At 39.6% G+C, this 104,136-nt stretch overlaps 3 protein-coding genes across 7 annotated transcripts in view; 1 reads left to right on the top strand and 2 right to left on the bottom strand.

Annotated features, from left to right (window-relative positions):
• Nucleotides 1–2,730: 2,730 nt before the first annotated feature.
• On the bottom strand, nt 2,731–59,557 carry KIF5A (kinesin family member 5A). 4 transcript variants are annotated; one of them, XM_053455764.1, is made up of 29 exons: nt 59,087–59,557; nt 33,210–33,297; nt 32,325–32,398; nt 31,345–31,449; nt 29,908–29,956; nt 28,162–28,217; nt 26,308–26,395; nt 25,554–25,678; nt 23,905–24,009; nt 23,430–23,578; nt 23,166–23,314; nt 22,456–22,631; nt 22,298–22,366; nt 20,820–21,026; nt 20,380–20,526; nt 18,956–19,144; nt 17,280–17,397; nt 16,670–16,734; nt 16,027–16,136; nt 15,179–15,280; nt 14,750–14,810; nt 14,590–14,661; nt 14,368–14,472; nt 6,011–6,227; nt 5,484–5,634; nt 5,101–5,183; nt 4,706–4,733; nt 3,835–3,952; nt 2,731–3,080 (listed from the first exon to the last, which is right to left on the bottom strand). In XM_053455764.1, exons 1-28 carry the CDS (start codon nt 59,210–59,212, stop codon nt 3,874–3,876), a joined length of 3,093 nt encoding a protein of 1,030 aa, XP_053311739.1. In that variant the 5' UTR covers nt 59,213–59,557; the 3' UTR covers nt 2,731–3,080; nt 3,835–3,873. The 4 variants fall into 4 exon arrangements, with proteins under 4 accessions (XP_053311739.1, XP_053311736.1, XP_053311737.1 ...); XM_053455761.1 differs by having other exon boundaries at nt 23,145–23,314; nt 59,087–59,555; XM_053455762.1 differs by having other exon boundaries at nt 16,027–16,133; nt 23,145–23,314; nt 59,087–59,555.
• Nucleotides 59,558–63,083: 3,526 nt separating this feature from the next.
• DCTN2 (dynactin subunit 2) lies at nt 63,084–80,183 on the top strand. Its single transcript, XM_053455760.1, has 14 exons — nt 63,084–63,217; nt 66,570–66,638; nt 73,149–73,245; nt 73,527–73,588; nt 74,066–74,164; nt 74,399–74,559; nt 74,849–74,999; nt 75,590–75,655; nt 75,742–75,780; nt 77,551–77,628; nt 77,923–77,994; nt 78,575–78,677; nt 79,091–79,182; nt 79,562–80,183. The coding sequence occupies exons 1-14, from the start codon at nt 63,182–63,184 to the stop codon at nt 79,646–79,648; spliced, it is 1,212 nt and encodes a 403-aa protein (XP_053311735.1). The 5' UTR covers nt 63,084–63,181; the 3' UTR covers nt 79,649–80,183.
• Nucleotides 80,184–88,057: 7,874 nt separating this feature from the next.
• MBD6 (methyl-CpG binding domain protein 6) overlaps nt 88,058–104,136 on the bottom strand; it is a 21,881-nt gene continuing 5,802 nt past the window's right edge. The window contains exons 2-14 of one of the 2 annotated variants that reach the window (XM_053455759.1): nt 101,815–102,003; nt 101,203–101,339; nt 100,987–101,089; nt 100,377–100,545; nt 97,401–99,089; nt 96,881–96,917; nt 96,214–96,832; nt 94,399–94,582; nt 93,277–93,455; nt 92,151–92,894; nt 90,226–90,278; nt 89,501–89,576; nt 88,058–88,302 (exon numbers count right to left, since the gene is read on the bottom strand). In XM_053455759.1, the coding sequence (XP_053311734.1) occupies nt 88,231–88,302; nt 89,501–89,576; nt 90,226–90,278; nt 92,151–92,894; nt 93,277–93,455; nt 94,399–94,582; nt 96,214–96,832; nt 96,881–96,917; nt 97,401–99,089; nt 100,377–100,545; nt 100,987–101,089; nt 101,203–101,315 (4,038 nt within the window). In that variant the 5' untranslated portion in view covers nt 101,316–101,339; nt 101,815–102,003 and the 3' untranslated portion in view covers nt 88,058–88,230. Of the gene's footprint in view, nt 88,303–89,500; nt 89,577–90,225; nt 90,279–92,150; nt 92,895–93,276; nt 93,456–94,398; nt 94,583–96,213; nt 96,918–97,400; nt 99,090–100,376; nt 100,546–100,986; nt 101,090–101,202; nt 101,340–101,814; nt 102,004–104,136 lie in introns of both variants that reach the window. The other variant, XM_053455758.1, reaches the window with a different exon arrangement.

Below are 104,136 nucleotides of genomic sequence, written 5' to 3'. Positions count from 1 at the left end.
ACCGCTAGCACAATCCTTTGGCTATTTGAGATACTGTGAGGTGTGAAATGAGGAGGGCCGTCACTTCACAGGTAGCTAATTTTTCGGGGTATGATAGCAATACATTGGCTGTTATTACCAAAGATGGCCCTACCAACGTTAGGAGGTCAGAAGTTAGCTGTAATGTAAAGGTTTATTGAAAGGGTGGTACGTAGGTAGAACAGCCTTGCAGCAGAAGTGGTAATGCAAAGGTAAACATGCATTGGATAGGCATACGGCTATCCTGAATAAGCTTTGAGGCTTTTCCGGCATGAACAGTGGGCAGAATATACGGGGCAAATGAAAAACCATTTAGAAGCATTTTAGCTTGTATGGCTGCGATCCATCAGTGTCTGATGTGTCACATGACAATTAAGCATTCCCCGGACAATTATAGCTAGGGTAAAATGTGTCATGCTTATGCAAGGGGAAAGGTTTGGGCATTTCACTGCAGCAGGAATTACATTTCTAATACTATCTCTAGTTACAAATTATAATTGAATTCAGTAGAGCGGGTGGAACAGGACCTTTAAGAATCCAGTTAAGGTCCCCAATGTTCCAAGGGTTCCCATGGAGAATATAGAAATTTCGAGACACATATTGGTATTAAGGATATACGAGGCCAGACCAGTCCTTACCCAAGCTTCTGATTTTACATAGTTACATAGTCACATAGTTACATAGGCTGAAAAAAGACATGCGTCCATCAAGTTCAGCCTTTCCTATATCTGTTAATTTGTTGCTGTTGATCCAAAAGAAGGCAAAAAACCCCGGCTTCGCTCTTTCCAATTTTGCACTAACCAGGGAAAAAAAATCCTTCTTGACCCCAAAATGGCTGTCAGATTTCTCCTTGGATCAATAAGCCGTTTCCCCATAATTAAAGATTATATCCCCAAATATTATGTTTTTCCAAGTATCCACGATATGACGATTTATAGCGCCAGCAGATTCCATAGCGCTGGCGATCAGCGTCATATATCTGCTTCAGTCTTTCAGTCACTTTGTCTGCTATCACGCTATATGATCCTCTTTGGATAAAAATATGTAGACGTATAAGTGTCCCTTTTAGGTGTGTTTCCTTACTTAGCTCGGCTTGCCTCCTTTCTGGGATCTAAAGATGTTTAGTGAATGATCGATTCGCAATGTTCCACAAATACATAATCATATAACAATATGTTCTTAGTTTCTCAGGGTGATAGAGCGGATGCAAGGATACAAGTGCATAGATTTCACTAACACAGGCTTACCTAGAACGGAACAGCTCGGCACTCCGGTCCCCTCGCCCGCTGGACTGGTCTCTTGGGGCGACTGTCTGATCCCGCCATGTGAAGTATAGCCCCCCTCATTCCCCCCATTTCCCCTTTTTTTCTTTCTCTCTAGCCCTCTACCTTCCTTCATTCCTATCCTCTTCATTATTCCTCTTCACTTTCTATCCTCCTGTCCGAGGGATTTGGTCAGGGAGTGAGCTGGCTGTGGACCCACCCACGGTTCTAGAGTCCTCTACAGAAATAGTAGTTACCCCTCTCACTCTCCCATCATAGGGGGTGCCACTAGATCAGGGGAGACCACATGGTGGTAAGGGACTAATTGACAGGGTTCGCTTCGTTGGGGGAGAGTTGAACCAAATTGTGCCTGGAATTTACTGGACTGTCAACAATCCCATGACAAAAATAAAAGTTTCTGTACAGTGCTTTGTATAGTAATGTAGGTTAGTATTGACAAAAATTTGCAGACCTGGAGGCTACCATTGCTGTCAGTCATGTGATATTTTGAGTGATTTTCCCCGCTCAAACACCACACTGAACTGATTCTTTATGGTAATGCTCAGGCCCAGACTGACCATCTGACATACCAGGAAAATGCCCGGTGGGCCGCTGGACAACATCAACACATACTCAACCTGCAGATGTGGCCAGTGGCTGGATATGCCTGGCCGCACGCTACATGAGCAGGACAAAGAAGCGTGAGGGGCGGCCACCTGGCAATCATCAGTCCGGGACTGGCAATGCTAATGAAGTCAAGGCAGCAAGAAGCCAATCTATGGATGTATGCCCTATGTGGCATATCTTGCCACCCCAAAGGCTGGTCAAATATCTGCTTATTCAAGATTAACACATTTCTTTTATGTTTAGGACATTGACTTCTCTTGAGTTAGAAGCATCCCATTAAATTGGTAAGATCACCTATTTAAAGAATATACAGGGTTATTCTTTTGAAATTTCGAGACCTAGGATGGGTTTAATATTCATGTTTTCACACAGCCGATACCACTGGGATTCTTTTGTATTCAGTTAATTAAAGAATAAATTTATAAAGTAACATGTAATAACCAAAATAACCACAAGGTGTCGCTTTTCTGTTATATTATAATCCAGCGACAATAACTACCGTATCTATATTAGTTTACTACCTCCATCTATAAAAAATAGTTAAAGCAGGTTTTTATGATCAGTTTCATACAGTGAGAATAGATAGAAGAAGACATGATCAAGGATCAGTTGTACCTACGGTATGGCATATATGCACCATCATATGTGTTTAAGTACTGAAAACATAACTTATTATTCGGTTGTAGGGAAAACCTCTTGGAGTAATCATAAAAATAACGTTGGCCAGTGCATTCATTTTTGTTAATTACTTTGAACACTTAAAAAGTTAATGAGAATTACATATTAAATCCGACTTACTCAAAAGAAAAGCACAAACAGTGACTTGAAATAACAGCATTCCTTTATTTCATGGTCATCCTTTTTTTCCACTTGCCCAGTGACACATAATAACTAACCCCATGTAAATGACACAGTGTTTGTGTGTGTGTGTGATCTGACAGATATACATTAAGGAACTAGAGGATAGAGTTTAAAACACAAGTGGATACATAATCGAGTGCATTGCGTAGGTATAGAATAAACATTAGCAGCTGTTAGTATACAGTACGTTAACAGAGCACAGTAAGAAAGACACTGAGCGAGAGTCATACAGGGGGAATAATGTCTGGCAGCAGAGGCCACAAAAAGCTAAATTGCAGCATGCTGGGAGTAAAGCTTCAGTCCCATGGGAAACTGGAAGTGAAGAAGAAGGAAGACAAAGCAGAGTTATTAATATGTTAGCAAGGTCACAACAGAATCAGAAAAAAGAACAAAGGTGTTAACTTGTGAACTAAAATGGTCAAACTCTCAAGGTTATTCAACTTATCAACATCATTTAATGCACACATATTAGTTGTATGCAAGATGTGAATCTTTTAAATTGATGTAATTTGTATATAGTGCAGAGTTGGCTTTGATCCTTTCCTATTTTTTTCAAGTTTCAGGGGAGGTCATGTGTGGTTTCAATTAACTCGCATTCCCTTACCTGAAGCTCACAAATTCCACTTGCAAACAACTCTTACATTAGTGAATGTGTGAGTTGTTTTGTTCTACCATAGGATGTCATACAACTGGTCAGTTGAGCTAACCCTTAACTCGACTGCTCACTCAACTTCTTAGTGGAGAAACTCAAAAGAGCAGATATTTTGTTAAAGCTGATTGGGAGTTGACTAAGGGGGTTTGGGAAGAATATGGGATAATTGAAGAGGTATGATAGAAAGCCTTCAAATATACATTAACTATAGGAAGTATACTTTGAGAGTATGGATTGTGTGTATAGAATATTCATATAGTGTTTGTTATTGATGTACATACAGAATGTGTGTTTGGTAATACTTGTAAAAGCTCTGTTGAAGGTTGTATGGGTTCACACGCCACTTCTTGTATGAGCCTATGACGATATGAATGCATTCTGCTTCTGGTGTCCTTGCATGTCCATGTGTATTACCTGAAAGTGCATGTGAGAGGAGGCATCTGCTGACTGCTATTAGCTGGCTGCTGTCTCTTGGTGAAGGGGAATTAATTTGGACTGATCATCAGCTTCACATCCACATGGCAAATCACTTCTGTGGAGGAAATTAAGAGTGAAATATAAGCACAATTTACTTACTGTCAGTTCTAAAACTCAAATTCACCCATTGTAGAAACTGGTAATGTACAATATTTGAAAGCACACAATAATAGGCTGGAGGAAAGACTATAGTGTAAAGTATTATATTATGGGGTCACCACCACAAAATAAATTGTAACTCGATAGAAATGGCCAAAATATTTGCTAGGTCTCTTATATAGGGTCAAAATGACTATGCTTCCCAAAATTACTTGATGTCAAAAACATAGAAAACCAGCCACCTAGCTAAAATGCTCCACAAGGTGGACAGGTAGGAGCTGTGATTACATGACTTGCTGTGCCAAGATCTAAGATCACCACTTATTAGGACAATGGGGGGTGTTTTGCAGAACAGTGACTCTCCTGCGAAACACTGGATAGAATATGATGTCATTTTCTACCGCTTACAGTATTAGGTAAAGCTTGTTTCCAGACACAGACCTCAACTTTAATTGCATAGGCTGATTACAGGAGTTATTTCCTCTTCCCAACCATATTATACCAGAGAGGCTCCAAGGTCAATGTTTGCTACAGCTTCCGAAATGCGTTTGCCTTGCTATTTTTAATTAAACATGACTTAAAAATGGCCATATGTCATTAATTGGATACCAGAATAGGTAATGCATATCATTGATGGACTGACATAAATAGACTGATAAATAGATAATAGCCAAATATAACTGTGACAGCTTTTATCACGGGGACTTACCGGTTGTCATTGATGTCTGTAGCATTGCCTGTGGAAAAAGAAAGAGTGATTCCTTAAATGTGGCATTTTACCAAAATGGTAAAAGTACCAGATTTTCATGGCCTTTATACTACAGTGATACATTGATGAGGGGAGTGTTACAAATTCCTGCTAGACATCGGGGGTAAAAGGATGTGCGGAGCAAACAGGACTCTTTTGGGACTGGAGGTCCAGGTACCACTGTCCTTCCTAATGAAATGAGTCACACTACTTGTCTATAGAGTCTTTAGTTAAAATTGATACCTTTTATTGGGTCAACATAGAAAATGATAATAGACATACACTTTTGGGGCCTTAGAAGTCTCTTCAGGCCTGTATAATATATATATATATATATGTACTCTATTTGACCTTACCATTATCCACATTCATCTTCTGGTAGGGAAGCAAGTCCGCACTGGAAGAACTGCTCCTTGAGGTGGTACATGGATTGACAAAGCTGAATCCAGAACAATAAAAAAGGCCAAACATTCTTTACATTTAGTTTTTCTATTCCTGTTACTATGCCTCAAGGACTGACAGAAAACAGAATTTTTTTTTTACATTTGATTTTTAATTAATTGTTTTATAACTGTTGTAACATTATCCAGTTGCATACCATGATCAAAAACTTAAAATAACAAGGAATAACAAAGCGTTCTATCACAAGACAGCATTTGAGAACAAGGTCTGATTCAGAGATATTTGTTCCCTGTGAAGCAGCATAGTTGACATATATTAAACTTTCAGGAATACTTACAATGTTTCATTGGTGGGGCTGGATGACCTCATGTATATATTTTGATAGTTCTGAAAGAGGTTGTTTGTGTAGCTAACAGAATCAGAATTACGAACGTTGTACTGGTTGGTTGGGGAGGATGCAGGGTAATGTCCAGGTCGGATGGGCTTGGCTGCAATTAAAACATACAATATTTACGTTATACCAGTGGCGGACTAATAATAATTCTGCAGTTCAACACCATCCTAGGTATTTTATTGTCTTAAATTCTCATGATAGATTGGCCATAAATTACAGAATATCATTAAAGAACAGCTGAAGAGCTCCAGTTTGACAAGCTGTTCTACTAACGACAGTTTGACAGCCTGTGTTTCAGAATCAAGACATGAGAACTAATGAATAAATTATGCTCATAAGAGAGGTATTCTATTTGCTCCAAAGATAAATATGTTCCTCACACATTTCCAGCACCTTAGCATCAGCACAGTACACAAGATAAATAATCTGTTCTATAAATGAATACAATTATTGTCGAACGTCAGTCTTACCAATCTGTGCAGTATGGGTGCGCCTCACTGTGTTCTTATAACGGACGGCCTCCTTAATACGATCTACTTCTTGCTGGTATCTCCTCTTGTCCTTCATGGCACCTTCTTTGGCCTCCTTCAGTGCACCCTCCAGGGCCTTAACTCTCTCAGCCGTAGCCCGAAGACGTTTTTCCAGTTTAGGAAGCTCACAACGAAGATCTGCATTGTCACGAACCAGCTTGGAAAAACCATGCAGAGAGGCACAAACAAACAAATAAATAACTGTACAGATAAAGAAATCTTTGATCCTATAATCCTAATGTCAACATCAATTTATTATTATTATTACAGCTTCATTATTATTTTCTCCATGTGGAATTCATGATTTGATAGGAATTCATATTACCTTCTAAAATGAATAAAATGCTATTGGAGCAAATATATAAATATATTAATCAGGACGAAGTATATCTCCCATCCCATAAAGAGACCTCACAGCCCAAGTGGAATGCTGCACTGGATAAATCTTGATAAGGTTCCCATTTCCCAGTTTTGAATCCTCTTTAATTTCACAGGAGACTTGAATCAGACCATAGTAATCTCAGTTAGGCAAATCGGGAAAATGTAATTGCAATTTCCACTGAACTCTCACAAAGCCTTTTTACAGAATCAAGTAAGAATGAGATTGCGTGTTCAAATTGTGACAGGCTGGCCAAGTTGTCACCTTCATATTATACATCTTGACATCCAGTGTCACCAAAATACACTGCTCAAAATAATAAAGGGAACACTTAAACAACACAATGTAACTCGAAGTCAATCACACTTCTGTGAAATCACACTGTCCACTCAGGAACCAACACCGATGGACAATCAATTTCACATGCTGTTGTGCAAATGGAACAGACAACAGGTGGAAATTATAGGCAATTAGCAAGACACCCCCAATAAAGGAGTGGTTCTGCAGGTGGTGACCACAGACCACTTCTCAGTTCCTATGCTTCCTGGCTGATGTTTTGGTCACTTTTGAATGCTGGCAGTGCTTTCACTCTAGTGGTAGCATGAGACGGAGTCTACAACCCACACAAGTGGCTCAGGTAGTGCAGCTCATCCAGGATGGCACATCAATGCGAGCTGTGGCAAGAAGGTTTGCTGTGTCTGTCAGCGTAGTGTCCAGAGCATGGAGGCGCTACCAGGAGACAGGCCAGTACATCAGGAGACATGGAGGAGGCCGTAGGAGGGCAACAACCCAGCAGCAGGACCGCTACCTCCACCTTTGTGCAAGGAGGAGCAGAGTGTTTCTGTCCACTCAAACGGTCAGAAACAGACTCCATGAGGGTGGTATGAGGGCCCTACGTCCACAGGTGGGGGTTGTGCTTACACCGTGCAGGGCGTTTGGCATTTGCCAGAGAACACCAGGATTGGCATATTCGCCACTGGCGCCCTGTGCTCTTCACAGATGAAAGCAGGTTCACACTGAGCACATGTGACAGACGTGACAGAGTCTGGAGACGCCGTGGAGAACGTTCTGCTGCCTGCAACATCCTCCAGCATGACCGGTTTGGCGGTGGGTCAGTAATGGTGTGGGGTGGCATTTCTTTGGGGGGCCGCACAGCCCTCCATGTGCTTGACAGAGGTAGCCTGACTGCCATTAGGTACCGAGATGAGATCCTCAGACCCCTTGTGAGACCATATGTTGGTGCGGTTGGCCCTGGGTTCCTCCTAATGCAAGACAATGCTAGACCTCATGCGGCTGGAGTGTGTCAGCAGTTCCTGCAAGAGGAAGGCATTGATGCTATGGACTGGCCCGCCCGTTCCCCAGACCTTTATCCGATTGAGCACATCTGGGACATGTTTCGCTCCATCCACCAACACCACGTTGCACCACACACTGATCAGGAGTTGGCGGATGCTTTAGTCCAGGTCTGGGAGGAAATCCCTCAGGAGACCATCCGCAACCTCATCAGGAGCATGCCCAGGCGTTGTAGGGAGGTCATACGGGCACATGGAGGCCACACACACTATTGAGCCTCATTGTGACTTGTTTTAAGGACATTACATCAAAGTTGGATCAGCCTGTAGTGTGGTTTTCCATTTTGATTTTGAGTGTGACTCCATATCCAGACCTCCATGGGTTGATAAATTTGATTTCCATTGAGAATTTTTGTGTGATTTTGTTGTCAGCACATTCAACTATGTAAAGATGGAAGTATGTCATACGATTAGTTCATTCATTCAGATCTAGGATGTGTAATCTTAGTGTTCCCTTTATTATTTTGAGCAGCGTATATTGATTATCCTTAGCTCATCTTTCCAAAGGAAAAACTAAGTAATGGGATTAGGGGTGCCCTTATGAGGCTTTGTGAACTTAAGTAAATAAGCATGTGCTAACTTTATCACTTTCATTCTGTATGAGCGAGGTACCATTTCTACCTCTCATTTCGGAGAATAAAATGGGGGTATGGTTCCCTCGACTTAAGGGCCACTGACCCCAAAACATTTCTATAGGCATTCTGTAAAGTTAGGTAGTTATTTTTTTCCCTTCCAAACTGATAAAACATCTGTTTCTTTGATGTCAGTGGCCCGTGGTTCCTCCAATGCTCCTGTTGAGGGGTTGGCATCAATAATAGGGCACAGCAAAGTTTCACCCTTATTATTTCTGCAAGTTTGCAGTACAGTTTGTTCTTTTTCTTATTCCTTATAAGAATAAGTCCAATAACCACTAGGATACCTCCCATGAATAAGCTCAAAAGGAGAAAAGTCTAAAGAAGTCTACAATAAATAAGTAATGTAGAGGAGTGTCCCAATATTTCCCATCTCGATCTACCACTTTATGCAACATGTACATTCTATTTCTATTAAACCGCTTGACTAACCCATCTGTTTGAGGGTGGTATACAGATGGGTTAGTGCTTTTATCCCATTACCTATTATTGATATACCTTTTGAGTGTATCACCATGGACTTGGCGGGTCCTCTGGAAAGATAGGCTAAAGGCAATCAATATATTTTGGTGGTACTGGATGTCAAGGTGTGTAATATGAACTGTGATCATCAGCCTGTCAGAAGTGGGGTCTTTCACTGAACCTGTTATCTCTATGGAGGATGTATTAAAGGCCCTTCTGCATGCTACCGCTGTACAGCAGGAAACAAGTCGGCTGTTAACTGCTCAAATGGGGCTGTGTTAGAAGCTCAACAAGAGCACAGGGCTGTCCTGAAGGAGATGGTGGAACAACTCTCAAAACACCCTGTAGCAGTGATTTAAGGCTGATCCATGCCAACCAGTATATGCCTCAGGATGATGTGAAAGCCTATCTTACAGCTTTGTGAAGGACTGGAATCAAGGAGCAATGGTTTAAACTATAATGGGCTGGTTTCTGGTTGGTGAGGCCTATTTTGACCTAAAGGAAGAGACTGCAGCAGACTATGACCTTCCTAAAGCTGAGATTCTGGCTATGAGAAGCGATGTCTAAGTTGAGTGGAAGTGACGTGATACTTAGGAGAATACTAGTTGATGTATCAAAATGACATTGATACAGGTCGATCCAGAACTTTGGTATCGTCTGAAAAAGTCTGTTGTTACTTGCAGAAATTATTTGGCAAATCAATAATCATTCAGAGTGCCTTTAGCCACCCTGAAGCGAGACACCCAGAGAGCTAAATCATAACTTACAATAAGATTAAATGAACAGGAGAATAATGTGTCATGATACAGCAGTGGATGGCATGATAAAGAAGCAGCCATAAACATAGCTCAATGATCACTAGAGCAGAATGATGAAAACCTAGGGCTATATTAAGGGTAAGTGCTTATAGTTGTACAGTGACTGCTCTACATGTAGCATTATTTCCAGAACTAATCTTTAAAAATATTACCCTAACAATTTGACTCTGCCTCATGTGAACCTTATATCTTGGTTTCTGAGTGAATAATCAGGTTATTGGGCTCACATAGTAGCAATAATGCCATCTGTTATGTCATCCTAAAACTAAGCCTCTAACTGTGCTGGTAAGGTCTGACTGGCTGATCATTGGCTTATTATAGGTCAATGGTGTGCCACTACAAGTCAAAAATAGTTATTTTTATATCCAGATTGATTAGTTACATATAAAAGTCATTCTGGTGGTGTGTGAAGTGACAATAGAATAATTAGAATCTAAGAATATAAGCACATTAGTTACTATATTTTGCAAGATCTCAAAATATATTCTAATTTAATACAAGCCCTCATTACCAAGAATGGATGCAACTTGATAATAGTTTGTTGCAATTATAATTGGTTCATGTTCATGGCATTGTGTCTGAGCATTCACTGTGTCACTGCTGTGCCTGTTTATAGATGGTGTGATGGGCAGTGGAAGCCATGCTATAGACTACAGCATCTAAAGACATAGTCTACTCATCAAAGTTTTTTTTTTTTTTGTATGAAAGGCCCATAGAGAAGTTAACTTTAATGGCTCAGTGCAAAAGAGGCCATAGTTAAGTTTACAGCTCTTCTTCCCTTTTGTATGTACAGTATGTCTGTTTTTATCATAATGTGGTTCCCCTAGTGTGTCAATAATATACCACAGCAAGATTGTAATGGCGTAAATAAATACCCAATATTAGTTAGGGTTTCCTGCTCAAGTTTCTTTTTGAGCTGGTTAGCAAGCCTTTGTGTTTAATTGGTGAGTGAGCAATGCTCAGATCTGCCCACTTCCTGCTTGGGTTCTTCCCACTTCCTGTCTATTTGCGGTTAGCCCTTCCACCATGTGCAGCTTGACCCAACCCTTGGGCCTCTTCCTCCCTCCTATATGGAGCAGGATAGGCAGAGCTCCGAAACGGGAGGGAATAGTTTGCCGGCATCGATTATGGTCTTACAGGAGAGAAAATAAGAGTCTTTGATGATTAGACCTATTGGGTTTTAAACATATATACATCTCATCTGCTGACATAAGTGTGTGTTTTAAGTACAGGCGATAAAATGAAAGTCCATGCTCTGCAAATGTTTTCATCCACTAGCATTACGGTAAAGCATTTGTCAGAGTTGCCACCTTGACTCCACACCAGCTGCAAAAATAGGCATGATATAGTTTTCTTTGCACCCTAAAATTAAACGCCTTCTCTGTCAGGTGTCACCCTCTTTTCAGTATGGAAGCAGAGAAAATGGATGTATTTTTCTCAGTGGTTTAAATGAATAGCTTGAACTAAAGAGGCATTGGTGAGCAGTGGGTAAGCAGGCTGGAGCGAGGCAAACATCTCTGTATTAGCATCTTTCAGTACCTTCGATACCCAGTAATCCAGCTAAATGGAAGGCAGCAGGGAGGTAATGTGGGATACAAATGGCAGTCATTGAAATAAGATTGCTTCCATCTATAAAACTGTACATGCAAACCAAAAAATGCTAAAAAAAAAACCAAAAAACCCAAAACAACAAAAACAGGAGCAGTATGAGGAAAAACAAAACTGGACATGAAACCAGAGGTTGCTGCAGAGAGTACTGGAGGTCTACTTAAGACTTGGATGATCTCTGAAGGTCTGTGGCCCTGTGAAGACCAGAAGTATATGATTCTATTGATAACCCACCAGAATAATAATTATCTCAGACGTAATAACTATTAGAATAATAATTATCTCAGACGTAATAATTATTAGAATAATAATTATCTCAGACGTAATAAAAAGTGCAGAGTTCTGGTAAATATATCTATATAGAAATGTAGCCTGGGTAACAGGTTTCTATATATTTATATATAAACCAAAACACATTGATTAATATAAATTATGTCGGCTTCCCACACCCAGCTGGAAAAGCCTTCTTAACAAATAGTATCATTATATAAACCCCAAACCATTGAAAGAATAAATATCCAGCCATATTTTAGGATGATTATACTATATATGCCTGGATAACTGAGGCCCTCTAGCTGTTGTTAAATTGCAACTTCCATTACTCTTAGCAGCATTCGAAAGCCTCAAAATATTGTTCATTGTCATGAATGCAAGCAGCTGGTCATGGCCTTATGAGCAATCTGTGTAGCCTCCAGCTATCATGGCTTTTGGAACAGAGTTCTTACTATAAATATCGCATTTTTGTGTGAGTCAAACATTTTAAAATAATGTATGAAATCAACTGTTGTACATATATTTTGAGATTTCATTTTAAAACAAATGGAAAAATTACCGGTACATAAAGAAGCAACTTTGCTGATCAAGCAGACTTCATAAGAACTTGTAATCACACTAAATCCACATTATGGATATAATGATTATTCTTTTTAAATGGGATTTTTTTAGATCTTACAATAAAAAGTAAAACTTGGCAAAATAAGCATTTATCCCAGGACATTGAACCCGGCGCAGCACTAGGCAGTAGACTTGGGCATTTGGATTCGAAATATCTGCAAAGGAGGAGGCACCAATGAAGCAAATGAAAACGCAGCAGAAAGCTGTCACCCTCTGTCATGCTCTCTTACTCTCTCGTAATGTCTCCCTACCTTCTTTTTGTTCTTGTTCTCTGCTTCTTCTACTTCTCCTTCGTGTTGTCCGCTTCTTCATTCTTCTCTGGTAATCTGCTTCTCCCAGTGACCCACTGCGTTACCCTGGCCTCCTGGAGCCAGTGCAAAAACACTTCTCTTTCTCCATGTAAGGTCTGCATTATTCTGGTCTCATGGAGGATTTCGATGACAGGAAAGACCCTCGGTGTGCACAACGGGGACAACCTCTCCCCCATTCCTCCAGTCTGGTGAGAGGTTGTCCCCTTTGTATGCGCCGGGGCTCCACCCTGATGCTAAAGTGCTCCAGAAAGCCAGGGTAATGCAGCGGATCAATGGGAGAAGCAGATGACCGGAGAAGAAAGAAGAATGAAGAAGCGAAGAACATGAAGAAGAAGCGGAGCTGTGGAGACATGGAAGCGGTTGGCAGAGAAGGTAAGGAGACATTGAGAGAGAGCGTGAGAGAGTAGGACGGAGCATGACAGACAATGAGTGAGGGTGAGTGACAACAAATTTAGTTGGAATGGAAAAGACCCTCAGAATTTTGTCCAAACAGAAAGGGCAGGAAACTATTTATTGCCAGAAAACGGATGAACCAAAAACAAAACCAGAAATTTGTCCAAATTGTTTTTGGTGCATGTGCACAAGTCTATGTGGCACTACATATTTTATAAAGGGTAACCATGTGTTAGATTTTAGATATTCTCTCACAAAAGCACCACTACCCAAATTATCTCTTTACAGTCAATCATTAATTATAAATTGTTTTAATTCTTTGGGACAGCTTTGGAGATAATTAAGCCACTATTGTTTAACAAAAGCAAACAAGATATACTAGATTTAATATAGAGAACTTTGAAAATAAAAGTAAGGAGTACAATGAGAAGGAATAATATCAAGAATACATCAGTTAAGACATTTTAATCAACATATAAGGACAATTCTGAATATATTACATTACATATTACAACTGTTTGTTGTAGACACTTTAAATTAGGTTCCTTGTAGAAGTTAATCAAATTCTTCTAGCAGGCTGAGGGTAAATTTTAACATCTTACCAACCTACTTAAAGATCCCCCTTCCTACTTATTATTTAATATATCAAATAATGCTAGATTCTTGAACTTTACGTTATAGATTTTAGGTTTTACAAGAACATAGAAAGTTCGCCTGGAAGTGTTAATGGATTTTTAAAAAAATGATCTGCCAATCATGAATCCAGACATATTGTCAAATGAACTAGCTAGTAGCTGTGCTGGATGCTGCAATTGAACTTTCCAGGACCCCTATGTCTGTGATGCATTGTAACAGCGTTTAGCTGACAACCGAGGCTTAGTTTGATTAGACTCAGTAGGGCTTTCAGTGATTTGACAATTTGTGAATGACACGGCTCATTCTGTGTTAGCCGGGCCCATCTAGTACCTCTGAGTTGAGCCCATCTACTCTGCCAACTGTCTGACTTGCTAACCTTCTTGATTTTATGCTTGCTTACTATCATTTAGGACTTGTATTGACCACTGATTCCACAAAGCAGTACAACTGACCAGTGCCGGGCATGGAAGGGAAGCACTCTGATTGGTGGACATTTTCTGAAAGTCACCTTGGCCCCAGTCCCTGAGTCTCCATTTTTGCAGAGCAAGCAGCATAAGAGGAATAATAAAGACCAACATAACAACAGGCAGTGGCACTAAGCCAGGCATACGAACGAACAACAGCTCCCCATTGAAGATGATACGTAGGAATTATTTTCCAAACACAGAAACATTTCTTATTACAATGGATAAAGCAGAACAGCAGTCGCACAGCAGTGCAGCACAGAGCTCACTGCTCGCAGAACAGATTTATTTTAGGTCACATATTGGCTGTGGTCTCCACCATACGTCTGTCTAGAACATGAAACCTACCTGTTTGTGAACCTTTGTAAGCTGCTCCAGGTTGTTCTCAAGAAAGGAAATCTTCTGTTTCTGGGAATGAATCCCCCCACTATCCTCGGGTTCCATCTCAGCACTCTGTAAAACCAAAATAAAGGAATTTAGCCGTGAAAACCTTTTAATAATATAATATTATTGACGGAACATAATCTCAAATTGTTCATGCAGAAATGTTTAATTTGATTGCCCACTTACTTTCTTGACTCGAGATGTGACGTCTTGAACAAAAAGCTTCCGAAGATTGTGGAGGGTCTGGAGTTCACGTGCCTACAAGTGATATAGCAGAAAGGCGGCTAATACGTATCCAAACCTACTCTTTCAGAAATACATTTAAAAGGATAAACGTGGTACTTACAACGGTTTCCTCGAGCCCTTTAAGATCCTGCTTGGACTGCTCGTGTTTCTCGTACAGAAATCTGTGAAGAACACAGCCAAGTTTTTAATATTTTCATGCATGCGCACCCTCCAATTTTCTATCCTGAAGCTACCCATACCTCCCAAGTGTTCTGGTTTTCCCGGGGCAGTATTGATTGTCCCCCAACATAGGTTTCCTGATTTGGAAACCTGAAATGTTGGGGGTTACAAACGTCATAATCTCCAGGACGTTAGGATCGCATTTAGGTCCTCCAGTTCCGCGAGCTGATACGCTTCTGTAATTTTGGTTCCATCTGCCTGCTTCTATACTCTAATAGGAAGCTTGTTTGTTCACACGGGTGAACCAAGACATACCGATTCCTCTTTGCCTGAACTGATGCTCTGCTCCTGGATATTAGAAGAGACTTACGTCAGCTCCTGCAGTTTATTGCTCTTCTCGTGCTCCTCGCTTTTCAGTTTCTCGTAATCAGCACGCAACTTCTCCAGCTCCAGCTGCAGCTTCTGGTTCAGACTGAGAAGAGAAGCAGAGGGGTCCAGGTGTCTATAGTGCAATCTATAACTTAAAGGGGAAACGTTGTCTTTGCAGCTTTTAGCATTTATCAAACTATGATTGGTGTTTTCTGTTTCACTTTGGAGATATTTTGTAAGCTTATTATTATTTGTATATAACCTTCCGGGAAGATGAGACGAATCAAAAAAACAATGAGCAACTTAACAATAATGGGGAGCTAGCTTCATGAAGAAGAATTGTGCAGATCCCGAGAACAGAGAGTTAGGTGGCTGCTCCCATGGTATACACATTTGGTATAATATATTTATAATGTAGATATACAACCTAGGTCTATTAGTGTACCGAAGTGTAAAATGTATGATGTATAAAGAGTAACGGTTATTTTTATCTTTACAGTAGGTCTATAATGACTTCAACCAGGATTGCAAAGATTTAGATGGTTTGTCCCTGAGGCTTACAGCATCCAGGAGTTAAAAAAACGGTTCTGCATTGAATTCTGAGCACATCTTAGTCCTTCGGTTTTGTTGTGACTGTACCTTGCACAGGTTTGCTCTATTGATGCAGTGATTAAAATGCAGTGACTAGTTCAGCCCTTAAGACCTGTAGCACTGAACGTGCTTTCTAGATGACCAGCATTTGAGCTCCCCTAATAGTAAATAATACCCACCAAGGCATGGAATATACAAAAAAAATTGTATTTCTAGCAATGCGACTGTAATCAACATCCTAATGGCCCCCGATCTTACTCTTTAAGTTCATCAATGATCTTCTGCTTCTCGTTAATCTCATCCCGGAGACGGGCCAGCTGTTTGTGATGGGCTTCGCGATGACTCTCCATTTGCATCTCCAGGACCTTCTAAGACAAAGGGGCACAGTTTAATTGAGAAATCGACCCAGACACAATAAACTGTTAAATAATATACCTTACTGCATGTTTTTCCTATATAAATGCATGTACTGTCTGTTTGAAGTATAGCACATTTGTAATGCAAATTTAATTCACTATTTGTTTTACATTTGCAATGTACTTTCCTCTTCCTGGAATGTCAAAGATAAGGTAATATGTGTCAAACGCTAAATTAAAGTATTTTATCTTATGGAAAAGTCTTATGCAAACTCGATTTGGGGTCTTTGGAAAAACAAACTTTTTTCCACTTCTTCAGATTCCTAGTCGATAAAAACAATAAAACACTCTGTGTTGTAGATTTTTAACAGAGATCTATTTCAGCCCCAACATTAGGTCAAGGATGGACAACCTCCGGCTCCAACTCTTGACTGAGAGTAATTGGGTGTGTAGTCCAAGTTTAGTTATAAGAGCTATAAGTCTGCAAGCTACAAGTGTTAAGTTAAACAGGGATGCACACAGAAAATCATTCAAAAAAACCTGACCTTGACCTCATGAGCATCCTTTGAATCCTGTTCCTTATCCTTTGAAGCATCTTCTGTCATATTTTCTGCCAAATGAAAGAAACGGGAAAGGTTTATGACAATCACAGTCTATCCTGTTGGGGCAGGCTCAGTAATGGTGAAGCCACCCAGCTGAAGAATCCTATCACTATTTGCCTATTAAATTTGAGCACTAAATAAGTAATTACTTTTATATATTTACAAAATTTACAAAATACTTTATATATGCAAATTCTTGCGTACTGCCATTTTGTATCACTAACTACTCCCCAACATGGCAGCACAGCACTTGATTGGCTTATTTAGAAAAGATGCAATATGCCGTATTTATATATTGTCACTACGTGATAACCTACCTTCCCCCACAGGCACAGTATTTTTTAATAATTAAATCATTTTCATTTTTTCCAAGTTGTTTTATATTTGTTGTCTAGTAAACGCTATGACTTTCTTTTTGGAACTATAGAAAGTTCTATTTAAACCTGACATGCTATCGTGACCCAATGAATTGTCTAGTACTTCAGTAACTAGTGTAAAAAACCATCTCCCACATAGCATGTTTTCATTTCAGTAAGTGTGAGTGATCACCGACCTTGAGTCTGCATCTTGGCTAGCTCCTCGCTCAGTACATCATAGGAATCCTCCAGCTGACGTTTCTTCATCTCGACGCTATGCATGTATTCTGTCAGGGACCTGATCTTAGCTTCATGCTGCGGAGGAAGTAACAGTACTCCCAGGTTACAGATCTTAGTAACATAAGCTAGACAAAGACGGACTGCTGGAACCAGCCTTTGGCTAGAAAACAAGCTTTATTAATAGTCAAAGACACCAAATTGTATTGATAGTCATATGGGCAAGGCAGACAGACAGCTTTAGAGATAATGTTGTATACACTGGAATCATGTAATGCAGCCCTGGTCATAGGGGACCCTAACGCTTTTTTTGTGGACGTGCAGGCCCTTTAAAGCTAACACAATGTCATTTATTACCTGCCAAGTCCAAACTGTTTGTTACCATAGTGGTGTTTACATGAGAACTGATTTTACAGCCGTTTAAACCTAAGACAGGCTAAATTTTTAGGGTGTTAACAGGTTACAGGAGAACCCAAGCACCTTGTGTCATGTCACTCGACACTGTATCAATATTTACAGGATAGAAGAACAATTGTAGCTAATCTAACCCTGTCTGGTTTAGAGATCATATGAGATGCGTTGGTAATTATAATTTAATACAGCAAGCAAAATAAAATACATTAATAGGAACTAAACCCAATCCTGCTCGTTAGTGACTGTACACATTACCCCTGTATAAACTTGGTTTTGCTGTTGATGACTGTTTTCCGCCCAGTGTAGCAGCAGGCACTGTATATGATCCATGCGTTCTATATAAAACATCCGCGTTTGTTGGTTGTCTTGATTCTTTAGTAAAAAGCTCTGTGGTTTATAGAGTTTTTTTCTTGTAAGAGAAATAAATCTCTTTTGAGAAATCTCGCTAAGAAGCCGACGGCTTTTCTATTGACAGCGATGGACTTTAGAAAGGTGTGATTGATGTTATATATTTAAGAACAGGAACAGTGAAAACAGAAAGTTGCTGCTGTCTAAATAATGAATCCCAGGTTAAATCAGTGACGTGTGATGCACAAGTACCTTTCAAAAATGATAAAGGCACACTATATATATATATATATATATATATGTATAAATCATGTCCAGTATAAAACAAATGAACCTTGTTGGTAATATAAGCCTCCTAGCTGCTCAGTGACCCCCACCAACAGCTACCATAGTCTGTTGGGGGTCTGTAGACCTGGCAGCAATGACCTTCCTTATCACTTACTCCCTGTAGTCCCTGCTGTTGGAGAACGCCGAGACATGACATGAGAACCTGTACTGAGATCTACATTTTCTAATTGATAAAAACAATATCATACGATAAGATTTCTTCAAGTCCTTGGATTTGGTGGGGTTGCCAACAATATATAAATATAAATGATGCAACAATATAAAGATGCGGACACTACTACACGATAAAATTTATCCAGCACTTACTTGTAATTGAAACAAAGTGTCATTAATAAACTGCATCTTGGTCCATCCTATGTTTTAGTTTTCAGTATTTAGTGAGAAAACTAGTACTAATTGTATGCATTTTACGGTGCCCTACTCCATGGTTTGCCTTGCCAGTCATTATATGTCTTTCTATAATTTTGGTATATATATATATATATATATATATATATATATATATATATATATATCACAGAAATACCTGAGATATAAGCAGTTGGCAAGAGGACAGCTCCCGTCCAGTTACTTCCATCTTCCGATGGCACTCCACCTGCAAGTTCTCCAGCTGGCGGCATCTCTTCACTACCGACTTCACCTCGGATTTAATTTTACTAATATACAAGCGGGCTACTGTAAACTCTTCCTCTATGGCACCACTGATCTCCACAGGCTGCAATGGAAACCATGGTTAGATATCAATGGGAAGAGGAGAAATCACGATAACAAAGGAAATTGTCATACAAAAATATCAATCTGTTCTGAAGAAACAACTGTTATGAGCTGAGAGTAGGCCATATCAGGTTATATCAGATGTACACAGCCATTGAAGTTTGAGAGATACATCTCAAGTTTGAGGGGGATGGGGAAATTAAGAAACTTTGCAATGGTCTGTTTAAAAAGCATTACGAAATTCTTCACTGGTATCAGCACCATGGACCGAGACCATGTAAAGCAAAAGATTTAGGCATTAAAAGAAAAGTTAGGTGTTTCAGTTCCCTGATATCACTATGCATAATGGACAGCCAGCCCTAGCACGTTTCAAAGCTGATCTTGAATAATGTATCGGTCAATCAGAGCTGATATATTATTGCAGGAGAAGCTTACTGTGGTTGGACCTCACAATGCATCGTGACATCAAGGAGTTGAAATGTTGAAGTTTCCTGCAAGAATAATTTTCATAATTTTGTTTTATTCCATAGCCCTATTACAATAGGGAGAATAAAAAGTTACAATAGCATTAATATTGACAACAAAATTAACATAAATTTTAATGATGTAATTAAGATGAATTATCATCAAGATGAATTATAATTTCAATAACATTCTGTCTGTAGTATTTATGCCTAGGCCCTGACTGTCCAAAGATGGCCCTCCAGATGTTATTTAATTACACCTTGGTACTTGTCTGTTACCTCCCCAATAATCCAGCAGCCTCTGCGTTATTAGTTACAGTGGGATGGTGTGTTGCAGTGGCAACTGCTAAACTGGCAGAGGTATATCAGACAAGTTCCTAGTCTTCTGGTCAAGGGATGATGGACGTTATAGTCCAATAACACCTGAAGATCTGAACAGCCCTGAACTAGGGAAAAATAGGATGTGAAGAGAGGCATCATTTGAATACAGACTGCAATGTAATGTAAATTAATTGCACTTTAGGGATCATTAACTAAGAGCTGGATAATAACCATTTCATAGAAATAATGTGACAACCTGAATGTTTATTCTGTAAAACACAGCTATATTTTATTAGTAACAGTCATTACTTAATTTACCACTATCTCACCAAGTTAAAAAATGCCTTTTCCTTCAAGTCAAAATACCTAAACACAATGAAACAGGTGACTATGTAAACATGCAGATCAGCCCGGTCTGTGTTTCGGTTCCTCCGGAACAAGGAGTACTCACCAGTTTAAATTCTCCATTGCCAACAATGACACTGAACTCACTAAGGTCTTTCATGAGTCCATTTAACACCTCGGCAATTCGCTTGCGTTGATGAGAACTGAATTCCTGCAGGCGATGCAGATCATTTTCGAGGGAAAGCAGAGTAGCCTGAAGAAGGTAGAGATGTCATGAGTTGGCATAGTCACCCCTGGATGTTCCCAAGTGTCACTCCAGGACATTCCCACTGCTCCTGCACAACATTCAACCACCCGTGCTTTGTTCTATACTTGCCCAGTGTCTGTAATATTATATATTGTGACATATTAAAGCCCCAGGGAGATGTTTTGTTGGCTTTTGTGTAGATCGTGTGCAAATGTGTAGAAGTATTTGTAGAAGTATTTGCAGAGTTTGTACTCAGGAGTGCCTGTTATATGAAATATGAAAGAGTATTGCTGACTTACCACTTTCTGGGACAGCTCATCAGCAAGGATTTTGTTTTGCAGAGTCTTGTCCTCCACTTCCTGTGACTTTTGATCATAGTTCACAGCCAGCTCCTCCAGAGCCTGCAGGACCTCCTTGACTTCTTCTTTGGCACAGTCATTCTCCGACTGGAGGCGGCTTAATTCCATCTGAACCTTGTCATTGTCACCACGGGTGGATATCAAGAGCTGCCATAAAACAAAGGAAAGTCAAAAACAAAAATCCGTCTGTCCAGAATAATGACCTTGTAACTATATTATTTTACTTTATTAAAGTTAATGATATAGTTGAACAGATTACCCAAAGTCCACCTTTAAGCCTTTATCCACCACATGCACAAACATAGCATTTAAACCCACACACATGACAATTAAGTGATATCAACAAAAGATATAATATATTATATGTATTTAAAATATAATATTATATATTATATGTAAAATATACTATATAATGTTACATCATTAAACAATTATTTCTGAGAAGGTTCTGAACATTCAGCAGTACTAGAAATTATGCTTTTGAGGAGAAAAATTCCTGAACAATCCATGTGCTTCATATAAAATATCTCAGTAACTTAATAACCACATTGCACATATAGAATATGTTTTCTACAAATGTAAAGAATGTTTGCTTATATATTGATTCCTTGTTTGCTTTAGGAAAATGTGTTTATACAGGTATGAATAATTTTATTTATTTGTATAAGATATACCCTTGAGAGCAGGCTTCATAGATATCCAACACAACATCATCTTATCTCTTAATAAATATCTATATACATCTGATTAAGAGCCTCCAACATGCCAGACACTTTAAAAGTAAACATATATTAAAAAAATAGCACTACTATTTGGAAATAAATGTAATTTTAGGGATTTTTAGGTACCTCATTTAAGCCTTTTTTATTTCAGAAAAAAACATGAAGCCATTTGGAAAAAGAATGTGTGTGTATGTAAGTGTACAGTGGTAGGTTGAGTGGCTGTTAAAGTGAGTTTGTGTGCTAGTATGTATATGTGTTAGTTGTAGGGGGTCCTTGAAGGAATACTGCAACCAGATGCCACTAACCCTAGGCTAAGCATGTTCTCATAAGGTGTTCTTATTATCTTAAGGCAGAGTGACTGGTGGAGCAATGGGCTGGACAGTGAAATGGACTAAGTGCGGGCTGATGGGAGGGTCATTGAAGCCCAGGAGATAAGCATGTACTGGCCCCAAGATTTCTGATGGTGGCCCTGCCCAGGACAATGTGAAGTCTCAACAGGATTATGTCCCATCAAATCTAGAATTTCTGGCAAGTTTGCCATTTATATGTTGTGAAGCTTTTTAGCCACCGCACATACAGTATGTATTAGGAAGGAAATTTGCAGACTTCTATTATTATAGCTTGTAATATTGAAAATAACACTTCATTGCAGTCATCTGAACAAATATGAATTTCACAATAAACCACAAACGTTACCTCATCTTGATCCAACATCTGTTGCTTGAGCTTCTCAACAAGCTGGCTCTGCTGATTGATCTCATCATCCTATAAGAGGTAATAACCAGTCAGACTTTTAGACATTCATAAAAATGGACCATCGAGATAGCGTTTACACCTTCCAGGTAGGTACACACCTTGTCATCAAGTTGTTTGTACATTTTACGAATCTCCTCCTCATATTTCCTTCTTTCCTCTTCTGAGATCCGGATAACAATTGATGAATTATTATCATTAACGGGGGTTTCATCACAGGTGTCCTGGGTGAGCTGTTCCCCATCACTGAGTTGCTCAGTTTCAGGCACATTCTCTCCTAGAAATAATCGTCCATTTGTCATGCTATGTGTATTGGGTGCTACTCAGTAAACTATATATAAAACCCAAGGATTTTTTGTAGGGTCAACTGCTGCCTGCCCCTCTTGCCAGCCCTACTTGGGTTTTCGGGGGACAATATCAGGGAGAGTTTACAAGGGGCAGAGGACAATCCTCAGGGTTGCCCTAATTTAAACATTTATGGCTACTAGTTTAACTTTATTTTGTTCTACTTGCAATTGCACAGGTATTCCCAGGGGCGTAGGTTGGTAGACTTAAAGAAGCATGTATGTTTTGACTGGATGCTTTCTATACTTTCCCTCTCTTTATAGATAGCATACAGTATTGAGCATATTGAGCATGTTCTCTGATACATACAGTATGTCTTAGGCTGCTTTATTACTGAGCCACTTGGCTAGACTTGCTAGCCTTCCTTTGAACAATATTCTGCTACAGAACTGAAGATATTTGGTGAAATTTACCTCTCCCGCAAACCCTAGGATATATCACGTACCAGTTCTCAGTTCTTCCTTACCGCTCCTCCAGCGGCTGAGCTCCGCTTCCAGCTTTTGAATGGTCTCCTTCATGGTCTTGTTCTTCTCCTTTTCCTTCTCAAACTTCTTCTTCCATTGCTCAGCTGTCAACTCCAGGTTGACGGATGCTGTGTTCTTGATGGTCTTAGCCCTGTAAGAAAAACATAATATAATGTCTGTTAACCCTTAACTCTGCTGACCACTTGAGTTCTTAGTGAATAGATCCAATAGGTGTTTTCATTAGCTAATGTTCATGGGTGTATTACCTCTGGCCAAACATTAGAGTTGACTTGGTCTCTGCATCATTGTAGTTAGACGGAGAGCAGCAAATGAACATAGTTGTCCTGCAATTTCCTCCCAGGGAATCCTGAAGGATTCGAGTCATCTTACTGTCTCTGTAGGGCACGTAACCTTTCTGAAATACAGCAAAAATGTAAAAGCAAAATGAGCTTCATAAGCCTTAAGAAAATCCATGCCTACAACATTTAAAAAGGATTTCCAAGTTCACTCTTTTTAGTTAGCCCCATCCTAGATATGGAAAACCTCACCCCTATATGTGTATAGCTACCATGTATAGATAGCCCAATCCCTACAAAAGCAGTCCCCAAGAAGAGGGAGAGCTCTGGGTAGCCTACCCAGGGAATTTTCCATGTGTGGTAATTTATGCAATTTATGTGGTAATTTGCCAATGGAGAATACATTTATTCCGCTTAGGTGTAAAGTATAAGAGAACATCCTTACCGATCCATCAGCCAGAGAAGATATGACATTTCCCAGGGCAGAAAGAGACTTGTTAATGTTCTTGGCTTCATCCAAAACAGCACCTTCAGCTCCAGTCTTACTGACCTGGTAATACAAACGATCAAATTATTTTGGTTTCTCGATATTAATACAAGCAAGTTATCTCATATCACAATCTTCTGACACTCCTGAAACCATAAAGTTTCTGCCTTGAGATGGAGCGGATCATTGTAAATGCTTACGGATTCCATGAATAATTGGGACCTTGGGTAAACAGACGGAAGAAAGAAAAAGAGTAATTTGTCTTCACAGATCTTATAATAGAAAGTGTCAGGAATGATGGACCTTGATAAATGTCAAGAAAAAACCTTAAACTTAAAAATTTAAGCAAACTAAAAATTGAGCAAAGCTTTGCTATAAATATCCAGCTATCAAGGTGACAACATACCTTGATTTATTGTGGTACTGTGGCAGAGACCTGAACCACTAGGCAATGCATCTTCCATCATTATCTGTCCAAAACTATGGCTGCTGTGTTTGGAAGTAGGTCATGTATATACAATGTACTGAATTCATTTTAGATTAATTCAAACAGTTATGGTCACACTGTACCATTGCATTTGAGGCTGATGTATGCAAACACACAGAATGTGTCAGTTAGTTAAATGTCATGTTAGGATGATGTTGCCAGCAGCTTCACAGCCTCAAATGGTGCCTAATGGAAAGTCTAGCACTGTGTGTATGATAATCAGAGATTCTCTGCTGTAAAGGGTTACGATTCCAACAAGGACAGATTTTGCTTACACTTGTGGCTAAGATTCTTACACTAAAATCACAAAAAACAGTTCAAATAAATTACATAGTTATCATTGTAGTGGTCAATATTGCTACACATCAGCCTGTTAACTATTAAAGAGAGAGGTTGAAAACCTGAGGAGTTCCAAGGTATGTTTATTGTGCTTCTTGTTAATCAATCTTCTTTAGGCCTAGACTAGTACAAAGTAGAATATAGCATTGGGTAGACTGTAATGTCAGTGATAACAGACGAGAAAGACTTAACGTTAAGCAGGCAATGCCGTAAAGTGATGGAAAAGAAGCAGGGTGCTGGGTTGTATAGCTAGAGGCATTAGTGGCAGGAAGAGGGAGGTGATTCTGTCCCTCTACTGATCTCTTGTCAGGCCTCACCTGGAGTATTGTGTACAGTTCTGGACTCTATCTCCAGGAGGATATTCACATATTGGAGAGAGGGAAACTAAAATGGCTAAACGTTTTCAGGGAAAAGACCAGGAAAGACCCCTAAGTTATACAGACCTACACATATGAGACATCTTAATTGAGTATAGATTTAAAATTGCTAACATAAGAGGGCCATTGGTTTTCATATGAATACTACTGCATTTTCTATGGAATGGGTAGATGTGAGTTGACTGTCTATGAAAATATCTCTTTATTTCAGGGGTGTCAAACTCGCCTTGAGGGACACAAAAAGCACAGATTAGCACAGAATCCTGGTCGAATGGCTGATATTGATTAAAACATTTGTGTTCTGTTTATGGTACTGATTGACTAAATTGGGGACATGGTTTTGGAGTCACACAGATGAAGGTGTGCCACAGGATGTTTGTCCAAAATAAAGCTTTTTGTCTGACCTTTTCGCTGCCAGCCAAGTCCACCAGATACAGCTTTCCACTAAGCTTCTGCTCTGTCTCCACATTTTCCTGTTTGATGTTGATGAGGAAGATGCTATGGCTGCGAGAGCTGTGTTCATTCATGTCTAAAACAGATAGACAAGGGTATGAGGTGAGGACAAGACACAAATGTGAAAATGTGTCATAAATTATGGACAAAATCTGGCAATAAAAAAAACCATGGGGCTTCTATCTTCTAAGCAAAGGAAGGGGGGAACATGTGGAGTACATTAAGAGACAGAAAAGAAGTAACAATTTTATAGATAAAGGCAGATAAGCAATGTAATTAGATATTATGAAAACTCAAGCACTTTAAGTGTATACGTTTATGGACACATAACTCCCAAGTGTCCTGTTTTCTACAGGTTTGCAGGCATCATGGACCATTTGGGGAGATCCTATGACCTCCCTGTCCAGTCTACAGACCTATAAGATCAAATAAGGTCTGTGCTGTTGCAGGATCTACACAAGTCACATGTCCCATCTGGCCTCCTTGCGATGTAGTGAAGCTGTGCAGGATATATCATATCATATTCTGGCATTTGGGTTCACTACCTTTGGAGTACAGTGTGAGACATAGGAATCTTAAGGTGGCTCCTAAAAATATCACTTTTGAACCACCACACACACACAAGAAAAAATCACAAGCCTGCCTGTTTCCACAATTCTACATAGATCTTAAAACTCCTCTAATAAGACAATGAACAGCTCTCACTTGTCACAGCTACATGGCGGTTGGATTTTCCTTCATCAATCACGTCCAAAATCTCCTCTGGACTAGATACAAAGCGCTCCGTGCAGCCCTGAAAGGGAAAAAAAAGCGTGATTAAGATTTTTCCTTGTAATATTTTCACTGATGTAGATAAATAATAGTAGCAAAAGAGTTAACAACACTTTTTCAGTTATTCGAGAACTTTCCCCTTGTTATGGTTGTAATAGTGTTATCCATATGAATCTAATTTATCTAGAGATGTCTAGTATTTACCTGAGGCCATAATTAAACAAAAGATTAATATACAAATGAACATTAAAAAAAAAAATAATAATATTAATACTGCTCCTACTTTTTGACAGTAAAGGATATTGATTGACTTAAAGTAAAGATGACGTCATTCACCAGGCTGATGACATTTTCCAATTGTATATATTAAGTAATGAAAGGAGACTACTGATATCTCAGAGAGGCAATGTGTATCATTCCTTGACTAATCTAATATACGTATTATAGAGATTGTGAAGGCCAATTCACGTATAACAAGAAACCATCTCTATTAGGCCTGGAGACAACAGAAAAAGGCAGCTTAATTCCCTTGCTATTTCAGACTGGCAGATGTTCAGATACAGAAGCAGACAGCCTACAGTCAATTACAATGTATACGTGGATTCCATTAAATGATACTAAGTACTCTGATTATTATTCAGCAGTAACCTAACATCTCGCTGTCAGTACATTTACCGTGATGTTGACTTTAACCAAAATCTGCTCAAATGTGTATCCTAATTTCCTTGGATCATGTCATACAAGTACAAAGTAAGATAATGTTAGTGGTCTTTTTAGCCAAATCGTACCTATGCTCACAGGGGCACATAAAAGACACAATTGCTCCTGTATATAAATACCTCTTCTTGGGCGAGATAACATTTATTTCAATAAAAATGAAGAGTAATTAAATTCATTTTAACCTGAAGGTGCCAAAGTTTTCAGGGTATAGACCCAGGAGGACTCCTATTGTGATAATTTAAGTTGCCAGTTGCCTTCACAGGGACCCGATGCGACCATGTTGGTTGTGATCAGTACTTACTGTCCCCTCAAATGCTATTGCATCCTCACTTCCTCTGGTAACGCCCCAGAGGAGCCCCTCACCTTTTATGCACTCGCAGAATATCAAGGTAGAGTTAAATCTAGCGTGAGAAGCTAGCTGTTTTTGCAATTCCTCTGATGAAGCCGAGGGGACATCGGGCATGTCAATCTTTAGTTAAATGTTTTCCTTCCGGTTTCAGTCGTGTAATGCCTGTAGGAATCTGGTTGATAGTTTACTAGTGGAGGAGGCATCCTTATGTAGAATCTCGTCCAGGTGGATTGAGCAGTAGGTTCTGTTTACAATCGGATCAGCATAGCTTAGCTACTATAGACAGGGATTTCGCATTGACGCTGCTCTCTAGGAATCTCTTGGGGCAATAGATAGTAGCATAGGGTTATCACTTACATTGTATTGATTTGATGCATTTAGAAAGAGATACACCTGTGATTGGGTACCCCCTCTATAATGCGGTTTTAGGAAGATTCAAATATTAGTTATATATATATATATATATATATATATATTCCTAAACCAAGGTCTGCCTGGTGGCCAGGGGGTAGCATTCAGTTTCTAGTACAGTGTATCCGTATATACTGTCACCATTAATATTTCAGTATTTCAAAATAAAGGTCACTGGGTACTTCTAGGTCAATTGAATCTTCTTTATTCCTATGGTTGTTATGCAATTTGTGGCTTGGATCTCGTTAACAATAAAGCAATAAAAAAACAACCATTTTTAATGTTTCACTTTTAATGTCTCCTCTCACCTTGACAAATGGAACACGGTTTTTGTCTTCGTGAACCGAGAGGTTTGTCTTAGATACTGAAAAACAAAAGGAACATAAAATGAACAGAAACCCAGATCTGATTTGATTTCATAGATTTTATCAATAAAAAGACCTTGCATTTAACAGGGAACTAACATTTAACAAAGAATCATCATTCCCAGAAATTACACTGCTATAAGAAGCCATTTTGGTTTTTTTTTGTTTCAAAGAAGGCATTTATTTGACTAAAATTGAGAGGGGTCATAATTACCCTTCAATTAAAATGCATTTATTCTATGAAACATATAAAAACCACAGTAATTATCATTATGACAAAAAAAAGGCAAGGAATGGGTGAACGTTATTTTTAGGATCTCATGTGAATAATTGTCAGCAAGAGGGGACAATTTCATTAATTCCTTAGAATTAGCCTTTTTGAAGAATTGGACCACAGTAGTATAAATAGTCTGTATGATAACATGGAACAAAATTGTAAACTGACATTGTTGCCCTTTTGGTTGTTTTTTCAGATCTTTTCCATGTAGACCCAAATTAGCAAACAGGTAACTCTCCAGGTATTATGGAACTACAACTCCACACTCACAATGTTCCTATGGCCATAGGGTAGTTACGTTTCCAGGGAGTTTCAGTTTTACAACATACAAGGTGCCCTCTGATGGCTACCCTTTTGGTGCCAAGTCCAGGTTGAACTAGTCTTGTTAAGAATAGTCCATTCAGTTAATTGTACTGATATGCTGTGGTTAACAAAGTGCTTAACAAGATTGGTCATTCCATATATCAGTTGCCATAAATACAGAGCTCTGTGCATGCAATGTCGCAATAAAACAGCTTGACAAGTCACTTAAGTTTGCAAGTGCTATATTTTAATTATGCCCTGGCACACAGAAGTTAGCAAGTACATATCAACAGCCTCCAGCAGCTGACAAACGTAAGAATAAAATCAAGGCATTTAATCTTATCGCCAAAGTAAATGAAATGCCATTTACATATATTTTAACTCTGTAATGTACATCAGTGCTTGTGGCAAGGTTAGTCGGTACTCTTTTCTTACTGCACATCTTAATCTGAGTTAAAACAAACTTTACTAGAACCAATACACAACCAATACCAATAAAAGAGGAGTCAGTGGACTGAAAATGGTTGCTTTGTTGGCTTGTATCCAGGAGTGTGGTGGGATGTCATGTATTTTATGGAGACTCACCTTCTGCTGGTCAGTTTGTGTTTGTGAGAGAGGGGAAGTTGAATGTGGCTCACAAGATTTAGTTGGCCCATTGTTTCATATGTTGTATATAAAAGGCTTGTCACTAGGGGAATTTTCTGCCTGGGTGGTCGGGGGCATAAGGTGAAGGTCCAAGCAGAGTGGAGGGGGTGGAATGCAATTGGATGATCGAATGGATCAAGATGATCGAGTGGATCAAGATCAAGGTGATCTGCCACTGATAGGTTTGAAAGTCGGGCTGCTTTGTGATAGTGGATAGAGTGGGAACGATGTTGTAGGGTGTTGCAGTAGTGAAGGGAGGGAATATATGTTGGCTTTTGAAAATAAAAGGTAGGGAGAGCCACAGGAGATGTTGTGTGTGGGGCACAAGAGTAAATGATGGAGGTCTGGGACAAGTATTGGTAAGGTAATAAAATGTGCTGGTATGGGTATAGAGCAACGTTCCGCAGCGCCAGTGACATATAAGTAGAAGGCTGTTGAGAGAGGCTATGCAGTGGGACACTCACCATCAAGCAGGTCTCTAATTTTGTCCAAGTAGATCTCAAAATAGGAAACCTAAGGGAAAAAATCTTATTAAAATGACTGTTTTGTATAAATAATTTGCTATTCCATCGTGTGAACTGTGTCTAAAATGTGTGTACTGTAGATATCTGTCAACATTTAAACAATATTCCCTTCATATAAAAGTCTAAATGCACAAACCAATCCACATGTTTCACTAATAAACACAGGGAGCTTGTAGCTCTCCAGAACCCGTTGGGTGCTCCACAAGCTCTTGAGATTGTACGATCATAAGAGTTGTAGCTCATCAACAGCCACCCCCATTTCCCCAGGTTTTTTTCTGAAAATTCCAAACCATATGTGGCATGTCTGGATATGGAAAACGTACTTTGCCGTTACTGTATTTCTGAGCTTTCCGTTAATCTGATGTTGTACGTGAATTTCCCTGAGCTGCGTTGCAGTACTCCTATAGCATTTCAGCTTTTACAAATGTCTGTACCGATGATGCTTTTGCTTCCGCCCTGCGTCTCAATACATTTCATATTTTATTAAAGAAAAACAGTTATGGAGCAGTGGGTTGCCTGCTTTTGCCTTAGTTAAAGGGGGAATCCATTGATATGCAGGCAGCATGCAGACCACAGAAGAAGCATTAGTGGGAAGATCACAATGTTTGAACATTGGACTTATTACTATAGACACCAATGGACCTAGTCCTGGAACTGATCCTGCTGATTGAACTCTCATAAAATGATATCTATCTGATAAGTAACCTCTAGTTCTCCAGTGAGTATGCACAATTTGCCAACACAACATAGAAATACATTGGTGACAGTTTAATGTCCTTCACACCCCCACTATAGAAGAATACTCTGTGAGTACCCCAAGTACTTTAATTTGCCTGATGCCGAAGAGGCTGACCTCTTCCTCTATGGCAGACCTTTCCACACGTACACAGGGGTCCAAACAGACCCCCACATGCAGCGTTCCCTGAGCCAGCGCTGGATCTGACTGGAGGGGAGTGCATCGCTTGAAGGGAAATTTAGGTAGAAGGTGGGGAAAAGGACAAATATACCGGTATATGGGGGGATTCTACAGAATCCTCTCCTGCATTTGGAAAATGGACGATGCAGAAATGTAAAGAGAACACACAGCTATTATATACAATAAAGTGCACAATATGGAAATACGCTCTTTGTATAAAGTTACAGCAGAGTATATTCCCTTTGTCTTTCTACATTTATCTGGAAATGATAATAAAACTGTTCATAGTACTAATATGGCGATTCTAATTAAAACCATGTCATTTGCATGCTTCATTAAAATGTTTTATCTTTCCCGAGAACAATTATTCGACTTAATGACCAAATAATGAAGTAGAAACTAGATGTAAATCTTATTATGAAACGGTCTGGGGGCAACTGATCTTGTCTGCTGTACTTTACCTTGATATGAAATTCTAGGTTCTCATCCATGGAGTAGATGTGATTAAAGATGTCTCTAGCAATCCTGGGAATTATTCCCATCATTTGTGGATCATGAAGCTTCCCCTGAAAAAAAAGTGGTAGCAGGCAATTCATTTTAAAGACCTCATTAATAATATGATTTAAACAGAACGCATGGGGAGTTTGATACAACTGAATTAAACAATTTTTTTTAAAGAAGAAAATGTGTTAGTTATTTTATCAAATTTTCTATAATTAACCTCAAAATAAAAAAAAATGCAAAATTATAAAAGCATCAACATATAATAAAATTATAAAATCAAATCAATTGTAAAAAATATATGAATTACTGGCTGGCAACACATAGTTTTGTAAAATTTCTGCTTTCAAAACATCTGATGGAAAACATAAAGTACTGTGTGCCACCAAGGGATGACAAGGGGTGAACAAGTTATAGGGGTTTCCATCAACAGATATCCCATCACGCTGTATTCATCATCCTGCCCTGTTACAAACTACGTTAGAAACTGAGTAGATCATTTCAAAATTATAGGTGTGTCACCGGGCACAATAAAATAAAAAGCCACGTTATGCCAACATAAACTAGATAACATAATTCAACACAAAGGGGATTAATTAAATCACTTCTACCACTGGGGTAAAATGTTGCTGTTCTAGTAAGTTTAGTAAAATGTGTTTTTTTGGTGATAAAATTACTTTTGAACTGTTTTCTGAAAATGTTATTTGTTATGTTCTTATCCTGAAATCGAACTACTTTACTGTTAGCTTTATGGATGTTAACACTTCGAAAAACCCTACTCTGTTGTATAAATGCAATTGATTGTGGCATGTGACACTACACATTACAGCTTGTAAAAACACCAGTGAGCTTTAGGCTTGTCACGCATTTAAGGAAAGCTCATTTTAATTCTTTCCTGATCCGAGCAATTTGAAGTTCTCATTATGCAGGACAAACTCACCTCCATGGTGTGGGTCTTCCCAGAGGCGGTTTGCCCATAGGCAAAGATGGTTCCATTGTATCCAGCCAGGACATCTGCAAGAAACACCCAGATTTGCATATCTTTAATTCTTTTACTATGGAAACAAACTTAATGCACGATGCTTAGATAGCAGAAAATGTTTATATTCGTTAAAAAAATATATGTATAATCTTTGTAACTGTAAAGGTGGCTGTGGCAGAAGAATGTTATATATTATACTACACTACATGTTTACATATGAGTGTTGGCCATGTTAACAAAACACATAAACAGTCACATCTTATGACAAAAGGTTAGTCATTGTGGTCCAAACGCTGTCATATAAAATGCATATCTCACTAGGCACGGCTTTGACTTGATGCAGAGAGGATATTAATTAACCAGTGGTGTAGTCTGTCAGGGGGTTGTTCACCCTACTGGGCATTCAGGCTTTTAATGTAACTGGTTCATTTATAACACCCCATATAGCCAACACAGCCTTCATAGCATATGGTATATATCCTTTAAAGGCGAAACGACACGGTATGACATCATATCCCAGCACTCAGCAGAAAGGGCAGCGAGGTGGAGGTGAGTGCTGAGCCATCGGTTACGCTGCCCTTTGTCATGCCTAGGGCTGACCCAAGCCTAAATGCAACAAACGCAGGGCCCTATATAAGTTCCTCATGCTACTACAAATGGCATCACGCTAAGTGTGACATAATCATTGAAATCCCTGTTTCAATACAGGCAACCCAAGGGATCATAGCATCTAAGAAGCGTTGTTTTAATCGAGGATATTCGTTTTTTTTTTGACATGCATGGCTATTCTTATCTTTATGCATTTTACCTGTACCTAGAACAAAAGAGAACTACAAATCTTACCTTTAACAATCTGCATGGCACACGCATGATAGACTTGCTCCTGAGTAGTATTAGGGGGAAACACTCGGTCAAAAACATAGGGTTTACCCTGAAATATAAAATATATAAACAAAATTCATTACAACTAGAAAAATTTTAGACATTTTTTAAACTATTAACCTACATCATGACAAGAGGTTATTAACATTTTTCATATTTTACTAACCGTGATTGCAAATTACTTTGTTTTAATATTATTTATCTAGAACACATGAATTCTGGATTTGTTTCCCCAATGACAAGCGACCCAGCTAACAGTAATTATTCTCACTGAAGTCTATCTGCATTATGCAGGTAACAGTATTTTTCTATATATTATTATACATCATTTCACTTTCTGGTTTGAGTACATGAACTAAGAAAGGCATACTTAAAGATAAGTCCGCACATCGCTAGGTAATGTAATGTACATATGGGCACATTGAACCCTCAGATGTACCATAAGGTTAAAATGACCAACTCTGGAATCTCATAGGTCACTCATGATAACTCATAAGTGGGACAAGGTGGAGTGCCTAACAAATACACAACCATTTCCCAGCTTCTACAAATTGTTCCAAATCTGGCCACTTTTAATTTCAATTGAAATTTCAGAGGACATTTAAACCTGTTAGCTAATAACCATAAGGTGAAAACGATCAACTCATTTTGAGACAAGTATGCTGATTGGAATATAAACCACATAAAGTATAGATAATACAATGCAAACTACATCACACTGAGTGTCTGAATAAGGTGTAATAAAAGAGATATTTGTTGACTTTTTACATCACAATTATGACATATTATTATATTATTAGTGGTACATTTGTGTATTACTTAGCTGGCAGCACACAATGGTTTCACCAAGGACAAGATATTTCACATCAATCTCCCTTGATCTACACATTTGTACTACTGCCGGTAGAGACTGAATGTATGCAATGGATCCCTGGTTAGTCCTTCTCCACCATGATTTTACTGAGGAGGCGCCATTTAATAAACCGGTTTAGTAAGGAGCAATACAAGGGTATTTTGCAGATATTGCACCATGGTTATAAAAGTGAACCCTCTGTAATAATAACTCTAGTTAAGTGTGTCCACACTGTCCCATACTAGTTGCTTACTTACTACATACTTTTAGTTTTGAATCCCTCTTTTTTCAGGTGTTAGGGACTAATTGTTATTAGGTTTAGATTTATTTGTTATAACTTTGTCTGTATCAGAGTTACATTAGTATTTGACAGGCATCAAACTGAAAGGGAGACAGCAGCCATCAATATGACAGCCGGGTGACCTCTTTAAATTTCCAAATGCATTTGCCCCTTTCACCCATCTGCTATTTTCCACGCAGGAGAGGTCTTCTCCAGCATGGTTCTGTGAACATCACACATGGGTCTACAGAGACCACCCTTGGACACTGATTGGCTGCTTCAAGACAAATTGTTAGACCACAGAGGAGGAGGGAAGCTGCAGAAGGTACAGCTCCTACCTAGGGAAAGTGCTTTTTATATTTTTAAAGAATACTTAATGAAGTACTTTAATATGTGTTATTCTTTGGTGAGGCTGTTGGGGACATTGAGGTGCCCATTAAATGTAATACATTGTGTTTTTGTCATAACTAGCATAACCCGATTTTGGCGATTCCTGTATCTCACTAAACGAGGAAGGTATTTTATTATTTATAACTATTTTTATGTGTGTAGTTTAATAATTTAGCAATGTACAAGAAGAGGGGAACCCTTCCATTTATTTATACCGTACTCAAAATATCCCATGTAACCAATATTAAAGCCATCACTTTACAATGGACTCCGCATATTTAAACAAATAATATATCATTATATATATAAAAAAGATTTATAAAAATCTGCGGTGATACAAATTTATTAGTCCAGCAAATGGTGATACTTGATACTTCATACTGGTGAGATGTATAATTATGAAACTAATTGTAGACTGGTTACTTACAATGTGTGCCTATTTTAGTACTTTGTGTTCTGACTGCAGAATGTACTAATTGAGGCTGAAAGAACTGGTGCTCGTAGGTACAGATGGAAAAAAATTCCTAATAATGGAACAGGGCTATATAAATGTAATTGCGCTTTAATTGAAGATTTAAAAGGGTAAATAGTAAGTCTGTAAACTACAACAGAGCTATATACATTTAATTGTGCAATCATTCAAACTGTAAAAGGGCACATGTCTGTAAATGTAGTACTTTCATTAGTACTACGATCATTTCTAACCAGACCCACACCCCCAACATTACAGGGGTCCTGCTCCAAAGGACACCTATGTTGGGGTATGACTGAGAATGGAAAGGGGTGCGACTGCACCAGGGAGGGGGCACGGTTGGTGTAGACAGGGCCACCTATTCACCAGCCCTGAAGAGCCAAGTCACAAGGTAACGTTGTGGTATCTGTAATGGAGGGATGTGCTGCAACAACATTGAACTCCATTAAGTTTACATTTCCTTGGGCCGGTCAGGGGAGCTCAGATGCTCTCCCCACCAAGTCCATGATCCATACTGCCTGCAAAAACTATGGAGGGAAATGTCCGAAAATCCGAACTGTGCCTTAAAAACTGGGGAACTTGGGAGGTATGCATACTCATAGTCTTCAGATAGAACTAAATTAGATGAGTTCTAAAAATGTCTATTTTATAAGACATCTAAAACAACTGAAAGGTCTAGTGAGTGAAGTGAATTAGGCAGCGCCGTGATCAAAAGGAACCTTGGAGCTAAAGGGCTCCATCGGCCTTTATGTCAAGACAGTTATGTGACAGCCTGGGGTATAAGGGAAAAAACATACTTACTCTTGCAACAGTGAATTTTCACATGTGAATAATAGCACGGATGGATGAGCACATTGGGATCTTGTAAAATCGCTGTATAGACTTTTGAAAGCAGAAGTATTTCATTTATTCTTTTCTTTCTGTATATTCATAGATGGAACCAACACCATAAATTCCTTATATTTGGTGTGTCCTTGGTAGACAATGTACCGATTTCTAGAGGCAAGAAATACTAGACAACTAGTTTTAATTGTCACTCGACAATGGAGAACTGCAAATGTGATGTCATTAATCATCAATCTCAGTTTCGAAAAAAAATATCCTGAGACATGATTCAGGATTTCCCCCCCAAATAATATTAATATAAATCTGCATTTTAATTTATTAGTACTAGCTCAATGCTTTTACAAACAAAGCTCTAAGCACTTTATATTTAATATAAGCACCCCTGGTTACCGGTCACATCACGTATATGGCTTCTTGGTAAAAATGAAATTGGCTTCTACACTTTTTAAATGGTTAATCTATGTAACTATATGATGCACCATGCTACTCCTGTAGTATCAGTGCAAACATAGCAACCTGTACCTCTATTAATTAACAAATGGCTCCCAATTCAAATCCCTTCCTGACATTTTAATAAAAAATTTAAATGTGTTATGAGTTTACTACCCCAGGCTACACTTCTCCACGTCAATCTCATTACACCAGAATAATATAGGCTTTAATTACTTGTCACCAACTGAATTTCATCTAAATTAGCGAACATGCTCTGTGCAGAATGCTATTAGCGATGATTCGGGGCATAGCCAGGTACATTATAAATTCATTTTTGATATTCTCATGATACCAGTATCTTTTTCTCCTGGATGTTATGTTCTAATTACAGTTTCACAGCAAAAGGGGTAGACAACAGCCTTCTTTAAATCATCTTTGTTCAACTCAAGATGGAGAGCGGCATCTTATTATCATTTACGAATTTATATAGCATCATCAAATTCCACAGTGCTGTTCAATGGGTAAACATGACATAACAAGTAGTGTTTTACATAAAAAAAGAATATGCGCTGGCAGCTCTCCAAAATATTATGTATCCAAATTGTTGAACAAAAAAAAAAATAAGTCTGTGCTTTCCCTAATCAGTAAAAATGCAGAATATGATCAAGTTGCGCACACATTTTTATACTTTATTCTTTTTATAAAGAATAACAATAAACTTAATTTTGTACATACAAAAAATCCCCCACATAGTGCTCCATGTCAAGAGACACAATGTAGTGTTGCCAGTCCCGGCTCAGTTTCCTGCTGTCCGCCATGGTCCAGCTCAGTCTTCTGCTGTCCCCCAGTCCTGCAGCAGTCAGCTGTCTTCTGTGAGAGACTCTTGAGTCTGTTTGGACCATGCAGGGTACTGAGCATCCATCTAGCCCAGTACCCTTAGTTGTGACAGCTAGGAATGGGCAAACACATTTTTAACATGTAGGTTGGATTGAATGGTGACACTGAGGCAATCAGAGTATGGGGTAGGGATGATAGTTGCCCCACTGACATTAAAGGAAATAGTCATTGGAATCTTGGCATTTAAGAGAAGATAATAAGGGTTGATGGTGTTACAATTACAGCAAGCATTTAGTTAGAACGAGATGTGAGACAATTAGTGATCAAAGAGGGAAGGAGAGAGAGACCATCTAAAGAAAGGTAGGTATGTGTCACCAGCAGAAGGGGTCCTAGAACTGAGCCTTGGGGCAAGCCAATTGAGAGGGGCATTCAACCTCCCTACAAGAAATGGCTATTGAGTGTGATGCTATCCCCTAATAACACTTTACTCTTTTTCAAATGTGTTCATCACCTTTCCAGAGCACCTAAAGGTCTCGTTTAAGCTCTTCTTGTGCTTGCACAGCTCAAACACTGCTATTTATAACTCTGGACATAGGCTGATGTACAATGAAAACACACAGTCACCTTGATGTGTCATCAATAGCGATACACACATTATGGTAATCAAGTAACAAAGGGCAACAACTCCCATAAGGCAGAGCATCATGTGACTTATAAACCACAGTAGATGGCATGGAAGAAGGGGTGAATGATTGACAGTCAAAAGTGGAAACTCACAGATCTGTTGAGAAGACTGTTAGAAGCTCTATGTTCATCAATTCAATTCCATAAACTGAGGTCATAAACTAAATTTTTTGTGCAAGCAGCACTGTGTACCACTCCCACCAAGAAGATTTGGGCTGGAAAGCCTTTACCGGCTCAGCTCGCCATAAATTTCACCCTTTGGTAGCTGCACAGTGTCTTTGACAAAGAAGTCAGTCACAGAGATTATACGCCATTAGGTACTATCAGGTATATTATTTAAGCACTAGTCAATTCCTAGTTTCTAGAAATTTCTTGATACAGTTCTGGGCAGATCTATGTGGAATACCAGATAAGACAGAACACTTTAGGGAAGATCCAAAGTGATCAAACAGTTATATTATATAAAGTAAGGAGCTAGTTTTAGGGGTCATGGCTATGTGGCTTCAAGCAGTTGTCCACCCCTGCCATAAAATAGTAGCTAAAAAAAATGTACCATAAACAATTCAAATCTTCCTCAATAAAGATAATACAGATGATAGAGTAGAATAATTTTCTTGAAATATGTCATCCTTGTGCTCTGCTGTGATTTTTGTTATATCCATATTTATAGAACAATTATACGCATGACTGCATTCCCTTGTTCAATGCTTAATGGCCTCCGTGATCTCAGTCACGAAAACAAAATCTGCCAATTTTCTGTAAATAAATCAGGCACAGATGCTGTATGAACATGGTTGTTGGCTACACGCAGGCCAAAAGAAACCGGAATATATTTTGGTATATTATTCAGCACCGTGTACACTGCCGGAGAAAGTGATTTGCATTAGGCCCAGATTGGCCCTCTGGGGAATTGGGCAAATGCCTAGTGATGTGGTGCCAAATGACTTTCCCTCATGCGGCAGTCCTTGCACGCTACAGGAGTCTGAGAGTGGAGCAGTGTACCAGGGCTGATTTTAATCACGAGTCTAATTACATATCCCTGGGGTGAAACTTCTCCATCTCTCAGATTTGCTCACATCAATGAAGCCCATGAGGATTTGCATCCTTGAGGATGAGCTTCCAAATCTTTATACAAATTTCTGCTGAGTACTAGGACTATGATATCCTGACATAGTGTAACATCAAAGAAAAGTTGATTTAATTCCATATTAATCTAACAAAGTCACTAACTGGTGTTCTAATAGAATGTAAACTCTAGAGAGTAGGGTCTTCTTCTTCCAATGACTCAGTCATGGCACGTGTCCAAGTTATTGTCAGTTTTTTATATTATTGGTTATTGTTCATTTTCACCCCCCCCCTATAGTAACAGCGCTGCCGGAGCTCTATAAGTAATATGTTATGTAATGTCACTGTAGGAAGTGTGCAGCATTTGCCGGTCTGACTTGCAGCATGTAGAATTCCTTGGTGTCTGGTTTGGAATGGCTGATGTGGCAACTCAAAGTAAACAAGTAAACAAGTGTGAGACCTGGAACCTTCCGGGGATATCATCGATATGATCCTAACACTCCAAATCCTAGTGAAGGTGATGCACAGATCTCCCAGCAACGGACAACTACGGAAAACCCTGTAATTGGGATAGTCACCAAATGTGGGCACTCAAGGTCTGTGGATTAGGTGCTGTATGTAAGTGAATGTTCATGCTTTGAATATAACTCCAAATAAATACATTACTGATCCTATGCTGCACTTACTAACACACGCAAGGGTTTGAGTCCTATCACAACATTCTGCTATGATAAAGATGGTATTGTAGAATTTAAGAACACAACTGGCTGTTAAATGGAGATGCAATCGATAGAGGAACCACAAGCTCCCATTCTGTGAGCAATGCAAAACAATTGTTAAAAGCATACTGATCAATGCAGAAGCAAATTACAGCTTCTGTCTGGTTTTAAATTGATTTTCACATGATTATACAGCAGGATCCTCCCAATCCACTGCAGATGAATTTAAAAAGTTTCCAGATCAGTGCAATACCAGAGTTATATAGGTGAGGCAATTTACTGTAACACACATTAATAATCCAAAACTTATGTACTTCGCCTTCCTTTGTTCACGGAATAATTTAACTAGGCAGATTTTCTGCAATGCCTGACCTTGTCCTTATTAATGTAGCTATACAAACAGGTCTATTGCGCTACTTAACATCTTGAAATAACATCTATGGTTCTCCAAGGAGAGTCTGCTATTTTGTTTTTTTAAACTCTTTATTTTCAAAAGAGGACAAGGTATGCAAAGCAAACATTTCATGATCCAAGGAAAAATCTGATTGCCATTTATAGACAAGAAGTACCCACCCAAGTGGCAAAATCCAAAAAATATCTTCATTGGGTTTTTTGCTTTCTTTTGGATCAAAAGCAGGGAGGATAAGTATAAGGGTTAAACTTGATGGACTAAGGGCTTTTTCCAAACATAAATTACTGTTAAATTAATCCAAACATAAATTAATGTTATTATGTAGGTTCCATCCATACAAATTACACATCCAACAACATCACTATTTGAGCAGAAATGACTTGCCTTGCCTATGATCTTCATATGTGCCCTTGTAGTAAGCAACACCTTGAAAGTGTAACACTTAGATACATCACAGTTGTAGAACATAGTCAGAGTAGGGACAGCAATCCAGACAAACAGATATACATGTTGCTGTGATGTTTCAGAGTACTCATAGACATGCCATTGTGCAAATGAGCACCCTGGACATAACCTATGGACCCGCACCCGGCCTCATTATCCAATAGACACTACGAAGACCCCAAAAAGAGCTGTTATAATTACCAGTATTTGGAAAGAAATACCTAACCACCCATTTATGAAAGAAAAAATTTGCTTTGCTCTCCTTATGAAGAGCCGTTTAAATCAAATCCATATGAAAAATGTTTTGCATTCTGGAGAGCAATGTATATCTAGCACCGGTGGAGAGCACCATATCTAGCACCTGTGAGGAGCACCATATATAGCACCGGTTAGCACCATATCAAGCATCTGTGGAAAGCACCATATCTATCACCCGTGGAGAGCACCATATATAGCACCGGTGCAGAGCACCATATCTAGCAGCATTGGAGAGTACCATATATAGCACCGGTGGAGAGCACCATATCTAGCACCTGTGAGGAACACCATATATAGCAACGGTGGAGAGCACCATATCTAGCACCCGTGGAGAGCACCATATATAGCACCGCTGGAGAGTACCATATGGCTGGGGCTTATGCATTACGCCCACATGGCCTTTTTCCATGCTGCTCATCTTAACAATATATTTTATTTTATTTATTTTGTATTAATTTGCATTGTATCTCATAACGGACCACCTCCGCTAAGAGATACAATGCAAATTAAGGCCAAGTAATTGACAAATTAAGCTTGTGTGTACAGTAGTTGCAGGCAAAAACGGTTTATAAGGGGGCCCAACCAAAAACAGTCCAGCATGTCCACTTTAGGTGTTAGTTGACATTTTGGCCAAACAGAATATGTAGTTAGTTTCATTTGGAATCTCAATTTCGGAATAGTGTATGGCTTGTGCAATATTTTTAGAAACATCTTGCTTTAGGATCTGGAGACCAGTAAGTTCGATAGTCCACTATTTCTTGTTGTGAAATGGCACAATAGTGTTTTATCCTGCTCTTTGCCAGTCCAACATCCACGGGGCACCAGCATTTAACCGGCAGTTCTAGGCAGCAGGTGAATAAAGAGTGGAGGTTATGAACCAGGTGACTGATGCAAATATAAATAGTAGATTTGCCCATTCAGTAGGAGCATTCCATGGTAGAAGAGTACAAATTAAGTTAAAATTGATAGTATATGATTTTAATATAACACACTTTAAGACATAATGGTACAGAAGCAGAAGAGGCCCTTGCCATTACAAGCTTACAATCTATGAATAGTTATTGTGCCAGGGGTTAATACCGATACAACACAGGAAGTAGGACGGCCACATGTCCCAGATTGCCCGGCAGCCTCAATTCCGGAATGAGGAGTCTGAGTGAAGGAGGTCTCAGCCAATCAGGAGAGACTTCTCAACTCTCCTGATTGCCTGAGAGTTCAGAAGCTTCTCCTGATAGGCTGAGTCCCTCCTTCACACCAACTCAGTGTAAGCTGCAGCCAGCACCATGTATGTGTGTTTGACTCTGTGTGTGTGACTGTGTTTGTCAGTTTGTCACAGTGTTTGTTTGTGTGACTGTTTGTCTGTTTGTGTGACTGTGTTTGTCACTGTGTTTGTTTGTCACTGTGTTTGTCTGTTTGTGTGACTGTGTGTGTAATGTCTGGTAATAGAGGAGTTAATTATCTGAATCTACTCATGCCTGGTATTAGAGGGGTTAACATTCTATATCTATTCATGTCTGTAATGAGTGTATGTATATTATTAAATCTGAAATCAGCATGATTTCCAAGGCTTCTTAATAATTAATATATAATACTATATGTATAGTACATATGTATATAATATATATATATATATTACGGCTTAATCCATTTACATATACACACATACCCCTGTGTATAATCTCATCTGCTTCATAGTGTGTCTCTGAATGGCAGAAAAAAATGTGGTAACCTTAACAGGAAGAGGTTTTATTTTGGATGGGTATAAATAAAAATCAGTGTGATAATGTTGTGTAGTGGAGAAGGGGTTACTCGTTGCAGATCCCTCTTCATAGTAATAAGGGAATTACGTGTCACCATCTGCCAGGAATCTAGGTTTTCATCATCATAGCCTGTTGTCAAGGCAACAACATCCCACAGGAAAAAGCTATTATGCTAATGTAACCAGGAACTAAGACTAAACCTTACCCATCTACTTGTATATGTTATAAATTAACAGAAATGATGCACTTATGCGTCTCCTGGTGCAAGGATTTGAGCTCGTGATTACACAAATCAAGCACTTTCACACGCAAATGAAGCAAAAACACTTTAAGATGGATGCTTGTGATAATTTATAAGATGGCTTCAAGATGCCCTTGTTTCATATCGCTCACCTTTAAATGCAGTTCAAAAAAAAATCCTGGTTAAGGAGACATTACTTAGAAAAATCCATTGATAGAAGACATTAGCTATATTTAGATCTCCCCTCAGGAAAATGTTTAGCCGTGATCCTTTCCATTTTCTTTGTGTGGAATCAAGTCTTTGGAACCAGATGATTTCATAAACAGTGTACCTGCATTGGTTTTGCGCTCCTGGAACGCTTCCTTACTTTGTTTTATTGCTTCCCTGACTGTTGCGTCTTTATAATATGTTACAGACTGATTGTTGGTGCCATGCTGCAACACAGTAGAGTACCAACAAATCTATGAGTGTTTATGATGTTGATTGCACAAATGATATGCTTGTTTATACATGGTGGAGCTGTGGATGTTTGTGTTCTGCCCCCCAGTTTATGCCTTTGGCGAATCAGGATTCTGGGGGTGGTGAAGCTTGGGAGGTGGCGCTACAGCATCGCTACTGTGCATGATGCCCCAGACACCAGACAATCAAATTAGAATGGAGCACGCGTGAAAAGCAGGACAGAGGTAGAGCTCAGTGGGACAAAGTGGCCAAACTGGGACCGTTGGGATGCATGCGTGTGTAGTCATAGTGCTGTCAACATTTTGTTTTTTTGCTGGCCTGACCTTAAAATATCATATGTGTGGAAACCCTTCTGTTTGAAAAAAGGAGTTATGATGTTGGCATGGACACATTGTTAGATTTGTTAGCACAAGGCAGTCACAGAGTTCTACCACAGCATTCAAACCTAAGACGGAGGTTGGTGTCCTGAAAAACGCACACAAAATTAATTACTCAAGTTACTACCAAACTGGTATTTCATAAGTGTGCAATAGTGGCTTATACCCATCACTAACCTAATCGAAGTAACAGATTTGCTACTCATTTTTACCAAACACAAAAATATTACTTGGTTAAAAATGACCCCATAACTCTGAAGAAGGTGTAGGGGAGCTCCAGGTCCAGGGCATGTTATAAACAAACATATTTCCAAACTTATCCTTATCAGGCTTCTCCTACAAATCTTACTTTCTTCCAAAATCCTAAAGAAGTTACTTTTTTGAGATAACCTTTGATTAAGATGTACAGAGTGGATACTTCATTTAAAGCAGAATCCACTTACATTCCAAATAAAAGAATTCTGATCTATTTTAATTTAGATCCTAAATTAAAACTTTCTGTTGCCGTTATTTTGTTAAATTGAGATTATCTTCAGCAAATAATCTGTTATGTAAGTAAACCAAATTAATCGTCAAGTATACAACTTGCGGGAAGGAGATGAAAAGCTGTCAGGGATTTATTCTGTTCTGTGTCTGTCAATGCCAGATTCCAGTGACCGAGTTCTAAATCACATGGCAATTCAATTTAAAAGTCTAAGCAGGCTTGCTTTCCAAACTATGAGCGAAGCGAGGAGCAAGCATGCAGGTCTTCACCGATCTTCCATGTGAATGGTAGCATTTCACAATTATATCCACATACTAGATACAAACTAAGATAAATGGTGTATACGTCTGTATCCCTAAAAGATGTACATATGTAAATGAGATTGCTGAACAAAAGCTTACCATCTGCAGAACCTCAAATGACCAGAACCTAACCAGAAGGAAACTGTTCACTGGGATTTCGACCACTAGCCCAGCCATGAAATTCAATGTTTTGGCCATATGTTGACATGTATAGACCAGCAAGAAAAAGTGGTTATGGCCCAGTGCCTCCCTTTACACCTCGCAGCAACAATTAGAAGGTGCAACTCCCCAAAAGAATCAATGCAAAATCGAAAAACAAGATATTTTTTTTACACTAACATGCACCAGTGTATATAAGATGAAAAAAGAAATAGAACAACCGTGTAATATTGTCTGCATTGAATAATTATACTAGTGTCATTATTATACTTGGCATTGAGTTCTGTTTCCTACATTTCTGGATCCCTTCGAAGGTGATTGGTTTTTTGGTGCAGTTTGACATCTCCCTATAATATCTACATCTGACATCTGATAGCTCCATCCTTGCACCTCTATGACACATCTGCAGTCCTTTGGGACTATGTGCATTTTAATGCCACTACAATACTGATTGAGCCTTCCAAGCAGCCTATAGATTTATTCTTGGCAACAAATACAGTTAGATTAATTGTCAAATTAACCAAACCCATTATTTATAGCATGTTTTGTTTCGTACATATCATCCCAAATATTATTTCCTTTTTACACTGCGTACATTAGAACACAATGTATGTCTGTTAGACTTTTTTGTTTCTTTGTTATGGGGACAGTGGAGTTGTTTAGAATATTCAATTGATATGTGATCTGAAAAGATCTGAAAATAAATAGATATTACAAGAAAGCTGATATATAAAAGTTCTAGGGGTGATACCTAGATAAAATAATAACTCGTATGGTGCTCAGATAGTACGTGGACTACAGTCTTGGTCAGGGCTTCATAGAGTATATGGAGAATACAAAATTAACGCACCCGAGAAGCATTTGAACAAATGTTCAAGCCATAGAGGAAAACTTGACACTTTTTGAAAACTGTATTTTATTCTCAAATTAACCTGCTGTGAAAATATCAACATTTAAGAAACATAATGCATCAAAATAACCATTTCAAATAGTTTTATTGGCTCGGTTCTCATACCGTAATGCATGAGTTTGTTGGATTCCTAACCTTAATACTCAGGGGACTGATGTACGTTGTAAGTAACAACTCGCTCAAACAGTACAGAAACAAGTACATTTTAATTTCGTTAACTGATCAGTTCTAGCCCTCGGGAAAATACATATTATGAAATCCATCATGAATCTTGGGTTTTATAAGCATTGCATAGTGTTACAAGAGTCCTTGTTCCCTTTAAATACAATCTGAAAAATCAGACATAAGTGCCAATAAGTTTTCCATAGAGGATGTTTTCAGAGAGCTTCTGAGAGAACAGGGATGGGAATTCCAGAGAAGGGGTACAGCACGGGTGAAATCCTGGATGCAGGAGTGGGAAGAGGTAATGATGAAAAATGTTTGATAGAGGAGATTTTTATCACTGTTAGTCAACTGTAATAGAAATGTCAAGAATTGTGGACAGAGTGGAAGGTGGGATTACCATAAACTCAGTCTTGGAGCTTCAGGTAATTCGTCTTAAGAAAGACAGTCAGTGAGGTGAGTTATAAGAGAGGGGTGAAAGGTCAGGAGAGTAGATATAGATTATGGTAACATCTGCGTACAGGTGGTATTGTAAACTAAAGGAAGATATGAGTTGTCCAAGTGAAGAGGTGTAGATGGAGAAGAGTAGAAACCCAAGAACTGAGCCTTGAGGATCACCAACAGATAGAGGAACAAATTCCAGTGAAGGATACACTGAAAGTACGATCAGAGAGGTGAGATTTGAACCGGGAAAGAGTCACAGATGCCATGAGCATGAAGGGTTTGTAGAAGAAGGGGGTGGTCTACTGTGTCAAAGGCTGCAGAGAGGTCCAAGGGTGACAAAAGGCCTTTTGTTTTAGCGATATGGAGGTTGTTAGTAATTTTAATCAGTATGGTCTTAGTGGAATGCTGTGAATGGAAGCAGTTTGGATGTCAAGTGGAGAAGGGAAACTAGATGGTAACTTGATGGGGATGTGGGATCAAGCAAGGGTTTCTTTAGGATGGGTGAGATAATAGCATGTTTAAATGAGGATGGGCATACACCAGAGGAACGAGATATAGATTAAAGATATTGGTTAGGGTTGAGGTAAGGACATCAGAAAGGGGTGATAGGAGAGGTGTGAGGACGAGAGAACCTCAGAAACTTTAGTAGGGGTGACTGGCCTGAATCAGTTGAAGGTGGCTTGTGGCCAGGAGGAAGGTTGAAGTACCATATGATTGACACGATGGGGATGGTGTTAATTTTCTTTTTAAAATAGGTAGCAAGTTCTTGGGCAAAGAAGTTGGAAGGTGAGGGATGTGTTGGGGGACAGAGGAAGGTGTTGAATGTGGAGAACAGACGTTTAGGGTTAGGGTTATGGAAGAGGGAAGAGATTAATTACGTAAAATAGGTTTGTTTGGTAAGCTGGAGGGCCGATGTATAGTAATAAAGCATACGTTTGTAATGTACAATGTCTTCTGGTGAGCGAGAGCTCCTCCGTGAGCACTCAGCAGTATGTGAAAACTGATCTGTGTGGAATGCCATGGCAGAGGTGGACGGAGTGGTAGGCAGCACACAGTTACAGGAGTGACCATATCTAGGACTGAGCCTAGTGTATGACTATATATATATATATATATATATATATATATATATATATATATATCCATTATTTCAGAGTGACAATTGACTTGCCAGCACATGTGAAATCAATAGTGAAATTGTCTATGAAATTTTTGATGGTGCCAGCAGCTCAGTGAGTGCCTTTTATACAGAAATTGATCACAGCTACATTAGCACACAATCCTCTAGATATGATTTATACTTTAAAAAGGGAGACTTGTCTGATTTCTGTATTGTCCTAAGAAAAAAAGAACAAATTAAGGACAGTGTAGAGATTTGGTCTTAATGTCTCTTAAATGTAATGAAACTTAATTTATGATTGAACTTCCCTCAAGCTAAACATATATATTGAACATGACATTTCTGACAACGTATATGAATTCGTTCCAGCATTTTGACATCGCTCATCAGAATTGAGCTGAATACCCCCAAAACATTTTATGCAGTCAATGAGGAAAACATTTTGATGTGGCTGGGGTGGCTTTACAAAGACTTTTTAAGTGACTTTGTTTCAAATGTAACTCAGTATGGTATATAGAAGAAGGATATAATGTTTCCATTTACACATTGTATATTGTAAGCACATTTTCTAATAGCGAAAAAAGATTTGGTCTCAGATACGTAGCTTGCTCAAAAGGGTTGGAGCACCATGTGTGTAGTAGGATTTTGGGGTCTCCTCTCTATGATTGCTACATGCCCACAGACACTGTACATAGGGGCAGAGCACACAGTACTGGGAATCTGACAGTATAGGCTCAGTGATGTAGTTTCTTTATGTAGTACTGAACCCCTTGGTTTTTTTTCAATGTGAAACTTATGGGGTTCCGGATTTGCTCTGCATTGGTAGCCGTCAAATTCTTAACCACAAATCTCCGCGTCATGAGATCCTTATAACACTAGCGTTGGGGGGGATTTACGTCTGAAAAGATTGTTCAATAAAATCAGAGGAAATATTTTGACACAAAATCGAAACACAGACCACATTGCAGCTGGCTAACAACCCTCCTAGACTACTCCAGTTAAAAAAGGACAATATATGTTTAAATGCCCATATGAAACAAATATTAGCCACCCCTTCCACGGGACCATTAAGCCTATCTATTCTACCCATTTTCTTCTCTGTATAGACTCAAACATGGTTTACGTTCCCTCACTTTACAATTTGAATAGTAATGGTTCACAAGGCCCTATTTCCAAGATTGTTTACTTGCATAATCCTGCATTTTAGACAATACTATACTAAATCCAGTAATCAAAAAAAGCTTAATGATCATCCATTAACTGCGTTTGCTAGTGAGACTTGCTTTTGTGCATTGCTCTTTTAAAAGGTTTTAATTATACAACTGAAAAAGAGACCTCTGAGGTCCCAAAAGCTCTATTTCTCTATTTTTCTTAAACTAGCAATTACAACTAAATTTGAAGTTTAGTTTCTGAGCCTCCTAGACGGGATCCATCACCACATGCTGGTTGATCCCATGTGAAAGCACTAGTTTTATTGCTACAGCCAGTACTATTTTTATAATAGGAAGCTGTTAGCTGTAGGTAAAAGAACATTCAAGGGCAAATTGAGGAGGATAAAAATGTTCTTCTCCAACACAAAGTGTTAAAATGATCTCACTGTGAAACAATTGGACTCTAGCTGCGGAAGCCATTAGCAGTTCACTCCAGAATCCATTGTGTATTTTATTGTGCCACAAAATAAATAACTTTTCAGACACTAAAACCTGGCATTTAACTTCATGTATAGGACAACAAATGTATTTGTATTTTATATTTTACATATCGCACTCTTCATATGCAGTATAATTCTATTTCTCCCTATAAACTTTTTTCTATTCACCATCATATGACCACAATAGTGTTTTGTTTTGTATCATGCGGTCTAACCATTGTTAATTAGAAAAGTAATTAAAGGCCATTTTATAATTTTATACCACGAAATATATTTATGTATGAATTTGAAAAAACTCTACATGCAACCCAGGGTATTTCACTAGGAACATTTAGACACTTATCATGCAAGAATTTGGTCACCAATCTCTGGCAAAGGGAGCCGTAACATGAATTTGCGTTGCTTTTTTCCACCATTTTGTCTCCATATTTCTTATGATTGTTGGCACATATTACATGCAACTGCACATTATACACCGTGCCCCAATTTACAATTTGTAGTTTTTTTCTACACTTGGATTAAAGTTGGTCAGTGATTATTTTACATTTTTGAGAGTTTAAGGCCCAATTTACATGAAAACATAGTGATTTTTTTTAAAGTACCTGCTTAATAGGGGTTTGTCCAACATGGAAACAAATGGAGCAATTGATGTAGGACCCGGTGCTCTGAAGGCCCTGCGGCAATTGGTCTCCCATTAATCTGGCCCTTCTCCTTTGACACAAACACTGTAGTTTAGGTACTGGCATCAATAATGTACGGAACGGAGTATATGACACTAAATGTACATATCTGCACAAGAATTAGTCCTAGAGCTAGCCATATGGGGAATCTAGGCAGCTGATGTGCCATACTGGTAGAGGGTGCCATATCAAGACAGTTTGTGTCACTAATATTAAAATGTATTTAAAAAAAAACAAAACAAACTAGACTGTCCCTTTAAAGATAACACCCAGCTAGTGATTCATGTGCCCCATTAGTATGCATTAGATGAAAGAGCTTGGGGCATCAATGGGTAAACTTCTAGGAGAGTACCCTGTATTTGCTAGATCAAAATGAAGGTCCTTGATCAGCTCGGGTCTGTGCTTTAAGTACCTGTTCATTTCATCCCTCTCACCTGTCCTGTTTTGTATAAGACAGACCCAATTTGCACTGGCACTGGCCTTCATAGACCTCCTCTTCCCAGCTTTAGACAGTGGTGATCGGTGGCCGGCTGGAGGAGATCAGAAAATCTTTACTGACTAACCTTAAACTTATGAAAACGAACACGAATGTAGGTAGGTACGTCATTGTAGGTAAATTGCAAATGATAGGCAAGTATGTAAAATTGGTCTCAAATTCCCTATTCAACTTCTACTACGCGTTCATTTATTGATTTCATCTCAGCATTTCCATGGCATGAAACGAATACGAAGAACGAAGATGTTTTTCCTCCTGAAGATGAACATGAAGACTTCGCTGGTGCCCAAGTCTAATTTACAGTACAGACCCCAGGCAGTGCTCTCACATCGCTGACCTATAAAAAACTGACAGCGGCAACATGAGTGCTCTGCTTAAACAAATAGCAGGGTGCGAGTAAGAGCTCTTCGTTTCTACTAATGATCTATTTAATTCTACAATGAAATATTGGAGGACAGGACTCAACTGGACACATCTGTGCAACAATTTACCGTACGGGATTAAGGTTTCTCTGAAGCTCTGAACTTTATTCCAGAAATAAGAAACATCCGCTCTGTTATGCTTTGCCGCAGAGACCGTGGAAAACCAGTGGAAATAAATAGATAAATATCACCTTGGAGCTACATATAATCATCCTATAGGGACCGAGCTGCTCAGAATGCAGAATCCTTTCTTTCTGCCTCAAATCCCTGAATTCTGTCACATATCTGTCTTCCCAGCTCACCCCTACAGGGGTAAGTTTGCTGTACCTTCCCACCCAGTAGCATTACTACATTTTATTACTGCGCTGTGACCTAATTTACAATTTGCACACAGGAACAACCCGATCACTTGTGGATTAAAGTTTAATCACAGATTATTTTAAATTGTGAGTCAGAAAATAAATTTTTGGGGGGTTTCTGAGGCCCAATTAATATGATGACATAGTAGCTTAACTGGTGTGTCAAACCTCACTTTAGAAACACTCAATTTACTTAAGATACATCTGTAAGAAGTACTTAATGTTAATGAGATAAGAAAATAATAATGTTAATGTCTGACGCTACCAAGTAGTGGGCAGAAAGGGAGCTCACTGGGTGTTTTTTCCGGCTCTTGGGTTAAAACATTGCCTCCTCGCAGCTTTGGGTTAGTGTCGCTTTAATCTCCGGCAAGTAAGTGGTGATTTATTTTAAAGCAGATGACCAAAGACCAGGAACACCTAATTGAACTATATGGTTAGTGTGATTTGTGCCATATGAAATTATGTAGTCTGTATAGCACACTCATAGGTTGTCACACCCCTTGAATATATGTAATGTTTTAAGCGCTGCGTGAACTGTTGGCTCTATATAAATAAAAGATAATAATAATAACACTGGGTGTAAAAACCTGCAACATACATCAACAACTATACCACAATACCACAACTTTGGGAATAGACATCAATAACCGTTGTTATTTTTCATATATATACATGGCATGCCTCAAATTCATCAGTGCTGTGTAGTTGCTAGATCTACTTTTTGGTTTCACTGCAAAACCATTTATACATTGGTGCGACCAAAAATTTTTAAGTTTTTCCCTATTTTTCCATTGGGGGCATCATTTTACATAACCTCATTGTGCATCAGCGGAACTCCCCAGGAATATCCAGTTCTACCCATCCTCGATATTGTAAGGTAAGTTAAGGTTTCCTGGCTATGAAACTTGGAAGTCCATTTCTATATATAGTTTGCAGACAGAAAAAAATCCATAGATTCTATTTCCCAACTGTCTTTATTAGTAAGCAGCCCTATATATTTTAGTGGTCGATTTTCCGTACATAAGCTTGTATGTATTTGTCTGCTCGGGGGCATTCCGCAATTGATCGTGGGCTTACTCATTAGAATTTATGCGGCTTTACAAAGTTTTAAATTCATTATGGTACTAACCTTTACGATTTCTCATGGTAAGCATTGAGAAATGTAGCTACATGTTTAATGAAGCTGAAAAAGCCCAAGCTCATCAAATATTACCATCTCGAGTTCTAAATTTGTTCGCTGACCCAGAAAAAAAACCCACTAGACACTAGAAAAATAATGATATTCCAAAGGAGGAACAATAACTTCCATAAGTAAAATATATAAGCATTAGAAAATAATGAAAGAAATGTAAAATTACAATCATTTACAAATAATTTACAAATAATTCTGAGAATAACTGTACATTCAGTGCTGCAATGAAGATGATGGGGGTGGCTCTGGTGCTTTAAGGCCAGGGGCTGTTTGATGATCTAAGTGCAGCTGACTATTGGCTATATGTGGCTGCGTGCTACCCAAACACATTCAATATGTATGGGGGTGGGAGACGAATAGCTCCCACTACCTAGAGACTTTGCACCACAACCCGACATAATTGCTTACATGGTAACACGACCTCTACTCTGTAGCCACCAACAGTCCTGTTTTGGCCAGGAGCATAATGTTCATGGACCATAAGATTATCCTAGAACGACAGACTTGCATAATGGCTACCTATTTTTTTTCTGTGATTAAGTTCTGTGTTGCCCTAGTCCTGTCTCAGGGAAGAACCCCAGCACATATCTCTGTAGCTGCAGTCTATTTTACCGAGTGTTAGATTATAATGTCATATCCTTGCGTTCCCCTCGTGGCCCACATGATGCCAGGTACAGCTGGCGGGAATTCTTCATATTGTATATAGGACACATGGGGTGACCAGAGATCTCCCCTGTAAACAGCCCATTGAGTAGTGGCTCACCTGTGAGCCTCAATGACCAGAATAGATTTTAGGAAATTTAGCAAAAATAGAGCAACTTGATTACCTCATTACAAGAAGGAATAATAGAATCTTTATGACTGAAAAAGTATAAATTGGTGGAATAAACTGTTCTCACCTACCTTGAAAGGCTATATAGCTATATATTATTTCTGGTAAAAATATTAAGAAAAACATAGATATAGCCACTAACACATAGTCTGTTGCTCCTCTGGAATTATGACATCTAAAGAAGGAACAGCAAACAGCTTGGTTCCAAGGATCTGGAGACATCTATTTTGTGTGTATTGGAATAGAATTTCCGAGCAGTGTCGTAGTGCTTCATCTAGTACTGGGACTTGGGTTATATTACTTAGAATTGTACATTTGCTGTATCAGATCTAATTAATCTTGTATTTAATTCATTTTAATCCCATTATTTCATGATGTTGCACTATGCACTTTCCACTGGATGCTCATAGATAACCTGGCAGAATGCTGTGTATTAGATATATGTATGGTGTAGTATTACTGTTTCCTCTGCATGGAATCAGATAAGTATCATGAATCAGCCTGCTATGGAACATCAGAGAAACAGATTACGGGCACCTATTTACGCTATCGCTTCTTAGTAAAATACAGTACAGAAAAAGGTAAACATCAATATTTCCAACTATATGAGGCCCTCAAAGGCATACCTGGAAACTTTCCAGGATAGGCTACTCGAAGCTTTTCCTCTTCTAGGCTATCATGTAAGTGCAGGGCAAGCAGACATATGGATGAGCGGGCTACCTTTAGAGGTAGGAAACTGGGGAGAGCAATAGAAGGTGTGCAGGGAGTAAGCAGAACACAAGTAGGTAGTGGACATGGCCACACATCATCCCCCTACCAAGAAACTGACTCAGAGTCCCCGGGAAGCAGGGCTTTACCCAGAGGCTCTGGGTCAAACACCAGAGAATTCCAAGGCATGCTCATTATGAACCATAACCCCTGGTCTCTCTTTCTTCTTCTGATGTCCCTTTTTGTAGGAGCATGGTAAACTGTGCCCCCGACCATCCCTCTAACCATACCTCCAAAACAAAAGGGTCCCTCTTTGGCCGTTTCAAATGTCATTTGAACCACACACATGGGCATGTTTACTGAGCAAGAGGCATGGCTAGCTGCACACATCATCGTGGCTCAGCCCAGAGAGCAGAGAGTTGTATGAAAGTGGAAGTAGAATTGGGTGGGGAGTGGGCATAGCTGCCTTCAACTCCCAAGTCCTGGAGAAAGCTTAGGGTTCCCCGGGGACCTGAGGAAGCGATGCTTCACACCTGACTGCTCCTCTTTCACCACTGCGCTTCATACATAGCCCTCGCTGTACTGTGATTGTGAAGGTGCCATTAAATGGCATTCTAGTGGTTAAATTGACCCTTTCAGCACAGTTCACACTGATAATGATTTGAGACTGGCCCAGTAATTTAAAAATGGCCCAGTAATTTAAAAAGCCATTTGATTTGCTAGTTAATGAGTATGCAGTGTCCCCTATACATGAGCTTTACAGAAGATTATCATCACTAGATCAAACTGAATGAGTACCTATATGCCTATAATGTACAATGTAACAATTATACATTGCCAATTGACAAAGTGAGGTGAAAACAATGTGGTTGGACCATCACATCAAGCATCACATCTCAAGCAATTGTCTTTTCAGAACAGGCTCTTTTTGTGTGACATTACATATCAATATATGTTTAAATATACACACATTGATATGTATCGTATTCTACTATAGCTTGTTGAGATTTATAGCGTCACTAAAACCAACTGTGATGTCATTAGGATTAAATAACCATTTACTTTATTGTGTAATATAATTTATCCTTCATATTCAGGCAAAGGGACGGTAACAAAAAATAGAACAGAAATGGTATATCTCCAGTGTACAGCTTATACAGTGCTCCGATCCTCTATAACAACCTGAGTCCCTCTCAGCCATTATGATCATCATCAGCTCTGCTCAGTAATGGATTATATTGATTTATTTCTGGCAAAGAAAAATCAAAGCTACACAGGAGAAAGTATATCAAAGGAAAGTAATTGGCTTTCGATGAGCAATAGGAAAGTTTGAGTATATACTGCTAGGTCAAGAACTGCTCCTTTGACTTGTTTGTCTATAAGGTAACCTGGGATTTTTTTCCCATTAATATCTTTGTATTTAAAGAGGATTTGTTACTATCCCCAAATACTTACAAATATGCCTGTTTGATATATATATATTTTTTTATTTTTTTTTATTATTATTATTTTTAAAGTTTTTGTTTAAAATTAATATGTAGAAGAGAATTGTAAACATCCTGTAAACACAATTGTTAACCATGCACTGTTTAAATCAAGATTTAAAAAAAAGGGTTTTCGTCATCAATATAATCAATCAATAATTCAATAATTTTACAATATAGTCTTTACAAAAGACAAAATGGCAAATGAGAAATATCAGAATAGTTTAAAGTATAACAACTATGTGAAATCTACATTAAAATGTTAGCATTTGAGAAGAGAGAATGGTAAGTGTAGCAGTGGTGCTATGGCCAAATGGACTCCTATAATTTGATGGATTTGGGCAAGCCCTTTTTCTTTTTCCTTTGCCAGCTTTGACACTAATATATGTATAGGGAAAAGCTGTGACTCTCTGCTCCTTCCATTACAATAATGTACACTCCCGGAAGGATAATATGTCATGGAAATCATCAGCAAATATGCACTGTTGCTGTCCTGAAGTATCCGCGTCATTTAAAAATGTTTACAATGTTTTACTTGTTTATTTTGAGGCTGTTATATTGTTGGGTTATTTGATGGAGGATACCCCCCTCCCACGGCCTGATCTGAGATTTGTGGACAACTCCACCACACTAAATGCAATATATTATTATTAATATATGAAAATTATATATTAATAGTTATAATTGTAAGCATCCTCTGATTGCTATATCGTAATGGAAGTGATGTCATAAACATGGTGATGTAAAAGTACAATGTCAGAGGTCGCTTATTGCATCATATGTTCCAAAGACCCATGTGAGAGCAAATATATGAAAAGCTCAATGTAGTAAAGGGTGCTTATTTAATGGCCAATTTACGGCCAATTAGTAATGGCAAACCTGCACAAAACCACTTACTACGTGGATGGGATCTGATATAATATTAATAGATCATTCTTGTAATCCTGTTTAGTATATTTTGTAAGTGGCAAAAAATTATCATATATACCGGTAATTAAAATCAGCATTTAATAATTCATAGCAAAGTCAATCTCTTTCTCGGATTAATGGAAATTAATGGATAAATTAATGGAATTTATCTTTTTATCCAAAGACATTCATTGACAAAGGGGCAACTAACACTTTCATATATATATATATATATATATAAGATCATGGAGTATTGTTCCAAAATATTCTATGTCAAACATTACAGACAATGTCTTCCATTTATACAGTCTGCATCTCTCTAGACCCTTAGTAATATAAGCCTTTATGGATTATCAAGACTCTCAATGAAAAAGAAAAAAGAAGAAAAAAAAAAGAAAATATTTTAGTATCACGGTTTTGGCTTGACCTCCGGCTGCAGCTGTGATCTGTCATTATCTTCACAGCTGGGCTATTGGGCCTGAGGCTTTAAACCTTTCTCACTTGAAAAGGTCACGTATACAGTCACTGGAAATGGAACCGGGTCCCAGAAGAGTTCGGTGGGAGAGGCAGTGGATCCTTTCAGCCCCTGTCCCTCCTTGAAGACTTCAGGGGTCCTCCTTGCACACCGGTAATACGTGATAATAAAAGTGTGGTGGCACAGATGCACCGCATGATAACGGGAGCGCGTGGCATGTTTATTTCTACTCATTGGAATTACCGGTATGTTAAATCACTTTAGCAGTAGTGTGCTGCAGCACCCCAGAAATCATGTTAACCGTGAATAGTTTAAATGATTGAACAAAACAAAAATGTAGCTGGCACACTGGAGGTACTGAGAAATATATCAAATATGTAACATTGTTCTACATACACAATAATTCAATCAAATACACATCACAACAGAAACAGTAAATGTTGATTTTGGAACTAATTAGGATAGAGTAGACTCTATGTGGGATTATGAATCTCTAGCAGTGATATTTAGTATTCTCGATTAAATTGCCACTTCCATGTTGGTATACAGAAGGATTGCTGGTCCACTTCGCAAACTATTCTGCGTATTATATACGCACTAATATTGCATTATATATATATATATATATATAACTATATTTATATATAACTATATTTATATATAACTATATTTGTTTATATATATAGTGTATATATATATATATATATATATATATATATACAATATTTATTAATATAAGCTATATGTGTTTAAGTATATATATAAATATATATATATATATATATATATATATATATATATATATATATATATATAACACACATGCACATCAGCACACATGTATGCATACATACATCCATTTAGTATATGGGAATGAACGTTTTTTCTTCATTATTTCATACCAATCCATGACAATAAAGTGGGAAGACCAGGAGTCATTAAGAAAGTACAAGAAAATGAATAATGTATATTAAATATATATTTGAATTTGAAATGTAACCTATTCTTTAATACATGATTCAGACTTCAATGTGTGTGTCTCTAATGTAAGCAATATATATAAAGGGTTAAGAAAATTGGAATGAAAATGATATAAAAAAGGCTACATAATCTTTAATGAAGAGCGTTTAATATATTGCATTCTCAGTTTATCTGCTATGTAATCTAGACATTGAGTTTGTACGTTATCTGTTAATTCAGCCCAGATGACAGCCGGCTGTCCTATAACCTTGGGTAGGTCATTTTCTTCATTGTATAATACTGGATTACAATAGGAGGGCCCTGGAAATGTCCACATAATACATGCTGTGCTACCCAACAGCAAAGGAAAGAAAACAATGCAATGAACAGAAAATGTAAAGGGCAATTAGTACCGGATTTATGAATCCTCATAATCACAGAAATCCGTCTATGTATGATCCCTTACACTGATTTATCTATCTATAAGAGAAGAGGCTTTTACCTCGGAATGGTGTTGTGATATCGTTAGTCAACAGATATGACATCATAGCAAGTCATTACATGACATCAGTATTTTAATATGGAGTGTTTCAATACTTTAAATACACTTTCAGGAAATTGCAAAAAAAGGTTAAACTGCCATGCAGAACATAGAATATGACAGCAAAAAAAACATCCTAGTCCTAGTCCTAGTCCTAGATCCAGGATAGTTTACATACCCGTGCGTGTTTACATTCCCTGCATTAATAACTAGGAGCTTTATGAAAATGTGTTTTCTTATGGATCACTATAAATAGGGGAATAGTACATGTGTGACTAGGAATACCACAATTAAAAAAACACATATGGTCTGATCTGGATATCCAGCTACAGATCATGTGATGATAAACCAGCTGGAAAAAAAGACATAAAATGCACATATATACCGATAGATAGATAGATAGATAGATAGATAGATAGATAGATAGATAGATAGATAATGAAATAGGTGACATATATATATATATATATATATATAATCGCCTTAAATGTACATTATAGGTAGTTGCTCTGTTTTCATTTTAGTGAAGCAGAATTTACTAATTCCAAAGGGAGGTAATGATTTCTTTATCATGACATAATCCGATCCCTGATCAAACATCAGCGCTGCATTCTCCAGCAGCTGCACATAAATATTCCATCAGGAAAACCAAAATAAAAACATGAAAATGTAAATAAAAAGAGAATGTCAGAAATTCTCCCTTATATCAGAGCAGCTGCCTTATTGTGTGGCTCCAATCAAGAGCATAGCGCATTGCAGCCCCCCCTCCCCCTAAAAGGGAATGGAGGGCCAACAGTAGCCACCAACCTACAGTGAGGGCCACAAGGAGAAGGCCTGCCACACCCTGCCTATAATGGACACGGATCATCCTGATCCAGGGAGTGGCCGGTGCTTTGTGCATCTTCCCCATCATGGTATATCTCTGATACAATGCGTAGTATGGAGCACACACTTACCTGTGACATTAAACCCCCACATTCACCGCGATCTCCTGTTACCCTCCCTGACCTGGCACTTACCCCCACGATCACAGAGTCATCTCCTTGGAACACCGGGATGAATTTGTCTCCTCTCGTTACTTCAGCTTGATTCAATGGGCGAAACCTGCACAGGACCTTGATGCTGCATTCATTGGGTTCAGCCATGATGAGGAGATGACTTCTTAAAGGATTCTAATAGAAATAGACGCTAAAATGCTGAGATCCTCCTCGCCTCGATCCGTCAGAGATCCTGGGAGCAGGTGTAGTGGATCTGATCGATCACAAGATCCACTCTTCACAGACGGGGATGGAATGTGGGCAGAGATGGGAAGGACACCCTGGAGATAGGGTGGGGGTAATAATAAACACGCTGGTATATAAGGGGCTGGCTGCGGTGTCCAGCCGGGTGCGAGGTTTCATCTGCATGCAGCCAGCCTCAGTAATGGAGATGCGATCATCTGGATCGTTCCTGTAGAATGCGATGTGTGTGGAGAGGCTGCCGGGGGTAGGATGCTGCGCAGAGATGGAAGGAGCAGCGCTCAGTGTGCTGCAGCCTCTACTGCTCCTCATCATCAGCGCGTCTGCACATCTCTTAAGGTCGCACGGCTTCTTAAGGTGGAATTGTCTTTGGAAGCTACATTGTAAACACAATCTAAATCCATTGCGAATACATCTCTGTTATGAGTTAAAAGAAACAAATGGAGAGGCTACAGTCCCATATAGTATATAATGATAAATCCAAGCGTAGCTGGGTGCTGCAGCGCCAAAAGGACCCGGTCCAGGTTCCAAACTGCGACACAAAAACAAATAGTTGCGCCAGCTGACACCAGCCTCACACAAGGATATCCATGAATGTAAAAGATTCTTTTTTTAAACGTCCATGGACAATAGAATCAGAAGGAGCAATAGAACGAAAACACGAACGCTAAACCGCTTGACGCGTTTCGTACAAACTGTGCATAAGTCTGTTATGAGTTAAAAAGGATGGATATTGTATCAGCCCAAGAGAAAATTGGGTCTTCAGGACCTCATCAGATGGAATTACATATATATATATATATATATATACTGTATCTAGAGCTTGATTGTAACTGTACTGTCCACTGCAATGGCAACAACATGACATTTAATGTACCTCTCAAATATGATGTACAAAGCCATCATATTATGATGTACAAAATGATGGGACAAGATTTCTAGACATGGCAAGCAATGCATGCCAACTGCCCCTGCGTTGACAGCTCCAATCTGGCTCCTGTTGTTCAACAACCCACCAAAACAGTCCAAGCCAGTTGTTTGAGCGTGAAAAGACAAACCCAGCCTGAACACGTATATTTGATTTAGTGTCATGAAACCCAACTGGTACTTAAACAAAGCTGACCCTATTATGTAAGCAATATGGGTATATTTGTCTAGAGTGCAGAATAAGTGGGGGAAGCATTCACCAGATTGTCTCTTGTAAGTAAAGACACTGATTTGAGAGGGGCACCACCATGATTTCCAGGGCCTTGGGGAAGAAGAATTTGTGGGGCCATTTTGCCATCCTCTGCGGGTTTGAGAGAAGCTGATCGCTGGGATATGACAGCATATCCCATCCCAGCCCTCCACTTCAAACAAACCTGGAGAGACCACAAAACTGAAGAATTGTAAGCAACAGCACTAAATAGACTGTAAGCTTGCGAGCAGGGCTCTCTCCACCGAATGTATCGGTTTGTCTTAGTCTGTCAATTCTTGTCTTGTCATACCCCTTGAATATATGTATGGTATTAAGCGCTGCGTAAACTGTTGGCGCTATATAAATAAAAGATAATAATAATAATATTAAAGAGCCCTCCTACGGTTATGAGCCCTTATTGCCCCTGCGTAAGCTTGTGCTCACTAACTTTGCTTCTTTTGGATTTGCTTAAATGTACTGTGATCCGAATAAACATAAGTAGGTAATAGAAATGCCCCATCTGCTGTTCTTTTTTTTTGTTGAAAGGTTGATGCGTTGAAACTCTAATAAACGTAAGTATGGTTGTTTTATACCATAGGTACTTAATAAAACAGCCCCTCTTCTGTTCTATTTGATTTTTTTATGTTTAATAGTTGAATCTGCTTAGTCCACGGTAAGCAGAATCTGGTGACAACCTGGTGTTAGTATCTGTGTGTGTATGTTTTAGTGTATGGTGTTAATGTGTTTGTGTGTATGCTAGTGTGTGGTCATTACATGAGTATGTTAGCATTTGATGTCACTGCTGCCTATGAGAAGGCCAATTCCAATTCCTACAATACCAAAAAAGTAGGGCAAGCGTTTACACTTCATGCACAGACATGACCTTCCTGATGTCCTTGTTTATATTTGTCTGACCATGTGAACCTGCTGACCTCATTTCCTACCAGGAAATTCCTATTTGAACACTGGACCTTCCGTTTTCCCAGCTCTTTTTGGTGAAGCTTGTGTTCTGAACTAATTTTGTCCTGTGTTTGGAGGAGGAGGAATGCTGCCTATGACCCCAAGAACACCATCCCCACCGTCAAACATGGATGTGGAAACATTATGCTTGGAGGATGTTTTTCTGGCTAATTTCACCGCATCAAAGAGACAATGAATGGGACCTTTTACCGTCAAATCTTGGGTGAGAACCTCCTTCCCTCAGCCAGGGCATTGAAAATGGGTCGTGGATGGGTAGTCCATCATGACAATGACCCAAAACACACGGCCAAGGGAACAAAAGAGTGGCTCAAGAAGAAGCACATTAAAGTCCTGGAGTGGCCTAGCCAGTCTTCAGACCTTAATCCCATGGAAAATCTGTGGAGGGAGCTGAAGGTTCAAGTTGCCAAATGTTAGCCTTGAAACCTTAATGACTTGGAGAGGATCTGCAAAGAGGAGCTGGACAAAATCCCTCCTGAGATGTGTGCAAACCTGGTGGCCAACTACAAGAAATGTCTGACCTCTGTGATTGCCAACAAGGGTTTTGCCACCAAGTACTAAGTCATGTTTTGCAAAGGGGTCAAATACTTATTTCACTGAGTAAAATGCAAATCAATGTATAACTTATTTGTAATGCGTTATTCTGGATTTATTTGTTGTTCTGTCTCTTGCTGTTCAAATCAACCTACCACTAAAATTATAGACTGATCATGTCTTTGTCAGTGGGCAAACGTACAAAATCAGCAGGGTATCAATAATTTTTTTTTTACATTGTAGGTGTAAGTAAACTGTGTAAGTGAATACATTGGAGAAAATAATGCTCAATCATTAATTTTCTTGTAGCCGTCTAACATCATGGGTTGTTTTATCAACCTGGTCATTCAAGAGTATGAGTAACCAATACTGCCAGGCTCCGGCACACCAGACAGATGCCAGCGGGGCTACATGTTTGCCGACATTGGCGCTTGGCAGATTAGGTTGGTTGTTCTCCTAATCCTGGCACAGTAAGAAGTGTGCTGTATTCAAGGCCAGACTGGGGGTGACTAGGCGGCCATGGCACTTAAATTACATAGATGCGGCCACTGACCGAGTCATCCCCTGAATACTGCTCACTTCTTACCGTGCCAGGTGTAGGCATAGTGTTACTCAGCGATACAACCAACATCATGTATAAAAGGTGATTCTGGGGCAAAGCTTGAAATGTGGTCCATAGCATCCGATGGAATGACAGAATCAGAACCTGAACAATGTATCCAATGAATTGGATACATTGAAATAATTACATTGGGTGAATATACAGCTTAAGTGTGTAAAATATATTGTAACTTAATTATAATCGATCTTATCAGAGTCATCAATAAAGTACGCTGATCTACAAGAAGATATTCGCGAATCTCCTGAAATCTGCAAACGTCTCCACTAGAAGCAACACAATATAGACTACATATCCCAGTGGGCACCGCGGTGAGTGACGTCACGGCCGTTCGTTCTGTCTCTCACGAGATTTTGCCGTGTGCTTGTGACTGCTCCTCAGTACCGGTTCCGGTGTTTTGTTTTTTTTTTTAATCCTTTTTATACTCGGTTATTCCCGGTTGTATTGATGCTAGCAGATTGAGCCGTCACCGTCTGTTCGGAGTCTCTGCTGTCACCCCATAAGCTCGTGTTATCCCCCACTGCAGTGAGCCACGCCCCGGCCCCTCCTGACAGCTCATACAAGAGACATGGCCGACCCAAAGTACGCCGACCTGCCGGGCATCGTGAGTACCCAGTGTCTGGACCCCATCCCTCGCACCCCGGGGACTCCGAGGCCCGGTGCCGCAAGCATTCAGTGTGTGCAGCGGGGCCGGAGCAGTGACAGGCGGCGTGCTGTGTGCAGTGCGCCGCCAGCAGTGTGTGCATACTGTACATACACATCAGTCCATTTCATACAAGCCCTGTGTGTAGGAATACACGGCTGTGTGCTGTTGCCATTACGTTAAGCAATTTCCGTGTTATCGGTAGGATGGCATGATAGGCCTCCCATTATCAATAGCAATGTATGTGGGGATCCCTGCTTTAAATGAGGTTGTGAAACCTATGGCTGGTACTGTGTGTGTGCGGAAAGAAAAGCCTATTGTGTTTGCTACACTATTGTGTTGTGTTTGCTACACTGTTGTGTTGTGTTTGCTACACTGTTGTGTTGTGTTTGCTACACTGTTGTGTTGTGTTTGCTACACTGTTGTGTTGTGTTTGCTACACTGTTGTGTTGTGTTTGCTACACTGTTGTGTTGTGTTTGCTACACTGTTGTGTTTGCTACACTGTTGTGTTTGCTACACTGTTGTGTTTGCTACACTGTTGTGTTTGCTACACTGTTGTGTTTGCTACACTATTGTGTTTGCTACACTGTTGTGTTGTGTTTGCTACACTGTTGTGTTGTTAGACAAACAATATTACTGCACTAGTTTGATAAAACAATACAATTACCAATATGTGACGCAAGAGGCTAGATACCTAGATTGCCTACGTGTAGGGTCTAAGACCAGATCAAAGCCTGTAAAGGTTTGACTCTTTACATCGGGAAAAATGGGCATATTAGATGCTTAGAATGCATCTTATCTGCCGTCAGGTTCTATGCTTCTATGGGTTTTTTTTTTAAACCTCTTAATGACCATTGACATGCCATAAATTTTGACAAAACCTGATAGTAAATTTAGTGCAAAGAAAGTGTAAAAGTACCACCATGAAATACCCTGAGGTGTCTGTTTTTCGAAAATATATGGTTTAATGGAGGCAAATTGAATTGGCCGACTTCAAAGATGTCCCAAATAGGACATGGACGTATGATGGCTAGATTTGGAAAAAATTGTTTTGAAATGGCAATATGCTACTTATACTTATTGCCCTATAACTTGCAAAGGAGCATTAAAACATTAGGCATTAAAATGTAAATTGTAAATCTTGTAAATTTTTTTATTAGCTTTTGTGTGTGTGTGTGTGTGTATATATATATTATAATTATATATCTTGAGTGGGTTCACTAAATGAGAGAGAACAAAATTACAGCTAAACACAAAAACTGCAGAAATATTAAAACACGAGTTACGAAGGGTTCAAAAATTAAAAAGCAGTCTGGTTCTGTTTGGAAACTCGATAAGAATGTTTAAAAGTAAAGCAGCAGTCCTTAAGGGGATAAGGAACCGCAAAGAGTTCCATCCCTAGAGATCAACATGGAATAGCACCAAAAGTTAAGAGCCTAGAAGCCGTGGTTGTCTGGCGTCTGAGATTTGTTCAGTGCTGCTGTAAATGTCAAAATATTGGTTCAGGTCAACATAGAAAAAGATGTAGTCACATCAACTTCTAGCACCGCAAAGATCTCTTCTGTTTCAGCCGCATAATACATACAGCAACAAAACGGAACACACGGCCTTGTGTAACGACGCTTATTTGTCGTTTCGACAGGGTGCAGTGGCACAAAATATTACATTACTGACCCTTTAAAAACTCGCCTTGAATAGACAATGCCATTGTGATAGCCTATTGAGATACTTCACTGAGGTAAGCTTGTTGTGTTAAGTATTTAGATTGATAATGTCTTGGAAAATCATATTTATTATCCCTCTTGCCTTTCCTGTCTTTCGTATTTGAGCATCGGGCGTTGGCTGAACAATCTTTAGCTTGTGCTCAGAGCTCTGTTTTACTGGCAGTGAAATAAGATGATGACGATCGCTGTCAGAAGACTTACAGAAAGAGCTTAGTTTTATGTGTCTTTTAAGCCTAATCAGAGTCTACTCATAAGCCTTTGTATATACATATTATATCATGTGTACACCAAGGTTTAAGCTATAGTTCATTTAATACTCACCTCCTTTACTGAATGGGGTTCAATTACATTCGAGTTTCTAGAGTGCATATGGTCAGTTTTGAGAAAGACCCAATGTTTGGTCTCTTTGAGGTCACTAAAGAAAGAGTTGGTAGCAGAGCTGTGCTCCATGACTTCCCCATCATTATGACAGCCCAAACGCCAGTGAGCATCATACGTTTTGGTCATATCACCCCTCCGTCTTCTAAGGTGATGCTCCACCATCATGAGTCCCCTTAATATAATATGTATATATCATAATTAAGAAATATGTCCCATTCTAAGGATATTTTTTTAAGAGTTGGAGAAATGTTAGAACAAGAGAGATACTCTAAAACTAGAGGGGCAAAGGCTTAAGTGTGATGGAATGAAGTTTTACTTTACTGCGAGGGTGGTAGATGTGTGGAATGGAAGAAGTGTTGGAGGCTAATACATGCATTTGAACATGCGTGTGGAAGGTAGAGAGCTATCCTCAATCTAAAACAAGACCACGGACTGATTTAAGGTCTACAAAAAATGGGACTAGATGTGCCAAATGGGTCTTATCTGCCTTCAAATTCTGTTTTTCTGTGTATTGAGACCACCTTGAAAATAATTTATTGTCTTGAAAGTGACATTCTCCTATCTAATTTTAGAAAATGTTAATGGTTATTCTGTAATGTTTGGCAGTCCTGTTATGGGATATTGTATTTAGTAATTTGTTACAGTAAAACAAAAAAGCTGTGCTGAAACAAATCCATAATAACAAAACCAAAATGCATTAATAATTGACTTAGATGGGGAACTCATGCTGTCTTACATAGTCTGTCTGCATCCTTTTAAGTTATTTGGGCTCATTTTAACCCCCCCCCACACACACACACACACAGCCAAGGGTAGCATTTGTTCTGTTTTAAGAAGATGCAAAAAATCTGCTTAAAAGTTATAATATCAGGGACCTTCAATGTAGGTGTGATTTCTCAACTCTCTCTTTATCAGGAGTTCTGGAACTGGTTGGGTATCAGAATTCATAGCCCTGGGCTGCTGTTATGCAGCTACTTGTAAATCAAGGCTTTAGGATCACTCATAATAATCCTGGAATTATTTTATATATGCATGGAATGAGCTAGATCTTATATTTGAGATATATATGTGTGTGTGTGTGTTTGTAAATATATATGTATTATGAATTTGATAAGAGCCATTTGGTGAATAACAGTCTGCATAGAAGGGGTTGCTTGGATTTGCCATCCTGAACATATATAATAATTCTTTGTTTTGCTTGTTTTAGGCTAGGAATGAGCCCGATGTGTATGAGACCAGTGACTTGCCCGAGGATGATCAGGCAGAATTTGACGCGGTAAGTCCACTAATCTCTTCTCGGTTTACTTTAGCCATTATAAGCAGCCATGCCAATTGGTATTTCAGATGCAACTTGGCAGATCATTCACTGCATGATTCACATAATTACTGGACTACTGAAGGCACAGTGCCGTTATTATACAGAAATTACGTGGCCATTTCCATGGGAGAGAACTACAGACATAAAGCCATGGTATTCGTGATGTAATATAAGATGAAGAGCCGAATAAGCTTTCAAGACTTCAGAGATCCATTCTTCAAATATAAATGGAAGAAAAAAGCCCCGCATAATGCGTCATTAAGTTTATGAAATCTCACTGTACTGGGTTTCAGCTTGGCCCTTCTTCCCTGAGAAATGTTCTCAGTTCTTCCTTTATAATGTATAGAGGATTCAGGTAGTTAAAAAGCTTCGACTTTATGTAAGTCACCTGCAAAGTCACCATTTAGTGAACAACCCCATATAGGCCAGTACTGTGCTGGAAACTATACTTAAAACCGACACTCGCTTAAGTATTGGGAATACAATAACCCAAGAGGTAAGATGAGTCCCTATCTTTAACAGTGAATTAAATAATGAATCTGGGTTCCTTCAGAATGTTAGATTCATATATAAAAGTAAATTGTTGGCGCTATATGAAAAAAAGATAATAATATATGTATGTTCCTCAGAACAGATGACTACTCTATTTCGGTCAAATTGACCACTGCACATATTTGATTAGTGTTCATAACAATGTTCAAAAAGTATATTTATTTACTGCCAAATCACCATATAACCGAGACATGAATTATTAAAACCAAATTGATTACAAAAAAATGCTGCCAGCACCCTATGTACCGAATGTGAAACAAGATAGTCTTTCTTTGTGATTTAAATCGAGACAAACATCTTTATACTTATTCCCTAAAAATATGATAGAAACCAAGTGAGTGTGATTCCTAATGCATTTCCTTAATATTACAGATGATGCTGACGTCCAGCTATTCATGCCAATAAAAGTATATTGGTCTCTTAAGAAAGGGCAAAAAAAATTCATTATTTTTAGCTTAAGTTGAAAAACTTTTGCAGTGTTCTGAGCCACACGTTTACTTCACGGCATCGCTGAAATGCAAATTTCCTTAGTCGCTTGTCTGTATAATAGTAAAAAAATGTTAAGTTCCAGCAGTGGTAATTTTAGGAGCCATGGTTCCTCACATTCAGGGGGCTTACAGTGCTCCAGCAATCAGTTAAACGACCGATCGCCGTTCCTCTACAATATGATTTTGTTTGATGTATATCATTTATGCTGTGCCATATGTTACAGATCACATGTGGTGACTAGTACATGGTGAGCTAAGCCTCCTAAAATTATTACTGTTGGTATGTAACATTTTATTATTATTACACGTGTAACTTTTTATTGATACGTCTTCGAGTTCTCAAAGAGCAATTGGTTCCCAGTAGCTCCGTTGTGTTCTTGTACGGCTTTGATAAATTGTGTGACACCACAGGGAACTGGGCTTCTGTGTAACTAACTCAAAGGGTTTTTGTCGTGGTTGTAATTGGTAAGTGCTGAAGGGTTTATAATAATTGTGATCTAGCACATATCCTAAAATGCAATGTATGTACATGTCTACAATGTTATGAGCATACCTGCAGAAATACCCCAAAGCAATCACATGATGGGTGTAGTAACGGAGCTAGGAGTCTAAACCTTTAGACAATGGACTCACTATAGTCTAGAGAGCTCACTATACCATATTTTCTGGGCATCAAACTAGTATGTAATGAATGCACGTTGCTGTTACTCTACGTTGACTCCTGTGGTCTACAACACTACAACTGGTGGCTAGAGGATTTGAGATTGGCATGCACAGGCCTATCTGAAAAATCCATACGTTCAGAGTGAAGTAGCCCAATGAAATAATGCGTAGCCCTTCACCTTACAAAACCTTGCCAGCTAGGCTTTATAAACTCGCGCTCCATCCACATTAACCAGATGCATTATATTTTACTCGAAGGTCCTTGTTTTGGAATATGCTTCATATTGATGTCCGGAAAAAAATGGTGGCCCGTGCCTTCTTTACTACTATTTTATAACAAAAAAATCCTTATTGAGAAAGCAATTTGAATATTCATCATCGCTGGCTGTAGACAGTAATGTAAGCCGTCGGTCTCCTGTACTTCCATGCTCCATACCAGCTCCGTCATGTTATTGCTTAGGGATTCCTTTTACTAATGTTTAGTTGTATTAAAGCCGTTGCACATGTTAATTTACTTATGTCTTCCTAACACTCTCCCACCTCCCTTTTTGACCACCGTGCCTGGACGCTAGTTTGCACAAGTAAGACTTCTCATGCTTCTTTTTCTGCATGCTTTTTCCTGATTTTGAATTCTTGCATGCAATTTCATTTTCCGCATTTGCGGTTTTATTATTTTACTTATTTGCTAATCCCCTTTAGATCTGTGGTGTGTGTTTATTTTTTGTACGATTACCTAATCTTATTTCCTCAATGCAGACGTAAAGTTGACTTATATGTTCTATAAAGACTGATCAATGAATCATAATGTGATTATAATTATGCGTGAGAAATGAGAGGTTCATACAGTGACTGATTGATTGCATGCACCGGCTATGTTTTCATCATGTATTGTTAATGTCAGTCTTCCATTTTTATGTTATAATAAGTTGAAATGTTCTTCTTGCATGGGGCCATTAAAGGTGGGCTTTTGAGGTTAAGGAGTGTAGTTGGAATTAACCCAAGCTGGTCAGTATTGCCAGTCAACAGGGCTGTAATTAGCAGTTGATGCTATAATGAGCAATCACATCTGTTTCGTGCCATGAGGGACATTATTGTCCATCAATCTAATCACTGGATGGTGATTTAGTGTAGAAAATCCGAGGTAAGCATGTTCTAGCTCTATTTGGGCCATTAGTGTCTGTAACAGAACGTTTTCCCATTGTCTGTTACACCTTTCATTTAATTTACTCCTTCACTCATCCAAAAAAAGATATAATTAAAAAGGTCAGTACCCAATGAATGCTCATGGATGGCCATGTACATATAGAAGAAGGTATGTCTTACCCTAAATTGAATACATGTTTTATGAAAAGTCCTAAAATATGAAATGTTTGGGCTTCGTCATCCCATTTTTCTGCAAGGTGGGTACTTGGGATAGCGATCCGAGGTGAGTTTTCTGAGCAGATTATAAGCTATAATGTTAATGACAAACCACAGTTTTAGAGATAGACATTTTGCCTGCTACTCAGTATATGTTATCCCTTATTGGTAACCTTGGCAAAACACCAAATACTGTTTCCTCTTATACTGTATATCCAGAAGTCCCTGCAAGTCTCTAAACTTGGTTTGTATAAGAAACACAGTCTGAGACACTGGGGTTTATTCACTAAAGGGAAGAGTCTTCACATGAGTTTGTAGGAAAGTGGTTTCAACTGTCTTGCGTCACTATTCATTATGAAGGTCCAACTCCAGTGAGCTTCTGCTGCAAGAAGAGCATGGCTGGCCCTGTATAATGTATAGTTAAATAGTCAAATGTCTCCTCGCCCGCATCATACAGGGCTGGGTCACCTATTCTTGCTTGAAAGACCTGCCAGGGAAGGCACTTCATAATCAATAGTGAGGGGAAGGAAAGCATGTTTCGCCCTTCCTTTGTTGAATAAACCCTTATATTATATAAGCAGTTAATACTGAATCTATGATGGAGATAATTATGACGTTGAGTTTTTTTTCCCCTCTTACTGAACTAACCTTGTCTGTTCTCAGTGTGACACCAGCTTACTGACCAGCTTTCCATTAATGCCCATGTTCCATCACTAAACCTGCATATGAAATGGCACTACTGCTAAATATCATATACTTATATACTATAGGTCCTTTTATTATGTCACAGGTATTGCAGGGCTATCATAATGTATATTTACTGTAAATCTATCAAGGTTTGGGTGTATTTAAACAAATTTAACAGAGCCTGCATGCATTTATGTATATCGATGGAATCTAATATTAATATTGGTGTCATTTGCAATATATACATATAACTTATATGTATATATGCTATAAATGTAACAAACTATGTTCTAAAAACGCAAGCTTGCAATGCTTGTTAGCTGATTGTTGTCTGTTTGAATCTTTGGGCATTTCAGGTACTGTGAGCTAATTGTGAAGTTGTTGCATGTTAATAATCTTCTAATACCAATTCTTTTTTTTTTTTCTTCTTCTTTTTAACGTATGTTTTTTTTGTTATTTTTCTGTCACCTCTTGGGGAATCTGCAAGGAGCTGGTAAGCAGTCTGCTACTATGTGCATCTTTCGCTGTGCCTCGACTGCTGTGTGTCTGTACTGCAACTCCATTGTCATCCGCCTGTGACCCTTTAGTGCATTAGTTCCAATAACATTTTCCCAATAAAATGCATGCCGTTACCTTGATTCCAACATGCTCAGCAAGCAAGGTCTTCATTTAATGGTCAAATTTCATTTGCTGCTCATAAAAAATAGCTTACGCAATATTATTTGCCGAACAGTAGCTTAGGTGGAAATTATATTTGTGTGTGTGTGTGTATATATATATATATATATATATATGTTTAAATAATTTAGCGTGAGAGAATGACAGGAGTGGATCAGGGGCCGAAGAATACAACTCTAACTAGGTGGCATCAATATGAACAGCATGACCCTCAAGAGTCTTATTGGAAAAAAAATAATAGATGGACAAAATTGAAGTAGCCATTAAAGTATTGTTAGTCCGATTTCTTCCTGGGGGAGTTCTTCAGCAACTGATTCATTACGTTTAGAATTTTAAATGTGTTTATTCTGAGGCACACATTTTAGTACAGTGGACATCATTGCATGGGACAAGAAGCTGACGTCTTACTCAGTCTGCTCAGTATGTTCTTCTGTTGAGATCTTGTCCGCCTTAATAACATCATTTCAGGGACAATTCATTACTTGTGTACTTTGGTCTCCTATTGTTGCCCTGTCACAAGGTTTATGTCTAGATTGTTTCTGCTGTTCCTCTGAAGCTCGGTGAGGTTATCTGATTGCACGGTCACCGCAGTAGCTGTCTGCTGTTGTCTGACATATAAATAACACATAGGTACCGGACCACAGTCATAAATACATAAAATAAATGTTATCCATCTACTATTCTGTAGATATACGGGAGAGTGAGCTGTTACATTTGTAGTGAAGACCCAAGTCACCCCTTTATAGTCCAGATCTCTTTTCTTATATAAAACATTGCTTACATTCCTTATTTTGGCTTTTTTTGTGGACCAAATATTAAGTATAACCTTAAATTTAATGTACCCGGGGATTACAAATACAGTGTAAATTGCAGAACACTACCTGTGAAATGTGTATTTTAGTATGTTTTACAGGTTTTTTAGAACTGTATAATTAGTTATGAAGTATAACAAAATAAATTGTAAAGAATGTAGAAGCAGTAATGGCATGGTCACCAAAACTGCAGAGCCCCGTGAACAAGAAGGACCAACGGATGGATATTCAGGGCTTTTCCGAAACAGCGTTGGCATCTGAGAGCGATACAAGCCGTAGTTTCAGAAACACCAAAGGCTGGCACTTACGCCAGGCCATGTTCTTGGGTTTTTTGTGGGAAATATAAGCAAAATTCCATTTTTCTGACAAGCATGTGAATTGTTCCATCTGCATGGATCCTCAGAAAGCTATTTTTCTGTTCTTTTGCTATTGCTGTATGCGTTTCCCCCGTAATTATGCCTTTTTTTCATAACCATATGATTGAAACGTTATGTAAATATGCTTAGTGTACATGTACTGAATCCTGAATCATGTTTGATTTTTTTTCTCTTGTATTTAATAGAAAATAAGCTCTGTTAAAACTAACAATTATAAGAAGAATCGTGTGTTTTTGTTTGATTTTGTTTTCTTGTATGATTGGTCTGCTCTATGAAGGGTACCAATGCCTAAAAATGGTTGTCGTATTTTTAACAGCAGTGTACTCCCAGCCGGTATCAGCAGAGACATTGGCGCTGCGATCCAAAAGGCAGACCGAAGAATAAAATGTGTAGATAAAGGGGTCATTAGAATTGTTCATGGTGAACGTAGATTGCGAAGCATTAACATAGTGTTTGCATTTAAGAGACTTCTCATTCTGGCCTTGAAGATCCTGATCTTCAGACTTTTCTTCCATTTCTTGGGAAATGATTGAAAACGATTTATTTTACAAACGCCTTTTGATTCCTGGCTTATCCAAAAAAACAAGATAGCGAGGTATACGCATAAGGCAGCTGAACTAACTCTGTAAAATTAATGAGTTTTGCCTGGGGGTACAGAATTGTTACGCGTACAGAACCATTTTTACCCGGAGACATCTGCTGTATCTTTTAATATTGCCTTGACCACATTTATAAACCATCTGGGATCTGTATGAATGAGCTATTCTATTATTTTATTTGCTCAATAGAATGCAAGAATGATTCTAACTTTGCAGTTGGCGATTAAAACCACTCCCGTGTTGTTTAATTTAGGAGGAACTGACCAGCACTAGTGTGGAGCATATTATTGTTAACCCCAATGCGGCTTACGACAAGTTTAAGGACAAGAAAGTTAATACCAGGGGTTTGGGTAAGTGCGAATGCATACCGTTCCCAGAAAGCCTTGTGTTACCGAAGCAGGCGAAGGTGTGTCTCTAATGCTAGAAAGCGTGTACTTTATACCAGCGCGTTGTGTCAGGATAACCCTACGTAGTTATTAAGTTGTCGCATCATATAATTATATCATCGCGTGTCTGGCAGTCCAGACTATGGGACTGTAAAACCCATCCATTCTGCCTGCTGCTTGCATGATAAATCTTCTATGGCGTTGTAATAGATTTCACACTAAAATCATTTCCCCCCTGTACCTAGATTTCTCTGATCGAATCAGCAAGTCCAAGAGAACCGGTTATGAGTCAGGCGAATATGAAATAGTACGTATCTTACAAAGGTTTATTTTAATAATTTTGTTCATGTATTTATCCACTTCTCTAAGACAGTATATCAGTCCACTAGGGCGGTTCAGGGATTTTGCTCGCATAATAAATACTTTCATCCATCGGGCTTTAATGGGGTTATTCTATATTTGCAACGTTTTCCTGTTTCCAACAGCATCGGCTGCCTTGACAACGCCAAGTAAAATTATCTCAAAACAACTAATCCATAAGGCCCTTGCTGGTAGAGTCTGACTACTATGTATTAGGGATTTCTTACTTTGTTTAGCTTATTTTGTTTTAATAGTTTTCAGTTGGTGAACCATCATTTTTTTTCTACTGAGAGGGGTGCATAGTATTTGGGGACTGTTTCCTTTTTTAATTTTAGATGTATTCTATTTCTATGTGATTTATACACACACTTATAATACAAGTTTGGCCGTGTGAATTAATTCATATGTGTTCATTTCCTTTTAGCTTGGTGAAGGAATTGGATTAAAGGAAACCCCACAACAGAAATATCAACGACTGCTGCATGAAGTCCAAGAGCTGACACAAGAGATAGAGAAGATACAGGTGAGATTCTGTGGGCTTATATGTTAATTGACCGTTGCCTTGACCTGGACTAGACAAATTCTTTGAGCCAGGTAGCCATGGCTCCTATCATTCTAGCTCCAGGCAAGACTTTATACTAAGAAACAACAGAGTCGTGCTTATTGTTTATGGGCGGATAGGAGTAATAGCTGGGCTGTGTGGCAGCCGGCAGTAAGCGTGGTATCGGTTGTATAGCCCAGTGTTTTTACCTTTCAGAGCACAGTTAAAGAGTCGACCACTGAAGAGAAGCTCACCCCTGTGGCTTTAGCCAAGCAAGTGGCCGGTTTAAAGCAGCAGTTGGTGTCTACCCACTTGGAGAAGTTGTTGGGCCCCGATGCTGCCATCAATCTTTCAGATCCTGATGGGGCCCTTGCACAGTAGGTTGAGTTTTATCATATTTAATCTCTGACGCTAACCCAGGATCATGACCTTTTAAGAATCTTTCTTTTTATTGCATGCAGATTTTAATTGTTTTAGTCTTAGAAAGGCAGGTCATGTGAATGGGCTTATTGTTAATGACACTGTAAACCTACAGTAAAATGTGTAAAGAAGTTGTAAATATAAAGCAAATCGGATGTAGATAAGAAGATGAAACACGATTTTAAAAGAAAAACAGCTTCACGTTGCTCGTTTATGGAAGTATTTTGTGGGGGTTTCCTTTTTAAGGCGTCTGTTGACTCAGCTGGATGTTGCCAAGACCAGAAAAGGTCCAGAAGGGAAAACTCCGGCAAAGGTTCCTGCCCCAGAAACGGGCAATGTGGTGACATACGAGTTACACTGCCGTCCTGAGCAAACCAAATTTTCCCAGACCGCAAAGGTAAGCTCAACGTCGTTTGTGGAAATGGGGCTACACTTGGATAAAAAGTCACCAGAAGTCCCCATTTTCAAAATTATGTATGAAATAGAAGATGCTTATCTTCCATTCTTTAGATGTATGCTGTTGCACTTTTTGCCCGGTCACGAGGCATTTGTCAAAGAATCCTATTTTATTTCTCCGTTTGTCTTGGGTAAAGTCTCCCATGACAGCTCATCTATGTATGCTCTCGGAGCTTATACATGAGCGAACATTGGTGGAGCCAGCAACCTCATTTACTGAACCTGAGATGTTAGGAAGCCACCAAGAGGTCATCTAAATGGCTCAAATAGGCACAGTTGGATATTTATAGAAGTAACCTACTGGATCATTATTGGTATTTATGGTCTAACTATTGACTACATACATTAGAACAAAAAGCTAGCGCAATGCTTTAAGCAATCATTTCTCCTAGTTTCCTGCCAATGAAGACCTCTGAGCCTGTCTCGCACATTTATTTCTAGTCATGTAAGGATGCGTTAGGCAGTGATCTAAGCTTTTATCTGTATTACAAGCAAGTGACGCATCTTACTGTCTGAATAACTCTGTTACAGGTTGCAGAGCTGGAGAAGCGGCTGGGAGAGCTTGAAGCAGCAGTGCGCTGTGATCAGGACACACAGGCACGTTAACACATTGCGACACCTCGTCGTGTTATGAAAGTGTATAAATATGTATGCCGTTTTTACATTTTCCTTTGTTCTTCCAGAATCCCCTTACTGTTGGTCTACAAGGATCTGGTCTGATGGTAAGTATCAGATACACAACATCATTTACGGAGTCATCCAGTATATAGATCTATTCGTCCATCTGGTTACTGAGGAGATTGAGAAATTGAACCCCTTCGTCCTGTCTGTTCATCCCAATATTTCTCAGTCCTTTCAGGATGTAAAAACTAATAAATCCCTTGTAATAAAACCCTCCGATACAGGAGGAAATGTTGTTATGAATGCAACACAGATTCTGCATAGACATGCTGTCAGACACACAGGCTTTCACACCCTACAGAAAGATCCTACCCCAACATTATGTGAATTACGAGAGATATTATTATAGGGCAAAGAGATTGGCTTCCAAATTTCAGTTTATTCTAGTTAAGACTCATTGAACAGGTAAAATTCTGGGTGTGAGACACAAAGCAGGTGATTCAAAAACTCTCCATCATCACAATATCATTTGATGCTTAGCTGGCAAGCTTTGATGTGGAAGCCTTGCATAATAATATACCTCATCAAATCCACATGTTGGAAAAATCTGGATACTTTGCCCTAGATCACATCCAGTTTATTCTAAAATTACTTGACTTTGTCTCTCTAAGATGTAACAACCCAAATTGGCCAATATGCTGCGGCCCGGCATGACTAGATAGAGCAACCTTGGTATTAAATTGCTTTGAGGAGACTCATTTTGGATCTATAAAATCTGCACATGAACTCTTTATACAGCCCATTATGATTAAACACATCATTTACAGGACATTAAAATAATATAAAATGTATTTTGAATTTGATTCATTATAGATTTGTCATTCATGATATTTAATTGGAGGTATTTTGTATTAATGTATATTTGACCACTGATTGAATTAAACAGCAGTGAGTTATGAGCTGGAAATGCATACATTTAAAATACTAGTGTTTTCAGTATGTTCTTAAGTGGTTTTACTGTCTATAAGTAGGAGTATTGATTTGGTAGCTTTATTTACCAGTTAAGATATTTTCTCCTCTGTGTCTGTATTATTAGTATTGTTTATGGAGCGTGGTATGTTCTGTGTTTAACCTGACCAGGTAATTTATATCTCATCTGGTAACGCTGTCTGTGCTGTGATTGAGCATGATCGCGTTACATTTACTGCCCATGTACGGCTTCTTAACTTCATAAACTTTTTTGTCACATTTACGTCTTGTCTCATTGAAGTGATCCCTCAATATTGACCATTTGACGGCAAGGTTGGGTAGTCCCATGTCCCTTCAAAATGCCGTGGGAACTTCCCCTGTGATTGCGCTGTACCCCTGAGGAAGCCATTCATACTGCAAAGAGCACATCAGGCTTTCTTATTTTGCTGATTCTACAGCGTAGCTTAGCAGCCGCTTTTCGTCCCTTAGACGTTTGATCGTTTTGGGAGCCCTTTTCATCCTTCGGATTAATTAAACTGGTTAGACGTATAGGTCTGCTAGCTGTCTATTCATGTATATGGACGTCTATAATAAGGACCTCTATACTGGAATTAAATCTGTTTTTGTCGCTACCTATCAGTCGTGTTAATAGTGTACCTCTGTACTGCTCTTGAAGTGGGCATTTCCTTATGATTTATTAATTTTTTGTTCTGTATCTGATCTCTGGAAATTTGATTTCTTTCCCATCTTAGACGCTAGTAACATTACTTTAGCATTCTGTGTTTTAGGTTTCGAGTGCTCCTGGGAATAACTGCCTGTATCAAATATAACCATATTTAAGACATCGTGCAAATCATTCTGCTTAATGTGTTTTTGTTTTTTTGGGGTTTTTTTTTTTTTAGGAAACTGTTGAAATTCTACAGGCTAAAGTTAACATGTTGGATGTTGCATCTCTGGACCAAGTTGAGGCCAGACTGCAGGTAAATTTACCATTTACAGATTACTCACTTCTTCCATTTTCAAAACCGGTATGGAAAACGGGGATCCTATCAGCTACATGTGTCATAGCGTTGCGGCTTTACTATAAAGGCCCATTTCTGGTGTACTTGGTAAAGGAGAACCAAAGAAAACACAGCAGACGTTTTAGAATATTGCTACAAATGCTCTTTTTAATGTTTAAATATAAATCCTTTAAATAAAATCAAACCATGAATTCTTCTTTCTGCTTGAGAAATGTTGTAGTTTATAACAGGTGTCATCTTTTATTTCTTAAGAGTGTCCTGGGGAAGATGAATGAAATAGCAAAGCACAAGGCAGCTATTGAGGACGCAGACACGGAAAGCAAGGTACTGCATGTGTGTTGTCGGGTATAAAGAAGGATTTCAGGTGCTATGATATATCGTACCTAAAAGTGTAACTAGGAAAGAAAAAGTGGGGTTCATCATGGAAAGAGAGGTACTTTAATAAGTAGAACATTTCGTCTGCCTTGACCTCAATGTGACTTGTCGGCAACATCCTGAGATGCTTTACAAGACATGCTTTTCTTGTCATCGGGTTACAAATCCAAGCGAATACCATGTATATGGTTTATTATACGTTGCTGTCTAGTCTTAAAATGATAATAGAATCTGTCTAAAGTCGTTGTGGTATCCGTTGTAACCTCATCATAGTGACAGCACTCTGGGCAGATTGTTGCTTCCATTCTGCATTATTTCACATCCTGGCTGAACAGCAGTCTGCTTTTTATGAATGGACCGGTAATGCTCTAGTTCCTGACAAGGGTCCTGTTTATTGTGTGAAATTCCAAAACAACCAAATGTAGTTGAGATATTCTACACTTATACATGGGTAAAATCCACCACTGGCTTCCTAGTAGGTTTCCCCTTAGTCTAATGACATAACACACTAATAATTACTGTCTTCCAGGTGCACAAGCTATACGACGTGGTTCAGAAGTGGGATTCAATGTCTAATACATTACCGCAAGTAGTCCAGAGACTGGTGGCGTTAAAACAGCTGCACGAGCAAGGTAATGTTGAAATGTACTAAAAAAAACACCCCACCGAGTATATGATTTAATGAAAATGGCTGCACCCCAATGGTAATTGGCCAGTGGGAGGGATGCCCCTTAGTAATCAGAGGCTTGAGTAGCTACTGTAGGCTTATCTAGATTATTATAATGATTTGAGACATATGACGGGAGCAAATATAATGCAGTAAGTAGTAGCCTGGGATAAGGGGGGCGACATGGCTCCTGTTTGGGTGCCAGATCTTGATGTTCTACAGAATGTTGGCCAATAACAGAAAAATAGCTTCTTACGATCTTGTGCTATATAATATGTTTGTAGTGACAAGCAAGTGATGCATATTTTTACTCCTTTTGATACTAATATTGAAGTGTAGTCCTCCCTCTAATGATCTTTGTTTTCTGGATTCATTTAGCCATGCAGTTTGGGCAGCTTCTCACCCACCTGGACACCACGCAGCAGATGATAGCAAATTCTTTGAAGGATAACACAAGTGTCCTGGCCATGGTATGTAGCATGCATCCTTTTACATCTTTTAAGGGGGTGAGAAACATGGAATTATTCCCTGCTCCATCCTCCCAGCTGCTTGTTGGACTCATTATTTACGAAGGACTTCTTCCTATTTAGCTTTGTTTCAAAATTATGTACACTTTGCTTACTGATGAAGGGTCTTGATGACAGCCATCAAAGATACTGTGCTTCGTTTGTTAGACAAATTGTGTTATTAAATGTTTTGATCTTAATCCCAAGGCATGGATGGTTGTATGGAAAAAAATACACATTTAGAATGAGCATGATGTACTATACTAATAACTTCAAAGCAATTGTATAGAATAGAGTTAAATGTCATTGTGTTATTTAATTTAAAATCTACAATTCTCTGCAGGTCCAGAAAACCATGAAGGACAACCTGGCAACCGTGGAGGACAACTTTGCCAGCGTTGATTCAAGAATCAAGAAACTAAGCAAATGAGCCACAGTTTATCGATTCAAGGCTCGGTCCCCGAAATACCAGGGAAATACCTGTTCCCCACACCTTGTAGGGATTTATCAGTGTACACATATAGTCTTGTTAGTCTCAACACCTTGCCATCCCTCTGCTCTACCCCCCCCTTACCCCCGAGTATGCTGAGAATGCTTCTCCTGTACCTACCCAAGCCGACACTGCACCCGCTATAAAAGGTGCCCTTATCCAGTTCAAGTACCAGCTACTAATAGTATCTTACAAGGTGTTCCATATGCATGTTGGTACCTGCAGTCTGGAAAGAGGAGAGTCCGGGGATCCAAGGCAAACTTTAAACTTCCCTTTATTTATATATGGATGTTCTAACTAGGTGACCGAACGTCTTTGGTGCGTAATTTAATCCACATATAACTGGCACCATTACATGTCCGTGTCACTGTTTTGAGGAACAAATGTTCTACACTAGAAACCCTCTCTGAAAAAAGTATGTTGAAGGTTTATAGCCCTTTACTGCTTCTTAAATAAAAAGGATCTTTCCAAATCACGTGTCATGTTCAGTGTAAATCACTTGGTACGCAATACTTAGAAAGAAATCCTTGCTCGGTGCCAGAAAAGTTTTTGTTGCCTTTAATGTAATGCAATGTCAGGGGAGGGCTGGCAGCCTGGGGGGCAAGTCAAGTCAAGTGGCCCATTGTGCCACCGAATCAGCCCACCATACATGCCCATCTTCTCCTGAATGGGGACAGAGGTGACACTGGGGAGCTGAACTTGTGAACACAGACACAGAGATTTCTTTTTTTGTTTAATAATTTAAAAAAGCATTATGTTGTTTGTCCCCCATGGACACACTTACATACACACATACCCATTTTTTTAGTTTTTAACGAATACAAAAAAATATTATATAGTTTGTACAAAAATAAATTGGTTTACTAACTTGCCATTTTACATAATAATAATAAAAAAAGTATTAAAGTAGCGCTGGCCAGCAGCATCAGCACCCAGCGGCCGTTTAGATTAGATTTCGGGCGGCCTGGGGGGCAATTGCCCCCCAGGCTGCCCCTGTGCGATGTGAAACCGCACAAGGGTAATGGTGACCAGTCCTAATGTGTCAGAATTTCTAACATCTCGGATAAAGAACCAAGTAGTTATAACAAGTAAAGTAGGTTTATTCCCTACACAGTGGCTTGAAACTTTTCATCTCAATGCATTAACTATCCATTATAAGCCAGGTTTCTGCTGAGAGAATGGTTGAGTTGATCCTTCATAGTGCCTATTTAATGTGTGAGATTGTGTTTTAACTATGATACCTGAAGCAAAGTAATTTAACTATGCACTAAGCAGGGCCAATGCATCGTACCGTGTTAGACGGGAGAGAGTAGTAATGCCTTTATTGGCTAACTGAATTGTATTAGATTGTAAGCTTTTTGAGGCTTATAGTATTGAAGGCTTTCGATCCAATGCACTTTAATAAAATGTATCTTCCTTATTATGTTTGCAGTTCATTTAGCAGTAAATTACAGAGGACTTCATACCCTCCTTCCCCTGGGGTGGCTTTGAGGGCAGTGGTAGCGGTGAGTAGGGAGGGTATATCCCCAGACAGTCTTAAGTGTATGCAGAGTGGTTGTGGCTAATGGCTACCCGCAGAAAAAGGAAAATTACACCAGGCCCAGGGGAAGCAAGGCTTACCTTTTAGTTCCAAAAAAGTAAAACAGTGTGATGCACCGCCAAATTTGGCAGGGATGGGACACAATATGAAGTAACCTTATTGCACCACACTAAAAAGATCTTTCGTACTTACTATTAACACAAAATGATAGACATTACGGGTAAATTCTACTTTCTCTAATTTAGAGCAAAATGGCATTAATAAACTTACAAAACTAATTTGTCCAGACATTCCCTAGTTGCCACAAAGACTGTTTTTTAATTCATGAAAGCGAGATTCATGTATAGCAATCTGTGGTGCAAGCCGCTATATGTCATCAGATGCTGTATTCTATCATCTAGTATGCCTGTCACGGATATGTTTCACCAGCTAAACTGGCAGCATGTGTTACTGTATGGCATTAGAATGTGTCTGTATCCGGATGTAGTGTTAAGAGCGTGTATCGGTGTTAGCATCTACATGTTAGCATAAGGTGTTAATGTTTGTGTGCGTGACTGTAGGCAATTCTTTTTTCCCCCTTACAAAAGTATGTGCAGGTATAGATTCAATAAATAACACATGGAGATTCCGCATTGCAGGTATTAAGAAACAGAACAACACACAAACCAGCCCTGCGGCTTTAATGCAAACTCAGCATTAAAGGTATAGATCAAAATAATGCACGGAAACTGCAGGCATAGGTTACAGGTCGCACATGCCAAAGGGCATCCCTTGCAGCCAGATTGCACCCACAGGAAATAATCTCTTTCTCTTTACCTCACTCTTATCACTAGCCTTTCTGTTTATCTCTCCCCCTTTTCATTATCTCTCCTATTTTTCTTTATCGCTCCATTTTTCTCCCTACCGCTCCCCTTCACTTTGATCTTCCCCCTCTCTGCCCTTTACTTCCTCATGCTCTGTTTTCTCACTCTCTCACTCCTTTTTCATTATCTTTCCCTTCTGTCTCCCCCATATTTTTCTAGATATCTATATCTCTCTCCTTATTTGGGCCTGTGGTGGGAGTCTGTCCTCCTCCTGGAGGACCAGGACCGGTTGAGGAGCTCATAAGCCTCCCTCTAACCAGCCCAAAATAAAAGGAACCCCAAGATCTGTTCTTACAGACTTCTTGTTTCACTGGTCTCTCTTGATGCTGCCAGCGATTGATACTGAGCATCAAATACGATGTCATATATGATTCATCATCAATTACCGGCAACATCAGAAGGGAAATGCGAAGTCTGTGGGAGCAGACCTTATGCTCCCTTTATTTAGGGCCAGTAAGAGGGAGATCCATTACCTGCGAGGATATACTGCGCCTAGGCACCACGAACCCTAGGCATGCACCTGTTCTCATAAGGTGTGCTGATGGGAGTGGTATGCTGGCCCATGCACTAAGTATGTACGTACTGGGCCCCAAGATTTCTGATGGTGGCCCTGTTATGTCTTTAATAACGTAATAAGGCAATGACCATTTCAATAAGTAAAATGTAAGCATAAGTTATTGTCTGCTGTTACCAGGAAAAACAACTGTCAACTGTCTTTAGGTACCTGCCAGCCCCGCCCAGTTGATGACATCACGCTTGTACGGAAGCCACTGTCAGCCATCCAAGCATGCAGCAAACAACACTACAGGCCCGGACTGAGGGATTAATAAACATTGGGCTTCAGTCACATTACTGTCACCATTTTCAGGACTCTTGGAATAATTTCTTTCCAAAGCTTTCCTGGGTAGTACCTTTGGCTTTGGTAATACATCCCGAAGATACAATTTGACGGCAGACAAGAATCATTCGGACCATCGGATTAGTGAAAAAGTAAAATATACATCAAGCTGGTTAGTTACAGAGACAAAGGACAGGAAGTGTCTGCTCGCTGGATTTGGCCAGTTTATTGTGGAACAGAATTACACAGCGCCATTATCTTCCGTTCAACACTAGGGAATAGCTCCCTTCAAATGTAATGGAGAGCAGCAAAATCTCTGTCCAAGAGCGGTTCAGTCACAAACCTAATATTAATCCTACAAGCAATCTGGCGTTATTTGAAAATTGCGATCCACGAGCCGTGTCCAACGGCTCACTCACTCATGGGCTAAACTCACTCATGCCCTGAGAGCAGAGCTGTTACATACTTACCTCAAAAATACATTCTTCATAACACCTTCCAAAGTAAAATAATGTCACCTTACAATAACTAATTTGAGTTTGTGTTTTTAAATTCTAAATAGAACAAATTTCAATACATTAGGTGTAATAGTGATATTAGGCTATATATGTGATATAAAGCCACGTAATATGTACAACAAAAGGAAAAGGTACCTTCTTAACCTCCTGCTCCGAGGATCTGCATGACTATTCCTCAAAATTGTGTTATCTTTCTCCTGTTGATAGTTGTTGAAATGTTTTCCTTGGTTCAGTAAGAACAGGAGTGGTGGAAGGAGAAGGGAGAGGACTTCAAAATGTGTTCAAACAGCAGGGCAAACATTACCTGATCTAATTGCAGCTTCTATCAAAGTAACATTTAAGTAGCTGAATTTCATTGATGGCCAGGTAAAACAATGACAATTCACAACTACGCTAGCATTTAAAGAGATATTTCATATTTTTTATCATTACTGTATGTCTGTTTGTATTTAGAAGTTGTGATATCTTTTAGGGGGGCACCATGGAGGGTCATAATGTACTTTAGATAGTAGAAGAAACCACCTTATGCCTATGTTGATGAAACAGAAACTCCATATATCCAATTATGAAACTTATGAAAGCCACCACGGTTCCATAAAAGTACAAAAAAATGGTCAAAAACTGGATCATTCAGAAACCTGATCGAAACCAGAAGGAACCGTTCTACCCCAAGTACTCCACCAAAATAAATACACACACACAGAGCTCAATTTAAACATATTACCACACTTTTCATTTTAATACATGATAGAAAATAAAACAACCCCTCAATAATCAGAAAACATAAAATCTAAAAACGTTTCAAAATATTTTCATCTGTTAAATTAAAGTCAACTTCCATATAAAAAAGCTAAAATTCACAATTGTAAAAGTTTGTTTTGTTTTTTTCCTTTTTGTGATTTTTTACAAAAAAATATTAAAAGCTTAAATGGGGGGAAATATTTTACATGAAGAGGCAAAAGATTAATACAAAAAGTTTTTTGTTTTTTTTTTTGCAAAAGGTTTTGTTTCTCCTTAAGAGTATACAAGACACTTAGGACTATACAATATTTACAGAACACGAGCGGTTATATACTTGCATAATTGAGTGTATACGTTGACCTCAACTCCTGCCAGAGAGGTCTGAAACACATTGTAGAGAAGTGCTTCGTAACCATCATCAATGAGAAAGGAGATCGGTCTGTTGAGGACTCTTCGGCGGGTCTGTATCGAGCTAGGCATAGTGTGCAGTAACTGGGTCCAAAGCTACATTCTATGGTTTAGGCAGTAGTGTCTATGAAGTTTCATATGACCATTTACACGCCTGTTCTTAGTTTGTACAAGTAACATTGTTACAGGACTGGGTTGTTGGGTTCACCGTCCACTTGCTTCCACTAACATGCTTAAAATTATGCATGTGGAGCTTTTCATCAGAAAAATCCATGTGGAAGCACAATACGCATGCAAAGTCCCAAGCGTCAATCTAAGGATAGTTGTTGGGGTTTATTCACTAAAGCACTAGAGATGTGATTTCACTATGCATTATAAAGGGCCATCCACGGCAAATGTCTGAAGATCTAAGCTGGGCCTGCATAAAACATAGGTCAATCGGTGAAGGTGACTTTCAAGAAATGTCACTGGAAGGGCCACCCAAGCTGTTTTGGAGCAGTAGCTCACTAAGGCTATTATGATATTAAGACAAGTCATTAAAATGAAAATGCAAACTCTCCCGCCAGCTCCCTCTTCAGCGAATAATCTAAAACTGGCTAGCTATAGGGAAATACAGCGATGCTTGTATCGGGGTAGACAACACAACTTATATTGTTTTCAAATGACCTGGTGAAATTACCTCTGAATTATTGAGAGAGGCCATGCGTCTGTACAGATTTCTACATGCATCATTTCCTATTATATCGGGAGAAATAAATACACAGTATACTTCTATGGCTCTTTGTATTCCTGTAGGATAGAACTATAAAAAATGCATAAAAAGATCATTTTAAGCTCTGCCCAGAGGTATTGAGGTCAGACGTGACATTGTATGGGTCCTCTTGTGCAAATAAAAGAAAACTTAAGTTAAACAAAATAACTTAATAAGGACTTTAACTGTGAAGGGCCAATGTCTCTATAATCTGACGCAGTAGTACATAGCAGCGCATGTATCCGAGACTATGCGCTACAAAACCATGTACATGAAGCGCATGAATACATTACATATCAATATGTATTTGTCTCATTTCTGCATTTGTATATGTGGGTATATTTCAATAACACGGTCATACAGCAAATTGATGACCTTTGTAGTGTACGTATGTCATTTAGTCACTGCTGAGTACTTGACGATGGAGTTACAGAGAGATGGAAGCAGGTGTTGGCCATACAAGCTACACTCATCTTAAATAAGTGCAGGGGTTTGATCACAATCCATATGGTGGTTGTATGACTGTTCTAATAATCTCACTCAGTTACATGCTACTGAAAAAGACTGCGGCCTGTTTAATGTTGGCAGAGATAAACATGTTTCATGATGGTAAGAATCATGGGATTTGACATGAAGATGTTGATCACTGTACTGCACAAGGAGCAGGTCATGGTATCTACAAATCCATTGGGTTAGGACAGAAAGGACCACTAATCTGTACACATTTTCTACTGGAAACCTTCATGTTACTTAAACATTCAGCTTGATAAGAGTACGGTGATTTATATCACACACACTTATAGTAACATAGTAACATAGTAACATAGTTCATAAGGTTGAAAAAAGACCAAAGTCCATCAAGTTCAACCTTATGTGGATCCCCTGGAAATGTGTGACTATCACAGCTAACAGCGATACCCATCCTATCTATACCTAACAATACCATTCTGTGTGTGCTTTATGACAAGGACATCCCTTGGCTTTTAGTAGAGGGAACCCTAGCTGATGGCATAACGAGGTGCGTGACCGTCCATTTCAGCGACAATTACTAAAATAATCACTGCACAAATCCTCACTGCTAGAACTGGCTTTACTGGCGTGGTAGTAGTAGTTACCACTGAAAGCTAGAGCAGCGATTGGGGTACGCAAAAGATTCATTTCCAGAATTGGATTACAGCTATGCACATGAAGGCAGCTCATTGTTTAGAACATGCTACACTGCAATAAAATATTAGATATAAAGACAGCACACCTTTCTATCATCAAGATTACATTTTATATATTTAGGACGTCCTCTGGGCAAGAGAAATTGTATGGCTTCTAGTTCTAGTAAATTAGCATGAATGATAATAGTATACCATTCATACACGGATCCTGTTGTACGACCCTCTGGGTTATATTCACCCCCCCCCCAAGAAATTAGCCCAACAGCAGAGGTGACAGCGTGTCAGAAATGGGTACGGAAAGCCAAACTGAAATGCATGATTTCCCTTAATCATTACTCAGACACGGCAGTCAAACAAAACATTAAAATGACTTTGACCTTACATTAACACATCCCTATTAGAGTTATGTATAACGTAAAATATCCAATAGCCTTGCAGCACTGATGTCAATGGAGGAAACTCATTTTCATCTTTGCCCCAAAAGTGCATGGTCCAAGTATAGATTCCATAGATTAAAAAATATGGTCTATAATGCAGTTCACTAGCCCCTTTAATAACGAGTCACGAGATGTCCCTGCATGTTTTACTAATGTGCTTCTCCAACAACTGTACTCGAGTGGCTGCCCAGTGATGCTGCTAATGCAGACGCTCGGGAGTTAGGTGTAGCAGTAGTTAGGTGTAGCCTATACACCTATGTAACGATGCTATGTATGTGTCTGATTCCCAAAGACTTGAAAGAACCACTCAAGGCCCCCTTATGTGTGTGTTTAGGATAACGATAGGTACAAGACAGATATTTCGGTAGGTGCAATGGGCATGGGTAGGGCAGAGGAATGGACAAGAAAAATCTAGAATAAGCATAACTCATGGAAGCTACAAAGTGGATACATAAGGGAGGAACGTGATTTCTAGTGCAGAAAGAATACAAGCTGAGCAAAATTAGGACCAAAGGAAAAAAATTGGCTAAAGACAATGCAGGTAATCGAATTTGTGCTTTCAAGATGAAAGAGTTGATATTCCTGATGGCTCATCTATTCTGTAGTGTTTTTCCACAGCCCCTTCTTGAACTGTGAAATGACTAATTCTAGTACATGAAGATTCCGATTACAAACAGTGATAGAGAAAAAAATGGCAACCCCAGTCCCTTCGCAAACGATCTGCCAAGTCTCAGGGGCGATACGCCAACTCAAAGTGAAGCAGAGTCAAATACTGTAGAGTTATGGGAGGTGAAAAATATTAAAGACTTTGCACAATACCATTGATAAATACAGTGAGTGTCCTTATAAATGTATATTTCAACCGAAATATTTAAGGTCCTACCTTAAAACAGGTAACTTTTCTTAATATACAGTGGGAGGCTTACATTAGAAAGGGAATAAGGCCATGGCGATCAGCGGGGGAGCAGGCCAGAACAGTGGCCTACAGAATTCACTAGTTTGAAAACAGGTGGAGCGTCAAAGTTTTCTCCACGGTAGTGTGCGTGAGAAGGCGACGTTTAGCCTGGCTACTGTCAGAAGAGGATCTGCATGTATGGAAAAAGTGAGAAGTTCTAAATAAAATGTTAGAGCGCTCTAACCAGTTGAAATCTGCATAGCTTGCATCTGATGGATGACAAAAGAAGTGCCTTATAAGTGGAGATCAGTCAGAGGAGGCATTGGGTTAAGAGCCGAGAGAATAAGAAGCGCAAGGGAAATTCGCTAAATCATCCTTCGCCTTCTGTTCTTTGCAGGGCGACCGGGTCTGTTGTGCCTGGCGGTGGGACGATCGGCCTATAAGAGAACACAAATTCAGAACGTAAAGAGCAATCTGATATGGTAACAAGAGTGTAGTGAAAAGGGTAATCTACTCAATGTCCTATAAAATACAGAGCAGCACCCAACAGAAACACAGATGGAAAGAGAGGACCTGGGGGGGAGAGAGAAAATAATGGAGGGGGGCAATCTGTACTCATTGAACATCCTTGGAATGACTGTATTGCAAAGAACTACACTTTTTTAATAACATTTTTTTGTTTTGCTCATTATATAGATCTTTTCATGAGGTAAGCACACTTTTAATGCATTACTAAACATTTTCCCGAATGCTGGTTGAAGAATGGTGCCAGTTCTTTATTCCACATGATGAAACGTAGGAACCAGGGCACCTTTTCCAAAGACAAAGAAAATACCAAACAAATATACAATTAAGAGTGGGAGAGAATGACTGAAATGCTTCAATAAAACAAATTCTTCAGTTTAATATATTAGTAAATAGGAACTATCTGTAATGCACCCACAAACATAATGTGATAAGGAAGCCTTACAAAGAGCAGATGGGGTCAAGGCTTCTTAAAGAAAAGTATTTAATAAATAAGTAAAAATTCAAACATATGGTGCAGGATCAATTCTACACGGAAAGACCCCCTTCAATATAATTTGCTCACTCGCAAGGTGTTATTGCACTCTTAATTAAATAAGTGCATTAATTGCAATATCCAAAGTAATAGAATCCAGCAGACGGCAACAGAAAGCAACAAAACAGCAGATAAAAGAATGGATAAGTATATTTCCTATTATATTAATAGTATATTCACCTCTTAACGTGTTTCTCTGGATCAGATCATGGCTTCAGGAGAAGGAAATCAGCAGCATTTGTTTATATATTGCTTAGATTTTATTAAAATACCTTTTCCTTATAGCATTGTGCTTGTGAGTGCATTACAGCTAACCCATATTTATTTATTTTTGACTAATATACTACACTATGATTTTTTTTTAATCAATTTAAGCGATTCTGCGCCACTCTGATTGTATCATCGCTTGTCACTTTTACAAAGAGCAAGATATTTTCTGTCTTTTCAACGTTGGCACTGCGCACTTAATCCATTTTGAATAACGGATGGTGAATGAATGAAAGGCGAGGTCTGCCAACCTATTGCTGCATTTTAGCGTACAATGTGCTTGCCTGGCAAACAGACAATTTGCTTACGTTTAAACCGTTGGCAGGGTCAGCAGTCGGCCATTTCTCAGGAACAGCTTCCAACCGAGTGCTCGTTCTCTGTGAACTAGAGCCAAACAAAATGAAGTGTTAACTCTATGAGTATATTTTGGATACTAGCAGAAGCAACGTTTGAGGCACCGGGACGCTGCAGATGATGACCCATTAAAACTATACACACTGAGGCGTAACTAGAAGAAATCGGAGCCGTGCGCCAAGACGGAAACCACGCATGATGATTTCACACAGATCCACAGATTCAGGAGAAATAATTCAATATTGTGTATTTGCTTCCACTGTTATGCAAGTCATAATTTTTTCTTGCAAACACTACCCCTCCACACACATAAGTGCAGACGATAATTGTCACAACTAATAGACAAAATAAGCATTGCACCTATTATATGTGCCCCGCTGAAATTAGCTGATGTTCGTACTATATAATGTAAATAAGGCAGTCATGGTTTTGTAATAATGCTGCCTCTGCTGTGTTTTATGAACACGTACATATGAAAGTAATGCATGGGATTTCACGACTTACTATGAACCCCTGATCACAAGAAGTTTAACAACCTAACAGTAGGACTACTTGGAAATCAAAATATATGCTTGATCCTGTGGTCAAAAAACCCTAATTAGGACAATCAAAATGAACGGTGGCATAACTTAAAGGTCATTCAAGAGCATAATTTCTCTTTCATTTTCAAAGTACTTACTTTTGGCCCCGCCTTCTTCCTCGCCGGGAGCGTTTCAGCAGCTGGGGTGGCACCTGAAGTAGAGGAGACAACGTGATTCACCTAAACAGTTTAAACAGGCAGATCTATTAATTATTTCTATATAATAATACACGTGCTTTAAAGAAGCATCTTCCGTTACTATGGCAACAACCTATCAATATCTACATTTTTGTTGTGGCAAAAATATAAATGAGCCAATTTTCTTGATTAAGGAATTACTTCTGAGAAAGGTCTAGGTCTGCCACAGTGCGCTCAGACGACCAGCCAGGTAACTCCTACGCAGCTGCAGCGCGGGTTACTGAGATATCTTTTCTGTAGCGTATCAAGGATGTCCATCAGCTTCTAGGCCAACAGGCAGCCTCCTTCCACCTCCCCAGCTACATGCAAGTCTTTCATACAAGAGTTTACTGTGAATTGTGTGGCGCTGGTAAGGCGCTGCATCACAGACAGATTGGATTTGGTTTTGCAAGAACCAGCTTGTTCTCACAAACAATGTTTAAAACCCGTCTAGTGTGTGCCAGGAGGTGTAAGTGTAATGTTCAGTATATGGCGTGCAATATACGCAGAGGATTTGACGGCAGACAAGAACCATTTGGTCCATCTAATTCTGCCCATTTTTCCTGATGTAGAGACTCAGACCTTAATGGGTCCTTGGTCTCATCTTAGATTCGGGACAGCTCTATGCCTACACCATGCATGTTTAACACACATAAATGATATAAGAAATACAAACACGTTTTAGTGAGATATCTGCTTATATTCCTGCCTTGTACAGGCCTCACATTACACATTTGTATTATTTGAGCCTGAGACTAGCTTAGCGCACCGACATTTTTTCTTTTTCCCTATATTCCTGCCTTGCTCTGATATTTTCCATGACTGAATATGAAATGGTGTTTATTCCTGTAGCGATCCCATGATGCTTCATTTTCCAGATCATTACAGAAGGTATCCGTTTACAGTCTGCTGATCACTGCTCAGTAACGAGATGATTTGATAAATCCCGTCTGGTATCCTGTTCTCTGCCGATCGCTGATATTTTCTCCAGCGTTTTTTTAATCTCTTAACTCCCTCGAGACTTCTCTACGTCCCTAGCCATAAACACGGTAACCAGCTCCCTGACACGTGAGCTCGTATGATCTGTGCTAATGAGTTCCACATTTCAGCTACGCAGAGACACAAAATAAGAAGGACACGCTGCGCTATAACCTTAAACGGGGTGTGATAATCAGTGCTGTGAAATATGCCAAAATGGCAACACAGAATTTACGTAGCATAGCTGAATATGAATATATCAAAATAGTCACACATTATAAAGCCAAAGAAAGGATTAATCATTTCATTTTTATGGCACAGTGTAAACCAAAGAGCAAGCCCTTAAAGGAACAGTCTAGACCCAAACCTGTACCTTCACTTTTTAATGTTTGCATGGACTTCAATGCATTTCACAGCATGGAGTCAGAAAATAAGACTTCTGTCTCAATTTGCTCTTCCCTTTGGCTGCCAATTCAGAAGCCAGGCGGCATCCATATGAACACATCTTGCACATGCTCAGTAGCCAATCACACGCATACTAGCGAAGCATCAACGCTCAGACACCACATATACGATTGCCTTCTCCGACTCCCATTGACTAGAACGAGAGTTCTACTGAGCATGGTCAAGAAGCATATTGTGGTGTGCTTCCTGCTTTAAGTATAGGCAGCTGGAAAGGAGTTTGAGACAGCAGAGCTCCAATAACCAAAGTATGCCTGTATTTGTGCCCAGCAAAATGCACTGGTGTCCATGCAAAGAGGGCCCAGAATGCATTTAACATGAAAATAGGGTCAGAGTGTTCCTTTACTGTAAAAAAAAAATCTAAAGATGGTTTACAGATGTGTAAAGTGCATGAAGCGCATGCTCACCTCCACCTCCTGCTCCCTGGGATGTCCTTCCTCTTCCTGCCAAGCAACTTTAGCAATGCCCATCACTGGCGGTGTCAGTTCCTGGCTATGCCCTGCTACCTCTCCATCATTCTGCATCGCATCACCACCATTATACCTCCAATAGGACTGTCTGGAACCGGACAGCCTATCCCCACGTGGCCTACGACCATAAGACCGCTCACCCCGGGCATGGCCATTGAACCTGTAACCCCTTTCTTTGCCCTTGGTCAGCTCCATATCAGGAATATTTAAGGCATTAAATGAATGGGGAGAGCCCATCCATGACAAAAGATTTGGGGTAGCTCCATTTGGGACTTCAGTAGGGATAACAGGATCAGCCAGTATCCTGCCCCTTTTCAGTGGAGATACATCAGCGTCTGTTTCAGAGCATGGGGATTCAAATGACTGGGGCAAGGTCTCTGTTCTTGGGGGATCAGATGGTGTGCTGGGGGGAAGGTCAGCTCGAGCTGGTCCCTGGAAAGGAGGGCCTTTGGGAATAGGACTAGTTTCAAAGGCACTTGAGGTGTTGCCAACAAATGATCCAGTTCGCAGTGGAGGAATTGGGGCTACCTGAGTCCTCACACACACATCACTTCTCTGAGAAGAAAAAACAGAGTCAGAAGGTTGCTGACAGACTGGTGGGACTTGAGGTGCAGGTGTAATGGGGAATTCTGGATGGGAAGACGGGTTGACTTCTTTATCGGATGTGGATGTAGCATGGCTCTGTTGAAGAGAAACAAATTAACAGTTAATGACACCTGAAACATAGAATTATAGGCAAGACCATGTTGATGCAAGTTCGTGATGGCCACAATGCCCTAAGAATTTGCACTAAAGCAAAAGAACATACAGAACTGTATTTATTTAAAGGGCAGCAGTTAAAAAGTATAGCTACAGACACGATGGAAGACAAGTATACAAATAAAACGGAGGTGGGAGGGATAATACGGTTGCCAACGCAAATGGAGAAGGAGGGGAGTGGAAGTAATAGAGGTTATATATATCGTGGAAGACCCGAGAACCAAGTATACAAAACCCACCGTACAAATCACACACAAACTTTAACAAAGGAGGCTATAAGACAGATAATCCTTAGTTGAGTTACCTGGGTGTTGTTGCGCTGCCCTTGCAGAAGAGTTTGTCCCTGGAACAGCTGCATCCCCAGAGCACCCGGGAGGGAAGGAAGAAAAGTCTGCTGGTTTGGAAGCAGAGCCTGAGCACCCAGCAGAGTTTGGAGGCTTCCCAAAGGCCCACCAGCATTTGCATTCAGTGCCGAGAGATCACCTGTAATAGAAACAATGGAAGGGTGGTGGATAAGTGGAACAGCCGTCTACCAGAAATAGGAGAGGTATAAGGCTTTCATGAACACACAACAAAAGGTTTTACTGCAAGAAGAAAATTGGGCAGACTAGATAGGGACATAAAGGTTCTTATCGCCTATTACCATTACCACAGCTAATACAGTGAGGGCATTGAAACATACATGGGATAGGGATGAAGCAATCCTGAATCTAAGACTAGACCAAAAACTGATTAAGAACTCTACATCAGGAAAAACACAAGCAGACTAGATTGGCTGAATAGTTATTATCTTCTGTAAAAAATCTATGTTTCATGATAAATTGTAGTTGGGTTAGGCATAAAAAGTGGTTCTAGTCAAAAAGATTTTTGCCTCCCAACAGTCAAGAAAATTATCAAAACTGACTTCTTCTTAGTTGCTAGAACTTTCCTGTTACTGATACAACCCCCACACTACCTCTCACTCTTCTCTGTTCCGTACGTTTGTCCTAACCCTATTCCCTCAGGATTGGGCCCTCTCCACCTAATGTATCAGTTCGTCTTAGTTTGTCAAATCTAGTCTTGTCATACCCCCTGAATATATGAATTTTATTAAGCGCTGCGTAAATTGTTGGCGCTATATAAATAAAAGATAATAATAATAATGTAAAGCATGGATATGGCCCTCTGGAACATATTATGTATATGGGGTGTGAGTATAACAAGGAGATGTAGTGGAACCTAAATTGGTTATTGTTCAGCTGTTACACCTGCAGTATAGCATACTATTTCAGTAAAGTTTTTTTTTTTATCTATCACACTAGTAATTATGTTTTATGTAGTTCCATGATTTTAAAAGAAGGTCCTACTTCTGAACAAAATGTTGTAGAATTTGTGTGGTTGTTCATCAAATATGGTCATATGTACCAATACCCAAATGGGTCCTTACCTAATAAACCAGCGGTTAGCAGTGGGCTGAGCAGAGGCGGCACCAACGTGTTAAGTCTGCCAGACTGCAGGAGGTGAAAGGGGTTGTGTGGTTCGGACGGAGGGAGTTTCCCCTCTGATAAGGCAGGTGAGTTAGTGGTTGTTGTAACGGACATAGACCCAGCACAAGAGGTATTGATGCCACTCTGAAACAAAACAAAAAACACAAGCTTGTGATGAGCAAAAACTCACACCATATGAAGACTTCTTTAAAAGCCATTGGGTAACCAAAGATATTTGAGTGATAAGTAATGAAGGGCAAACCTCGCTTGCTTGCACATGAATTCTACATAACCAGTAGTTCCTAAAATTTGGGCAATTGCCCAACGTCACCGTTTAAAAAATATTCTTCGGTGATCCAATCAATTTAGAAATTAAAAAAGAAGGAAAGAAATGGATATGTATTATTTACCATCTGTTACAAATCACTCCCAGCAAGCTTTACGTACAGTTAATTAAGCTAAAAGAGACCATCAAGTTCCAAATTTTAAGGCATACGCTGACTAAATCAAGAAGACAATAAAAATCCTTGGCCCAAAAGATTCAGTTTTATCTTAAAAAAGGTGAAAATATCTACAGAGAGTCAGAAATTTCAATGATTATTTCAACATTATCTGTGTTTAATGTAAGAGTTTTAGCAATTAAACTTCAATTTAGTAAAACTTCATCTGACAGTGAATTCTCCCAACTATATAAGATCCCAACTCTTCTTCTTCCTTTTCTACCCTGGGCATGACATCTCCTTCACTCTTACCTCAAAGGATTCCCTGTGTCAGGTACAAAGTTCTAGGTTTGAAGAGAAGCCCCAGGAAAAAGTATTTATTAGACTTGTGCAAAAACAATCCAGACTCATTTTTGGCTTTAATTGAAATTCAGAGGACTTTTTCCATTCGAAGTTGTCACTCACTCACATTCTTATTCATTCGCGCTCAATGTCCCCCTACCTTCTCCGCTGATGACTTCTTCTGTGTCTCTGCCTCCTTTTCCGCAGCTCCACTTGCTAATCTCAGGTATCAGCTCTTTTATCCAGGCCTCCCTGATCGCTTCTGCAAAATTACTCCAAGGGGCCAGAATATTCCAGACAGATTCACAGAGAAGCCTTTCTCCGCGAATCCGCCTGAATTACTCTGCTATCTTGGAGTACTTCCGCAAAAGGGCAGAGCCACCATGGGGACAGTCTCTCCCCAGTTCCTCCAATCAGGGGGGAGAGAGAGTGAGCGGATGCTGCGCCCCTTATGCGGAAGCGATCCGGGAGGCCTGGGTAATGAAATGGATACCAGAGAGAAGTGGGAAAGGAACGAAGACTGAAGAACAAGAAGTAACAAGAGACAAAGCGGAGCTGTGGAAAAGGAGACGGGGACACGGAAGTGGTCGACGGAGAAAGTAGGGAGACACTGACGGAGGTAATGTTAGAGAGATCAACGAGATGCAAAAGAAAATTCGGAGCTCTCTTTTCATTTGTCCCGTTGGAGGACCCCTCCTCATTTTTGGACAGTCGTACAAATCCAAAAGTACAAGTCAGGTATTTATATTGATCTGAAATACACTAATAGTTAAATGCCCTTTTTATGGCATAAGTAAATTATGCATAAAACCTGTCCACTTCAAATATAGTGGCCAGATTTTTGGTAAACAAATTAATCGGATGTCTTTAATGCGAATATATAACGAACACCAAATCAGAATGTGGATACATTGATACGGCATTGCCCAGACAAATTCTTATGTACCGACGAGTGCCCACAAACTATAGACCAATGTCATCTTTCCAAGTTACCTGTCCCTGGCAGGCGGAGGAGTCCACAGCCCCAAGACTGGCAGCCAGAAGTGCTGAATTTAGGGCAATCAGAGCTGGTGAGGCAGAGACAGGCGGGAAAAGCAGTGGCTGGAGAGTGTTGTCCGGAAAGTTTTCAGGAAGGGTAATCTGTGCCTCATGTTTCTCAGGTGTGTCAGTTTGTGCGGTGGGTAGGGAGTCCAACAATGGTGCAAGAGAAGATAGTAGCGTGCTTTGTTGTTGGTTTTGTTGGGAAATATCTAGTTGTGGTAGCCCCAGACCACCGAGTGGTAGAAGAGGATTTTGCAGAAGAGAAGCCATCAGCAATGCCTGCAAAACACCATTTTCTGGATCACCCACAGCAGATGGAAGTGCCAGGGGTGGGTTCTGCAGTCCCATGAGACCAAGATCTGTACCACCCAATAACGATGAGGAAAGTAAATTGAGCAAGCCTTGGTTTAGAAGCTGTTGGTGCTGATTCAGACCAAGGGAGAGTGGCAAAGACCCCATCATTGCTAAGTTCAGCAGGCCAGGGTTAGTAGCAAAGGGCAGAACTTGATCCTGGCCCAGGAAGGAGAAGCCATCCCCAGCTGACGGTAGGGGACATGGCAATTCGTTGTTTCCTTCTGTGATGCAACTTGGCAACAGACTGGGAGCAGGAGAAGCTTTTGCGACCGGAGACTGGTTGAGCCGTGCAGTGGAAAAAGCTAACAGGGAAACAAACCAAAACGTTACAAAGGGGAAGATAAACATTATACATATGTTTGCACATATTTCTAATAATGCAGATTATTCTTCAAACTGCATCTATCCCCCAACAGAATTACATGTAGAATTCAGGCCCCAAAAACATTTGCCATCATGCAATAGAACATCTAGAACATAAACATTATATGCATGTGGCTGTATTAATGTAATAAGGGGATGAACATAAACTGTGTCGTATTTTACATGTTTTGTGTGTTTTTATGGTTTCAAAAGAAACCCCTACTTACCCAGAAAAGGGATGTCTAATTTATGTGGTCACATTAAAAAAAAAAAAAGGTGAATCTTGATTAAACGAACATTAAAATGGCAAAGCCCCCCCCCCGAATTTTTACTACTAAAAACCTTCAACACTGATGGGGTTCAGAAGCTAGACACAAAAGCTAAGTGAAGTAGAAAGGAAACCTTGCCTCACTGATACTTACATGAGTTGGCCCCAGTAGGGGTTGATGGTAATTTCAGTGGTAATGGAGTCCCTGAGTTCTGCTCTGTGGCTGTCTGAACAAGTTGCTCTACAAGACCGAGGATGTTACTGCTAAAGTCCTGGGGTGCCGGAGAAAGGCAGGGATTTTTGCTTTGGCTTGGGGACTCCTCTACTGATAAGCGAGGCATCTGAAGTGAAGAGACAGTCTGACCAGAAAATGAATTTGAATGAAGGACTTTGGATCTTGCCAGGTCTTCCTCAAGTTGCCCCCCAACCCCCAACAGTTTGGATACACCAGGATTTAATTTGGAGTGACCACTAGGGCTATTAGGTGTCAGAAGCAATCCACTAGAATCTTGTGTACCAACATCAGGACCCGGGGAACTCTTCTGTCTTTTACGTTTCACCATTGCATCCCTTCTATGTGAATGAGTCCTGTTGTGCAGCCCCCGGCCATCTTGTGTGCCAGCTGCAGAAAGCAAGGTATTGGGATTTAGCAAACGGCTCGGTAAAGTGCTAGGGGCTGGGGCTTCTGGTTTGGTTTGACTTGCCATTTGAGCCTTGGCTGCTGCTGTAAGGAGACTGCTAGCAGGGAACGAGGCGTTGCTTTGCTGGCCCAGAATACACCCGAGAGGAAAGCCCAGTAAGCCTTGCACAGCTCCCAAAGACACAGGTGGTGCTGTTTTATTGCTTTGGTGGGATAAGGCATGGCTGGCATTTGAAGAGGATCCCAGTTGGGCCTGCCCAATCGGAGGGAGGCCTTCAAGTATTGCTTTTGGACTATGGGGCACAGAACGTTTAGGAGAGCCAGCAGGCCGGGGAGATCTAGAACTCGCCCTCGGGGGAACAGGGAAGTGCTCAGAAGAGGCAGAGGAGTGGCGTGAGCGTTGAGGGGACGGTTCCATACTGCCAGCTGGGGAAGAGATCGTAGAGACTGAGGACCTAGTGGTAGAAGGAGAAGTCAGTGCCCCACTGCGAGCAAAGGGAGAATAATTCACTGGCATGGCAGGCGAGGATCGATTAACAGAATTGTGTTCAGGAACAGAATGTGTATTTATGATCGAAACCTGAGAATGGAGTGGAGGGGGAGAGTTCAACACATGGTGTTTTGGACTGGGAAGCCTGCAACTGCTGGAGTCCAAAATGCCCAGTGGATCCTTCTCAGGGAAGGCAAAAGGACGTCTGGGGGCCTGAGAAGGTTCTTCCAGCGTCTGAGTGTAGCTGCCACCAGCCACATAACTACAAGAGCTAACTGAAAGTGATTTTGGGGACAGGCCTGAAAGTTCTTGACTGCATGAGGGGTAGGAAGGCCGATTCTGGGAAGAGTTAAAAGAATTAGAGCACAGCTCATGGGATATGGCTTGTGGAGTCCTGGAAAACACCTCATAGCTACCATTAGATGGTGCTGGAGGACAGTTCCTTAAGGCATAGGATTCACCAAGAGGTGCCCCATGCTGCCTATGTACAGGCTGCCGCTGGCTGGATCTGATGCCAGAGTACCTTTCTCCCAGATTGGAAGTGAAGGGATCCTGTTTCTGATCAAGGGGTTTCTCGACTAAGTGGTGAGTAGGCGTGCCGTGGGCTTTTTCCATCATTAGTTTGGTAAAAATGTCAGGATCCAGCGAACAGGGGTGCTGTCCCATCTTTGGGCTGGTGGATGTCCCGTGAAAATTTTGACCGGGGCCACATCCTGTGTACGGGTGAAATGTTAAAGATGAGGCATTACTCATTGATAAAGATGCAAAACAAACACTAAATATATACAAAAAAAGACATACAAGTAAAATAGTTCTGATCAATAAGCACATTGAATACAGTATAGAATCAATTTTGCCAGGGGTCATGGAGGAAACCGCGATTTCTAATAAAATCAATAGGCAAACGAGTAATGTACTAAGCTTTAGAGATGGAAACGTGAACGGTCAGGCTATGTGGAAGACACACCATGGGCTCTAGTTTATATCATATAAACACTGGATACCTCTAACAACATTGTGCTGGGACTGTTCAACTATACTAAAACGTGTACCCCAAAGATGGCATGTATAAAAACGGCTCCCTCCAACCACACAGAAACTATTTTAAAACTATTTATCGAAATTCCTTAAACATGCCTTGAATATGCTACAAAACACTATTTTATCAAAGTAGCAAAATATTTGTGTATATTGGTTTTCTTTAGTCAGAAATAAATTGTTGGGCGCTGTGCAATAAAGCACACAAAATGTCAGAGGTCCCCAATCAAAAAGAGAATTTTTATTATAGGCACTTTCCTACACTTTCCTATTTACGTACGCATGTTAATCGCGGAACAAAACATGCATTAGCCTTAAGGCAACATTAATCCATAGGTGGCTGAATCTGTTCTGCGACACAAATCCCTTAAGTCCATTATCCCTCTGAGAGATAGAAGTAGAGTAGAGTGACTTATTACTCGGTGTTTAACCCCTTAAGGACAATGGGCGGTTCCTAAACCCATTGAAAACAATGCATTTTGAGCCCGTACATGTACGGGCTTTGTCATTAAGGGGTTAAACAAGAAGGACATTAGGTGTGTTAGCCTGTCTGAACCAACATACTATCCAGTATCACACAACAAGCACAAAGATACTTCTACGAACTCCTTCAAAACAGTTGGTTTTTTATTTTCTTTCTAAAATGTCTTTAACATTACATGATATAATACACAAACGATTCAACCCAAGCAAACCATCTAATCCTTACCATGGACATTGTGACCCTTTTGATTTCTATTGCTGTATCGAGTAAGAGTATTAGTGGACCACTTTAGCAGGCAACAAAAGGGTTCTGCTTCAGATAGAATTATGAAATGTAAAATCCTGACGTTTCTTATTTGTCAAAACGCTTATAATGATTAATTCTGCTTGTAACGCTAGCAGAGGCCTTTTCAACGGCATATTAAACATCTGTTGGGTATTGTACGGCGACATTTCTCTAAGAGGGAAAGCATGGTTACCAGCAGCTTGGCTTTGTAGTGCAAGGGGAGTATTCTCGATGCTCTTGTACAAAGTAGCGAGGGCCACAATTTTCCGTCTATGGTTGCAGAGTTTGGTCATATCCTCTTCTGCCTTCACGTCCTCTGCGCTACGCCTCTTCACCACTGCTCTGGGGTCAAAGTTAAAAACCTGTTCAAACAACCACACGAAACGGTTACTGGGCAAACTGGTTAGCAACTGAAAGTATTTACATTTCTTACAAAAAAAAAACAAACTGATAAAAGCAAAAAGATACTTCAGATAAATTTTTGATGAATTAAGGAATGTTTACAATGGATTTTGTAGCAGGTATATTGCATAAAGACTTTAAGACATTTATTTATCCTTAGTACATCAGCGGGTTCATAGATTATTTCTAACTGTTAATGATCGGCTAGTTACCCAGCAAGTCCCTTAGCCACTCATAAAACACATTAATGTTTGCATTCTCTCTTACCCAACTGCTACTCCAAAACACTATTCTGTTCTTAAGCCTCCTTTTTTAATACACAATATATCTGCTATTGAACATGGGTAATATTGCTCTTGGATACTGCTTAATTGCTCTATATAGGTGGTTCACAGAATTACCTTGTAGATGTTCAGCGGACACTCTAACCCACACTTACAGGTTCCATCGGTGACTAGGTAACTCCTTAGGTGATCCATAGAAGTAAGAATAGTACCACTAGGACTGTAAGCCAAGCAGAATGGGAAATCAGTAAAACTTGGAGAGTTGTTGGAAGTATAAGTGTGTCTTTGGGAATTGCATGAGTTGGAGCATTTATATGGGTGGCTGAAACTCACCTGATGTACGCCACGGTACCTGGCTCCACTCTTCTCTGCCATCCAATGGGCACTTGGACCGTTGGGGTCCCTCCATAGTTATCACCTCCTCCACTTTCACTACCACCATTCATTTTGTTCTCTCTTCTCTCTTGTACCTAGGGGCAGGACACCATCACACAGATGTCATATGACCAGCCTGACCCATGTCCCAGGGATAGAGATGGGACAATCCAAATGCCTGCCTCACACATTGTAACACATGTTTATAGCATTTACATAACTCTGGCCTGAACTAGATCATTACACAAAACATTGAGTCAAAAACATTGGTCTGTGTGTATATTAGTCTTTTCCTATGCATGCTTCCCTTTTTCACTGCAATATCTGAACTCGCCCCTACCCAATGGAAACATATCCCAATAAGAAATCTACATTTGTATCGGTTCAGCCACCTATCAGTAATTGGGATGCGCACTTTCAGGGAGGAATTCATTGTGCCTGCATTATTCAATCATGCATGCAGGTCTGCAGCCTAATGTCAGCAATACGAGCATTGTTCTGAAATCCTTAGGGGTTAAAGTATTCAAGTGTCATCAGAACATGAGCCCGCACATCCACCGACGTCTGTACCTGCTCATTGCGGCACAATATGGGCGTTAGGTCTGCATGAGATCCTTGTTGCCCAGCATGGCGCGTCACAGCGTGTCAGGTTCCCGTGCAGGGAAGAAGCAAAGATTGGGTATCAGTCGCTTGCTCCTTTAGGGCTCCCTTGGAGCTGGGAGATCGCAGCCAACCAGGGTTGCTAAGGATCCATGACGTCTACAAAGAAAAAATAAAACGATTGCAAGGTTATTGTTTGTTGTAGAAATTGGATTTTTTTTCATAATCCTTTAATTATATACATTGCATGGTCAGTGACAGAGCCTTTGTAAGCCACCTGAAACACAAGAGCACGAGCAGACTTGAAGGGGGTTGTGTTAATCTACTCAGGTGTCTAATACAAACATCACAAGCTCTGTATCTCAGAACGGTTCAAACACAAGCTGCTTGATCTGAATCCACGAATGGAACAGAGTTCGGAGTACACCGTTCTACCAGCGGGCCTGCACCAGAAACATACACTGAGACTTAAGACATAATTCACAAGGACACGTTACTAGTGACTCAACTGTTTACCCTCAAACTCTTTCATGTCATTGGCTTCCCGTCGCCAATCACCCATCCAGTTCTGAACCAAGAAGGTGGGAGCTGGCGTCTGGGCCTTAAAATGGACCGTACGCAGCAGTAACCAAGGGCTGAGAACTCCCCTGCCAATACATGAGTCCTGCGGGACAGGAAGGGGTAAGGCCACCACTTCCGACGGGGCACACTGCTAGCATAGGTTTGCCCGGGCTGCCATGTTGAGTTTGAGACTGATAAGAAAGCAGGGTGTCTGTGCAGGGACATCACCCTCTGAAACAGAAAGCACTGGGGATGGGTGGGGGTAGAAAAACGATCATCCTCCACGCTCTCCTCTCCAACCAGATGAAATAACCAGGACAAAGAGGCTGCCAGCCAGTAAATTGATATTTATTACCCTTAGGAAGAAAAGCAGCCATTCCCACAAGACACAATATGCTTCTGGAGGAGGAGCGAGGAGGTCAGACTGTATTAACCCTGTAACACCCAGCAGAAATTATCAACACACTACAGGACAGTGAATGCATGCTACGCGCATCCTCAGGGCATTTGTTTACATGCACGCACGCACACACACACATACTGGCACAAACAATGCAAACCACCTTAGGAGAGGAAACTGCCTATTAGTTTGTTTCTTAGTATTCCGTGGGTCACGCGAGTACACCAGAATCCAGATACCCCGCAGGTTTATAGACTTAGGTGTAATGACATGTAATGGGCCTTTCTATTTCTACCACTGCAGCCAAGCAGCAGGCATACCCATTACCTTGTTAGAGACCGACGAAACCTCTTTATAAAGAACAATTCAAGTGGGAAACAGACAAGAAAACCAAGCAACAAGGGGTTACATAGAGGGATCAATGAGTATCAGTGGGTGGGGTAAACCACCACACTTAAGGTGGGGAGATAAAGGAGGGTCAGTACTTTATATGGTGGCCAATCATTGGGTTGCTTAACTTCCCAAATGGTATGCTATGGGGAAGGGCAACCAATCAAGTTAAGCTACAGAGGGAGGGTGACCAAGCCGAGAGTGAAGGCAGCCAACCGATGCTCATCCCATGGACCCACTCACTAATGCTCCCACTCCCATCACACCTGTTTACCGTACGATACATCATCATTTGCTTACTTTCTGGCACAAATCATACACATTGTCGAAGATGAGTTTAGGTGATAAGGAAAATACCTACTGTTGTATTGGTCCAAGAGAGGATGGAGACTTTAGTTGGATGTGATTATTGGGCCATCATATAAAAGATGCACACATAAGCTTTCAAGACTCAGAGGTCTCAAGCATCTGAAGAAGAGAACTCAGAGGTCCCAAACCCATTTGTAATTGTACATCTTTTTTCCTATGTTGGCCTAAAATAAGGTATGACTTTTTAAGACTCCATGAGTATTTTTACAATCATTCATTAGACTGCACATGCCAAACTCAGGGTGACCTTTCAGGATACCAGATTTCATTATTTTAAAAGAATTTGTATCAAAATATTTAATGGAGATCTCTAAAGTGCAAAACAGATGTAGACAAGTTGGCTGGTCAACTGGAAGTTTTCTGTTATCCAGAAGCCCAAGAACACGTTTTCCTATAATGTCTACTAATAAAGAAATATGCCCTTTGTGTATTTTTTTTTTTAAAAGTCAGAAAACTTCTACAAAATATTTTCTTAACCTCACCGATGCGTTCTAATAACTTGTCCATGAAATAAAAAACAGATCTGCTTGTAGCACAGAGAAAACCTGTTTTTATTGGTCAAAATAACACAC

The sequence above is a fragment of the Spea bombifrons genome, chromosome 2 (assembly GCF_027358695.1).
Source record: "Spea bombifrons isolate aSpeBom1 chromosome 2, aSpeBom1.2.pri, whole genome shotgun sequence".
NCBI classification, from domain to species: domain Eukaryota; kingdom Metazoa; phylum Chordata; class Amphibia; order Anura; family Pelobatidae; genus Spea; species Spea bombifrons.
The sequence above is the reverse complement of the archived record's forward strand: the minus strand, read 5'-3'. Positions and strand labels throughout refer to the sequence as shown.

What these genes read in the sequence shown, in the direction of transcription:
- DCTN2 (XM_053455760.1), top strand. Translation starts at nt 63,182, where the DNA reads ATGGCCGACCCAAAGTACGCCGACCTGCCGGGCATC. An exon ending in AGTTAATACCAGGGGTTTGG is followed by an intron (nt 73,246 to 73,526) that starts GTAAGTGCGAAT and finishes CCCTGTACCTAG; the next exon opens with ATTTCTCTGATCGAATCAGC. An exon ending in TACAAGGATCTGGTCTGATG is followed by an intron (nt 75,781 to 77,550) that starts GTAAGTATCAGA and finishes TTTTTTTTTTAG; the next exon opens with GAAACTGTTGAAATTCTACA.
- KIF5A (XM_053455761.1), bottom strand. Translation starts at nt 59,212, where the DNA reads ATGGCTGAACCCAATGAATGCAGCATCAAGGTCCTGTGCAGGTTTCGC. An exon ending in ACTTGGCTGGCAGCGAAAAG is followed by an intron (nt 24,010 to 25,553) that starts GTCAGACAAAAA and finishes TTGTATTACCAG; the next exon opens with GTCAGTAAGACTGGAGCTGA. An exon ending in AGCCAAGATGCAGACTCAAG is followed by an intron (nt 16,735 to 17,279) that starts GTCGGTGATCAC and finishes TTCATTTGGCAG; the next exon opens with AAAATATGACAGAAGATGCT.